We start from the raw sequence: 111,673 nt of genomic DNA, 5'->3' as shown, positions 1-111,673 counted from the left end.
GGGGGGCCTGGGTACCCTCCCAGTCTGCAATCCTGGTGGCCTCTCCCTCATTCAGATTGTACTTTCTGTTTGCAGAGCATGCACTTGTCCCCTGCATCCTTCCAAAATTGCTTTGATGAGGGTCAGGTCCTATTGAATAGGCGCCCTCCCAGCCCCACCCCACCCCTCAGCACAGCCTCAAACGCACAGTTCGGCGCCTGGCACACAGCAGGAGTCAGAGAGACGTGTTCACTGAATACGTTCTGTTGCGTCGGCTGTCAGGGAAAAGTCCTGACCGAGAACCCTGTGCTTTGTCTGAGGCTCCCTTGGTCAAATTCAAAGCCTGGGGAGGCTGGGCTCTGAGTTCTGGCCTTGGCACTGACTGCCGTGTGACCTTGGCCTCCTGTGTGAGCAAGGCCTCCTCCCCCGCTTTGGTGTCAGGTTCCTCCTATGAAAAGCCCCTGTCTTGTCCTAGTCACCAGAGCAGCCCGTGGGGGCCGTCTGAATCAGGAGGTATGTCGGCCAGTCTGTGGTCCTTGCAGCCCAGCCAGGGATGGTGGCCTGGCAGCTGTGGGAGCTCAGAGCCTGCGGGGCACTCAGGGCTGAGAGGCTCGGTTAGGGGTGCTTCCTCGGTGGGCAGTCATTTTCGTTCACACAGCACCACGCACAAGGCGCGCAGTGGGTGCTCACGTAGTAGGAATGTTGGCTAGTCTGAACTTAACTACCTGCTCTTATAAGTGCGAATTTTCAGGAAACATTCAGAAATTCCTTCTTCTGTGTCAATTCCCCATCAAGAGAGTTCTGGGTCCTGGCTCTTGCTTACAGCTTCAGCCATGGGTCTCACCACTCCTACTTCCCCGCTCTAGGCCGTAACCACCCTTCACTTCCAGTTTCCCCAGCCGGCTGTAGTCTCCCTGGCTTTCCCCTGCCAGTCCCTCGGCGGGCGCTCTCCTCTTCCGCTTGCCCTATGCCTTTGCCCAGTGAACTTCACTTCAACTTACTAAACCTTCAGGTCTCTAAAAAGCCATCCCTGGTTCCTGTCGGCGTTGGGTGTGTCCTTATCCTTTGGCCTCCTGAACTTCTGCCCCCACAGAGCTCTTCTCCAGGCACCTAGAGCTCGAAAGGGCTGCTCGGTGTCTTCTCCGAGGCTGGGCCCGGTGCACAGGGAGCACCAAGGACTTGCTGAATGAGCGGAGGGTCCCAGAGGAGCTCGGGGCTGGCAGGTTCCAACACCGCTCCTGTGGCTCCCACAGGTGCCCGCCTGGCTCTGCAGGCACCGGAGCGCCTGCCACAGTAGCCGTTCCTGGGGCTAAGGCCCTACCCCTGGCCGCCTGTCCCGGAGAGCCCAGGGCCTGCTGCTCTCACACAGTGGGCTTCTCGTATTGTGCCACAGGCGTGCTCAGCGGGGGACCATCCTGCCAAAGCGCCAGGCACAGGGCCAGTGTGACAAATGCCATTATTCCCTCCTGGGCACCTTTTCCAAACACAGTGGGCGTTCCCAGGGGCCTCAGGGCTCAATCTTCCTGTCCCCAGCTCAGTTACTTTTGCCTTTTCCAGGGGTCATCTGTTACAGTCAACGGAAAGCAGGATGCCAGGGCTTTTATTTTAAAGTTCCCAAGCAGAAAACCGTCTGTGCCTGCCCGGTGGCGGCTTGTAACGAGATGAAACCCCAAAGGATTACCTGTGGTGGAAAAGGTCAGATGGGACCTTTGCGGGGAGGGGACACATAGTGATGGAAAAAAGCAGGCAGGCCTGGCTGGACGTGCTGGTGACCCCAGGCAGGCAGAGGGCATAGAGATGGGTCCTCGGGCCCTTGTCCATCAAGCCACTTCCGTCCAAGCCTCGAACCGACAGGAGGCGGGCAGAGTGTTACCAGGGGGAAATTTAAGTGCAAGCAGGTGGCAAAGGGCAGGTTCAGGACAAACTCCAGACCCTGGGTTTGGGGACCTGTGGAGCGCCAAGAGGGGAGGAGGGGGGTACCGTCGGTGGGAAGGAACTGTGAGCAAGCTACTGAACTTCTCCGGCCATTTCCTCACCTGCGAGGTGGGAGGATAAAGCTAGCAGCATCGTCCCCGCAGGGCTGTTCCCAACAGGAAGTGATGTGACAGTGACGCAGCTTGCAGACCAAGCCTGGTGGGTACCAGCTGCGGTGAGGATGGTGGGCCCGCCGGTTTGTGCTGTTGCCGTTATTCCAGTAACCGTGACTATTTACCGAGCAGCAGCAGCACGCTGGTGCTACCCCTGAGGCGGCCCGTTTAATCCCACCCGCCCCCGCCCCCCATGGGTAGGTGCCCTTCCAGGGACATACACAGGAGTCCAGGACGCATGGGGACAGTGCTCTCCTCACACGGCTAGGGACCCGCAGAGGGACAGGACCTGGGTAGTCCGACCTGGACAAGCAGAGCCGCGGCCTCAGGCTCTCCGCCCACCAGGGCTCCTGCCTCTGCTTCTAAGCTCACGGTTCCCCCCGCATTGTCTGTGGTTCGGGGATCCCTTGGAAAGAGGTGGGGGCAGCAGATGTCGGCCAGGTGAGGCTGGTGCTGACCCAGGGAGCAGGGTCTGAGGGAGCCCCTGGTGACCACGGGGGTGCTGGACATGTCAGGGGGGAGGAGTGTGCAGAGGGGGGTCCCACTCCTAGGCCCTGGGATGGTAGCCCTGCCCAAACCCCCCGCCCACCATCTCCTTTCCAACCGGGACTCGTTTAAGAGCAATGGCCAGCTTGCTCGGGAACTTCAAAGATAGTATTTGATGAGTTTTAGCAGCTTCAGCAAAACTCTAATTTGAATTTCAGGCGCTGGTGTGTGATTTCCTCGGTGACAGCTCCGAGGGATGCTTGGGCTCGGCTGTCATCCGGTGGGGCCTCTCACTGGCTGCCACCGCAGCCGCTTGCCTTCCCGAGGAGGGAAGGGGAGGAGAGAGGGAGGCGGAGAGGAGCCAGGGCTCCGCTGAAGCTCAGGGGGAAGAGGCATAAACAAGTGACAGGGAGAGACAGGAGGGGGAGGGAGGGGGTCCCAGAGCAGAGGAGAAACAGAGAGGGAGAGGGAAGGGGGAGGAGACTGGAGAGAAGGAGCGAAAGAGAGTGGGGGAGTGAGGGTGAGGTTAGGGGCCTTGGGGAGAGACAGAGCCACAGAGGACAACAGGGACAGGAAGGGAACCCATAAGAAGACCCAGAGGGGACAAGAAAGAGACAGAGAGGCAGAGACTGACAAGCCAAAAGCAGACCAAAGGAGAGAGCAAAAGAGACCAGACCAACAGAGGGGACCGTTAACAGCAGAGGACAGAGGTGGAGAGAGACACAGGAAGACAGTGGAAGGCAGGAAAAGATGGATGGGGGGGACGAAGAGAGGCAGACTGAGGAAGAGGAGAGAGGAGACCCCGAGAGAAATGCTCATCCAGCCCATTCACACTTACTTGCTTAGTGCCAGGCCTGGTGGGTGTGGGGTCCAGGGGCCCCAGCAAGGAACAAGACAGGCAAGGTCCAGGGGCTGAGGAGGGGGCCTGGGTTCAGGGCACTTCGTGGGGTGGGAGAAGGGGGCTCTGTCTCCAGCCCCCACCCTCCTCCTGCAGCTCCTCCCACCTGCGTGTGGCTGACCCAGAGGGGCAGGGTGAAGCCCTGCTCTGACCCTCCGCCCGCTGCCCCAACCCCCAGCGACAGGAGCTTAATGCTCAACCCCAGGGCTGGGTGTGGGAAGGGGAATCGTTTCCCGCGTAGCTCCCCACCACACACAACTACGCACGTAGAGAGGAAGGGGGAGACAGAATGAAAGGGGGACCTGGGAGCCAGGGAAAGAGTCACTTCGCCTGAGTCCCAGTTTCCTCTTCTGTAAAAAAGCAGGAGCAGAATATCACACCTCTTAGCTGGCTCTTGGGAGGTAAAAAAGAGATGGTTTATATTAAGGGCTTAGCCCAGCACCTGGCTCAGTTGAGTCTGACCTGAAGGGACACACACCTGATAAAATGGACCTGGGTTCTGAGATCTGTCCGCCACACCCCTTCCCCGCACTGCGCCCCTCCTGGGGGAGGAGGAAGGCAGTGCCCTTTGCCCTCGGTCTCCTCTGCCCCTGCTGGCAGGGGGGAAGCCTTACCGGGCAGCGGCTTTGGCTGGTGCACCCTCAAGGCCACACAGGAGTCCGCCAGCCCAGGAGCACACTCTTGGTGTCACGGGCCCTGTGACTGCAGTCTAGGCTGGCACTCGGCCGGGGGCAGGAATTGGGAGAGACAGGGGGCCAGCGGCCCCAGGCAGGAGCCGCGGCAGTCCTGGGCAGGTGAGAGTGGAGGCTGGGGCGGGAGGAGGTGAGGATTCCCGCCCAGCACAATACGGGGCTCCTGAGCTCTTGAAGTGTAGGTAGTCTGAACTGAGATGACCGCGTATGAGAAAATGTGAACTGTCTCATTAGTATTTTTATACTGATCACATGTGAAAATGAAAATAATTTGGATGTAACGGATTAAGTACACCATTTATATTCATTTCACCTGTTTTTTTTCACCCTTTGAGTATGGGTATTAGCAAATTTGAAATTACACAGTGGCTCAAATTCTATTTCTAATTGGACCTCACTGTTCTAGAACATCCGAGCTGGAAGAGCCATTAGGTGTCTAGGACTTGGAACCTCCCTGGTACCGGTGGGGAGACTGAGGCCCAAAGGGAAGGGACTTGTCCCAGTTCACACGGCCAGAAGGCAGAGTTGGGGAAACTGGAACTCAGGTCTCAGGGACACAGTTGGGAAGGCTCACAGTTGGGTCCCCTGGTGTCACCCGGGCCACGAGTTCCTTAGGACGAAGAGGAGGCACACGCCTGAGAGTTCTAACAACTTCAAGGTGGGTCAGGAGCTTGGAGAGGCTCCCACCAGGGCTCTCGGAGGGTCCTGACCTCGGCCTGAAGCCCTCAACAGCGATGGGGCCAGAGAATCAATGACGCGGCCGCCACTGAGGGAGTGCGCTCATTTAAAGGGGAAAAAGCGACGCCGACTGTGGACTACGATGAAGGGGGCAGTCATTCCGCGCTTAATGAAGGGCAGAATGAGATTCTGAAAACATGACCTGCTCCGCGCCTTCGGCCCGCAGGGGAAACCAGCAGGGAGCTGTGGGAAGAACAAAGCCTACGTCTGCAGCTGAAGCTGGCTGGGTGACCCCGGGCCAGCCAGCACCTCTGTGGGTGCCGGCTCCTCGTTTGTGGCCCAGGGTCCAAGGGTGCAGACTCTGGAATCAGGTGAACCCAGCCACCGGCTCTGCCACTTGTCGGCTATCCCGAGCCAGCTAACCTGTCTCGGGCCACACGTCCTCATCTGGAAAACGTGCCTGACTCCTACTCAGAGGGTTGCTGGGAGGATGGGTGGATGACAGATGTGAAGAGCTGAGCCCCTGCCAGGCACACAGGAAGTGGTCATGTGCTCAGTAAACATTTGCTGCTGGGCCCTGGGAGTCCAACAGCCAACCAGACGGGCCTGGGCCCCGCCCTGCAGCGCTGGTGGAGCGGGCGAGGAGACAGACCAATGAGTAATTTCTTTAGATGGTGAGGAGTGCCAGGAAGAAAATTAGAGGACAGCGAAAGGATGGAGAGTGACACGGGACTGTTTTAGGCAGTAGGGACAGGGAAGTCTCTCTGAGAAGATGGCATCTGAACTATTGGGAATGTCGGTAGAATCCAAGAACACTGGGTTGGGAAGGCCTCCAAAGGCCACGATTTCACATCCTCCGCCTCCGTGTGTCCCTGCTGGAGGGCCCTCCCAGCGCAGCTGAGGCGCCGGCTTCGGACCAGGTTTCAGCCCCAGTTCCGTCTCCTAGCCGAACCTCGGTAAGTCCCGTTTCATCTCCGAGCCCCCGTTCCTCCACTTGGATAACGGGGATAATGGCACACAGTGGGGCTGCTCTGGCCGCCCCCGGGAGGGCCCGTCGGGTGGTCAATCCCCCACAGATGCCGACTGTGACCCAGCCTGGGCTGGTGGCGAGGCAGGCACACACACACAGCTACGGTGTCTGCTAAACTCCAGGATGGGGGATTCAGCACAAGCACAAAGGAGGACGTCCTGAAAAAGGTGGCCTCTGAGTCGAAGCTTAGAATGTCTTCAAGCACAAGCAGGGGTTGTCCAGGAAAACAGGAAGGACGGGCCTTGGGGACAGCCCCACCAGAGGCTCGGGGAGCAGGCACTGTTCTGCTCTTCCTTCTGGGCCCAGAGCTGGGGCCAGCGGAGCGTGGAAGGTTTGAGCCCCAGGAGAGCGGAGTCTGAGGCAGGTGGTGGTGAGTGATGTGGCTGAGGAGAGGGCAGAGGGCAGATCTCGGAGGGCCCTGCCCGGACTTTATCTCGGGAGGGCGCTGTGGGTGGGGGCGGGGTGGAGTGTGCACAGGATGCGGTTGGATCGGGTCCTGGGCAGATCCCTCTGACAGTGGAAAGGTCTGTGAAGACAGCTCCGGAGCCCCTGGGGCCTTCCTTCCCAGCATGGGGCCTCCAGGGCCCCCGGCTGCCCCCGAGCTCATCTCCTCCGCACGTGCTCTGCTGGAAACAGCACCCACAGGAGAGAGAGCACGGCGACTTTCTGGGGTGAGAGACACGGGGCTGGGCCGTGGAGGGTGGGGAGCGCTGGGTGGGAAAGGCTGGCCGAGGGCACGGGTGGAGGAGGCGCGGGGGCGTGCAGGACGGCCAGGGCAGGTAAGCTTGGCCCCTGAGTGTGTGTGCTTGGCTGGGTGAACAGGATTTCACGCTGGGGACCTTTCAGCCTTGTCACCTCCCCCTTCCCTCCCTGGCAGCCTGTGTCTGCACCCCCCAGGAATGCTTGTGGAAAAGCTTCTGACGAGAAAATTAGGGGGAGCCCTGTTGTATCCAGGGGATTCTATCTCCTCTGGCTTCCTTGGTGGTGGGCTGAGGAAGCCCCCACAAACCTGGCCTTGATCACCCAGCCAGCCAGGCCTGACCTGCATGACTGGGGGCGCAGAGGCATCCTCAGGCCTCGCCTCTCCCTCTTTGTTCTGAGGCGACAGCCTCCACAGCTCGGGAGCGGAGCCCCCACACAGACTGTCTCCTCCTACTGCCCTGTGGGCACCCAAGTCCGGACTCGAAGCACCGCCTCCTCCTGCAGCAGCTGGGTTTCTGGGGTTAGGCCCAGGAAGCTAACAAGCACTTACTGCGTCTCTTCCTGCCAGGCGCCCTGTAAGGACCAACATGGGTCGCAGTTACTAATCCAGAGGCAGGAGGTACTGCTACTCCCCGCAGCTCACAGATAAGGAAACAAGGGCCCGGAGAGCCAGGGGGCGTGCCCAAAGCCAGGGCATTGGGCAGCAGCACGGCTGACATTGGACCCTGGGGCTTCACAGCTCTCTCAGACCTCCAGCCATCCTGGGCTCCTTGCTCCAGACCAGGGCTCTCAGCAAGGCAGAGCCACTGTCCCAGGCCCGACTGTCCTCCAGGGCAGCCTCTCCCCACCCGCACTGGGAAGCTCCCCTCTGCCAAGCCCGGGTGCTTCTGTCGCCTTTCCCTGCCAGCTCCCCTCAGCTGTGCCAGCGGCGGGCATAGCCCCAGAGGCCCCAGCCCCTACTAAGGGGCAGGGGAGGCAGGGCTGCCCCAGATGGAAACAGCCACAGGAGGCTCTTGTTGGTACCACTATCAGCACCTGGGCCAGCGTCTTGGCCCAGAGTGGACACGTTCCCCCTCCCACTCGACGAGGACAGGGAGTTCTTCCAACGTTTCTTTCCCCAGTGAGCAGTGAGGTCCTGCTGGGGTGCGGAGCCTGCTGACAAGCCTCTCAGGTCACCATGGCCAGTGAGGAAACCGAGGCTCAGAGATAAGCCTCACACCGTGAAAGTGGCAGAGTCGGGCCCAGAATCCTGATTTCTCTACAACCTGTGCTATGTCTGTCATAGAACACTGGAGAAGGGCCCTCAGAGGTTACTTAGTCCACGGCCTGGGGTGCAGCCGGAGACTTGTCCGAGGTCACACAGCTCATGTGTGGTAACGCATGTATGTAGTTTCCCATGGTTTTCCATTATAAATGCGCTGGCGTATTGCCACAAATTTTGTTAGTTCCAAGATAAACATCACATTTAAGATTATGGGATGCTGTTTAAAAATGTGTTCAATGGAGGCAGCACTTCCTACTACAATAGTTGTTAGAAATCTGCAAACACACAAAAATGAGCCTGTCCCCTGAGAGCACCCCGGGGCCCTGCCACCCACCCGGTGTGGGTGCCGTGTGGGTGCCGCTGTGCCCGGGCAGCATGCTCAGTGCAGCGTCTTCTCAAACATGGTGGATGGGAGAGGGCTTCCTGGCTGCCTCTCTGCCCCTAATTTCAGCTTAGCTCTGGTCTGGAGCTGGAGAGAAACAGGAGCAAAAGGCTGGATGACCGTGGACAAACCTGGCAAGATCTTGGATGAGTGTCTCGACCCCTTTGAGCTCCGAGGACTCCTCTGTAAAATGGGACAGCAGTAACGTCACGGTTGAGTTAGCGTCACCAACAGTCGCGAAGGAAGTCAGGACCCTGGCCCCACAGACGGAACTGACAATGAGGAGGGTGAAGACAGAGAAGGGCCAGACGAGTGAGGGCGCTGACTGTCGAGCACAAGGCAGGGGTGGCCGTGGAAGTGAAAGTAAGTACTCAGAGCCTGGCAGCAGCGTTTTCCACTCAAGGGCATTTCCCTCCTGACACCGGGCACCCATGGAAATGTCATCGGCTTTGGAGTCTGACATTCCTGGCTCGAATCTGAGCTCAGCCACTTCCTATACGAGCCTCGTCCAATGTGATACCCTCATCCAATGTGACAGCCACACAAACGCAAATTTAAACGCAAATTCTCAGTCTCATTAGCCACCTCGCATTTGATCATTGACTCCCACGCCGGACAGCGCAGAATGGGCCGTCCATCATCAGAGTCCTACTGCATGGCAATCATCAGGTGACCTGAATGTGGGCGCAGGGCCTGGTCCAGGGCAGTAGGGAACCCTGCCTGGCTCAAGGACTCTGGCCGGGCCCAAGTCCCCACACTCACGGGCCGAGGTGGTGCTTTCCTGGGCGGAGCGGGTGAAGTGCTGGAGCTGGCTGCGGTTCTGCTACTGACTCGTCACGTGGCTGAGTGATGCTGCCCCCTGGAACCTTGCTTTCTTAATTGGCAAAATAGTAATTCATGCTCCTCCAGCCTCAGAACACCGCTGCCAGAGTGAAGCAAGTAGATGATGGGAAGGGCTCTGAAACACGGGGACCGCAGAGACACAGGGACAGTGCAGTGAGGTGGGGACAGCCTGCAGCGGCTGCTGGAAGGCCGGACCGCAATTCCACCTCTCACTAGCTGAGGACCCTTAAGTCCACCTAGGAGGCCGCGTCTGAGTTCCTTCACTCTAAAAGGGATAACGATGAAGATGCTACTCTGAACTTTCATATTTCCGTGAGGATCAATATTGCAGATGAAAGTGGTCTGAAAATAGCAGAGTGCTACTCAAGAGTCGGACACTGTGGGACTACCGCTACTCATACCCAAACCAGGGAGGCCAAGCACTTGCCACCTCCTCTCCTTTCTCTGCTCCCCCTGCCTGAGAGCCGTGCTCCCCCAGGCCGGGCCTCCCTGCTCCAATAGACCAGGTCACGACAGAAGGAGGGCTCAATGGATATGACCTGTTCTGCTGATGCTGCACAAGCCCCTGACTCCACTGAGTCACGTGGCCACACCATGGCGTACATCACGTTTAGGAAGTCCGCTTGCATCTGACACCCCTCGGGCTGCAGGATCTTCTCCTAGGCAGCTCTGTGGCGCAGCAGGGAGCAGGGGCGCAGGCGTCCACAGACCCCGGCTCCACTCCCGGTTTTGCTTACACAACAGGCGTTCCCTGTGCGCCATCCATGTACCAAACACCAGGAAATGGGGGACAGAGAGATGGTGAAGACCAGGCCCGCCCTCCAGGGGCTCTGTCCAGCCTGTGCTTTTTCTTCTTCCTCTCCCCCCGCCCCCACCAACAGGAAGCCCTTCTTACCTGAGCTCAGAGCACCCAGAGGGGTCTCTGCACTGGGCAGGGACCACCCCGGAGCTTTGGGTCCCTGATAGTGTGACTGGTATCGTTTCCACTGAGCACTTGCTACATGCCGTTACCTAGCAGAGTCCTTTATGTGTGTTTGCAACCTTCACACTTACCTAAGAGTCTTTATTACCTCCATTTGCAGACAAAAAAATTGTTGACGGTAACGTACCTGAAGTGGCTCATCTACAAGACAGAGCAGGAGTCTGAGCTCAGGCCGAGCCACTCTACGGCGGGCTCTGAGCATTGACCTGTGTTGTCTCCTGATCCGATACTTTCCAACAAAGTGACCGCCGCGCCGGAACAGTTTTCCTTTAGGGGCCCAGGAGTAGGGGAGAGAGGGGCAGTCAGATGGGCCAAGGTGCTCCCCAGAGCCACCTGGGTCGGGGCACCACCCTCACGCGCTTGTGCCAGGCCCTGCGTGGGGCTCAGCTGTCCCCACGCTGTGCTCCAGTCAGAGGAAGGGCCCCAACGGAGCCGTCAGGTGCGGGCCAAGGACTGGTGAACCGAGGGGCGGGTCCTGAACCACAAGTGGGTCTCTTCCAAACAGGCAGAGCACACGGCTTGCTACTTCCCAGCAGCACAGCTCCGGCTGATGAACTCGGAGTTGTAGGCGTGGCTGCTGTCTCAGGTGGGGTGGGAGGACAAAGGAGACAGCAGATAGGGACACTTAGTAGGTGCTATGAAAATAGCCCAGGCCTGACAGACCGACCAGGCTGCTGAAGGACTAGAAAGGAGGGCTAAGTGTTAAGCAAGAAATGCTTGAATACACAGCGTGAGGCTTGAGAGCAAGCTCTGGAGCCAGGAGGCCTGGGTTCCACTCAGCTGTGCTGCTCTCTGGCCGTGTCATTCGAGTGACTTCTGTGGTGTTGGTGAAACAAGCATTCCACGATGCTCTGTCCAGTATCCAGCATGTGCTAAGTGCTTAACAACAGTGACTATTAATTCTACTTCTAAAGAATATTAATCCTCCATCCTCATGAAAAAGCCGAAAAAAGAGAGAGAAACACAGCCTCTGTAGGTACTTAGACCTCAGTCTGGGCTCGCCTGGGTGCTCTTGGTACTTGTTTCTCAGGTATGATCCTTGCCTGGCCACGCATAGCCTGTCCCCCCGGAGCAGGAGCCACGCACCACTGTGGCCTTATATGGCCCTGACCTCCACAGCACCTGGCCTGGGACGGAGCACTTAACAGGCCTGCAGAGAGCCTGGAACTTCAGGGCTGGAACACCTGATGTGCCAGGCGACCTATGCATGTATGTTAACAAAAATAGTAACACACAGGTCTTGCCCTTGAAGGGTCACAGTGGAGCCAGGGAGGAGCAGAAGCCACTCTGTGACAACCTCATCATCTATGCTCCCGACCGTCACCCCAGTCGCACGGGCACACACAGCTACCCTGTCCCTCGTTCCACCTTGGTTCCCTGGGCTCGCAGGCAGCTCTAGCCCTGGCCTCTCTGGAAATGCTGGCTTTGGCCTGGACCATGTGGAGCACAGAAGTTTCAACCCTAAAGGGAAGGCAAAGCTGTTCGGTCCTGCGCCAGCCCCAGGGGCTGCCCTTCCCACCCCCTACCCGTTCTTATCAGACCCTCATGATGACAGGTCTACGAAGTCTCCCCTGGAGGGGTCTGCGAGTCCCTGGACAAGGTCACTTGTCCTGATGTGTTTGATCAGCTGCTTCTGGCTTGCGCTGGGGGAGCCAGAGCAAGAAGAGCCGGCAGGAATGGTGTTTGATCAGAGCAGCCGGGGAGCTCCGGCCTGGCTGGCTGCTCTTGGCCTCCTGCTAATCTCTCCTTGGAGGACAAAGAAAGAGGATGTTTGGATAGGCCAGCCCACAGGTAACCTGGGGAACAGCCTTGCTGACAGAGGTGAGATGAAGCTGTGCTCTCCCTGAGTGGCCGGGAGGGCACGGGAGAGGCACACTGCTTGGTCTGGGTCGGGCGGCAGCATCTAAGCAAACTGAGCGTGCCATCTGGGGCCAAACATGCAGGGGAGAGGCAGGTGTCTTCATGGACTGGGACTTGTGACTGGGTAGCACTAGGTGACTGGGCAGCAGACAGACCGTGTGCACGAAAAGAAAATGAGCTTGCTTTCTCTGCCTCTGTCCTAGGCCCTTGCTTCTCAGTGAAACCTGAGTCCTGGGTTATTTCCCAATGGAGGGTGATGGCTCTTGTCTAGGACAAGTTATTTTTTCACACGAAACACATCCCTGAGTACACGCTCACAGAGGGTAAGATGAGCAATGAATATGATTGCTCAAGAGGCAGGGTGGGAAGGCCAGTGTTCCCATTCCCTTGCTCTCACTGGCTGTGCTCCCGCCTGACTTCCAGTCTGTGCCTTTGCTCAGACACCACCCCTTAGCTGTGGTGCCTCGGGGCTGAGTCCCTGCTCCAACCCCTCTGATCCCGATTTGGTCTGGTCTGGGACGGAGGCTCTGGTTTGCTGTGGTGCAGCCCAGAGGTAAACCCTGCGCTGGTCTTGGGCACCCCTGCGGTGCGCTCCAGGCCCTCTACATTAGGATACGTTGGGCTTCCTTCTTTCCTGTCCTTTCTGGAGCATCTCTACCCTGCTTGGCGTTTTACAAACGTTAACTCTCCTCCTCACAATCACTGTTAGGAACGACTTGCCCAAGGTCATTGTCTCGTCTGAGCTGGGCCGGGAAGCTCCTTGAGAGAGTCTAGGCCTGAGATAACTGGACCACCAGGGAAACACTCGGCTGTTTCCTACCTCTGCTCAGCCGCTCCTGACCTGCAGCAGCGCTCTGCCTCCATACCAGTCACCTTCACGGCTGGGGCCCAGCTGCGCGCTGCAGTTACCCCCAGCTGCCTGGGATGCTCTTGGGATTACTGCTCTGGCCTCTCTCTCCAAAGACACTGCTTAGGCAGAAGGGCCCTGAGGGTTTTGGACAGGAGTCGTCCAGGCGGGCTACGCCAGGACTGTCCCAGGAGAAGCCAGCACAGAGCCCCACCCACCTGCCCCAGCCGCAGCGCTGACCTGAGCTTGGGGGCGGCGGGATCTGATGCCTCCGGCCTCGCGCACTGGCTCTCACTGCAGAAGTCATGTGCAGCCTAGCTGGGCATCTGCCTCTCTCGCTTCCTTGTTGGCTGCCAGCAGCCTGACATTTTCAGCTTTCACCACAAAAGGTTTCTGCTTATTTTATACTTATCTGCTCAGCGCTTCATGCTTTGGGGGCAGTTGAGATTCTAGAGATAAATGAGAAGTGGTGGGTGTTATAAGGATCCCTAAGGATTCAGAGAGATTTGAAGAAGAGACATAAATATGAAGGAATGAACGTTCTCCTCAATGCTAGGAATTACAGGGAATGGCTGACCTGTATGTGAAGGGCTTTACTAATAACAACTAAAATTTTCAAGACTAAATTCATTAAGTCCAGGCTTTTAATCTGTACTGCAGTTCTGTGGGGCAGATATAATAATGTCCCTCACTGACAGACGGGAGTCAGAGGAGGGAGCTCAGAGAGGGTGAGTATCTCACCCAAGGTCCCAGTCAGAAAGTGGCACAGCTGGGTCGTGCCCAGGTCTGACACAGGCCAGTCTCCAAAACACTGCACCACAGTCGCTCCCTGGGAAAGAGGGTTTAGGAAATGAGACTCCATACAGGACAGCACCCCCCCCACCCCCCGCCGCTCCCTCCACTGCCGCCCCCCACACCTGCTAACAAGGCCTGAAGGAACACAATAGCCCCTAGGACCCCAGGCCTATTAAGCCGTCTTGACAGCTGCCCAGAGCCAGAGAAAACACCTGTATCATCACAGTCCATTTGAAACTCACATAGCATCATGTTTTTCAAAGTACGTATTTTATTTACATGGAATAGTGCAAGGTGAGCACAAATAATGGTGTGTAATCCAATTTATCCAGCATCCTGTGCCGGTTAGTTGTCCTGACCATGGGGGGTAGTGGGCGGGGCCAGCCCTGGTAAGGGAAACGATAAACATTTCTGTGATTTGTAAGGGATCTAAATTAAATGAGCCCAGGGGACACCTTTTTTCTCGATAACGCAATCCCCAAAGCACAGACAGCTTCTCTTCCTCACAGGCTGACTCTAGGTGTAGTAAGTTTCTGAGTTCTGGCTGTGCCGCTGAGCTTTGGGCCCAAGTCCCGGGAGCTACCAGCTCCAGTTTTCCATAGCAACACGGCAAAATCAGCTCACCTTCTTCCTCCCCGAGTATCCCTTTTACTTCTGTTTTCTCCCCATCTCCCAAGTGTCCCTGGGACACATGGGGCCGAGAGAGCAGGGCCGGGCTGCTGAATTTTCTTCAGGACTGATGAAAACATGCCAGCATCTTCTCCATTACCGTCCAGCTTTCTAGCCCCCGCTGAACAGAAACACTGCCATGTCAGGGGAGCAGTTTCTTCCAGCCCTCAGGCAGCTCACCGGCCTCAGGCACATAAGATTTCAGGGCACCCCCTGCCACCTCATTAATATGCCATCAGCCCCACTGCCCAGACCATTACCTGGGGTGAGAGAGAAGCTCTCCAGGCTCATCCCATCTCCTCGATCCTGGGAGCATCCCTGACTGGCCCAGGGGCAGAGAGCAGGGCCCTTGCTCCCCCATCACCCGCTGGACAGGACCTGCCGGAGCTCGTCCCCGGGGAGGAGGCTGACGTGCACTCCATGGTCAGCAGGAGGGGTCAGGACACTTTCTCAGAGAGGACTAGGATCCCTGAGGAACCCAGGGTTCACACAGGGTAGGCCCTGGCCTCAATTTTTCCAAACACAAAGCTTCTGAGACAGAGGAGGTGGGCTTTCTGAGATCAGCGAGTCGACACCTTTGTTGCTGCCCCTTTGCTGCCCCTGTGGCCCCAGGTTCTGCTCACATACTTGCTCCTGGATCAACTATGTGCCGTCTCACTTGCCTAGCTAAGTCCCGCTCCCTAAGTGTTCCCACCATTCCCACTGAACTAGACTCCGGCTGGGAATCTGCCTGCCATTCCCTCTTCGCCAGCTGTTTCATGAGCTCTGGGAACCACAGACTCCCCCACACCTCCTGAACGGCCCCGGTTCAGCGTGGAGCCCGCAGGGCAGCACCCATGGCAATGAGGCAACGCAAACAGCACTGCCACAAAGCAAGCAGGTGATGTGGACTGAGCTCATGGTAACCACGCCCTCAGTGGCAGTGATTCAGAAGGTCTCCTGGGCAGAAGTGGGGGAAAAGAGTAAGATGGCTAAGTAGAGCTAGAAAAAGTCTTTCTACAATAAAATTCACACTTGAGTGTCTCCAGGGAGTGACGCTGGAAAATCACTGCCAATGCAGAGTCTTGCAAAGGTCTACTCAGAGCAGAGACTAAATTCGGGAGGGCCTTTCCTCTCTCCCGACCAGAAGGTGGAGCGCTGGGTCTGTGCTTCCTGCTATGTGTGCCGCAGGGTAGGGGGGACGGTCCACCAGCAGTCTGACCTCGGTGCCCAGCCCGGTGACCTGCTACTCTGGGGATTCTGGAGATGCGTGTCTCGTCACTGTCTGGGCTGGTCAGACACTAGGGAAGGGTTTCTCAGTTCGTCTAAGGGTCTGGAACTTGGCCTTAAATCACACGGCGTTCTTTATTCAGAAGACTTTTTAAAAAGAAAAATTGCGTTCTCCTATGGCCCTCAGCAATTACTTTTTTATGTATCTGTGTTTGGGCTGGAAGACGTGGTGATGGTGCCGCAGATCCCAGCCCCTGCGGAGCTGCCTTCTCGTCCGTGGGAACCCCGGGGCAGTCCACTCCCCTTTGGTGGGCTGTATCTGGGGCCAAGGGGAGAGGTGGTGCCATTGCGCCACTTGCAGATCAAGAACTCTCCTGGTCTGACAGCTCACAGGACTGGACACCTTCAGGAGAGAGAGATGACTTGGCGGAAGCAGTGAGGGCTTCCCGTGGAGACAAAGTCTTAAAGGTTTGAGCACCATCTTCTGGTCAGTTTTTGGCTTTTGAGGCTGACTTGCCTTTGAAAACTTCATTTACTTCAAAAATAAAGATCCCTGAGCTGACAAGCTCAAGCGATTTGCATATCAAAACAAGGACACTCGGGAGGCAGAAGCCTCTGGGTGAGCTGGCCCAGGCTGGAAGCGCTGCCTGCACTCAGACCGCTGGGCAGCCAGCGAACATACTGGGTGGTGTTAAGGATCCACCTTCCGCCTTTCCAGCAGTGCTAGTAACAGTCCCTGCCATGACCCAAAATTGACCTTTTACCCCTGCTTGCCCCCAGTGATGTGAAATGTGCTTGGAAAGAAGGGCTGGGCTGGGCTAGGCTTCGGCCAGCCTACAGCGGGAGGGCCAGGGTCAAAGTGGGCACTACCCTCCGCGGGGGTCAGGCCCCACGCCGCGGCCGGGAGCCCTGCCCGTGTGTAAATGGTGCACGAGCAGACTCCCACCTTCCCGCTCGGAGGAGAGGAAGATAAATGCTAGTCATTCCCTCCAAACGGAGTGAAGCTACATCCATCTAATTGCACTTCATAATGGATTCCACAAACCATTAATTATCAGATTATGTGTTAGGAATGGAAGATAAAAGGGCTTTGTGAAATTCAGACTCCAAAGGATTACTGACCTGTGGCAGCAGTGGCGGCCTGGAAGAGCGCAGACAGCGGGCCCCTCACACAGCATGGAAGACGGTGGCAGGAGGCAGAGCCAGGGGCGGTCACCGGCGCCACTCCACCTGGCACTAGCTCCTCAGCTCTATCACATGCACTGGTGGGAGGGGCAAGGCTCCAGGTCAGGTGGGAGTTGCGGGGTTGAGTGGGGAAGTGGATGAGGACAATGTGGAAAGGCCCCAGGAACTGGCCTTCAGGTGCAGAACACCATAAAGAACATCCCGGACGGCCTCAGAGTGAACGTGTCCAGCAGAAACACTCCAAAGGCCTCGTTTCTGGAAGGGCTGACTGTACTGACCAGGTGGGACTCCCAGGGTAAATGAGCATTCCTGCGGTAACATGCTGCTACTTGTCCCATTATTGCCCTGATGCAGGCTGGGTAGCCCACGCGCCTGGGAGAGTGAGAAAAGTGAGGAAAGGGCTGTGTGTGCTCGGGGCTGCAGTGGGGTGGGGGGGCTGTCCCAGAATGGTCTGTGGGTGCTTTTCCCTTGATTTTAAGTGGCCAGAGGCACTGACAGTGTCTGCAGCCCCACTGTGTGGACCACGGTCCCGGGCCCACAGCTCCAGTTCTGCACAGAGGGCTGCCGGCACACTGCACCTCTCTGGTTACCCACAGCTCTTCCAGACTCGTTTCAGCAGCTGCCCTCCACTTAGGGCTGACAGTGTCACGGAGGCCACGGCAGGCCTGCGGGGAGGTCGGCCTGCCGCTATGGAGAGCGGCCATGTTGGCGCCAGTGACTCAGACATTGGGATGTCTTCCATCTTTTTTCCAAGTGAGACGAGTTTGGCTGGTGACAGGCTAAGATGCTCACCATTCAGGACAGCCAGGGGCGGAGGGCAAAGGGCAAGCTGTGGAGCTTTCTCTCTGCAGCAAAGGCAGGACCCCTCACTGGATAAGCAGCCACTCACTTGGCCTCCCCACAGATCAGGGTCACGGTGCCATCCAGCAGATCCTCCACGGTCACCGCCACGAGCTCCGAGCTGGCCTGAGATGTCTGCGAATCTGGCAGCGCCACAAACACCTGTGAGCCAGCAAGCTGGGTCTCCTCCAAAGTGATCACCTGCTCGGTTGCAGCCACCGGCGGCTCTGGGGTTTGGATCACCTGAAGAGGAAAGAGCACGAGGCTGCTCTGGGCAGTGTCCACAGTCAGCTCCCCAGAATTTACCTGGCTTTCATCTGCTGCTGTAATTATGGTATTTGTGTGTTCACCTGAGGAGAGCAATTACACGTGCCTAATGGGAGAGGCAAGCCCAACACACCGGTGATGCAAACGAGAAGGCAGGCAAACAATCTAAATAGCTGTGTGCCACTCTGCTGTAATTTGGCGCAGCATGCCTCCTCCGGGTACTCGGACTCTGTGATTACCCGCCAGTGAACGTGGGCTCGTCTCTCACACTGGCTTTCCCGGCTCGGGGACCACACTGCAGAGTGAGGGCCGTGTGAAGGGATGCTACTGCAGGCAGTCGGCTTCACGCTAGAAACACAGAAACTGGGATGGTTGACCAGAAGCCCTGACTTCCAAAAGTGGTGTCTCTGGACCTCGATCAGGTTAAGAGCCTTCTTTGGTGGCTACGTGGGTACAGAGTGAAGGTTACAGGAGGGGGAGCAGGGGGACGAAATGTGATTTGTCACCTTGCTCACTGGTCCCACCAGGCGGGTAAGGCTGCCCCCTCCTCTCCTCCACAGGCCACACAGGCCCCTTCCAAATCTGCTCTGTTAAAGGGGACCTTCCCCTCTCAGGGAGAACTAGTCTGTGCTTAAGTACCCCAGTTCCTGCCTGAACCTCCAAGTGATGTTTCTGAACTGTGGAGCTCAGGACAGCTTGATGCCCCCCGATATTTTCAAACCAGTGTGCCCACAGGGGGCACCCTGGCCCTTGTGAACCAGCCAGGAGTCGGGGGAGCAGGGCACCAGACACGAGTGGGCAGTAGCAGGAAAGCCAAACTCAGCCATGTCTCTGCGCTATTGGGAGTCAAGAGACCAGCTGTGACATTCAATCAGAAATCACCTGGGAGAGTAGTTTTCAAAGTGAGTTTTCCTTCCCTTTTAGCAATGGAATCTCTCTTTCCCCCAAAAGACATCGTACCAAGAATCCTAATAGAGAGAAAGCTAAAAGCAGAGCTCCTGGTCAATGTGGCAGGAGAAGCACCCAGAGGCCTGCCCGCCTGCCTTGCCCTCTGCTTCCCAGAGGCCGCGGCACGTGGTTTGGAAGTGACCGCTCCAGGTGGCTGGACGGGGACACACAGTCAGTCTGTGTCCTCTCCAGTCCACCCACAAATGGCTGCCAACGGGCTTCTCCTCTTCTGCCCACTGTCTCTGGAGAAGACGGGAAGAATGGAGGAGGAGCAGGGACACAGAGGGGCTGGAGCAAACAGCTTTGACAGGCATCAGGAGAGGCGGCTCCCACTGGGTAAAGATGAGGCCTCATGTGTCCACAGGTGCCCTGTGCCCAGCCCAGAGGAGCTACCAGGGCATCAGCTGAAGGTGTTCCCCACGAAGAGCTCATGTACCCATCCCCGAGGTTTCCCGCAGCTCTCACCAGACCTAACAGTGCATCGCAGGAGGCGGAAGTGCGTGAACAGGGAGAGAAGCCAAGGCGGTTCTGCTTTTGGAAATTCTCCTTCTGGGCTCCCACTGCTTAGAGGACATTCCTCATGTGGCCACCAGGACACTAGACCTTTCTCTTCTGTGTGGTGAGAGGCCCCGAGAGACTCGCGCACAGGCCTGCCTGTGATGGATGTATAGCTTACACGACCCTTGCAGAGCACCAGAGAGCAAGGCCGGTGCTGTGAGAGGGAGACCTCGAGAAGCCTTAGGAATCATGTCAGCAGCCTCCTGTCCGCTGGCCCCAGACTCACCTGCACTACCTGCGAGGTTGCTGCTTGGGTTTCAGGCCCCATCACCTTTGGGTGTTCGGATTCCAAGTGACCCTCCAGCTGGGCCTGGGAGGTGAAGAGCTCGCCGCAGAGCTCGCAGGGGAAGGTGCTCTCCGACTGCCTGAAGTGCTCCGTGGTGACGTGGTGCTGCAGGGCTCCGGGGAAGCGGAAAGTGGCTGCACAGTACAAGCACCTGAATGGCTGCGACCCTGGAGGAGGGAGACAGAAGGGATGGGCTGTGGGCGACATGGCTGCAAGAAACAAGAGCAGGGAGAGGGGAGAGGAGGAAGCGACGAGGACCGTGGTCGAAGGCAGATCCGGTGCTGTGGGACCGAAGCTTCCCCGAGCCATAGCTTCAGCAGCACCGGATGCAGGCTAAATCTGCCTCTGCTGAAGCCCGTCATTCATTCGCCCGCTTGTAATGATGCTGACGACACTATGTTTCATCATTCCGGGCAGCAAATATTAACAACGCTGGAATGGCTTCAGTGCCATCTTAGGGTGCTGTGGGTGAGGTGGCAGCCAGTTACAACCGTCAACGACTGTGCTTGGAGAACATGGAAACCTGACGAAGTCTGGCAGCAATAGCCGCAGAATGCGTGTCTGGGGCTTGGAAGAAAACCCCTAAGACACTGTTCCCTGGGGACGGTGGAGGTGGGGTGCATGTCTTTAACTGACAGGAACCCAAAGGTTTAGAAGAGAGGAGGCCAGAGGTGAACGTTCGGAACGTCTAGACACCCCCAGGGCAGGAATCAAAAGCACACCAGTCTCACAGGGCGCCCCGCAGACCAGAGCCAGAGGCCTCACCCAGCACTCTCGATGGCAGAATGTAACACTACGTGAAAACACGCACGCCAACAGTCTGAACTGAAAGTGACTCTGAGAAGCTGGGTCCTTACCTTAATTTATTTCTTCTGTTTTCCTTTTTATGTATGCACACAAGGGTGCACAAAAATCTATGTCAAATTAAGTCCAATACAGCACTTAGAGTAGCCAATAAGCTCTAAGTGACAAGGAAGCATAGTTTAACTGGCTCATTAAAAAGGGTGCGTCTCATAACCAGCCCTTCGGATTTGATGAGACATAGCAGTGACAATGACAATCACAGAAAACACTTGTGGGACGCTCCCTGGTGCCAGGCTGCTAAGTGTTTTCTGTCTGCTAACATATTCAATTCTTACAGTGACAGGATGAGGTGGGAGTGACAGCTGTCCCGTTTTATAGATGAGGAAACTGAGGCACGGGGAGCTACCGAGCTGGGCTGCACAGCTGTGGACAGTGGAGGGGAGAGTCACCACCGGGCACTGCAGCTCAACAGCATCCCCAGGGACACTGACCTGAATGCTGGCACTTGATGTGAACTTGAAGCAAAGCTGGCGTGGGGAAGAGCTCCTTGCACTGGTCACACTCATGGAACTTCATGTCTGCGAAGCACATGAGGGAAGAGGCAGAGGGAAAGGACAAAAGGATGGCTCTCCGAAGCTGGACAGCACCAGGGCAGGGGCGGGGGTGATGGCTAATGCTGAGCAGCATCTGCCGAGCGCGGGACCCGCACCTACGTTGACACGTTAGTGCGCTCTAGGGGCAAAGGCTCCAGCTCTGGGTGCAGGCTGCCTGGGTGCAAACAGGGGTGTGTGAGGATTATGTAACAAAGCACAGGTGGAGCGCTTAGCCCTGGGCCCTGTGTTTAGGAAACTCTTCCTTACTGCTGGCTGTGGCAGTCATCCCCAGATTTACCTGCCAGGTAGGGATTAATAACAGAGCAGGGGGAAACAGGCTCAGAGAAGTCACTTGCTAAGGTCATGCAGCTGTGAGGGCCACAGTCAGGGTTTCCACCCAGAACCTATCTGCCACCAAAGCTGCCCGCTTCCAATGTGCTGTGGCCGATCGTCACTCGGGGGCTGGCAGGGGCTTTCCCTGCCCTAGGTGTCAGGGTTTGAGAACCACCACCACTCAAGCTACTATTACTGATGGGCCAGGGAGCCCCCTTCAGGCGTGCTGGGTCAGAACAAAGGTCACTGCCGCAGCACATGGCACTCCAGCATTGGAAGTTGGGATTCCGGGTCAGAACCCAGGATGCCATGTCACTGATCCGCTCCTGCTCACTGGCTCACACACCCTGCCACTGGCTCCCAGCTCACCTGCGTGTTCTGTTTTGATGTGCTTCTTGTGCTCAATGGTGTTGGGAAAGGTTTTGTCACATGAGCTGCACTGGAGTGACGAGAACTTAGAAGATCGATGGTTCTGAGCGGCAAACACGTCAGGGTGGTGGGTCCGATTGTGGTACCACAAACCAGACAATTGCTGCAGGAGATTGGGCAAGTGTTAGGGTTTAGAACGTTCCAGCAAGCTGGGGAGCTCGTAAAGCCCTCACGAGAGAGAGGGAAACGTTCTCAGGCAAGCTCATGGATGCCGAATCCCAGTCTCACCCGTCACACTGAGTGCTGACGTGACAGAGCCTAGTGTCAGCGGGAACAAGATACCTACCCATTTCCCGAGAGGCCACTACGGGACAGGGCTCAGCAGAGAAACTCGCTGCTCACAACCAGCCTGAGAGGGAGGAGTTACAACTTCCCAGGGAGGCGGAGGCTAAGGCGCAGAGGGGTAAAATGACTTGCCCAGAGTCACACAATTAGTGAACAGCAGGAGCAGGATTCAAATGCTGGCACCTTTCTTCACCGCCAAGCTGTGTCTCACTGCTTCCCAGGGGCCCAAGGTGCGGCAGGGCACATACTGTCCCTACTCCACAGGCAAGCATCCCCCTTCTTCCTGGGCTCAGAGAAGCATCGGGACACTCTCCCTGCAACCCCATGGTTTCCTGGAGACAAGCCCAGGTCTTCCTCAGCTCTATCTCTGATGTTGCAGCACAAGGCTTGGTACAAAGTTAACTCTCAACCTTTGTTGAAATGAAATTAGCCGCTGTGTTTCGCTCTCTAACCCAAATCCTACAGATATCAGCGAGGACCAGTCTGTTCTCTGTGGTCTTAGAGTTTCTCAAAGATGCATTTTTTTTCTTAGTTCTATATGGAGTTTCACTTAAATCACACACCAAATTCTAATGTAAAAAGGCAGAGCCCTTCCCTGGGAATTAAAAAAAGATAACTGTGCTAAAGAAGGGAATCCCGGGCAGTGTTACACACCCTACTGTCATTCTCATGTCCCTGGACACATGGGGTCAGTAGGTTCTGAAGAACGTGAGTTCCCCGGGGGAAGCAGCTCGCAGCTGAGAGGTGTGAGAACCGCTCCAATTAGAGCCCCCCACCGCATCCCTCCAACCAGACCCCCTCAGGGAATCTGAATTATGACAAGCTGCGTCTTCATGAGAACCAGCCAACTCTTCATCTCTGCAGATGAGAGGTGCTCCACAAGCCACAAAATGGGAAGACCAGAGGGAGCGTCGTCTGGGGACAGGGCGAGAGCTCCCAGGGGAACGTGGGCTCACCTGGTAGGCCTTGTTGCAGATCCCGCAGCTGAAGGGCTTCCCTCCGACGTGGGTCACCATGTGCCGCTCCAGCATGGAAGGGGCGCTGAAGATCTTCCCACACGTAGGGCAGGGGTGGTACTCCTTGGAGTGCACCTCGTGGATGTGCTTGCGGTGGTCCTGCAGAGTGGGGAAGCTCATCCTGCACTTCTTGCAGTCGTAGGGGTCTTCTATGTCTGGTTCCACGAGAGGAAGGCGCGGGGAAAAACACCACAGGCAGCCGTCAGCCATGTGTGGGAGGCTGTGCACAGCTCCAGACACCAGGCTCTGTCTAGAGGTCATGCAAGGTCACAGACTCCAAGGACCAGAAGTCAGTACAGCGATCACCTGACTACGCCCTATCTTCATCCTCAGGTTCCTCCGAGGCTTCTGGATTAACCACCTGTGAGCATCGAACGGCTCACCTCAATTCCTCCTTGTACATCTTACGAGTTAAATTCCATTCTACGGCTTTCTAGGGGGTCCGGCTCTTGCTCTTCCCCTGCCTGCAGTGGGCATTCTGTTTTCTAACTCTCTACAGAGATTTCCAACATACTCCCCAGAGCATCACCGTCTCCTTTGTTGCTGGTTGTATGAATGACAGGAAGAACGCTCCCTTGCTCCCCACTTTAGACTTAATAAAAACACTAGTGGGTGAAGTTTAATGAGCACCACGTAAAAGGCACGTTCTCAGTGCCTCACATACATTAACCCTCTCAATTCTTTCAATAACCCCGTGGGTAGGTTCTATTATCGGTCCTATTTTACAGACAAGGAAAGTCAAGGCTTAGAGCGGTGGCCAGTGGCACAAGGAGGAGATGGCTGAAGTAGGTAACAAGCCCAGCTTTCATTCCCAAGGCCATGCTCCGAGCTATGTGCTTAATTAGACATGCCGACTCTTTGGTGGGGTATCAAAAATCACTAGCAGGATGAGGAATGCATTTGCCATCCCTACGGTAGGAAACTTCAGTCTTTTTCTGAAAACAACAGAAAGTGAAATGTTTTAGTAATGGAATCCTCTGCCCACAGGAAAGGAGCAGCCCACAAGCCAATCTTCCACACGCACCAGTTCAGACTGGTTGGGAGACTCTGACACGCAGCAGCTCAGTATCATTAACTGTTTCCCTGTGGCCACGCTGACATGGTGCTCTCGAAATCTCGGTTCTGCTTTGTCTTTTAAGACACTCTGAAGCAGTTCTGCACGAGCAGTGATGTGGTCCCGCGAAACGGGTAAGGAACAAAGAGAGGGACCCGGATGCCGGGCCTGCTGCCTGAGACAGCCTCTCAGGCATGGCAAAACGTTTTGGGCCCTCGCCACTGTGGAAACTGAGAGCGTCCCCCGCCCCTTTCCTGCCTCCCACGTCATGCTACTGGGAAAAGGAGACTGAAGCATGACGTCACTTAGGTTGAGAGCTGGAGAGCATCCTGCTAAGTGAAATGAGCCAGGCGGTGAAAGACAAATATCATACAATCTCACCTCTAAATGGAACCTAATCAACAAAACAAACAAGTGAGCAAAACAGAACCAGAGACACGGACATAAAGAACAATCTGATAGTGACAGTGACCGGGGCCAGGGCTGGGGACGTGTGAGGGGATAACAGGAACGGAGGAGAGGGGTAAAGTCAAGGGACATGTATAAAAGACCCATGGACAAGGATAACGGGGGAGTATTGAATGTGGGGGTGTGTGGCTGGGGAGAGCAATGGGGGGGAAATGGGGACAACTGTAATTGAATAACAATAAAAAAATTAAAACAAAAGAAAAAAGAAAAGCTTGACAGGACATTGAACTTGTGGTGCTGGACGCTAGCCAAGCCCACTCATCTGGAAGTCCACTGTAGCCGGGTGTTTTGGACACGCTTGCAGACTCTTTGGGGGTGGTGCGCTTCATATTCCTTCTGAATTGCCCAATCTCCAGCCATGGGCTGGGCACACAGGAGCTCTGGCAAAGTCCTTTGCTGGCTGACTGACGACAGACTCGACCGTGAGGACATAAAGCCCAGGCTTGTGAGGCGCTGTGTTTGTGGATGCTGGAAACTGGTGTGTGGGGAGAAAGGGCAGGGATGGGAGAGGGGAAGGCGGGTATGCAAGGGGCATGGTGCACAACAGACAGGCTTCGGTGGTGACAAGCAGCCCCCAAGAGAGCCGCTCTTGTCACCAATACCCCTTTCTGGCACCCACTGAGCATTTTTGTGTGCTAGGACTGGGGCTTCCTGCTTAGGTGTGAGAGCTCACTTCCTTCTCACGACAATTTAAGGTGCTAGTGTCATTATTTTCTTTAGTTTACAGCAAGGGCCCGAGAGACTTAGAAAGGTAAAGGAATTTGTTTAAGGCCTCAAGGAAGTGAACAGCAGGGTTGAGATTCAAGCCCAGGCCCGAGTGATTTCAGAGACCACGCTCTTAACCCCCTGCTGAGTGAGCCATGCCGAGGACACAGCTGCTGCAGCGACAGCAGGTGTGTGACGTGGCTGCCGAGGGCCCCACGCAACCTCCTGATGCTGTAACAGGAGCCACGGTCCCCTTGCCTTCCTGTGCATGTATTCGATACAAGTGTGTTTCGTCGGTGTCAGTTCTAGCAGAAGGGGAGAGGGATGGGGGCAGACCCCACCAACTGAGTGACTACAGTGGCGTTTGAGAGAATGCTGGCAGAAGGCTTTTAAGCAAGCACGACCAGGGACCAGGTATGATGGTGTGCTCGGACTCAAGGGTGCCGGTTGCTCCTACGGGGAAGGTCGGGCATGACTGTAAGATGAGAGTGGGAAGGAGGGTGGGGGTAGGATCCAGACACTCGGTGGACTAATGCGAGCACCCCGGTGCTCTGCGAGCCTATCTGTTACAGAGGCCCTCTCCTTCAGCCAAATGGGGCCAGGTAGGCTAAAAAGGAAGACAAGGAAACAGCCCGCCCAGCGGAGCAGGCATCACACAGTGACATGTTAAATGGGATTCCCCTTGAGACAGAAAGGAGGGGCTCTGGGCTTTGCAGGAGAGCAGGGGAGGGGAAGGCAATGAGCGCGGCCCAGCTCTCGTAGAGCGACAATTCTGTTGTGACTGCTGCCTGTCTTCTCAGGGCCGGGTCTGCACGGAATGCCCGCCAGCCACAATCTCGGTACATACTGTGAAAGGTGTGCAGGTGGATGGAGAGGCCGTTGGCTTGTCGGAAGCCCTTGCCACAGTCCCTGCAGACATACGGCTTGTCCCCAGTGTGGGTCCGCACGTGGCGGGACAGCTCGATGGACTGGGCAAACACGGCATCACAGTACTGACATGCATACATTTTTCCTGGAAACATACAAGAACATGTTAGAGCCAGCACTAACCCTGTACGGCATTCCTAAGAGACAGTCATATTCTAAGGCGTGTACCGGGGAAGTACAATCTGCGAGGTGAGGGCACAACGTCAGGCAGTTTGCTTGGCATCCCATCAGAGGGTGCCTCACAAACACAGCTGACTGAACAGAGGTGGTGTCAGTGGGTCTCCCTACCCTGAGGAATAAGGCAGAGTTCTTACCACACAAGCTCATCCATCTTTAACCAGGCCATCGCAAGTATGAAAGAGCTCATTCCACTCCCAGGAAACAGACACATATCCTTGTGCCCAGAAACACCCAAGTCTGAACCCCTTGAAATATATTCAGTAGAAAAATGCAGTAGCACATAAAGATGAGAGACATGGATTCCGAGAAGAGCCAAAGCCTTCTCTCCGGGACTTGCTGTAGTTACTATAAATCACTTGGCTTCTCTATCTTCTCATTCATGTGGTAATGTAATGACCAGACTGCCAAAGACTGTTATGAAATACAGGTAAAGGGCAAGTCTAGAGAATTAGTGTTTGTTAAAAACCAACTAGACCAACTGTACCTTCAACCACCCTATGGGCCAACAGAGAAGGGAAATCAGTGAGGTGAGGGTCCAGACCCCCCAAATCCTAGGGCCGCTCAACTACAGCAATCAACCTCATTTTCTTTTGCCACATTGGGCTTTGAAATAAGTTTCTGTTACAAAAAAAGGGTGTCTTAAGCCAAGAGTTCAAGTTGCTGAGAAGCCTCAGTCTCAGCCTCTTCTGCACCCCAACTTCCTAGACAGTCTCATTGCAGAGTGGTGGGTCCCATCTGCACACTGACAGCGCCCACATTTCTATCTCCGGCCCCCAGCTTCCCCCAGAACTCCAGAGCTCTACGTCCAACTGCTTATCACTCCCTACCTCCGTCTGGAAGTCTAGGAGGAATCTCAAACCCATGACGTCCAAAACAAAGCTCCTGATTCTCTGCCCACCCCCAGCACTCCAATGTCCCCCACTTCAGTAAATGGGAGCATCATTTACTCAGTTGCTTATGTTGAAAATTCCACAGCCATCCTTACTTCCTCTCCTTCCCACACATCCCTTATCCAATCCATCATTAGTCCTACTACTTCTACTTTTAACAATGTATCCCCAAACTCGAACCTTTCACACCTCTCTGCTCCCAACACAACTCTGGCTGACAACTCCAAAACCTCTACACTGGATATGGCAATGTCTCCCGCCTCCCTGTTAATACTCTGCTCTTGCCCTATTACAGTTTACTGTCCAGAGTTACCTCTGAAAGATGTAAATCGGATCCTATCATTCCTTGGCTAAAAACTCTCCTATGGACTCCAGGGGCAGACAGCATAATGCCCCAAAGATGTCATGTCCCAACCCTGAAAGCTTGGGAAGATTGTTAGCTTACACGGCAAATGGGACTCTGTAGATGTGAAAATTAAGGATCTTGAGACGGGAAGTTACCTTGGATTGGACAAGTAGGCCCAATGTAATCACCAGGGTCCTTGTAAGATGGAGGAAGGAGAGTCAGGGGACGAGGCATGATGGCAGAGGCAGAAACTGCAGTGATGCGGCCATGGGCCAAGGAATGTGGGCAGCCTTTATGGGCTGGGAAAGGCAGGGAGTGAATTCTCCCCAGAACCTCCAGAAGGAAAGCACTTGGCCAAAACTTTATTTAGTCTTGTTAAGATCATTTTCGACTTTTAACCTCCAAAGTGGTAAGATTATACAGTTGTGTTGTTTTAAATCACAGCTTATGATACACAGTTCACATCAAACCAAAGCCCTTACCTTGGCTTATAAGACCTGCAAGATCTGACCTTTGGAGACCTCTCTGATCTCCTCTCTCAACACTCACGCCTCCACTCTGCTTCAGCCCCTCCTCGTTTCTCTGGGCTCTGGAACAGCTCCCGCTCACTCCCGCCTGCGATGTTTTTCTCCTAGAGCTTCCACGGGTTCCATCTCTCACTTCATTCAGGTTTCTACTCAAATCTCAGCTCTCAGAAGCCTTTTCTGATGATACAAATTGTGTGCCACCCCAACCCTGTCATCGTTCTGCTGGCTACCCCGCCTTATTTTTCTTCATAGCAATAACCACTATCTGAATTTAGGTTACACGTTTGTCTATGGTCTGCCTTACCCATTGGGACGTCAGCTCCATGGCGGCAGGGGGTGTATAGTTACACGATCCCCGGTACCTGCCATAGGCCTCAAGAAATTCATTTACTCAGCAAATATTTATTGAGGGCCTCCTATTGCCGAGGGCTATTCTGCGTTCCACAGATACAGCAGTTAAAAAAGAGTCTAACAGTTGTGCCCTCCTGAAGCTGTCACTCTCACGGGGGAAGACTGACTGTGAACCAACTCACAAAGCAGGTAAACCATCATGAGACAAGCACGGCCCAGGGCAGGGGACTGGGGGCTGGGTCACCGAGACTTCGCACAGGGTGCCAGCAAAAGGTGAGGTGAGAGAGCCTCTGCAGGGTTTTAAGCAGAGGGGACACAGGATATGGTTTAGCTTCAAAAGGACCCCTTGGGGCTGTGTCCTGAGAACACTGTCCAGGCAAAGGGTGAGGGAAGGGCAACAGCTGGGAGGCTACGACGGCAATCCAGGGGGGACAGGCAGCGTTACCACTCACACACAAGTGCTCCGAGCTACACACAGAACCCTCAGGGACGGCTGCTCCCCAGTGACTGGCCTGGAAACCCCTCCTGCCTCCTTCCTGGTATTGCTGCGCATGACACCACCGATGACGCTGCCTGTCACCGTCCTGTACTAGACACACTCCACACCACCAGCTCTGTGAGCACAGGACCAGCCTAGTCACCAGCACCCGTTACCGCCCGATCCACAGTAGCTGCTCAACCAAGGTCTGTCTCATGCTCGAAGGCCACCTTAAAGCGCCAGGAATTCCTGGCTTTATGTAAATTCTGTAACTGTAAAGTTGTAACACTCCGTTAGTCAGCCTCTCTTCAGAAACTCACCGCGAGCATCTGACATGCCTGTCCACATATGTGCTCCTAGTCCTCTGTGTGCCTAGAGATTTTACATTCTGTTTCGTTTTCAATCTCCTTGAGATACATACCATGCCTAATTCGAGTGGGTTTTTAGGCAGCTCACGCGGAGTCTGCAGGAGAAATGAAGACGTTCTCCACCCCTTACCTTCTGAGTGCTTCTTCTTGGTGTGGTAGGCCAGGGCCGAGGCCTGGGTGAAGGTCATGAGGCAGTGCTTGCACATGAATGGGCGGTCCCCCGTGTGAAGGCGGAGGTGGTTCTTCAGGGTGGAGTTGGCTGCAAACTTCGCCCCACACTCCTCACAGGAGAAAGGCTTCTCGTCGAAGTGCTCGGTCAGTTTGTGGTACTGCATGCCTAGGGAGGCCGTGCCGGAGAGATGCTCGCGGAGTCATGCAGCTGCCCCACATCCAGCCCCAGGACGGGCCCTAACAGCACGGCCTCGGGGCGGGCACTGCCCGTGGGCTTCGACCTCCCACGGCCTTGCTGCTCATCACAGTCCCTGCTGCCCATCTGCCCCGCCCAGCACTCCGAAGTCACCTCGGTCTCACTCGTGGTTTAATCAGGCATGAAGTGTCCTAGGTGTATCTTTCCTCTCTCTCTCTCTTTCTCTCTCTTAAATAGGACCCAGTCACCCAGAAAGAGTGAAACAAAACTCACTTTTACGTTTCATTAGTTTTACCCAACATCTGGGGCAAGGGAAAATGATTCTGAGTATGCGTGCCGTGATTTCTGTGACTCTCGTGTATTATGAAGAAGCAAGCGATGCACAAAAGCCCGGCCGTCGGGTGTGAAATAGCTGGTTATCGTTACGAATAACGACAGGCACGACGTCCTGAGTACTAACTCTACTGCAGGCACCGCGCCAGGCGTTCGGCTCTATCACGTTAAATCATCCCAACAATGTGAAACATACGAGGCACCAGGGTGCCTACTGCTGGGGCAATTAAAGTTCAGAGAACTTCCTGCAAAGCTCACGCTCTTCTCAAACCACCACCCTGCCTCTGCGGGAACCTGCTCTGTTCTCTAAGGCACCCACTGTGTACAGCTAGAGGCGGTCCTGCAGTCCAAACTGCAGCATGCAGAATCACCACCCTCAGAACTCCACACTCACGAACGTACCTGAGGCATGCGCAAATTCTCTTCCGCAGAGGTCACACGTCACCGGAAGCCTCTTCTTCTTCTTCTTGGGGACATCAGGCTCTCCGCCTGCACCGTGAGCCTCCAGCTGATGCTTCTCCAGCTCTCTCTTAGAGTCCCTGGTCTCACTGCACTCCTTGCACTGCACCTGTTTGCTCTTGGCCACCCGGCAGCGCTTCAGGTGCACCTTTAGGCGGCAGTAGAAGTGGAAGCTTTTGTCACAGGCCTTGCAGATGAAGCTCTTCTTGGCGGAGTCTGGGGAGGAAGAAGTGTCTTTCTCCTGCTGTTCTGCCAAGGAACCAGTCTCTCCTTGGTCGTTCTGCTTCCCAGACTGGCCGTCTTGTTCAACTGGCTCGGCTGCCTGTTCATCTGCTTTGTCACGGGCTTCAAGGTGAAATTTGTTACTCACCTTCCACCTTTCCTCCTCTCCATTTTCCTGAGTAAGGAAACCTGCATGGGAGACAAAGCACATGGCCTTGGGAATTCTCTAAGTTTCTACTTTGCTTTCTAACATTTCTTCTTAGAGGAGAATGCAGACTACTTGAGACCCTCAGAAAACTCTGAAGCAAGACCACTGTCATCTTTACTTGATTTACACAGTGTCATTTTACATCTATGTCTGTGACTTTTCTAAGTATTGAGAGCATATAAAACGAATAAGGTAGCTAGGGATGAGCTCTCATATGAACTGCTGCCTCTTCTCCCGAATAGCAAACAACCCGGGGGCCCGACAGGACGCGCGCCCCGCCGCGGCTCACCAGCGGATGCTAGCTCCTGCATGACAGGCTGCAGGCCTGGGAAAGACCTGTGGGCGCTGCACAGGAGCTGACACATTTCCACGGCGGAGGCGGACTTTCCCCTGGCTCTGCTCAGCGCTCTCGGGGAAGCTTCAGGGCTGGCTGTCCCAGAGGAAATGCTCAGGATCTAAATGAACACCGCGAGACAAAGGTTTGTGGTTAATACCGGCAGATTTTCTGAATGGCTTTCAACTTTAAAAAAAATAAAAGCTAATCAGGGGGAGGCATTGCCCCATCTGTAACAAGTTTACTCGGCTTGTGATAAATGTAGTCGTGAGCCCCGTTTTCAAAGACCAGGGGAATTAACACAATAAAAAAGGAGGCGCATGGGAAGACACGTGCAAATACGCAGAAGGTGCACGCAAGGAAGCAGTAAGCATTTTCAGTGGAAAATGCCCTCCCAGCAACCAGGAATCTCCCGAAGAACTTGCCTAGATCTTAATATTAAGAGCTTGGAAAACTGTAAGGTTTTGTTGTTGGTGTTTCTGCCTTGAAGGTCAATGTCTGGAAGTAATTTTGCATGATCAGTGCCTTCACATTTTTAGATACTCAGATGCACCCTTTTAAACATCATCTTCTTTCATAAAGAAACTCAGCTTTTTAAAGAAAGGGCCTTTAAAGAGGCTGAGAATATTATTTCAAAGCCGCCCTCTTTCAGAATGTTAGCACTATCAGCAGAAAGACTCAGTATGCTGAGAAAATAAAGCAAAACCATCCACAGATGGCCAAATGGAGTTTTCATTCTGGAAGATGTTTTATTCCTGCTCTTTTCAAGTCTATCTAAATAAACCTGATGTCCCCGGAGGTAGGCATGAGACTAATTAGTGAGGCTAAAGCTGACCAAATGCAGAGGCCCCATCTCTGAAGTCCTGGCGCGCTGGAAGGGAGTCCAGCAGATGAACCTTCCCTCTGAAGTCCGCAGAAACATGTGCCATCTTCTCCCCATCTGAGGGTCAGACTGAGGTGGGGCCGTTACCTGTGTGGACCATTAGGAACCAGCTCTTTGGCCCTGGCTGGCGTGGCTCAGTGGACTGAGCAACGGACTGCTGCGAATCAAAGGGTCACCAGTTTGATTCCCAGTCAGGGCACATGCCTGGGTTGCGGGCCAGGTCCCCAGTGGGGGATGCTTGAGAGGCAACCACACAATGATGTTTCTCTCCCTCTCTTTCTCCCTCCCTTCCCCTCTCTCTAAAAATAAATAAATAAAATCTTTAAAAAAGAAAGAAACCAGCCCTTCTGTACACCTCCCATGCCTACTTGGATCGAAAGGCATTACAGGTGAATTTGTGGTTTAACTTTATGTTCCTTTATAATTCTTCCCCACGCAGGATACACGTGATCCTGAAGTGGACGTCCGTGAACTCTCCCCCAGTCCCCACCTGGTTTTTCTGGGATGCTGGCCACACTGTGAGAAGCCTTACAGAAAAGGAGCTGGCACTATTTGTTACCCCATATGGGCAAAAGCTTTGTTCTATCTGTGTGTATCTTGGCTGTTTCTAGAAGCCAAAATGGAGTGTGTAACAAGATCATTTTACTTTCCTTCCTCTAAAAGAAGCTGCTTCTGAAAACATGTTAGAGAACAGTACTATGGGTCCCTTTGAGTTCACTGAGGTTCAGACAAATGGAATAAATCTAAGTTTGAGTCACATGAACCTGGGTTATACTCTGGCTTCACCTCTGACCAACAGAGCATCCTAGACAAGTTACTGAGCCCTTGGAGCCTCAGGCCCCTCGTCTGTAAAATGTGCACAGCGGCTACCACTTCATTGGGAGAGTCAAGGAGCAGATGTGCTGGGCAGCAGCGGGCTCCTCCCACGGAATGAGGTAGTCCCGGGTACTCACTCTGACCAACTCCCCGCCAGGGTGTGTTTTTATTCCCACCGCACCTCCTTCACAGTCTCCGCCAGGCGCTCCTCCTCCGAGGTAAAGCCCTTGTCTTCCTGCCTGTGCTGGATGGCCTCTAGGATCAATCTGTGATGCCTCAGGATCGTTTCAAAGGCAGCAGTTTCTGGGGTGGTCACTGAAAGAAAGGGAGTGGAAAACTTATTAGTAAAACTATGAGCACCATTTTTGGCTCTGGGAATTCTCTGTACCTTTTCTCAACTCAACTCTTCCTAATGAGAATCCACTGCACCCGTCTCCTACCTGGGGCTGGGAGCAAGGAAAACAGCACAGAGCACTGCACTCTGAGTATAATTACTAATATAAGCTTAGATACTTACTGCACATTTTATTAAAAAAGGTTTACAACCTGGATCGAAATCACTCGTCCTTGCTCCTAATGGTAGGGATGTGGAAGATTAGCATAAGAGAGTTCTTTCTATCTCCCGACAAGACTGACAATACCTCTAGTGGGAACAAAGGCATGACGGGTTGGTGACCCACCTGACCGGAAGAAAGCATCGGCACCAGGCTCCCTTCGTATTTCCTCCAAGAGCCGGTTCAGCGGGCAGGCCTTTGTCTCCTGAGCCATGAGCAGCAGTTGCCAAACGGCTGTTGCAGAGAGAGTCTGCTTTTCTAGAACTGCTGACATCAAAGAAGTGAAACCACCCGAACCAGAGTCACGTTTCACAAGCTTCTCCATGACCTTCAAGAGGCAGCACAAACATACATGTAAGGGGCTTTCCGGCCACTGGCCCAGCTGCAGGGCCACAAGTGTGAGCACTGGGTCCCCCAGAATGGATTCCTGGGGGGCAGTTCTCAGCATCCTTCACCTCTCTCAACCTGAGAGATTTTCATTTGTAACTAAGTTCTTCATTCCTCCTGCTGAATGCCTTTCCTTATTACTGCAAAAGTTACAGCTACCTACTTGTCACGCAGCCTCAGAAACTGAATCACCTTCTATTTCTCCTCTATGGACTCCTTAGCATTTCTCAACATAGCTGTGTGTGTATATTTCTATAAAATATAAATATGCTTTAAAAGTATATATGTTCATCTTTTTTCCTACTATCTCATTGTATTCCCCGCCCCATCCCCCCGCCCGGCTCCCTCTCTTACCTCTCTTTCTCCAGGGGCTAAACTCTTCACGTGTGGGATCATTTGTAGTAACACCTGGTTGTCTGTGAAACTCTCAGACAGGTTTTCGTGGTACCGCCTCAATAGCTCAGTCCCATAATCATCAGGGCTCGCTTGGACTGTAAGGACATTAGCAGAACAGTGATGCTCCACAGAACACACCTTCCTTTGGGGCTGCTGCTACACAAGTCCAGGGGAGTGATGAATGAGAGGAAGAGAGGCATCAGCACAAGAGCCCCGTCTCCTCTGGAGAGCAAGCGCAGCTCCTGGCTCGGGGCCTCAAACCTACACGTGTGCTCGGGTCTCCTTCAATCTACACATAATCACTTGGTGCTTCAGGGGCACAGGACCACTAAGCCTTTGAAAGTTAGGGTCCGGTGGAAGAAGCTAGCGATTGCTCGACGGGGCGGGGAGGTAATCAGAAGGCTGCACTTGTAAGAGATTCAGATGTACGGATCCCAGGGGTGTCAGCCATCACGGCTGAGGTAAAGGGTCCATGTGCTGGTCCAGAAAACTGGCAGGCATGAGTCGAGACAGTGCTAGTGAAGCCAGCCCACTGTTCTTCTGTTTATACGCCCTTTGAGCCCGTCTGCTAGATCCTCTCCTAAGAGGTCAGATTTATTTGAAAGTAAAGAAAAATCAACACCATCAGCCACTTCCCATAATTTTGCAGATATTTTAAAATGTATTTTCCTCTTTGGCCCAATAACTCTGCTTCTGGGCATCTAACATTAAGAAATGTTTTGAAGCAAAAAAATACAGTCTATGTGCCAAGGTATTTGTCACCACACAGCTTGTGGTGATGGCGATGGTGGTGATGATGATGAAGATGACAACTAATATTTACTGAGCGCCCATTACATGCTAGGCCCTGTGCTGAATGTTTTGCATACGTGATCTCACAGTAGCCACAGAAATGAACGTGACAGGTGCCTTTCTTCTCTTTATGTCACAGAGGAGAGAATAAGGTTCACTTGGGCCGCTTGCTCAGGGTCACACAGCTACAAAATGAGTCAGGATGCAAAGCCAAGTGGCGTTGACCATCTTAATCATTATGCTACCTGTGCACCAAACAGCATCCTTACGATGGGGGGTGCAGAGCCTTCAGAACAGGGGTGTAGGGAGGTTTTTTGTAACGGGGGAGACATTGATGTTATACTGTTAAATGGGAAAAATTATAAAATTATAAATATGGTAGAGTATCTCAACATTATACAAATAATGTGATGGACAAAATATGTCAATGTGTGAATATCGATATAATCAAGTAGTAGAGTTTAGGTTTTCTTCTTTATTTTTAAAACTGTTCAAGTTTGTCTAAGTATACATTACTTTTATAAGCTAGGATAAAAGTTATCTCATCTCCCAAATATGCTTTTTCTGAGAACCATCTAGTTTCAAATGCCCTAAGCCCAGGGGAGAACTGGCTGGAGTAGTTGTTTTTCTAAGGAAAGGAACCGGGACTCACTGCCCCGAACGGAATGGATGGGAGGGATTGCTGGAGCCAAACAGCACTCACGTGGGAATGGGGAAATTAAGATTTGTGGGGGGTTTTGCTCACATTTGTCAATATCACTTATCAATATAAGGTGTCAAAATTGTGAGCTTTGTGAGCCCGTTTGGCAACTTAGGCATTCACAGGTGACACGTGACAGACCCGAGAAAGCCACACTTTAACAAACCCTGCACCACTGGAACCTCATGAGGGAGCTTAATAAAAAAGAGTCATTCTCAGGTCTCAGGTCTTAACTCTAGGAACATGAGAATCACTGATTTGTGACAGTTTCTGTTTTGCAATGGCATTTCGTAACACAATCTTGCTCCCCAGCATGGAGCTAAAAGGGTGTTTTAAGCGACAGTTTTCTGCGGGAGTGGTTCTGGTCCAGAGAGCCAACAATTAACTAATACCTGTGGTGCTCGGCAAAGTGGCTAGTTTCTGCAAATTCTCCAGCAGAAGGGCCAAGTTCGGGAACATCATCTTCACAGCCTGGAGGAGTTTTACCAAACTCTCAGCAGTCAGGGTCCTCTCCTCAGACATTCTGTTCAACAAATTTTCTATTGTCTCCTTGGGTGTTCCACCCTCACAGCAATTCAGAATCACCTGCGGTGGCGAGTAATCAACCAGACACCGGTTACTGGCAATTTCAAATGCATCTGACACACCACTGGAAAACCCAGCAAGACGGTTTTACAAGATGCTCTGTCTCCACGTCCTCCCACTGCTGGTCTCTAGTGTTTTTTCATAGTCTCTTCCTTACTCTGTTTCAATAAAAATCCAAAACATTCTCCAAACAAACAGCTCTGTGAAAGCTGATCTTTCTCAATTGCAGGCTGTGTATTTTCTTTGCCTCCAGGAGTCTGCACTTTGTGAAATAGTCTTATACCAGGCCTGTATGGCAGAGCAAGTAGCTTACATCTAACCTGCTTCTTTAGACTGAGTTCGTTCGGACACCAGGATTGAGAAACAGATTGGCAATTAATTAATAGAGTTAGAGTGTTTTTCAATTTCTGTTCAGTAAAGTATAGGTTGCAATTTCAAAGCAATTCTATTATTTTACTTCCTTTTATTTGTACAGCAATCTGAATGCCCAGATAATTTATACATTAGTTTGTGTGCTGCAAAGTAACAGATTTAAAGTACATTTCTGGGTCATTTTTCTTGCCGATTCTTTCCTGTCTATCCTGCCCATTCTCAATGGCCACACACATCAGCTCCAGTCGCTACCCCCCAATTCCACCCTATGCCCCTCCTGGGTGTGTTAAAGGATATTCTGAGTCAAGAACGCACGGGGATCAGGCAAAAGGGTGAAAAACCAAACACGTGACAGCTATTTTATGGATATTTTCCTGTTACAATAGAACTGTTTCTTAATGGGTTACAACTCAATATGCATAACCTGGCTCTTACGGAACTGACATAGGACATTATTTCACTACACATAATCTACAGATTCATAGTAACTGAATTTTGAGGTTTCCTTTGGGGAAGTACCGGCTCTTAGGAGAAACAGTCAGGTAGACCAGTCACGATAGCATGCCAGAGGATGCTATTATCAAATTAACGCCCATTTTAAAATAATGAATTTTGCTAAAAGACCAAATTGGTTTTATACATATGAAAGGAATGTATATATTATAAGTCAAGTTGTCACATTCCTTGTCAGTACAGAACACAGTCATTCTCTTTAAGGTCTAATATGTATTAGATTTCTCCTAAATGAATCATAATTTAAAATGTAAGAGCTTATATCTAAAAACCATAATGATTTCAGTGCTATCTCTTCGTTCCTAAGCAATAACCTGACACATAATGAAGCAGCCAGTTACTGTTAAGAGTAGGAATGGGTTTTACAGCCAGACAGGCCTCGTTTGAATCCCAGTTCCAAAATGTATTGCCCATGTGAGTTTGGGCAAGATATTTAATTCTTTGAACCCTATTTTCCTCATCTGCAAAAGAAGATAACTACACCACCTCTTGCACAGTTCGCACGAGGACCCCGTAAAACGAAGTCACTATCTGTGGGGCCTAGCAGAATGCCCGGGACACAGGAGACTGTGATAAAGGGCAGCGGTCACTAGCATAACTGGGAAGCAGCAGGCATGGTGGCTAAGAGAATATGCTTCGTTTGGAAGTCAGGGTTCCAGTATCCGCCATAAGCAGCTGTGTCTCTGGGTGAGCTGCTTAATCTTCTGAAATGTCTGTTTCTTCACCTTTAAAATTGGGGTGATATCCTGACTTCATAAAGATGCTGTAAGGGTAGAATTTATGTGCTTAAAATGTCCTCTGCATACTTTCTGACACACAGTGAGCACTAAGTAAATGGCAGCTATGGTAATTGCTATTTTTGCATGTTTCCAATCCTGAAGACATTCCTATTTACCATTTCTTACTGAAGCCAAAACATGTGGAGAGAAGGGCCACGGTGCCTGTGATCAGCACTGCTCCGTCACAGGAAAGGGGTCTAAAGGCCGGCGCGCATGTGCCACCTGATGTCACAGCACTGCAGCTATCCAGCTGGCATTCTCTTCTACACCCCTGCTTTATTGTTTTTGCTTCGGTTTTCGTGAGAAGGAGTAGTTTAATGAGGCTCTGGTGGAACTCCAATCCTAAGAAGTGTTTTTTTGTGTGTGTGATTTATAACTAATTTAAGTTCTTCTGCTGCAGCCCTTTCTGTCAAGTTAACTGAAAGAGACAGAAGAAAATGACAGTGTGGTTCGTCTTGCTGCAGAGAATGAGGCCGGGTTTGGGCTCTACCTATAAATGCTGTTTTACCAAGATAACAAAGCAGTTCAAAGGACACATTCAATCCAGCTCATAAGGAAAAGGTTTGAATGAGTAATCGATTGAAATCACTAAGGGAATCAGGCGCTTCTAGAGCATAAGCAACTCACTTTAACTGAGTGACTGAAATTACACTTAATATGAAGTCTCAGGATAAAACAGGGGTTTAATCTTATTTTGTGCATTACCTTTCTCTAAGAAGTTCAAAGGAGTTAAAGTTTTAAAATATAATTAATTTTCAAGATACAATTTTGAAATTAAAGATGATTCCCATTTTATGTGAAAAACAGCAACACAAGATTACTGAGAAAAAGAAAATCAAGAATCCAGCCTCACCATTCATCCAGGGCATAGTCACTACACCAGTGGTTTCTCCGCATTTTCTCCCCGAACATTTAAGCCACTTCCCACGGTTTAAGACCTGATGCCACAAGAGCTCTCTGTCCCTATTCCTTCCTTCCAGATATAAAAACATTTTTTAGCACAAAGTTGAAGTCAGTAACACCAACAAATACAGTTATCTAGTTGACTTGAGAAGTCACGCCGGCAGTGTTATGAGGATTTCAGTAGCTGGCTGGTGGGAGAGTAAACTGGTGTAACCTTCCCGAAGGGCAATTGGGCAGTATATATCAAGCAAGCACTTGGAAAGCTTTATACTCTTTATTTCAATACCTCACTTCTTAAAAATCACTCTAAGGAAACAATTTCATTAGTATGCAAAGCCAGTGAGCCAGGGTGCGCTCTGCAACGTCTCTTACAGCAGGAAAACACTGGGGACCAGTGCCCCGCAATAAAGAACTGGTGATCACGGCGGGTCCACTAGACAATACCATGCAGCTCCTGACGTCCACGTTGTAAGCATGGACGCGCATTCGCAATATACTAAATCTGAAACGTTAAAGAACTGTATAGTAACCCCATCCCGGGCATGGTTCAAAAGGAAAAGTGGGGGCACACACTCGAAAATGTTAGCAGTGATCATCTCTGAGTGTTGAGATGGTGGAATATTTTAATTTTTTTCCTTTCTGTTTGTTTTCCCAATTTTCCACACAGATGAACAGTGGATCATTTCTGTAAAGAGGAAAAGTGTCATAATAATTACAAACATACCAATCTACTTCAGGTCTTGGGACAGCTGTTTTATAACAAAACGCATTGGAACAGAGCAGGAGTATCCACCCATCCATTCACCTCACCGTTTAATGCACAACTACCACGGGCGAGGCCCTCAGCAAGCTGCTGCAAGAATAAAGAGGCATGAATCAAGGACCTGAGCCTTGAGGTGCTTACTATGTAGTATGCACAAAAATACCGCAAGATGAAAAGTCCTACGTGTCACAAAAAGTGTTTAAAAAAAAGTGCTATGTGAATTCAGAAGGGAGGGAGAGACCCTTGACATGGTTACCCTTCTCTCGGTGCCGGTCAGGAATCCCTCCTTGGCTGTCTCCAGGAACTCCATGATAGGTCTCAGCTGTGTCACACACCGGATCAGGTCCTCTTTGTGCTCCAGCAACAGAGCGGCCAAGGTCCTTCCCTCCTCTGTGCTCCCTGGGGGGGAGAGAGCTGGAGAAGCACAAGAGGAGCCAGTCGATTTGAAGAAAAGGACAGCGTGGTTTGTCAGGAGAGATCTAACAGAATCGTAAAGTGATTCTCGGCCTATTCTGAGGATGCAAATGCAGAATCTCTCTTTTCAGAGAGGAAAGTACTTTATTATTCTGTTTAAATTGTATGAAAGGAAAAATGTCTCATTTATCTGTTGAAACACAAAGCTGCAGAGCCGGCCAGAGGTTAACTTCTGGTTGGCAAGGCCGCTGCTTTGTGCCGAACCCAAGTAAGAGGAAACTTCAGCCTTGAAAAGGGCTGTCTGCGAACCAGCTCACCCTGGGCTCAAAACATTGATCTGGGCATGCGGTTTCGAAGGGCAGAAGAACACTGGTGGTATTCTCCAACTTCAAGGTGTCAGACAGCTTAGTTAACCAGGGGATTGAAATGGAGACTCAAATTTAGCTTGTATATATTTAACTTGCAGCTTCCGGAAAGATGTATGTGAAGATCACTTAACAATAACTAAGCCGCTGAAGAAATGAATCACCGGAGCAAACTTCATCGCGTCTGCCTGGCACAGAACTCAGTGACTCGGGTGGGCGGGTTTGCTCCTACCTTTTGGCTGCACCACTTCCTCATCTTCCGGCTTTCTGCCTGACAGCGCTGCCTTTACCGCAGGGTTAGAATCTTGGCACAGCTGCAGAAGGGACACAACAGACTGAACATCCAGGCTCTCATCTCGCACTTTATCCAGGATTCTCTGGAATGCTAAATGCCCTTCTTCACCCGTAAGACATCCCGTTATGGTCTGTGGAACACAAGTACCCAGAAAGAGAGATCAGCCAGACACAAGAACCCCACACTCCTGGACTTTGTCAAGTAAGGTCCTCGACAATTTGGTCCCCCCACTTGGCTTTTCAGTGACATCTGGCACTGCTGTTGCACCTAACAACTGTCCTCTGACTTCATTGTACTGAGGCATTTTGAGGAAGCGCTTTCTGACCACACCTCCTCAGCCTTGCTCATTGGTTCTTCCAAATCCATAACCAGAAGCAGTACCTAAGACTGGTCTCAGCTCCTTAGTTTTTTCTCTTTATTCTCTCCCTTTTGAAAGGCTCCCAACTACCACTTTTGTGTAGCTAACCCTGAAAATGGCTCTCTGATGCTGAGCTCTGCATTTGAACCTAGAGCCTCAGCGTTTCTGCTGGATACGCCTCATCCCCCAGAGGTCGCAGCACCATGTGACTGAACCAAACTCACCACCCTGACGCTACTAAACCTAGAGAACGAAAAACGTCAGCGACTCCAGCGATAGAAAAAAACGAATGACCTTTCCTTTCTTTGGTCTGATAGAGCACCTCTCACACACATGGGAGGAAGGCCAATTGGAAGGTGGGACTTCCAACCTTCCAATGTACACTTCTACTTTGGCAATAATGAATTTATTTGAAAAAAATCTGGTAACCAAAACTTAATTTCACGTGTACAGTTTAATGTACATATAGCCTTTACATTTCGACTTGGCAAAACAGCCACCTGCCTTTGATGTTTTTTTACTGTCGGTACTATGAAAGAAAACAGCTTTCTCATGAGTCTTTAAAGAGCAAAATTAAGAGTTTTCTACCCCCCCCACCCCCGCACACACGATAGGATCTCATCAATATCTACACTTGCAAAGTTAAGCTAGTCAGTTATAAATTCTGGTAGTAATTACATGTTTTAAAATTTTTGTCTAGAGAGACTTTTCCCCGTGTCCCAAATGAATAGGAATTATAAATCAGTTGGACTTTGTGTTCTAAGTTTTGCTTTAGCTTGTTTCCTGATTGCTGGATGACTGTGTCAAGCTCAATTAAACATTTTTTTTTAAAGGTCCCTGTGTTTTTTGGTCATCTCCCAAGTAAACTTAGGTAAAACATGGTTTAGTCATCCACGTTAAGATTTTACTGGAGTAAGTAACTACCATGAACTGGCTTCTATTTAAAAAATAAAATGAAATAAATGAGATAAAGATACCAATTAAATGCTTAATCCCCTTCAATCACATTTTTCCAACCCGTCGTCCTTTGGTTAGCTGGTCCACAGTTCCTTTAGAATGGCCCTAAGAGCAGCAGGGACCTGGGGTAGGCAGCCTCTAAAATGGCTCCCAACATTCCTGCCTCCAGGCATCCTGCCCTTGGGCCGAACCTAGTAGCTAAGGAGACAATATGGCAAAGGAAGTGGGATGCCACTTCGGAGATTAGGTCCCTCTGACCCCTGTCTTGCCTCTGTGTGCACTGTGGCTGTCCTGCCCTGGATGCAAGATGCCATGCTGTGAGATGCCCTACAGAGGGGCCGACAGTCAGTGAGTGAACTTGGAAGTGGCTCTTCCGAAGCCTGCCAAAAGTCACGCGAGCAAGCTTAGAAAGAGACACTCTCCCAGCTGAGCCTTGAGAGGTCTGCAGCCCCGGCTGACACCTTGAACACCGTCCTATGAGACCCTGAGCCAGGGACTCAGCTAAGGTAGGCCTGGACTCCTGACCCACAGAAACCATGAGGTAATACATGTTTGTTATTTTAAGCTGCTAAACTTTAACTTGTTACACAGTAATTGATAACTAATAGAAACTCACTCGTTACTAATGCCCTTAGTAAACATGTCTCTTTCCCTTTATCTTCCTTTCCTTCCTTTCTTTAGTGCATCATAACTGATACAGCACATAGCTATCTCATCCTATACTTGGCCAGCTTTGTTTACCCGAAGCTCTCCGAATATCCCAAATCCACCTTTCTCAGCATCTAATTTGTCTGGCATCATCATTTGAACCACTGGGGAAGAAAAGCTTTCATTGATGGTGGCATCTGATGTGCTTCTCATTATCCCCTCTGCTGTCTCCTCCTCTGCAGAACTACTCAGCAGTGAAATTAAAACATTTGTTAACTTCATCGCTCAGCAGTGACGCGAGGGTGACCATCTGGGAAGGGAGGCAGGGGTGTGCTGCTGAAGGGGCCGGGGGCGGGGGGAGCAGTCAGTGGTCTGGATGGCCCTGCTCTCTGCTCTTTCCTCCAGAGCCTACTGGGGGCCTGCACTGGAGCCAGCAGCAGCCGTGACTGTTACCCCACTAGCCCCCACCTGCCTGGGGGCTCCACAGTGGAGTGAGCATTTCCGAACTGGCTGTATCTGCCTAAACAGAAGGGTGTCACGATTGCCACAGGCTGGGGCTCGCTGACTGTTCACGTGACGGAACCCGAGGACATGACCCGAAACAGAGTTCTGTTCTTTAGCCACACATTTGGGACTCCTCTGGTTCTCAGAGTTAAAGGCACTTCAATAAATTCATACCGATTCATAGTCACATGGATCATCAAAGCTTTTTTATCTGAGTAAAATATTTAAAGACTCTCCCTCTATTAGATGGGAAAGAAACACTTAATCTTCCCCTTGCACTCAGGTCTTTTCACTGACTTTACTTAATTCCCAACTGTCTGCATACTGCCTTCAGGCCTGCACGGTCACACTCCAGTCTCGATCGCTCGTGTTCCCCTGAATGCTACCAGCAACCACGACACAGACCATCGCAGCTCAGCGCCATCCCGGACACTGCGGGCGTGCCGATGACTTTACATCAGTTCCGGGGGCTTTACTATGACTAGTTAAGTGGGAGTCGGAGGGGTGAAGTGACCTGTCCGACGTCACTGGGCAAGCGAGCAGAGTAGCCTGGAAGGAACACTGCGCTCACTCCATCGACCTGGCGCCCTTTTTACCCAGTTCCATCTCCCAGATTTTGAGCGTAACCAAATCCATTTACAGTGGATCCTCTTGGACTGACTAGAGTCAACATTACTTTGAACACTGAGTAGTACCTGGAGAGCCTGCAGCATTGCTCTGGGTCCCAATGTTTAGTAGAGACTGGTACACAGTAGGTGCTTGATAAACGTTTAACCAAATGACATTCCCTTGCCATGGCACCACTGGGCCTTCTATTTATGGCAGCATATCTTAGACTCGATAATTAGCACGCAGGAGGTTTGGGAAAACAACCTGTTTCATCGCTTACAGACCTGCAAAATGAATCTTAGAAACTCACTTCTCAAGAGGGCCAGGCTACCCCGTCAGCGACACAGACCACCAGCCTGCACTTCTGACAAACCTCCAAAGCAGCGACACAGTTGAAAACATTCCATTCATGTAGAAGACGAGACTTGTTTGCTTTTGAAACAAAGTTGAAGAAAAAAAATGCTACTACATCTTCAGCTTTGGGAGTCTTTCTAGAACTTCAGATAAAAGTGGATCAAACAGCATGGAAGTCAATGTAGAAAAAGTTATCACCTTATTCTAGTGAAAGACTCACTTTGCTATATAACCATTAATTAAAAGCAGGGACATGGCTAGGAATAAAGAAGACAATGAAAAGTTCTAGTGTAAAAGCTGAAAAAAGTCCGAATTTGCCTTTTAATAGAGATTTTACTAAGTTCGGCCAGAAAGCCTCCTAGGTCATACCTGCTTTTCCTAGTGGGCGGGGCATATTACACTAAGACACAGGCAGACAGAAGACACAGCCCCATCTCAGCACCCAAGAGACTCCTCTGTAATCAGTTTTGGCTTCGGTTTCACACGGTTCAAGCAGCCCAGCCTCTTCTCGCAGTTGCTGCAATCACTGCCCAGGGAAAGGCTTTGCGGCCTTTCATCATTTATCTCAGGAAATAAAACAGCTGGGACACTGGTTCCCGGGGCTCTCCCTAACTCGGCCCAGGCCAGCTGCACGCCCCCTGTCTGTTTTTCAGAAAAAGGACAGGCTGGTCCATGTCAATTAGAACATCACTCACAAGCCTTAAATCAAGTCTCAAAATTACACATCTAAGGACAGATTATTTTTCATGTTAATAAGCTCTCTCAAGTTATGTTATGATGATTAACCAAATAACCACCACTGCCAACAACTCAAAGTTCTTTGGGAACTAAAAATACGAGGCAGAACCCAAAAAAACCTGGAATTATCTTCTGAAGGGCGGGCCCCTTGTACTTACTACAGGCTTAACCCACTAGGCGAGTGTTCTGGGGACCCATCTCTAACAGTGCACCAACTGGCGTTGTTGTCAGAGGCTGAGTTTGGCTTCAGTGAATTTTTTTGAAGACTTAATGCCTTTGCCCATTTCATGACAGGTGATTTACAAGTGCACCTGCCCACACCGCGCTGGGTGTGCAGCAGTTTTTGACCAAAACCAGCATGACCCCTCGTGCCCCACCCTCCCTATTCACCCAATCTCGTCCCAAGTGACTTTTTTTTGTTTCCCCCAATGAAAAAAGTCCTCAAAGGGAAACATTTTGCTGATGTGGAAAAGGTAAAACAAAAAATGGCAGAAGCACTAAAAGGCATCAAAAATCAATGAGTTCAAAAACTGTTTTGAGCAGTAGGAAAAATATCCCCTAGGAGAGTACTTTGAAGGTGACTGAAGTTGAAACATGTAAGAATATACAAATTTTTATAAATAAATCCCATTCTGGGGGGGGGGGGCCCTCATACAGTGTATCCAGCTCTACTAGCCTCTTGACCCTGAGCAACTTCATCTCTTGTAAGCCTTCATGTCCCAATCTGTAAAATGGGAGTGTCATCCCCGATATTGTAGAATCGCTGTGATATGAACGTCATTTACATAAAACTCCCACTAAAATGCCAGGCACAGAGAAGGAGCTCAGTAGGTGGTGACTGCTATTGCTTGTTATTCATTAACACAGCAGTTTTAGACTTCAGTTGACCTTGAAACCTCTTTTCAACTAATGCCTGTTAATATCCTAGCGCCATGGTCATCTACCCCTACACATGAGCTGGTGTGCTGTTACTTCAGGCACAATTTGCAAGTCACGTTTTCAAATGGGTGCCTCGCCCTCTTGGAAGTAGCTTCCTGAACTGCAGGTACGGTGTCTCAGACAAAGCCGTCAGTCTGTAGAACAGCTGTTCAGTGCATATAAAACTCATCAGGTGTGCTTGTTAAAAATGCACACCTCTAGTTACACTTCCAGAGACTCTGATTCTTAGGCTGGGCCAGAACTTGGAAATCTCCATCTTTAACAAGTTCCCCATGGGCTGCTAGTTTTCCTCTCTCTAAACCACACTTTGTGAGGCACTGCTGGTAAATTAACAGCTCACACAACTCCTAAAGTATGACGGTAGATGTCACAGTGTCTCTGCTGACACCTCTCCAACTTTTGAGGGGTCACTGAAAACCCATTTTTCCCAAGTGTTACTATTTGCTTACCCCTTGACTCGGCAAATATTTACTGAGCAACGGGCATGTGCCAGGCAGTGAGCTGGTTGCTAGGAAAACATAAGATTGGATCCCTATCCTTACAGAATGTCCAACAGCAAAGGAATCCTGCCACATGTGTAACACAGAAGTCACCGAACTACAGGAATCACCAAAAGACTTCAACGTTTGGTGTATTTGAGAACCATTCTACATTTCAGCCACAGTTGTAAAGTTGTCTGGTGGGCTATGCTAGTTGTTGTTGTTCTGCTTGCAGGTCACTCACTGTATGTCAATCACACTTCAATCAAGCTGTCTAAGAGCAAGTCAAAAGAGAAACATGAGCAGGGCCGAAGCACAAAGCAGTACCTCCCTAACTATTTATATAATTTAACTTAATCTTAGTTCCTAAAGCGTCTTTTTCCTTCTTCTCTCAGTTGTGGGAAGGTTTATTATGGAATGTAACGATCAGTTTTAAACACAGCCGCCACGTGGTTTGTAGAACTCTTCCTCTGACCTCTAAAACCGGGAGAAGTTACATAAGCCTGTAACGATCGCCAACAGCGACCCAGTGCTCTCTCAAGCACTATTAATGTTACCACCATCAGAGGATCAGGACAAGAATTGGGAGGAGAAAAACGTTAAATGAATCCGTGTCTGTACACATTTCTGAGTGCCTGTCACGTGCCAGATCCTCTCAGGCACCAGTGTTAGGAAAAAACGCGTAAGACCCAGTTCAAGTTAAGTGCAGAGGCGTCACAGTAACTTTAGTGTTGCTGATCTCAGGAACGGTGCTGCTGTCTGCAGCCACACTCAAGGAGAAAGTCTTAGGAAAGAAAATAAAGAGGTGTGCCGGATGGAGCGAACAGTTAAGAGAACATCCACGTGCAAAAACATAAAACCATAATGTCTTCCAGCATAAGGGGTACAAAGAATACCAAGGATTTACAACTTGAAATTCCCCTAAGAGAGTCATCAGGGTTGGTCTAGTCTTGTAAATAGCTTCTCTCTTAAGAAAACAATTTATAGCCAATGGTTATATTAACTATGGTTAAAATAAATACTTGACTTTGACTTTTAAAAAAAATAATTTGCTATATATCAGGAATACGTTTAAGTATTAGAAGGCATTTATTCATTGGATAAATAGTAACTAACAAAAACTAAATGCCTACAGCAACATGGGCAACCTCCCAACCCTGCCCCGCCAATCAGAGGAGAAAACCTGCAGGAGTGGCGGGGGGCAGGGTGGGGGGGCGTAGGGACAGTGTCCTCTCACTCTGCCCTGGGAGAAAGGGGCGGCGAGGGGAGTCCCAAAGTGGCCCCAGAGTCAATCCTGCAAGGTCATGAGGAATTAGGAGGTGAGGGAGCCCCCAGGTGGGGACGTGTCTCACTGAGATATTGAAGGAAAAAAAGTCAGCTAAAAAATAGGGTATGATAACCATTTGGCAGTTTTCCATCAGTTAATTCCTAAGCATTTCCACATACATGGTAAAGCACATCATTTTTACCCTGTTAGGAGACAGTATTAACTCAACCTGTAAGAAAACTGCTCGAAATCAATGTTAAGGTTTGAATTCTTGCTCAGAGTCTTACTAGCTCTGTGACCTTGGCCAAGTTACATCATTTCTTTGAGACAGTTTTCTCATCCATAAAACAGAGCTAAAAAAATAGCAAAATAGTATCCACCTCAGTGATTTCTGTGAGGATTAAACAAGATAACGTGTTCAAAACGCAGCACCGCTCAATAAGCGTCTGCCGTTATTGTTCTGACATCGGGAAGTGGCCACTGCATCCCGAAGGTCCGGTGCGATCCGTTATGAGTGTACATCACGTCCTCTTTGTACTGTGTGTTAAGGGTTTGTTGGTGTTTTTAACCTTGATGAATCGGAGGGAATGGCATAGTCACTTAAGAATCAAAACTGGTTGTAAGCTGGAATTCACCTGGTAATCAAAATAGAATTTTGTTTTGAAAGTATCTTACCTAGTACTTTTGCAAGACTGCCCTTTACAGCATAAATGTAAAAAAAAACCCAAACAAACCTGAGACTCTGGAGGATTTTGCATTTTCCTATTTCTGCCCCGTCTGGGAAGTGGATCTGGTACCCTGAGAACACTAAGCTAGCAAATAAAACTCATGGTACCTACCTCCTTCTGTACACCTTTGATTTCTGAACATTCCTCTAGTTTTGTTAAAACATCCTGGGTAACCAAGAGCGCGTCTGAGAAGATACTTTCATTTTCTAGAAGAAAATTCAGCTGGTATTTCCTCTCATCCTCTGAATGTAAAACAAAACAAAATTTAAAAAATCAGTGATTCATTACTTGAAATGATTTTAAAGACTTTAAGTTATCTGAGAACCATTAACTCACAGACTGCATTTGTAACTGACGTCTAGCACATCAGTTCCAAGAAGTAGAAACAGGACCTCTGACATCCTCCTCCTGGTTAAAGCGATGGCTAAGTTATCAGAAACGGTACACTGTTATTTCAATACCGCTTTCCTGCTCTGTAGTTCGGCTTCAGACTTGCAACACTCAAAAAGACAGACGTTTTTAAAAGAAGAATGCTCCAGTGGGAGTCATGCACTGGGCCTTGGTACCCTATCTGAGAGCGGTCTTTGGTAGATTTATCAAGGAAACAAAAAACTCATGAAGAGCACCGAACCCAGTAACTGAGGACAGGAGGACAGATCACGAAACAGCGCTCGCACGAGCATTACCTGGCTCTGTGCCGGCCGCCTTCGCCTCACCAAAGGCTTGTGCGACAGGGGAGGGAGAACAAACTGCAGCGGTGTGAGGAGTCTCCCCTATGGCGTCTGCACCCCTCTGAATCTCCTGGGCAGGGGAAGGATCCACGCTCATCTCTTGTGCAACCGGGTGGACGGCTTCCTGGGTCCCGACTTTCGCAGGCATAGAACCCTCTGGGGAAGAGTGAAGCTCTCCCGCTCCGTCGGAGGGAAGGATTTCTGCTTCTGGCTTCTGCAACCCCTCCCTGAGCGACTCGGAGGGTGGCACGGAGACACCCCTCACCACCTGACCCTGCATGGAGCAGTTTACAAGGCTGGTCAGGAGAGTCTTACAGCTGACCGCCACGTCGAACATCTGGAGGCTGTCGGCTAGGGAGATGATCTTGGAGAAGTTGTGCTTGCCCACGGGCAGCTTGCCAGTGTACACCATCTCTAACAAGAGGGCGAACTCCTCGGGGCTCACCACGGACGCGTCGATGGAGATGGTGTCCGTGCTATCCAGCAGGGTTTTGAACAGGAGGCTGGCGGCAGCCAGGACGAGCTTGTGGGCCCTGAAGTAAGTGGCGCCGATGGAGACGGTGCAGTCACAGAACCGCTGCTCCTTGCACAGCATGTAGAGCTGCTGCAGCAGCTGCCGGCTGTAGTTGGGGAGCTCCATGGCCCCGGCTCCGCCCTGGGGGCTTCTCGTCCTCTCTTTCCAGCACCCACTCTCTGAGGATCAGCACCAGATCCTGGAGAAACCCAAAAAGGCTGTGTGAACACTTCATAACATGCCAGGAAATGCTGAGGATAAACTATGAAAACAAACCAACAAAAAGGGCAATTCACTCATTCATTTAACAAATGTTGCTTAACATGAAGGGGCACAGTGCCGAGTATATGAAATTTATAATGCTGATATAACCATCACGTGTTTAACTAGAACAGGGCTGTGCTTAGTGCTTCACCTGGATGATCTCGTTTAATCCTCAGGATGACTCTATGGAGAGGACACCACATCCTCCCCATTCCAGCAGTGAGTGAGCAGAGGGGCCGCGAGAACTGGCCTAGGGAAAGCAGCCCTTGCACTGCGTGCCCGTGTCTCACCGCTTCCAACGCCATAAGTACCTGCGCTGCTGCACGTGCTCCTGCTCCAAATTACTACACTTTGCCGTGAATAACGTGTACTTTTTCGCCCAATTTTTTGAGGGGGACATAAGAGTGCACATTATATACATGGGTAGCACCAAAACGTGGGTGGGCATTATACCTGGCAAAATGCCGTAGTTCTCAGCCAAATGAAGGAGACAAATTTATAAGCAGAGACTCATAACACATGCCCTCATTTACTCTACCCTGCAACACTGTACGCGAGTCATCACCCCCCACCCCCACTAAAATGCACTTCCGCTTGCTCCTGCTCTCTCTCCTTCTCCTGCCTCACTGGCTTGCTCAGCTGCCTTTGGTCAGATGCCTCTGCGTCACGTTGGCCTCTAGAGTTTGGGGTGCTCCAGGACTCAGTGATTCTCTTGCCTCCTATCTTCTCTCTCGCCTGACGCAATAACTGGGAAATCTCTAAGTGCTGACAGCTTTCAGATTTCTATCTCCACCATGCACTTGGCATCTCCGACGGGAGGCCTGACAGGTTTCCTAAACTTGTTATCGAAAACCTCCCTGCCATCCTCCCCACTTCACAGCAATTCTGTCCTTCTAGTTAGCTGTTCAGGCTAAAAACCTAGAAGTCAACCTTGTCTCCTGTTTCCTTTTCATACCCCATATCCAATCCTTTATAAATCCTGTTGGCTATTCCTTTAAAATACATCCAGAATCCAACCACTCGTCACCGCCTCCGCTGGCTCTGCCGTGGTCAGTCCAAGCCCCCACGACCTTTTATACGGATTACTGCAGCAATGCCCTGACTGGTCCCCATACCTCCGCCCCTTCCTAGCTTTACCCCTACCCTGCTCTGTCTCCAACCCGGTAGTCAGAGTGATCTTTTTAGCCCAAAGCCTATCTTGTCATTTCTTTGCAAAAAGCCTCCATAGTTTCGGGTCTCACAGTAAAAGCCAAAGCCCCAGTGCTGACAACAGCCCACCATCCCCTCACAGTCTGGCTGCCATTAGCTCTGCAATGCCACCGCCACTCTCCGCCTCATCGGCTCTGCTCTTAGCAACTGCTCCCTTGCTGATCGGGGACACAGCGGGCAAGCCCCCCCTCCGGGTCTCTTCACAGGTACGCGGGGCTCCCTCCCTCATCTCCTCCAGGGCTCTGTTCACAGGCCATTATTAGTGAGGCCTTCCCTGACCATGTCCTGGAAGCAGTTGCCTCCTCTGCAACCTCAGAACACCCCCTCCCTCCTACTCGATTTTTCACGGTAGTATCTATCACCTACTGACATATTTTTTACTGCTCATTATGTAAGCTCTATCATGGAAGGACCTCTTTTTAATTTTTTTTCTCATTTTCTATATCCCAGTACTTAAAACTCTGCCTAACACAAACATTGTTGGCTAGTTGTAGAATGAATACATGAATGGGAGATAACGTAATGATACAGATCTGTACCTAGAAACCTGGTTTAGGGAGCAGGAAAGTTCAGGAGTGAAGTTTTGAGTAGGAGCTGACAGCTGACCTGTCTATAAGAGTGGGTACTGACGAGGCGAAAAGAAAGAGAAACAGGCATTCCCAGCAGGGAAGCCTCCACGAGGCACACAGGTAAGAAAACATGGAAGAGGCGGGGGCAGAAGGGGAGGAGATGGGGTAGAAGGAGTTCAGTGAGAGGGGAAAGGCAGGGGACAGGAGTGTCAGAAGATGACTCTGGAGAGGCAGGCAGGGGCGCTGGCCACAGAGAGGTTTGTGAGCCCCACACAGGAGCTTGCGTTTATCCTAGAGGCAACGAGGAGCCAGTGAAGGGTGCAAAGGGCTTTAAGCAGGAAAGTCACATGGTCGAACATGTGTTTTAAATATATCATCTAACAAAGCTTTGTACAGAATTTGAGGGGGATAATGCCAAAGACAGGCACTATTATTGCAGGACTTAAGGGGTAAAAAATCAATGAGGGCTTTGACCAGGAAATGTGGTAACAGAAGAGAGAAGGAGACAGCCAACAATATTTAGAAAGTACAACTGTCGTCATTTCGGGTCTGAACGGCTGAGACCCCCAGGTTCCTGGTTTGGTGTGTGAGGATGGATGGTGAGGTGATCCACAACAGGCAAAAGCCCCTTTCTCAGGCCCTCTTTCCCAGAGCTGGCTGGACCCCAGAAAGCATGACTGACCCTAATTGTTTTATGGGCCTTTATTCTCAGGACTAGAAAATTCCTGGAAGCGCCCTGAAGGCATAGAGGATCCAGGAACTTGCCAGACAGGACAGACCAGGTCACAAATGACCACCGGACCGCACCCAAAGATAACAGGGAAACAAGCGGCACGCCCTGCTCCTCCGCAACCGCCCATCGCCCGATAATCCCGGGTAAAACTCCCAGCCCGACCCCTCAGGGCTGGTGCTCGGGTGCTTCTCCGCACTCAGCCCTGTCCCTCCCTCGGAAAAGTAAAAATAAAACCTTTACTCTTCACTCTCTTCTCTCTGTGAATTCTTTCACAGCCCGTGTCACCGACCACCCTAACGATCCAGATAACACAAGGAAAAGATAGTTTAGGGAAGGTGACATCTAGTTAAGTTTTGGGCTTGAGGATCTTATGATGACAACAAAATTGTATAATCTCACTAAAAATAAAGCAAAAAATACAGTAAAAAACCCCGGCAGAAGACATATGTCAAAACAGCGCAGGTTGCCTTGTTAGCAGGATTATGGATAATGCCCTGTCTGCGCCACCATTATTTCTTTATTTTACATTTGGAACTGACACATAAAAATAGAAATAAAGTGCTTCCAAGTTCCGGTTTCCAGTCTGTCTTGTAAGGAGTTTAGAAGTCACTATTCCGTCCTGACAACAAGTGAAAACCTAAACAAAGTGAAAAATCAACAACTCTTCTTAGATGAGTCAGAGAAGCGAGGTCCAGGGCAAAACTGCTGCCCCTAAAACCGAAGAGACAGACAGGCGGGGACAGAGACTCACTGCTGCTCAGGGCAGGGGCCCACCATGGACACAGCCGCAGGCCCCAGGGCCGCAGGGAGAACGGCACTGACACCGACGACCCGCCGCAGGCTCCGCGAGGACCAGTCTGGGCGGTAAAAATTCCAGAGACACCCAGTCATGGTTTTATGAGTTTTACCTCCAGGAGCTCTACGGGGTTCTCACAGCAAATACTGGAGAAAAATTCCCTCCTGCTTCTAGGAGGGGAAGGGGAGAACCAGCCATTTTTAAAAAATATAGCAACACTCCGTTCTTCTTAACAAGGCGTCCCTCCGGAGACACTGTATTACCAGAGCCTAACCTAAAATACCCAGCTTCTCCCGTTCTGGACACCCAGTACCACCCAGGCGTGGGGGTGACTGAGAAACACTGGGGAGGCCCACCGTCCAGAGGCACCTGCTCACCAAAGACACAGGCCTGCCCCTGCCACAGCTCGCCACCCACCCTGGAGGCCTCCTGACCACAGTTCTTTCCACCCAGCACATCAATGCCTGCCTTTCATAAAGAAGTGCAAGGCATACTAAAGGCAAAAAAAAAAAATTAAAAAACAAAACCATTTGAAGAGACTGAACAAGCACCAGAACCTCAGTCAGATATGTCAGGAATGGTGAGACCAGGAATTTTTTAAAACCGTGATTAATGTGCTAAGGGAAAAAGCAGACGACATGCAAGAACAGATGGACACTGTAAACAGAGAGACGGAAATTCTAAGAAAGAACAAAAAAGACGTGCCAGAGATCGGAAACACTGACGGCAATGAGGAACGCCCTGGACGTGTTCGTCAGTGGGCGGGTGCAGCTGAGGACAGGACCGTGGGGCCGGAGCACAGGGCAACAGGCCCTGACGAAATTAAAAAGCAAAGTGAAAAAAGCGTTTAAAAAAACCACCCAGAGCAGAATATCCAAGAATTGTGAAAGAACTACAAATGGCAAAGCATACGTGCAATGCGAATGTATAAAGGAGAAGAAAGAGAGAAAGGAACAGCGAAATATCAGCAAATCAGATCCAACAATAGAGAAAAAGAATTATACACCGTGAGTGGGTGGGGTTTATCCCAGGTATCCAAAGTTGGTCCAACATTTGAAAATCAATAAATGTAATCCCACATCAACAGGCTGAAGAAACTGTAACAATGACAGACTAATGATTACAGCAATAGACGCAGAAAAAGCATTTGAAAAAATCCAACATCCATTCATGATAAAAACTCGCAGCAACCGGGCATAAAGGGGAACTCCCTCAACTCGATAAAGAACATTCTATTAAAACCCCACAGCTGATAGTACACTCCAGGGTGAGAGTCCTGAGGGTTGCCCACCAAGGTCAGAAAGAGGGCAAGGGTGTGTCCTCTCACCAGCGCGATCCAACACCGACCCAACTGGAGATTCCAGCTAATGCAGGAAGGCAGGAAGAGCAAAGAACATGTATGAATGAAACAGTCTTCGTCCACAGATAATGTGGTCGTCTGTGTAGCAAATCTGAGAGAATCAATAAAAAACCAATAAACTAGGATAGCAAGGTAAATACACGAAAGTTAATAGCTTTCCTACATATGAGCAATGAACAAGTGGGCTTTGAAATTAAGACATAACCATTTTATTAGCACCCAAGAAAGAAATTTAAAAAATGAAATACTTAGGAACAAGTTAACAAAATATATACAAGATGTATGTGAGAAAAACTACAGAACTGATGAAAGATATCAAAGAAGAACTAAAATGGAGATACATTTTATATTCATGGATTGGAAGACTCAGTGCTGCCAAGATTTCAGTACTTGCTAACTTGGTCTATGATCCACTACAACCCTAATCAAAACCCCGGAGAGTCATTTTGTGGACAGTGCCAGAGTCTGAAGCTCACGCGGAGAGCCAAAGGCCCAGAGCGGCCAGCACAGTACTCAAGAAGAGCAGAGGGCGGGACGGACACTACCTGGCTTCAAGACTTACCACGGCTCTACAGTGACCAAGACGGTGAGGCACTGTGAAAAAACAGATACACGGACCCACAAAAATACAGTCACCTGCTCTTTGCCAGAAGGAGCCATGGCAGTACGATGAAGCAAAGACAGAGTTTTCTTTCAATAAATGGTGACTGAACAAGTAGATATCCACAGTAAAAAAAAATTAGTCGCAGAGCTCAGAGCCCTCACAAATTTAACTCAAAATGAATCACAGGCCTAAATCTAAAATGTAAAACTCTAAAACTCCGAGAAAAGAACACAGGAAAAAACCTAGATGCACTTGGGTATGGCAATGACTCTTTAGGTACAACACCAAAGGCAGGATCCCTGAAAGAAATAACTGATTAGCTGGACTTAACTAAAATGTAGAAACTTCTGATCTGTGAAAAACGCTGTTAAGAGAAGAGAGGCCAGACTGGGAGAAAATATTTGCAAAAGACACACCTGATAAAGAGCTATTATCCAAAATACACGAAGAATGCTTAATACTCGCCAGTAAGAAAACAAAGAGCCTGATTAAAAACTGACCGAAGATCTTAACAGACATCTCACCAAAGAAGATACACAGACCACAAGCAAGCATACGGAGAAGTGTTCAACATCATATTTCATAAGGAATTGCAAATTAAAGCAACCATGTGGCACCACTACACACCTACTGGAATGGCCAAAATCCAAAACACTGACACCACCAAGAGCAGGTGAGGCTGTATTCATGGCTGGTGAAATGGTACAGCCTCTTTGGGAAACAGTTAGTAGTTTCTGACAAAACTAAGCACACCCTTACAACATAACCCAGCACAGTGCCCCTTCGTGTTTACCCGAATGAACCAAAAGCCACGTCCACGCAAAAACCTGCATGTAGATGTTTTTGTGCGAGACACGCCAACTCTAGTCATAACTGCCAAGAGTTGGAAGCAACCCAGGTACCCTGCAGGTGAGTGGATAAATGAACTGTGGTTCATCCACACAACGGAGTATTACCCAACACTAAAAAAAAAAAAGAGCTATCAAACCATGGAAAGACATGGGGGAAATTCAAACGTCTAAGAAGCCAGTCTGAAGGCTCTACACTGCGTGACTCCAACCACGGAGCGCTCTGGAAGAGGCACCCTGCGGAGACAGGCAGAAGGTCAGCTGCGGGGGGTGGGGTGAGGAAGGGAGGAAGAGGCAGAGCACCGAGGATTTGCAGGCAGTGAAACCACTCTGTATGACATCACGACGCTGGATTCGGGTATTGCAGACTTGTCAAAGTCCGGAAGACACACAACACCCAAACTGAACCCTAACGGGAACGTCGGACTTCGGGGGGTGATGACCTGGAGAGGAGGCTCCTGATTAGTACAAACGCTTCGTTGTGCTGTGGGGTTTTAGAGAAGGCTGCGCGTGTGTGGGGGACAGGGTTACCTGGGAGCTCCGTACTTTCAGTTTTGCCGGGAACCTAGAACTGCTCTAACAAATAAAGGTCATTTCTTTACAAAAATTTCCTAAAATGAACATAAATTTTTCAGTTCTAATCACCCCAAGCCCTATCTAACATACCATGGTATCTAATATTGTAGGGTATTCATGAAATTCATAAAATTTTTCAGTATGCTCATCAAGCATCTTCATGAACACCCAGCCCTACTCTTTGAGTACAGTTTGTCTTAATATTCGCTGTATAAAAATGCACACATTTTTTTAAACAGATAAAGAAACTGGCCAAGGAGCCAACTGACTTGCTGCAATAGTAGCAGCGGTACAAGCAAGACTGGAATCTGTATCTTCTGGTACTTGTGGAAAACAGGAAAAAAACCTTGTAATATCGACCGCAGGCAAAAGGAGGGGTTATCTTTAGAAAAAAGCAGATAGTTCTGAAAAATTAAAAATTAACTTATCATACATTAGATCCCTTTAAACATTCTTATGAATAAGAAGTGATTGGAATTACATTTGCAGGACAAACTAAAACTTAAAATTCATATTTTGGTCATTTTTTTCCAGAGAGAGTATCTCCCAACAGATTAAACAATAAGATACACCAATGATCCAAAGGGAGGTATTTCGAACATCAACTACAGGACCTTGTGGTCAGAGCTATTTCATACTTCTGTCAACTAAATTACAAGAGAAAATAGAATAATTTTAGCAGAATAAGCAACTGAGCCAGGTTAAAAAACTGAACAGAATTATGTGGCTTACCAATTAATAGATACTAAAAACATGGCTATAAATTTGACCAATAAAAGGAGAGTGGGGCTAGTTAAGGCAGAAAACATTCAAGGGTGATCAGGAGCTTCTTAAAAAATGTATGTTGGCAACGCTGAAAGTTGAAATTGTACTGAAATTAACAGGAATACTAATTAAAGAACAGACTTTTGGCAAAATGGCACAGCAAGTTGATGTTAGTGAACCTTTTCTCCCACGGAGATGGTGGATAAAATAAAACAAAAAATGCTTAAAAAATACATAGTCAAGCTAAAAAAGAAAAAAGAAAAAAAGAAAGAAAGAAAAGAACTCCTGAGACACCTGAAATGAAAGAGATATCAAAATCAAAGCCAAAACAGTAAATGGAAGATGAGACCATGCTGGTCCCTGGGGGTTTCCAACCCCAATACAGGCCCTGGGCCTGGAGGACAAAACATTAATGCTCGTGTGGAGACTGGAAATACAGCTTTAAGCAGATGGAGTGGGGGAGTTGGAACTCAGATGCTTGCACAAAGAGCTTCAATCACCTACCCCTCCTTGAAACGCAGTCTGAAAAAATCTCCGCTCACTGATTGAGCGAACAGCCATAAAGCCGCTCATTACCTAGGCCTTGAGTAGGGGAAAAGGTACCTGCAAGAAATCTGAAGTGAAGGCCTGTGCCGTGGAGGTGTAAAATCCAAATTTACCCCTTCTATCATCCAGGAATCTTGAGCTGAAAAATTAATATAAAAACTGGTCTTTGACATGCCACAGAAAAAAAAACAGGATTACTTCCATAACCCTAGGCACGGACTCACACAGGGAAAAAGGAAAACGCAGAGAAGAGCTCACTATTACAAGCCATACGCGGAAGCAGGAGTGTGAGAGGTAAATGTGCAAAAGCTGACAGTAGGAAATGGCAGAGGGTATCTTTGAATGGGGGTAGGGAAACTTCTTAAACCAAAAGCTGTGAGAGAGAGAGAAAGAAGGGAAAAGGCTAAATTTGACTATATTGATTACTAAAGGTTTCTGTCAGAAGAACTCTGTAGACACAATAAACAGACAAATGGACAAATGGTAGAACAAGCACAAAATATTTGCAAAGTTTAAAGGCAACAAGGAATCAATATCTAGAATATTTAAGGAGTTCCTGCAAATGTTAAGAACAAAATTGAAATCCAAGGTCGGGGATGGGAAACGGGCAATGACGTAACTAGGCAATTCAGAGAAGGAGAAGCTTACCTAATTGATAACAACTATAGTAACAGTAGTTGTTACAATGGCATCTAACATTTATCGTGAGGTTTATCATATTCGGGAAGGACACTATATACTTTATATACATGAGCTCATTTTATCCTCTTAACAGCCTGATGAGAGGCAGATGCTGTTACTATCCCCGTTTACCGATGGGGAGACGAAGGCCCAGAGAGGTGGAGCAGTTTCTCCAAGGTCTCACAGTAACCTGTGGTGGACACGGATTTGCATCTAGGGCACCACTGGTGGGCGCAAGGCTTGATACAGCTGTTCTGAAAAAACATTCTGGTAACACTTAGTTAAATTATATACATAAAATGTGCCTTAAGGCCCAGGACTCATACTCCTAGATATGCAGCGTAGAAAAATTCTCACATAAGGAAATAGGCCAGAAGTATCACCGGAGCATTGGCTGTGGCGGCAGGGAGATGAGAGGCCATTGAGATGGCCGTCACTAAAAGAATGGAAGTGGGTGTGCAGGATGCGGATTATGGGATGCAGTGCATTGCCAAGAAGCAACAAGTAGCTATGTAGACCAAAACGCGGATAGATCTGAAATGCCCAGTGCTGAGTGAAAACGTAAGAAAGAGAAGGAGATTGAGAGCATGATATCATTTATATACATAAGTCAAAAATACACATTCAAAACAATGCCATTTAGTACATAAAGTGACATATGTGGCTAAAGACATTTTATCAAATACATCAGACTGGGTGCCTACAGTGGGGAGGCAAACAGGAGCAGGGGTTGGGGGTAAGGGAGAAAAACAAAAATCAAACAAGAGGGACCTTGCCCAGATAGGTATAGGAGGCCCCCTGCACCACCCCAAAATGTCAAAAAATAAAAAGTCACATAAAGAAATGAGTCACCAAGGAAGAAAAGAGCATTCCCAAGAATTGAAAATCATAAAAGTTACAGAATAGTGTGAAAGTGCTAAAATTGTTTCATTTTAATAAACAGAAAGAATAAAGGAAGGCCATATGAAAAACAAAACTGTGAAAAAACAGACAGGTGAAAAAAACTTTTAGGAATAAAAAATTACGTCACCAAAATTCATCTATTGATGAATTACATAGGTTAGACGTAGCTAAAGAGAAAATTAGTGATTAGGAAGAGAAGCCTCAGAAAATTACTTGGAAGGTAGTAGAGTTAAAAAAAAGAGAAATATTAAAGAGAGGTGAAGCAACGTCAAAGACGGAATAAGGAGGTCACACGTGCATCTAACGGGTGTTCCAGGTAGAGACAAGACAATGGAGAACATGTGGGGAAAGCAAATGGAAGATATAATTTCTGAGAATTTTCTAGAATTAAAGACAGACATAAGTCTTTATAATGAAAACTTCAAAATATTAACAACACAGGGGAAAAAATTTTCTCTTGGATAAAGAAATCCAAGAGAAAATGCACCAGAGAATGACAATTAGACTGATACAACTTCTCATTAAGAAAAACAAATGTCAGAAGAAAATGGAGTAAGTTTTCAAATATTAAAGAAAATAACAATCAACCAAGTATCTATATCCAGTTTGAAATAAAGTCATCTGTAGACAAAGACAAGAGACCCACAGACTGTCAATGAAAGAGTTACTGTAAGAAGGAAACTGAATCAGAAAGAAGGTATAGAATGCAAAAGAAATAAAAGCAAGTAGCAAGCAAAGAAATTGCTAAACACGCTCACTAGAGAAATTATAATCAGAAAGGCTGATAACACCAAATGCTGGCGAGGAGGTGGAGGGACTAGAACTCTCATATGTTGCTGGTGGAAGTATACATGGTTTCCAAGAGTAACGAATGAACTACTGATAGAGGCAACAACATGGATAAATCTTAAAAATATAATGTTAAGGCAACGCTAGGCACAAAAGAGCACATACTACATGACGGTTTACAGGTGACAGAAACACAGGCAAAACTCATCTGCGGTGATAAAAATCAGACAGTGGCTGTGGAGGTTGCTGGGGTGGTGTGGGGAAGGGAACTGAATAGAGATACAAAGGACCTTTCTGGGGAAATGAAGCTGTTCTACATCTTACTTTGGGTGTTCACTAAAGAGTAGATTATTTGTCAAGACTATTAAAACAGAAAACTTAAGCTCAATGTATGGCATGTTAATTATATCTCAATAAAAAAGACATGTGCCAGTACCCCTAAAATGCACTGACCGTTTAAAAATGGCTGTGAGAAGCGGAGGTTAAACACAATGCAAATGATGACAACCACAGCACCTACCACTGACTGAATGCCGCCCACGTGCAGGCGCCACTCTAAACGATTTGCTTGTATTAACTCACTCAACCCTTTTAACAGCTCTACGAAGCAGAGACTCTTATTACCCCCATTTTATAGGTAAGAAAACTGGGGCCCACAGAGGTTACACTTACCCAGGGTTACACAACTTGTGTGTGGCAGAGTTAGGGTCCAAACTCAGGCAATCTGGCTCTGAGGTGCTGAAAACTCCACTGCCTCCCTGAAATTAAAAATCAACAACATGGAAGACAAAAGAAGGGAGACTAGAGGTAGGGTGTTCCACGGTCAAGGGGATGACAAAAATAACGATTAACTTTAACCTCTGTTAAGTAATGTATGTTAACAGGTAAGGATAAAAGGGAATAGAAGCTAAATACATATTTGCAAATAAGATATAAAAGGGAATAAAGAAAATGTGATTGAGCAATAGCAAGTGGGAAAAGAGAAAAAGGAAGGCAAAAAAAAAAAGGTATAGTAAATAGAAAACAACTTAAGATGGTAGGAATAAGTCCAAATATATTAGTAATTACAATTTTTTATAAAAGCAGATTCAACTTTCTTGTTAAAGGGAGAGAGATTCTCTGATTGGATTTTTTTTAGAAAATGGGGGGGAAAACCCAGCACTATTTGCGAGTAAGAGAATTACCGAATTTTTCGGACTATAAGACGCACCTCCCAATTTGGGAGGAAAACGGGGGTGCGTCTTATAGCCTGAATGTAGTGGACCTGGCTCACTGGGCAGGGGGCGGCGGGGGGGGGGGGGGGGGGGGTGGGGGGGGGCAGGGGGAGGCAGCAGTGGTGGAGCAGGGTTTTTTCCCCCTATTTTCCTCCTCTAAAACCTAGGTGCATCTTATGGTCCAGTGCATCTTATAGTCCAAAAAATATGGTAATATGTGGGTGTGTTTACACTTAAAACAGTGCTTAATATGTTTTAAACTCTACATGTGTTAGCTGTTATTATTACCAAGAGAAGCTGTGAATCACTCTCATTAAATAGCTTTGAAACTAGCCATCTGATATGACAGCTGAGTATCTATCTGTAAACAAACAATTAAGCCATATAATCTTTGTAGACCACTTTCAGGTACAGACTACTGTTATTAAGTAAATCTAATGTGTAATCATGAAGGATACACTAGTGATTTATGGGTTGCTGAAATATACCATAGAGGCTAAACTATACTTTGCTGATCTCACAAGTAAAATGTAAAGGCCTCTAACATGTATTTTACTGAGTTAACCCCTCACTTCCTTAGTAAGGAAGTTAAATGGAGGAGAGAGAATATCGCACTAGAAAGAATGTCACAAGAGTGTGCTTCTCAAAGTTAAGAAACTATAGTGTAAACACTGAGTGTTGGAAACCTCTAAGGGAGTCCTGTAGATTCTCGAACAGCGGCAACCTCAATCGTGTTATTGAGCACTTACTGAAATTACTAGGCTTGGGAAAATTGTCAAAGTTCCCAGGGGAAGAACATTTAAGCAACAAAAGAGCACTAGAATGATGAATGTTCCTCAAAGGAACAATATTAAAGCCTCAAGAAAAGGCCAGACAGATGTAGAATCAAGACACTTACAAAGAAAACGCTCAATGGTGAACCGAGTGCTGCACAATGGCCCCAACACAACCGGACTTCAACACAAAGGAAACCCAGCCCAACTTTCTAAAAGGAGCACAGAGAATGTATATTTTATCTATCGTCTATTATGTACCTATCTATCTATAATTTTGTTCTGTCTGCTTCCAAAAACAAACTCAAAGTTTGACGATTCTGTAAGTTACAAAGAAACAATCACAGAAGAAAACCCAGAAAATGCAAAAGTAAGAACTAAAGTCATAGTTGGTAGAAAATACGGAATCCCTTTAACGAACAAAAAGAAATGTAAAACCCTGCAGTTTCGATATGTACTGCTTAATTAAATAAAATACATGTTCTGAGACCCACAGCTGCTGGCGAGGTCCTTAGCAAAGCACTCACGCAGAGGCCTCTGCTGCCACTCCTGGAGAGCAGGAGGCTCTTTGCTGTGCTCGGGACCTGGATCTGTGACTCTCCATTCCCTAAGTCATTTTCCCTAAGTCAGCAATTCACACGTCAACCAATAATTATTCCTGGGTAGACTGCCTACTGTTTCCTCAGCACATTGCTAGGTGCTGTGTGGGAGCCAAGTGAAATATAAAACAAGACCCTTGTCCACAGGGAGTTTGTAGTAAAGTTGACCATACACCGGGATGATCGAAAAACAGAACTCTTAAAAGACTTGATCCACAAGAGACAAGAAAAGGGAGAGGAGGGAAAAAACAGATGGATCCCAGGGAGTGGCAAGGAAGAGGAAAGGGCAGGAGCAGGTCACTGGAAGTTGGGGACATTTCAACAGGCAAGGGTGGAAAGGTGAAGAACTACAGGCAGAGGGAGGACGACGAACCCAGTTCCACCAGAGGACACTGGGCATGCATGCTGACAGCGGTGTCTGTGCACAGGAACGGGCACTGCACCTGGCGTCGGAAAGGTATCCACGAGGTACTTGCCGTTATTGTTATGGACACTGGGCAGGCTGGGGCAGGTCTCCAAAGACACTCACGGCACGAGCACGTGTGGAGTACAAGGCTGCCTAGGTTAGGGAGGCCAGAAAGTGAGCAGAGGAACTTCTGTCTATTTTGAGGGAGGAGCTTCTGAAATGGAAACAGCAGAACTGAAGCAGAGCTTTCCCAGGGACAGGTAGGAGGGACTAATGAGGAAAGGTGACGAGCAATGGGAAGGAAGAACTGGCGTCTTATACGTACTGTCTGCCACCAAACAACTGGAGGTCCGTGGAGCAGCAGCTGGCCCCACCCCTGCCTGCATTTCTGTATGCCACTAATCAAGAGACAAGAGCCATGCTACTACTTGCTCAAGGGTCCTCTATTCTGGTTCCCTGAACAATTCCCAGCTCTCCCTGTGGAACATCTACCTCCGGCTCTAAGACATCTCTCTTATGGTCTGGCTTGATGCTACCTTTCCTGCTTAAAGGTTTTTTGTTTGTTTGTTTACTGTCCCTGTCAGCTGAATAAATTTTTTACTTCATCTTGATGCCTGGGCTCTGCCGGAACCAGAAAGCTGGGAGGGGCCTTGCTGAGCCCTCTTCATTGCTTTCAGCAAACAGAAGTTCATTACTTTATCTATCACGTACTCGTCTTATGACCGAGTGACCTTAGTCCAAGCTCTCCCTTTTCGAGGGGGGAAACTGAGGTCCTGGGAGGCAGCGTGCTCTTTGATCTGAGTCAGCTTTAACCCTGGGGCTGTTTAGCGTCTCACAAACAACCAGAATCAGGTGAAATAACAGGCCACTCTCAACATAATTAGACCAAAGATCACACACATTCAGAGACAAGAAATGAGGCATTTGCTACACACAAAAAGATGATTTAAAATGTAAGGTATGTAAGGAATCAGCTAAGTTAAAAGAGAACCAGTAGCAATTATTTCTGAGAACGCAAGGAAAGATTGGTGAGGTTAGAAAAGGGTGACTGTAGCTTTTAGCAGGCCCAGATTTCTCAAGTTCAAAAGCAGCTGTCATCTGGTCTCTTCTCTTACACTGAGGGCATGAAAGGCAGCAATTTATAGTGTAAGGGATGCAGACTTTTGTATCAGATACTCCTGGGTTTACAAATGCACAGTCATTGTTATTTCTAATGTTACCATCACCATCATTCGGTCCCGAATGCGGGTCTGCTACTGCTCCAGCCCCAGGGAGCAGCAGCAACACCCGAATGACCTCTGTGCTTTCCCCTAAGGCACATCCCAGTCACTGGGACCTCCAGGGATCCAGGACAGCTCTAAAGAACTCCATTACTGAGGAGTCTAAAGTGGCTGAAGCAGGCATAAAATTCACCTTTGGGGATTGTGGGGGGGGCAGCTGTCTACTGAGCCAGGGAGGGACGATGCTGCAGTAATAATGCCTCGCGTACATACTGGGATTTGCGCCTCATCGTCCCCGTTATTCTCACTTCACAGACGGAGACTAAGGCTCAGAGATGCCAAATGCCTCATGGGCCACGGAGTTAGTAAGAGGCAGAAACAAAAGCCCAGGTCTCAACCCTAAGCCATGGTTCTTCCCTTTGTAATGCCAAGGCCTCAGTGGATGCCAAGACTTAGCTACCACTTCCGCAGAGAATTCTCCCTTCCAAGAGCTCAGCAGTCATTAAGGAATACAGCTGTCAACTCTTGGTCACTTAACGAGTGTGCTTCCAGTCTCACCCTGAGGAAACTGGTTAGTGAGCCAACCACATTCGCTGCCCCACTGGCTCAGGAGACCGAATTTTTCTCAATTACTAATTCATGTCTCACAACAGAGTCAGTCCTAATGACATTCTGCTCGCTCTTCATTTTCTACCAAATCATACTAAGATACTAAATAACCACTAATAAAAGCTACTAATAATTAAGTGCCTTGTTATGTCTCTTCAGAACTTCTCACATGTCACGTCCTTTGATACTAACAACCTAGCACAACAGTCAAACCCAATTTAAACCAAGTCCTGACAGTGGAGAAGTTAAGGAACAGGCACAAGGCCACACAGAGAACCGGTCGAGGGAGGCACTGAGATTCGATCCAGCCAGGTGGTCCTCAGGCACATGCCCCCATCCACCAGAACGGTCTCTCCAACTCTAATGTGCACTCTAAGAGTCACTCGGGGGTCTTGCCAAAGAAAAGGTTCTGATCCAGGAGCTCTGGGATGGGGCTTGAATTCTGCATTTCTAAAAAGCTCCAGGTGATATGAATGCTATGGGTTCAAGGAACCCTCTCTGAGTCACAAGGAGCTATGACATTATCTGTTCTCAAATCTCAGTTTTTCACATCTAACTATTACATCATGTTTTAAGCAACCGTTCACCTCTGAAAAGTAATGAGTCATCCTCAAATCTTTCCTTTTCCACCTGCCCTTGGCTCCAGCTTGAAAAACAAACTCTAAAATAGCTTTGGGAATACAACCTACAAAAATTGGAGGATTCCAATAACCAGGCTCCACAGCCTGGCACCAACCCAAACTCCTTTAAAACGCATTTCAGCAACCCAGTCTTTCAGGACTAGCCCTGCTTCCCTGGCTGCTGCCAAAGTAACTAGGGGTCAAAGTGCTCCTGATCTAGGGTCAAGTGGCCCACTGAACCTGGCTAAGCCTTGAAAGGGCGCAGGGTGGTACAGCCGAACAATAAATGTATGAAATGGATACAGGGAAGACAGCCTGGCTCACGCCACTGCATACAACCTACTACGTATGACACACTCTTTCAGCTGCTGTGCCACCAGTCTCCCGCACAGAATCAGACGTGTCTAATTATCTTCCATGGCCTCCTACCCAGACCCCCTGAAAATGGTATTAAATAGCATTACAAGGCCTGTATCTCTTTCTTAGTATAAAGTCTAAAATTAAGGATCGATATTATGTGCCACCTTAACAATCTGTAAAATCAGGAAAGCCTCAAAGCTCTTAATCACAAATTCTACCACCTGCGCTGCTCCCACGGACGACGTCCTGTAGCCAAACAATCTCTCTCATCAAAGGGACAGGTATAGTTCCTGCTTATCCTGGAGCACTGGGATTTAGTACCCTGACAGGCCCCCAAGTTTTCAAATAAACCAATCACGTCTGTCCTGGCTCATGTGGCTCAGTTGATTGGGCGTCACCCTGCAAGCCGAGAGGTCGCAGGTTCGATTCCTGGTGGTCAGAGCGCAAGACTGGGTTGTGGGTTTAGTCCCCAGTTGGGACACACGTTCGAGTTGGCCAATCAATGTTTCTCTCTCACATCGATGTTTCTCTCCCTCTTGTTCTCCCTCCTTTCCCCTCTCTCTGGAATCGATAAGAGAAAAATAAATAAGTAAATATAAATAAATGATCACATGCTCTGGCAGGAACCAGAGGGCACTCAGTCCTCAGTACTACAAAGCCTGCCTCCCACAGTCCCTGGTCTACTGCTTCTGAGTGCAGTCACATGTGACCTGGCAGAGCGGCTGGTCATCCTCTGGGGCTGGTGCATCCGTGACTAATAAACAGCTGTCAATCTCATCTGTCCAGGGCCCTGTGTTGTGTGTTCAGCCATAACCCGAGGGTAGAAATCCTCCCCTTCCCACGGGATGAAAAGGAGGTTGTTAAAACTTGTTTTCTGCCTAGTCCACCGGTCTCTGCTCTTTTTCATGCCCTTGAACCTCCCGAGTGCATTTGGTACGGTCATCAACTGCTCTATGATGGTGATGGTGTCCGGCACTGTGTTAATCTCAGTCATGCACTTCCCGTTTAATCCCCCCACCCTCCCGATGAGGTAGATGCAATTATTATTCCTAATTTTCAGGTGAGGAAACTAATTTCTAACAAGGTTATACAACTTGCCCAAGACTCACAGCTAATGAATTGACCAGAGCTTAACTGCAGATCTGCCCGGCTCTTAATTACCACCTTAGCCTTGACAGGACGTCTGCGCTCACTGCCGCTGCTCCTCATCGCCACTCCCAGACAGAGACGCACTGCCGGATGGCCTGATGGGAGCACCTGCATCTGAGGCACCTGGTTTCCTCTGCGGGCCTGGGCTGGAAGACGGCTGGAGAGGTGTGTCCGGGAAAGGGTGCTAGTGGGACAGGCTGGCAGACCGGCTGGAGGCCGAGAGGCTTCCCTCACTGGCTGGGTTTAGGGTCTGGTTTGGTTGTCGACTTCGCAGACACAAAAACCCTATCCTGTAAAAGTCTCACAGTTAATTGGACTTTGGAGATTAGAAAATACTGTCTAAATCCATAAGAACTATTGTAGAAATCAGAAAGTCAATTTATTAGTTCACTTACTAGTGATATATGCCTGCTCCTTGCAGTTATCCATAAAAATAAATAAGCAAATAAGCAAGTAAGCAACGAGGTCAAGTATCATAAGGAAGCTTTTTAGGAATCACAGCAGAGCCCTGGTCAGTGTGGCTCGGGGGACCGGGGGCCAGTTTGATTCCCTGTCAGGGCGCACGCCTGGGTTGCGGGCCAGGTCCCAAATTGGGCACGTGCGAGAGGCAACTGATTAATGATTCTCTCACACACAGACGTTTCTCTCCCTCTCTTTCTCCCTCCCTTCCCCTCTCTCTAAAAAGATAAATAAAATATTTTTAAAAAAAGAATCACGGAAGAGGCTGTATGCTACATTTACTGGAGGCATGGTGCATGTGTCCTGGCCCCGGAAGTAAACTCCTGGCCTCCAGACTCGGCAAGTAGACCCTGAGGGGTCAATGTACCCTGTAGGGCAGCGCCAGCTGCCATTCTGTCTTGTCACCTCCATCACCGAAGTCCTGGACTCTCCTGTGGCTCCAGCCTCTCGGTGCAGTTGGACTCAGCTTTGTCCTTGAGGTAACCTTGTGCAGGCACCTACCAGCAGTGACCCTGGGCTACTTTTTCAGTCCCTCTCCGAGAATGTAAAGAGTAGCCGCCCGCTGCCCCAGCCACAGGCTGTTCTGCTGGTGCGCTGAACAGACCTGCAGCGGACCGGATGGAAGCCAGCCCGGAGAGTGAGGAAGAATGGAGAGGGCTGGGCCTCTCATAACACAGGTCTCTGGGCCATAATCAGTGATTTCATGCAAAGCCTTAAACTCACTGGAAATTAGCAGGTGACAGAAAGAACTTCTGAAATCACCTGGTCTGATGATTCCCACATTTTGTAGATGAAAAACTGAAGTGTTGAGAAGTAAAGTGTTTTCAAGACTTTCCCGTTAACTAATGATGGAAATGAGACTCTCCCCGTTACCCATGTCTGAGCTATGTACTCTAAGTGGAAAGCAATGAGGAAGACATTTGGAAAGGGGGAAAAGACAGACAGTTTGGAAGGGTTAAGGTAGCAACCCAACAATATGTACCATATTTTTCAGACTATAAGACGCACTGGACCCTAAGACCCACCTAGGTTTTAGAGGAGGAAAATAGGGAAAAAAGCCCCGCTCCACTGCCCCCCCCAACTCCCCTGCAGCGAGCCAGGCAAGCTACATTCAGACTATAAGACGCACCCCCATTTTCCTCCCAAATTTGGGGGGAAAAGTGCATCTTATAGTCCAAAAAATATGGTAGCTAACATTTACTAAGATTTATTATATCCCAGACGCCGTGCCGAGAACTTTGCATGGTCGGTCTTATGTAATTTTTGCAAAACCTGTGAGGCAGTTACTATTATTAATTCCACTTTCAACTGAGAAATCGGAGGCCTGGAGAGATAAAATGAGTCGCTCAGATCCCAAAGCCAGTGAGTGGTGGTGGCGGTAAATGAGCCCACGCTGTCTACTTGGGAGCTGGGACCTTTACCACTGTCCATTGTCCAGGCCTGAGAATTTAAAAAGCAGTTAAGCTCTTGATCCTGGAGTCTTTCTCCTCCTTTTTTAGTAACTGCTTAGTTCAGAGGCACTGCGCGGAGGCACAGTAAATGAAGAGCGGTGACGTTATTGAGGATTTACTTTGTCTGTGCTACAGGAGGCAGCATACACACATTTCTCAAGCCCCCGACTTGTCCAAGGCCACACAGCTGGTAACAGTGCTGCTGGGGGACGCGAAGGCCACGCAGCTCCAGCCTCATCAGTGGACAGCGTGTCCAGCTGATCTTTACCGAAGTCAGCTAAGCGCCCTTAACTGAGGTTTGACACTGCAGAGAAGAAACTCAGCATAATCCCTGCTCTGGAGGAGCTTATGCCACAGCTGGGAAGAAGAGACCACTTTCAGCTTAAAACCCTTCCTTTCTTGTACCTTTGTAGTTAGGGAGCGGGAGCACTGACGGGACTAGGAACCCCCAGCTCCCTGCGTTACTGCCCTTTTACACACTCAGCTCACCCAGCCCCCGGACACCTCTGTGCACACTTCACAGATGAATTCTAGTCTCCTCTCCTCCGAGTGCTGTAAGCGTCTTTTGTCTTTGAAGACACGGGACTTATTTTCATCTCTATCCTTCTGTTATCCATCGCCAGGGAGTATGACAAGAGAGTTAACTCAAGAAACTAAAAACAGTCTTTAAATTTGGGAAAGAGCCTATGGGATTCTGTAGTATTTGCTCACAAATGTTCAAAGGAAGACATGGAAAATTTCATCCTCAACAATTTGCTGCCCGGGGAAAAAAGTCCAGAACTCTAGAAGCCAATTAGTCTGACGTCTTGGACTTTGACCTTAGAAAGTCTCCCCCGGGTTTAAATCTGAGTGGAACTGAGGGCAGCTGACAGCAGCTAGTGTCTGGGTGGCCAGATTTAATGACTGCCAGGGCTTCAGAGCAACGTTCAGAAGTTAGAGCGCCGCAGCAACCCAGGGGCTGAATGCAGAAGGGCGGTCAATTTCACTGTTATTTAAATCCGGAAGTTCCTACCATGTTCCTAACATCACCTTAGGAGGCAGAAACTCAAAACAATGGCTGAGCTCACGACACGGAAAATAAACCAGCCAAGCTGGGGCCTGTTACTCTCTTTCTCCATCAGCCCGAGACAGCTAATGTGGGGCCCCGGCGCCAACCTGCCCCCAAGCACAGACCTACGTGGGCTCTGCAACAGGGTGGGCGGTTCTCGGTCACGAGGCCTGGGTCATTCGCAGGGGTCAGAATATGCTCATACTCACTGCTCTAGACTGTCACTGGGGTAAAAGTCTCACCCTGGCCAGTGTGGCTCCGTTGGTTGGAGCATCATCATGTAGACCCAAAGGTCATGGGTTTGATTCCTGGTCAGGGCACAAAACCAGGTTGCAAGTATAATCCTTAGTTAGGGCGCCTATGATAAGGCAACCAATCAATGTTTCTCTCCCATGTCGATGTTTATTTTTCTGTCTCTCTCCCCCCACCTCTTCCTCTCCTCTCTCTCTAAAAGCAATGAAAAACTGTCCTCAGGTGAGCATTAACAAGTAAAAATAAAAACATAAAGTAAAATATAAAAATGAAACTGTGTATGTACTAGAAGAAAAGATTAATGAATTCCTCGTAAATCGAGGGTGAGGCAAACTTTCTTACTCTGACTCAAAATCTAAAGTAACACATACCTGTGAGACTGATAAACATAACTATGTAAAGGTGTAAAACCTTTGTACAGCAATAAAACATGCAAAGTTAGGCAGAACACAAACTGGAAAAATATTTTTGCAACTTATATCGCAGACATTGGGCAGATATCCTGTATCTCAAAAAAGGAGAAAATCAATTTAAACTATAGTGATATGTTATTTCCTACCTAATGGACTGGCAAAAGCCTGCACCTCTGACAGCAAGACTCAGGAGAAGAGAGAAAGAGGGGTAGGCATGAAATAAGTCTTTCCGCGACTGTACCTCATTATGCTGCTTTGATTTTGGAACGATGTAAATGGTTAACATAATTAGAAACCAAAATCAGATTTTTAAAAGCAATTTTTTTAAAGTTTAAAGCAAATGAACCTGTTTATTGTTTATCAAGTTGGTGGCATAGCCACACAGAGAAAATAGTTCCAAGTGAGCTCAGGACAGCATTTGACCAGACATCTCAAGTAGCATACGGTGTCCGCGCAAAGGAGCCACACAGAACTAAAGCAACATTCAGAAATCTAAAGGTCAGCGCAGATGATGGCATCGCTACTGGCCTGGTTAGTAACATGGCCAGGGAACCCGGCAGCTTCAAAGCCCCAGAGTGTGGCCCAGTTGTCCCACAAGGGTGACCCACCGAGTGTTTACCACAGCTCTAGCAGAAGGGCGAGCTGGCCGGGAGAATGGCACAGCTGGGGAGCTGGGGGGCAGCACAAGCCCAGGGGGACGGCGCTACCCTGAGGGCGGGCGGGCGGCCTTCCTGGAGCTGTAGTGCGGGCCTGACACGCTCAGACCTGTGCTTCATGAAGATCTCTGACAGCAGGGACAAGACACATCGAAGACAAACAAAGCTGGAAGCCCGCTGACCAACTAGAAGGTTGCTGCAGTAACCCAGGACAAGAGATTATAGTAGCTTGCACCCAAAGGGGAAGGAGACCCCCTGTTGGGTAACAGGCATGTAGCTTACAGAAATGTGTGCTCTCTGTGGGTGGGGGGTGGAAGGAGGGTGGCGGGCCCAGAGACGGGCAAGAACATGGGGAGACCCCCAGGTTTCTGCCTTTGGCAACTCTGCGGTACCATTCACTGAGACTAAGGACTGAAGAGAAGTACCAGATGGGGACAAATGGCGAATTCACTGCTGCCAGAGCCCCTGGCACCATCTTGCAGAGTTAGCGGGGACAAGGAGCTGAAGGAGTCCAGAAGGGAGCCCCAACCGTCAGGCGGCACACCCAGAGAGCTGAGAGAGAAGAAGCTGCTGGCTTAGACCGCCTCCTGCAGTCTTCTCTCAGAGTCCAAAACAGAATTTCTATCATTTGCCCAGAACCAGACTCCAGGGCCTTTAGCAGAGGCCACGCATCCAAACATCAACCGAGGTCGGACAGATGTAAAATCTCCGATGTTTCAATGGACGCAACTAACTGTTAAACGCTGTGTGGCCCACAAACTCGGGCCCACAGAAGTTTTCTATGGAGGTGCCACTTTACCAAATAGCCTAAGAGAGATTTAAAAGGTAGTTCCTTCCTTTTATTTCCCTTCAAGTACTCATAAAATCAAAAATTACATCTATGAAATGACTTTCCCAGAGGCCCTAGTATTAGAGAAGTTCTGAGATAAGCTTGTTTAAAACAAAACAAAACAAAACAAAAAAAAGCCCTTCACTTCCCAGGTGCAGAGGGACCCCAGGCAGATGCAGGGGCAGCACCCTCTCCTCCTCTACTGCTGTCTCTGCCTCCTTGAGCCCGTCCCTCTCCTCCTCTTTCCCACCTAACCGCCCTCTCCTAACTCCGAGGAACTGAATCCACCTGTCAGAAGCTGACGCCTAGAGCCAAGAGTCAGGCTTCCCGACTCTTCCCTTCACCTGTCAGAAGAAGCAAATAGGTGTCTGCTAACAAGGTTGCCGAGATGACCGCCCCCATTTCACCAGTCTCTTGTAAAACAAGGACAGACAAGGGCCTCTCGGGGATTTCTGAAGCCCCCATTGGGTAAATATCTCTATTAAAGACAACCGTTCAACTACACTTAACCGCTTTAGGCAGGAAACAAGGCCTGGAAAGGTAGTTTCAAAACTCTGAGATCAAGGCCACGCCACAGTAGAAAACTGTCTTCAGGCGGAGTCTCGTTATTACTTTGATTTGGTGACGTGCCGTTTCATTGTTGGCTCTGCACCCTTTGAGGGTCAAGGACTGAGAGTCCATTAACGCAATGGACTCTCTCTCCCCCAAAAAAGGACATTCACAAAATGCCCAGGTGAATTTCGAGGGTTCAGGGAACCCTTGCCACCGGACTGTTCACGTCGGATCAGACCCCTGCTTTATGTGGACCTGCTACGAAGCGCGGCCTTCATCTAAGGAAAGGGAATGCTTGGCGTCACGGTTTTCAGGGCCCGACGACATGACTGGGAGGCTGGCAACACTAGGGAAAGGCAGTGAGCAAGCCAGCTTTCTTTCCTTACCCTTCCCTCCCGCGACGCCTGCAGCAGTCTCAAAACTGTGTGCTCTCTGCAAATGAAATACTGCACCCTCTGCCCGGCTTTAAAAAAAGTAACCATTTCTTCTCTGAATTTAAATGTCCTTAATATTTACTTTTTCCTCCATGTGGTTATAGCTTGTGTTCTCCACATTATCAAGATGATGACTTTAGAAGGCAAGCTATTGGAGATCCCGAAAGCATATATCCCAATTCAATGTCCTTGTAAAAATCAAAGAGCTCACTCTCTTGCAGAGTTGAAAGAGGCTGAGGGGTCACTGCCTGCCCCCAGGGCGCTGGTACAGGCAGGGCTCCAGAAGGGTAATGTAAATACTCAGTATGAGGCAACAGGGCATGCCAATTTGTTTTTCAATCTACTTCATTTCAGTTCAAAGCATCGTTGCCAACAGATAGTCCAAGAAAACAAGCCACACTTTGGTTATACTTAGTCTTCCCCAATCTCCAAAAGCAGCTGAGTATCGCCAAAGTGTGGCTCTTTTTTCCTGCGTTGCCGGTCTGCAACGGTGCTTTGAACTGAAATAAAACAGAGTGAAAAACAAATCAGTATGCCCTCGCTCTGCCTGCAGTTTTATATTATCCTTCGAAGCCAGTGTTACCACCTACTCTTTACTGGAGCCCAACAGACACAAATCACAGAGTAAAACGGCAGTGCTTTAAATGCAGAGGTCCCACCCAGACCTAAAATAGCAGTCTGATTCGGGGCTTGTAGTTTAACACTGCATCATCTACGGGCCACTCCCTGTCCAGTTCTGTGCTCCGTTTGCTGGGCCGGATTACATCTTCCGGTGACATGTGCCACCTGGTTCCTGGACACAGTTTAAAGCAAAACTTGACAGCGCTGATCTTACATAGTTTGATTTATTACCGCCTCTGTAATTTTTCACGTTCATGAAACCAAACAACCTATTATTTTCGCCTAGTTAAAAAGTCTGCTACTTGCTTTGAAGTACTCAGTGCCCTGCTTTGACTTAGGCAGGACATTAAAAATAATGCAACAATATTTTGAAACCTTTAGAGGAAGCCCCAAATCATTTGCAAACCAATTTCGAAATGACCACAGACTAGAATTTGAAGCCTATCATTCCCACAGGATGCCCTAAGAAAATGCAAATACATGTCACGGAGGAACACAAATAGTTTTGAACTTAAAACACTAAAATAATTTCTTTAAATGCTCTGAATAGACAGTTGTGTAATTTGGTTGGAAAAAAACTACACCCCAAAGGAAAAGTTCAACTCTTAAAGACATGAAGAAAAAATAAGATCTGTCCCCCTCCTCCCCCAAGACACACATGTACACAGATACCTTCAATTTTGACTGTAACACACTTCTGGGTTTTTGTTATTATTAAGCATTTTCAGTAAGTTTCCATTTGGGGCCAAATTTGGTTCGTTTCTTCTGACTGGAATTCAGCAACATACGTAACAAGAAAACTCAGAACATATTATTACATTGTCTCTAATTTAATCCACACAATCTAACTCTTTGAAAAGGTACCACTGGCCACAGCTGACAGGTCAGACCACTAGTCTGTACCCGGCCCTCGAACATGCAGCTCCATCGGTGGCGAAGCCAGGTTCAGGGCCAGGGACTCGGGGCACAGGACTGAACCACAGCACCGTCACTCATTTCTTCCAGCGCTCCAGCGCTCCGACTTCTCGCCCGCTCACGGGCTCTGAACCTGCTGAAAAGGTCTGCCTCCCCGCTTCTCTCCCTTTTCCCTTCTTGCAGGACTGGATTCTTGTCACTCAACAAGTTTCACCTTAAACCACCTCTCTTGCCTTCCAAGGCCATCTTGATAAAAAGGGTCTCTCAGGTGAGCACTGTTTTCTTTCCTTTACAGCAGTCGCCACAATTTGGAATAACTGCTATTTCTTTACTGTCTCACACACTATGTTTTAGGTCCACCTTGCTCACTCTGGTAAGCACAGGGGCTAAGCACAATGGTGCCTGGTACACAGCAGGCACTCAAACGTTTGCTCAAGAGCAGCCTGCATTTGTTTATTTAATGTTTACCAGATGACTGGTTGTGAGTACTGGCTAGCAGTGATACAAAAACAGGTAAAGTGCAGCTCCTGCCCTTGAGGTCCCACGGTGGTAGAAAAGATAAACAGATGGAATGGTACAGGGTGGGGAGTGTGATCAGCTTAGGTTCAGATCCAGCTCCCTTAGGCATTTGCTATGTAACCTTGGACGTCTCTCATCTCTGAGTCTCAACGTCTTCATCTCTAAAATGGGAGTATTAATGCTGCCTATGTCATAGTGGTGGTGTGAGGATTAAATGATAACCCGTGCAAAGCAGGCACATAGGGTCAATCAAGCTCAAAGAGCTCTTGGCACACAGGAATCGCTCAGTAAATATTAACTACTAATTTATTATGATGATGCTGTGACAGCTGTATTTGACATCATCCTTGTTTATCTGTGTACCATCTGTCCAGCTCTACAGAATTAAAATTCCGTGGAAGAACAAATATCATATTGATCTTTCTCACCACTGCACTTCCAGAGATTCGAATCGTTCCTAGTATACAGTAGGTGCTCAACAAATCCTGAACGATTCGCGAATGCGCGCATGCAAGCACGGGGTTCTGAAAGCATTTGTTCAGCGTGTGATAAATAGCTCGGTTTGGGAACTACTGCCAGACATGAAAGGCATCTGAATTAGAAAGTGGAGTGTGGCAGAAGTTTGATGATCTAGCCAAGTCGAGAGCGCCTTCACTTGGAGGTTATAATTAAATCTCCATAAACCACACAAAGGTTGGATACGGTTCCGAGGAAGACCCAATAGCCCCAGGTTGACAGACTTGAAAGAAGACACTCTGAGCAGCGTGCCAAGGGTGGCCAGGAGGGGGCTTCCAGGGATGGGCTCAACTTGCCAGACCTGTGATCTGGGCCACACCCTTAAACAGTTTCACCACTCGGCATCAAGAATTCCTCCTCTTACACAGCAACGTGGACACCTGCCCATAAAGCGCTGTCAGCACAAAAATGCTGCGTATGAATAAATTAACCACCTGACTTCTTGTAGAAGCTGGGTGGACGGTATTGTTGTTATTTAAAGTAGGGGAAACAACTCCCGCTTCGAACAAATCATTAAGACCACACGAGGTAATGGAAGTCTGGGTGTTTTGTCAAAAAGCGCAGGTACCCGGACAGCGGTGACTGGAGTTTCCCATTACGTGAGAAGTGACCAGAGGAATCGCTGGACGGCACTGACCCATCTACTTGCGACTAGAGTAGCAGTCGGCTCTCTTTCCGTCAAAGGCCAGTTATGTTCAGCTTCATGGGCCCAGCGATCGTTACCGTGCAACAGGCTCACTACCCTCGTCTGCCGTAGCAGCAGGAAAGCAGCCACAGACTACACGAACAATGAGCATGGCTGTGTTCCCATAAAGCTCCGTTTATGGACTCCGGAATTGGACTGCATACATCCATCGCAATTCAAAACTCTAAAAACCATTCTCAGTTCCCGGCAGTCGAAATCGGGAGGGGGGGAGGGGAGGATTTGGCCCGAGGCCAGACTGCCTTGCCTAGTGCAGGGACTTGGCGGGAGAGGGGGGGTGAGACTGAGGCACCGCAGCGAGAGGCCGATGATCCCGCCGCGCTGAGTAGCAGGTGGCGCGGGGCTAGGGCAGGCCCCGGGCGAAGAGAAGGCCCCACAGGGGGCAGCACCCCAGCCGCAGCCTTCCTCCCAGGCAGACTAACGCCCAGCCTGCGCTCCGAGAGTAGGCTGCCCCTGGGAGCCCGCGTCCCAGGGCGAGGGACGGCTGGAACTGGGCAGAGCCCTGCGGTGTTCGCCACGCGGAAGGGTCTCTGTGATCCCCTCATTTGGGGCGCCTCCAGGGCCTCAGCTATAAAAGGGGTCTCCACGTGGAGTCCCAGCCCCGTTTCTATGGTTACCTGTTCAGCACCGATTCAAACTGCCGTTCTTTATTGACAGCGCCATAGAGAACACGAACACTCCTGCCCGAAGGGAACAATAAAGATTTCTCCATTCAACAGCACCAGAGACGCCACGAGGCGGCCATCTTGAGGCCAGCGCGGAAGGGACCGAAGTGGTAAGGAAGAGGCCCGGCTTGGCCAGCGCGCCCTGGTCACGTGCTAGGGGCGGGCCTCGGGGGGGAGGGGCCTGCGTCACGCACGAGCTCTCCGCCAATGCCACGACGCTGGGGCCAGGGCGGCCGCCGGCCTCGCCTCTGACACCTGACCCTGAGCTTCACCTCCTCTCCTTTCCTGTTCCCACGCTCCCTTGGGAAGGTTCTGGTCGAGTTACACTGCCTCTCTCTGAGGTAGCTCTGGAGTTAGGATCTTATTTCAAAGAACGGCAGACAAGTGGACACAAAAAAATTCATTTTTCCAAAATATCACGTTCAAGTGCAATGCGGAGACGCGACCGAAGGCTCGTACCCAGACGTATATTCATTGGTGGAAGGGCTTGACACCGCTCAGACACGATAGGCTAACAGGCCCGTATCGACCAATCACGGTGTCTTGAAGGCATTTTGATCCCACCTCCCCCTCCTAATTTTAGTATTTGGGGTTGCGGAGGGCAAGTATTGACAGCCTGTTCGCTTACTCAATTTCTCTTACCTTGACGCACACTATGCATTCCACGTTGAAGCTCCTCTTGCCATCCTCACGTAAACAGATGAAGTCAGATCCAGACAGTGTCAGACTAATTAAATCATACCAGCGCTGACCTACTGAACTTCACCCTGTCACTCTGTCACTGACACACAGCCAATTTTGCTGTCACTGCCAGTCATGCCGCCCAGTTCCAGTTGTCTCAGCACAATGCCGAGTTCCCTCTGTGGTTACAGCTATTCCCTCCACAGTGTCAATACTCAGTTGTTCTGAGACCTGTCACTGTCAGCCTGACTCCCGCTCCATCACCATTGTTAGTCACAAATTCAATTCGCCAGCAGAACCGCTACATTGTTGCTGCCAACGGTCCATCATTTCTACTGTCACTGCCCGAAATGCTCACACTTTCAATGACCACAAACTTCAAACAGTTCTGTACAACATAGCACTTGGACTGTGTGCCCCTCTCAGCTGTCACCCTCTCAGTTGTCTTCACTGTCATTGTCACTTGCCTACTGTCACTACCACCAATATTTAGTAGGGCCCCACTGAGTTACACAGCTGTCCTTGTTACTGCCCAATTAGTCACTTTCACTATTATGCTCACACATCACTGTCACATTCAGGGGCAGATTTATGGTGGCTGACATTCAGTCACTTTTATAGCTACTAGAGCCACACACAGCTGTTGTGTCTCCTAGTCATTTATTTCCGCTACCGCTGCATTCTCCTCCAGCAAGAGCCCTCCATATAGGGTTGCCAGATTTAGCAAACAATCAAACACCGACAATGTCTCTTGGCACATAGTAGGTGCTCAAGAAATATTTGTCAAATTAATAGATTAAAAACAGTATTACTCTAATGTACTGTATATGGCTGTGGATGGCTTGAGGCTCATCCGTCTCAAAGGACAGGCATAACTTTGCAGGCACAATCTGTTCTCCCCCTTTTATGTAACGAAACTCTGCATCCTATTGGGACTATGAGAGGTAGCGCCTGTGTCTATACTGAATTCCTGGGACCATTCCTGGGACCGAACCCACAAAGAATAGGTTTTTTTAAAGTTTCTACTTCTTATTTCATTTCATGTTTTAAAACAAAACCACGTTTGTTGTAGAGCATTTAGAAAACATGGGAAGGACTCCCTGCTTCTGAAGGGTTGTTTTAGACATGGAAAAGAATGCTGTCGCCCAGTGCGCCCCCCGCACCCTCGCACACGGTCAGTGGGTCAACGGCTGCAGTTGCCCTGTCATTGTTTACTTGAGGCTTTGCATTATTAGACATTCCCATGGGAATACCTTGCCTACTGCTCATGAAGAACGGCATAGGTCTTTGGGCAGCAATGGTCCTGGCTTCAGGCTGGCCAGCCTGTGGGAGAACAAGGAAACAGTGGCTGGACCCTTTAAGAGTCTCATGTCTTGGGAGATCTGCAAGGCTTTTAGAGAAAGAACTGTTGCTTCCCAGTCACCCGAAGGACCCAATCCTTGACCGTGAAGGGGAAGGTACTTGCAGACTTTTCATTTTTTCTACCTTGACAGAAAATGTTCCCAGGACAATGGCTGATGTGGGTCCAGCTAAACTATCCTTTCTGGAGTGACTACTACGTGCCAAGAACCCTGGGGTGAGTAGAACATGGTCCCTCTCCTGCTAGAAAATAACAGCCGCCACCACGTCCACAGCTAATAACAGCGGTCATCACTGACCTCGCTTTTACTCTCCGCCAGGTACCGTGCCCAGCTCCGTACCTCAATTATCTCGCCTAATTCTCATAATCACCCAGTGAAGTAGGTGACGTTATTGTCCCCTTTGAAGCAAGAGAAAACAGACTCGGAGATAGTAAATACATTGCTCTAGGTAACACAGCTGCGAAGCAGAGGGGGTTAAACCTAGGAAGCCTGACTCCAGAGCCTTCGTTTGTTCCCCCAGAATGCCTCATGGTTTTTACAAAATATGCTCACTGTATACCACTCACAGATTACAAAAGAAAAACCCTCCAAATAAGAAAGTTAAAAACAGGATCACCTCTTAGCAGTAACATATCATTATAGATGCGCATTTCTCCATCTCCGGGCAGATATACATAGGTGGGTACAGGGACAAACATTAATGATAACAATGCCAGCTTCCTGCTCGTAAGCACTGTGTGCTGGACACTTCTGAGTTCTTTCCATGCATTAACACATTTAATTTAGGCAAATGAAGTTGGACAGACATAATTTTATTAAAGGGAACTCATTGAACATGTTCAGGGTTCACATCAGCAGCCAACCACCTGGTGATGTTTTTCCCCAAATCTGACTCTTTTCTCAGTCTTTGCTGTCTTCTCTCCGCCTCCCAATCAAGGCTTAAGCCCAGAGTTCTTGGGCTGCAGAAGCAGAGTCTTTAAATAGCATCCTCTGCACAGCTGCTGCCTGGTCAAATGTCTCTGCTGTTCCCCAGGGCCGTGGTGTTATTTGTAGAAGTAAATTTTGCTAGAGGCTTGACACATGCTTTTTATTTCTTACAGTAGGTAGCTGGGCCTTGGCATTCCTTTTCCTGGCTTTCTGACTGTTAGAATTTCCCTGCCCTTTTCTCCAATCCAATTGAAGCGTGGTCTTCAGATCCTGCCCAGTGGAGACCAGAGCGCCTCAGATGAGGATGCTGTTGGAATTTGCCGAATGAGTCAGAAAAGTCAGCTGCCTGCTCATCCATCTGGGATAACAAAAGACCAAGCAGGGGGGAGATCGCCTGGCTCCAACAGGGCTGCCTGCCGGTGGGAGTCTGGAGCACTTCTGTGGGTCTGCCTCTACCCGCATTATCTACTGTGAATAAATCGCTGGCCTCAGTTTCCCCCGAGACAAAAGGCACTCTTGCATTTAGAGGGATGGAATCAACATCTCCACAGAGATGGAGACTCCGCCAAGCCTGCCTCTCCTCTCCAGTTCCCAGGTCAGTGCGGCCCACCCACCATTCTCCGCCCGGTGGCTCAGGTCAGACACGTGGGAGTTGTCCTTGACATTTCTGTTGCTCAGCCAGTCACCAAGACTTGTTGGTTTTACCTCTAAATATACTCTTTCCATGTCCACAGGCAAAGTCCACATGACCTTTACCTTCCACCGACTGTAATATTCTCCTCGTGCCGCCTCTTTCGCTGTCCTTTACTTTGTTCTGTGGACAGCACGCCAGCGTAGTCTTTCATTTCTCCTAGAATCAACTTTGTGAAGGCGTAATAGAGCCACATACAAGAGAATGTACTCATTTGAAGAGGAGTTTTGGCCAATATATATACCTGTGTAACAAACAGCCTATGGAGATTGTGTAGAACATTTTTATTTTTTAGAGCAGTTTTAGTTTCATAGCGAAATTGAGAAAGGTACAAAGATTTCTCAGAGCCCCCTGCCTCACCCATGCAGAGGCTCCCCTACCGTCAGTCTCGCCCACCAGAGTGATAAGCTGGTCACACTTGCTGTACCTGCATTCACAGATCACTATCATTCAACGTCCATAGTCTGCATTCGGGTTCGCTCTTGGTGTTGTACAGGTTATGGGTTTGGGCAAACATAAATGGCGTGTACCCAGTCCCAGAATATCATACCGAATATTTCGCTGCTCTGAAATCCTCTGTGTTCTGCCTACTTGCCCCTCCCGCCCCCCCCGCCCCCGGCCACTGGCAACCACTGACCTTTTGACTGTCTCCATAGCTTTGCCTTTTTCTGGTGTCATAGAGTTGTAAACACACAGTACACAGCCTTTTCAGATGGGCTTCTTTCACTTAGTAATAGGCATGTAAGTTTCCTCCATGTCTTTTCACAGCTTTATAGCTCTTTTTTTTGTAGTGCCGAAAAATATTCCACCGTTTATCTATTCACCTCCTGAAGCATATTTTGGTTGCTTTTAAATTTTGGCAATTATATCTAGAGCTGCTGTAAACATCTGTGTGCGGGTTTTTGTGTGGCCATAAGTTTTCAGTCCTCCTGGGTGAAAACCAAGGCGCACCACTGCTGGACCGTATGGTGGGTATGTTTATTTTATAAGCAACTGTTACTGTCTTCCGAAGCGCTGTGCCACTTTCCTTCCTCACCAGCAATAAACAGGAGCTCCTGTTGCTGCACAGTTTCATCTGCAGTTGATGCTGTCAGTGCTTTGGATGTTCGCTGTTCTCTTAGGTGTATTGAGGTACATCTCATTGTTATTTTAATTTGCATCTCCCTGATGGCATATTATGTGGAACATCTTTTCATATGCTTGCTTGCCATCTGTGTACCTTTGGTAAGGTGTTTGTTAAAGTCTTTGGCTCCTTTTTCAATCAGGTTGTTTGCTTTCCTATTGTTGAACTTCAAGAGTTCTCTGTGTGTTTTGCATAATAGTTCTTTATTAGATATGTGTCTGCAAATATTTTCTCCTAGTGTGTGGCTTGTCTTCTCAGTCTCTCAACAGCGTCTTTTACAGGGAAGAAAGCTTTAATTTTAATGAGTCCACTTTACCAGTTCTCTGTTCCGTAGAATGTGCCTTTGGTGTTGTAGCTAAAAAGGCATTGCCACGCCCCAGATCACCAAGATTTTCTTCTAGGAGTTGTATAGCTTTGCGTTTTACATTTAGATCTGTGACTCATTTTAAGTTAATTCTGTGAAGGATGTAAGGTCTGTGTCTCTCTATATTTTTTTGCATGTGGATGTCCAGTTGCTCCAGGACCATTTGTTGAAAAGCTATCTTTGCTTCATTGTATGGCCTTGCCCCGTTTTGTCAAAAACCAGTTGACTTTATCCGCGTGGGTCTATTTCTGGGCTCTCTATTCCATTCAGATGATCTACTCTTTTGCCAACACCGCAGTCTTGATTACTGTGGCTTCCTGGTAAGTCTTGGGGTTGCGTGGTATGAGCAGCCCTCCAACGGACTGTTCTTCGATATTGTGCTGCCTGTCCTGGGTCTTCTGCCTCTACCAATACACTTTAAAATCAATTTGTCAAAATCCACAAAATAACTTGCTAGGATTTTCATTGGGATTGCATTGAATCTATAATCACGTTGGAAAGAAGCGACATCTTGGCAATGCTGAGTCTTCCTATCCATGAACACAGAATATCCCTCCAGTTACTTGGTTCTATAATTTCTCTCATCAGAGCTTATAGTTCTCCTCACACAGATCTTGTACATAGTCTATTCGGTTTTACTTATGTATTTATTTTGGGGGTTGCTGATGGAAATGACATTGTGTTTTGAATTTCGAAACTTGTCTTTGATGATGTAGGGGAAAGTGGTTGACTTTTGTGTATTAACAACCTTGCTGCAACCTTGCTGTAATCACTTATTAGGAAATTTTTTGTTGATTCAGAATCTCTAAGTAGACAATCATGTCACCTGTAAAAAATAAACAGAGTTTAATATTTCTTCCTCCCAATCAGTGTACCTTTTATTTCCTCTTCTTGGCTTATTGCATTTCCTAGGAATTCCACTCCGGTGCTGGAAAGCCCTGGGGAGAGGTGACATCCGTGCCTCATTCCCGATCTCAGTGGGCGAGTTTCCAGTTTCTCATCGTTATGTACAGTGTCGGCTACGTGTTCTTTGCAGATGTTCTTCATCAATTTGAGGACGTTCCCCTCTGTTCCCAACTTGTTGAGAGCTTTTATGGTGAATGGGTATTAGATTTGTGCCACATGCTTTTCCTGCATCTACTGTTCTCATCACATGGTTTTTCTTCTTTAGTTGGGTGACGTGATAGATTACATTTATGGATTTTTGAGAATTAGCCGGTCCTGCATGTGTCACGGTGGACAATTCTTTTCCCGCATCGTTGGATTTGATTTGCTAATGTTTTGTTAGAGACTTTTGTATCTACGTTCATGAGAGATACTGGTCTGTGGTTTTCTTCTCTTGCAATGTCTTTGTTTTGGGTATCACTGTAATGCCGGCCTCAAAGACCAAGTCAGGAAGCACTTCCTCTGCTTTTACAGTCTGGAAGAGATTGTAGATACTTGATACAATCTCTTCCCTAAATATTTGGTAGACTTCAGCAGTGAAATCATCTGGACCTTGTGCTTTCTATTTTAGGCCATTAATTATTGCATTAATCTCTTTAATAGACACAGGGCCTATTCAGATAGTCTAATCTTGTGTGGACTTTGGCAGATTGACTTTCAAGGAGTTGGTCCACTTCACCTAAGTTACTGAATTTGTCGGCATAAAATCGTTCAGAGCGATCCTTCTTAACCCTTGGGATCTTATGATGTCCCCGCCTTCATTTCCAGTATGAGCAATTTGTGTCCTCGCTCTTTTTCTCTTAATCGGCGCACTTAGACCACTGAAAGTCAAGGTGGTCCTTGATGCCCTCGGTAATTACGTTGTGCATTTCTCAGTTTCCCGTGTGTCATCTTCTGTCCCTGACCTCGTCCTCCACGCTTTTTCATCCTTTTGTGGTTTTCAGTGAATGTGTGGTACCCCATTCTCTCTCCTTTCTTAGCATATCGGTTATACTTATTTTTTTTAGCAGTTGCCTTTGGTTTTGCAACATACATTTACAACTAATCCAAGTCCATTGTCGAATAAAACTGTACAACGTCACAGGTAGTGCGAGCCCTTTATAGTAACAAATCATCCTCCATTGTCCCTCGTATCATTTGCTTCATCACCCATAATTATACATAAGAGTATATATGCATATATAATCAATACATTGTTTCTGTTAGTATTTTGAATGAACTATTATCTGTTAAATCAATTAAGAATATGAAAAATAAAAGTTTTTCTTTTACCTTCACTTATTCCTTCTTCCTTTCTTTATATAGATCCAATTTTCTGAACTATATAATTTTTGTTTTTCCTAAAAAACTTCTTTTCACATTTCTTGCAAGGCAGTTCTACTGGTAACCAATGCCTTAAATTTTTACTTGTCTAAGAAAGTCTATTTTTCCTTCACTTTCAAAGGATAATTTTACAGGCTACATAATTCTAGCTTGGTTTTTTTTTTTTTTTCCTGTTAGCACTTTAAATATTTCACCCCACTCTTTTCTTGCTTGAGTGGTTTCTGAGAAGTCAGATGTAATTCTTATCTTTGCTCCTCTACAAGGAAGGTAGTCCCTTCTCCCCTTATTTCCTCCAAAATTTTTTTCTTTCCCTTTGATTTCTGATGTTTAAATATGCTATGCCTAGGTACATTCCTGGGGTCTTGTTCTTGCCTTTTTATTTCTCTTTGCTTTTCAGTTTTAGAGATTTCTCAAGTTCAGAAATCCTTTCCTCAAGTCATTTCCAGTCTCCTGATATGCCCATCAAAGGCATTCTTTGTTTCCATTACAGGGTTTTTGATCTCCAGCATTTCTTTCTTATCATTTCCACCTCTGTCTACATTGCCGCCCCGCCCCATTGTTGCCTGCGTCCGAGGCATAACTGGCGTACCAGTCGTAGTTGGGTTAGGTGCCTGGTCTGATGACTCCAACGCCCCTGCCACACCCGAGTCTGATGCCTGCTTGTCTCTTCAAACTCTGCTTTTTGCCTTTTAGCATGCCCTGCGATTTCTCGTTGAAAGATGGACAGGATATTCTGGATAAAAGGGACTGCTGCAAATGATGCCTGTAGTGATGGGCAGTAAGGTGTAGAGGGAAGGAAAGCTTTTACAGTCCTATGATTACGTTTCAGCTTTTTAGCAGCTGTGTCTCTGGACTGTGACCTTCACAAGTGCTTCTCATTCCCTCCGTGCCCTTAGGTGAAATGGGATGGCTGGAGGGGGCTGGGGTTGGGTACTTCTCTTCCCCCAGGTCAGTTTTGCTGCTGATAAAACCAAGTGGAGCAGGACAGACTCTTTCCTTAGTTTCTCCTGAGGGCACACCTTGTTCTTAAGAACGGAATGTGCTGATACACTTCAAAGTGGTTCCTTTTCCCCTCCCTCTGTCAGAGGCACTCTGATACTCTTTGGGAGGACCCGATGGACCTCCAAGAGGTAAAACGCACAAAGGCGTGCCCCCGGCAGCACCCAGGATGGGGTCCCTCTGGAGTTTTGAACTCCCACACTTGTCCACACTGAGCCTCCAGCAATGTGTTGGTTACAGTTTGGAGTTTTTCTCCTTCCCTGCACTGGCTCTTGCTGAGGCTCTGCTTCTGGGTTTCTGGCCCAGGTAAGTTGTAATTTTCTGTATCCGCCTTTCTGTCTCTTCAGTTTGGGGGGCAGCAGTTTGCAGTGTGACCTCACTTCTTGGTCAGATCTAAGAAGAGGTATAGATTTTTGTCTGTTTAGCTTTGGACTTGTTGCCAGCATGGAGTGGTGACTTCTAATCTTATAAGCAGGGCCAGAAACCAGAAGACTTGTGCTAGGACATATTCATCGCCTGAAAAAGTTTTCCCAGGTCCCTTGCCTGTCCACCTTCCCCCATACCCAGCTACCCATCAAACATAGATCCACTTTGTCTCAGTGTAGGTGACTTCTGTCTGTTCTAGAATTTCACAAATTAAAATTATATCATATGTTGTATTTTGTAGCTACAAAAGAAATAGAAATTTTAATTTAATTTTCAAGCTATCAGAATAAAACTAAAAAAACTACAGAAAATCCTATAAAAGAGTTTTGCTTTAGGCTGCAAACAATAAAAAAATAAATCTGTCTAAACCCACTGTAAGAATGAGAAATTTACTATCTTTTTAACAAGGAGCCACAAAGTAGGATAATTCGGGAACTACTTAACTGCACCATCAGTAAGTCATCAAAGTCAAGTTTCTTTACATCTTTCTACTTCTCCATCCTCAGTGTATCGGCCTTATCCACCAACTGTCTCCCCTCCTGGACACCAGGGAGCTGCAGCAGCCCCTGGCTTCACACTGTCACAACTGCATTCCCAGGCAAAATGTTTCTTTCTGTGTTTCCCATTTTGTCAGGAAAAAAAAAATCTTTCCCCAGAGTCCCTCATTCTCTGCTATAAACTCATCTGCCTCTTGGCATCGTACATTTACATCGAAGCCCATCACCGACAAGGAAAAGACCACTGTGTTTGTCTTAGGCCAAGTCTGGGTCACTCTCCAACTCACTCTCAAAGCCTGGGCCAGGCTGTACCTTCTGAAGTACATGACTGAGCGGAGGGAAATGGGGAAATGACAGAGGGAGGCAGTCAACAGTGTCTGCCTTTGCTATGAAAACTTCATAGGAAAAAACCTGAAAACCAAAGAAAAATGTCTAAGTTCTTGGAAAAATCTGAAATGCCCAAACGGGCACAAGAATAAAAATATGTAAACTATTCATTCATCCAGGCATTCGGTAAATAATTCAGTGCCCGGGCACTACTGAGAAAACACAGCCAATAAGCTCCACCCCCGATGCCCCCACCCCACCCCCTCCCAGTGAAAGGCACCAGGCAGGATGGCTTTGTAAGCAGATTCCACCCAATGTTCAAAGAACAGTTCATTCTATACTATTCAGGTTTCCCCAGAGAACGGGGGCGGGAAAGCTGCCCAACCGAGGTATAACTCTGGTTAAACCTTGATAGTATAACCAGTTATGGAGAGTGTGAGAAACGATCATGATAGTCCAGTTTTACTTAGAATTGTAGATGAAAAATTCCTAGTTCAAAAAAACCCTGTAGCATTTAGTTTAGGAATGTACAGATGCCTTAGCATTAGATAAATCTATTAAAGGGTTAAAAAGTAATTTAAAAACTACATATTTCAAAAGAGGCCAGGCTGGTGTGGCTCAGTGGATTGAGTGCCACCCTGCAAACCAAAAGGTTGCAGGTCTGATTCCCGGTCAGGGCACACGCCTGGGTTGCGGCCCAGGCTCCCCAGCTGGGGGCGTGCGAGAGGCAACCAATGGATGTATCTCTCACACATCAATGTTTCTCTCCCTCTCTTTCTCCCTCCATTCCCCCTCTCTAAAAAGTAAATAAAGAAAATCTTTTAAAAAGTATTTCAATAGGTACAGGAAAACCATCTATTGGTGATTAAAGTAATTTTCTTCACTTGATAAAATCATTAAAACCCTACAACAGACATCGTATTTAATTTTTAAAAATGTAAATTTCCCATTAGTCTGGAAACCAGACAAGTGTACTTTCCAATACCACCACTGTTCAATGTAGCACTGGGGACCTAGCGCACGACAGACGACAATCCACCTCAGTGAGGAAAGAACGGATTATTCCAGGGGTGGTGGGAGAATTGGCTCACAGTGCACAGAGGGAAAGCGGCCTACTCTTATGCACGATTAAGCAAAAAACAAGTCAAGCCCTGGCAATTGTCACTTAGGAATATTAAATGTATACGCCATACGTTGTTCGTACGAATGCATGCATATGTATTTACAACGTAAGTGTAAGTTACAAGTATAAATAAAATGGACAGAGAGCCTAATGGGAAAGGGGAATGAGACTAGCAATTGAAGATGAACAGAAAAAAAACCCAATTAAAAATAAAATAATAAATAGTATACAATAAAATAAATAAATACATGCCAACCTAGGGCAAGACTCAAGCTCCTTTAAGTATAGATCCGGGCTTGATTCATCTTGCAAAGCCACAGAACGCCCAGTTTTACAAATACTCGGGCGCCCCACCCTGTTCCTGGACTGACTGGCTGATGATTCCCCAAACAGACAATCACTGAGTCTGGTGCGATGAAACGAGGGGTCTGTGTAATGATTCACGCGAATATTTTCCTCTTCGGGGCCGGCATCATTTGCCTCCAACTGTTTAATCCCATCAAGCGGCGCACTCACAATTTTGAGTTATTTCTTGTGAGGCTCTCATCATGGCTGGCGGTTTCTGTTTGTTTGTTTCTCAGTCGGCATTCGGTCTCTAAAGCACTCCTTCCCCTGCAGGTTTTGAGCCATCTGTGATAAAGGAGGTACTTAAGATTTCAATAAGAACAAAAGCAGATTACAAACTGAAGGTTTGCTTTTCATGGCGAGTGTATTTCCGTTCAACTTGCACGCGAGGCCCAGTCTTTGCTTCATTTCAGTGGATCGACGATGAGGCCGAGGGACTGGATGAAATGTCATTTCTTCTCGTCGCAGTTGTTTCCGAGTGTGGAAACCTCTTCCTCCAGATAGCCGCACGGCTGCACTCCTGTGTGTGCTCAAACATCGTCTGGGGAGAGGCTTTCACTACTTATAACAGCATCTCCATTACTCCCTACCTCCTTTATTCTGCTTACTTCTTCCTCATGGCACTTAGTATTACACCATATCCGCTGTGTATTTGTTTCTCTGTCTCCCCACACTGGAATGTGAGCTCAGTGGGAACAGAGCCCTTGTCTCCTCTGTTCACAGCCCCGCCCCCACACCAGGCAAAGCTCCTGGAACAGAGGAAGCGCTCACTAAGTTCGCGTTGACAGCACCAATGAGGACTCTCCTGATGGATTTTGTAACAGTCTCTCCGTTATGTTCCTGGTCCACACAGTACATTTCTTACAGTGAACCCAATAAGCATGGATCCCTTTTGCTGTTAATTTTCCCACCCTGACTATATAGTACTATTCGCCCAGTATTTATCGAACTCCTATTAAGTGCCAGGCACTGCGCTAGGTGCCGGGGGATTCTGTGGCGAATGAAATAGGCCATGCCTCATAATTTTTTGTTTTTGCTTTCACCAATGACAATGATCTCATATTCCTAAAATCAGCACACACTTATTAAAAGTTACCTTCACCAGTTCAAAAGAACTTATGCATCCCTATGTTCATAGCAGCGCTATCTTATAATAGCCAAGTGCTGGAAATAGCCTAAGTGCCCATCAGTAAATGAGTGGATCAAAAAGCTGTGGTACATTTACACAATGGAATACTATGCAGCAGAAAGAAAGAAGGAGCTCCTACCTTTTGTGACAGCACGGATGGAACTGGAGAATATTATGCTAAGTGAAATAAGCCAGGTGGTGAAAGACAAATACCACATGATCTCACCTATAAGAGGAACCCAATGAACAAAATAGAACCAGAGGCATGGAGACATGGAGCAGACTGACAGTGAGCAGAGGGGAGGTGGGCGGGGGGATAACGGTGGATGGAGGGGAAGGGACTAGGCAAAGAACATGTATGAATGACCCACGGATGTGGACAACAGTGTGGGGATGGACTGTGGGAGCGGGGGCTTGGATGAGCAGAGGAGGCAGAGGGGGAAAACTGGGACAACTGTAATAGAATAACAATAAAAAATGATTAAAAAGAAGTTGACTTCGTGCCAAGCACAGAGTGAATCTCGTTACGTCCGCTACCCTTTTCAAACCTCACAGGAACCCTGTGAAGTTGATCTTATTAGAGTGTCTCAAGTTTCACTCCCATAAGCATGAAGTTAATGGGCAATAAATAAAACAACAGAATTAGCCTGTCAAAGCCTCGCAGAGGATTCCCGAGAGCATTACACAGGGCACAGCCCCATGGAACAGGGCAAAGCCCGGCAAAGACCCCCCCACCCGGCTCTGCCACTGTCCCCCAGGGGCTCCTGATGCCCTCTCCCCACTGAGCGCACCTTTGCCTCAATGTCAGATTTGTTTAGTGCCTGTCTTACTCCTCATGACTTTTATCCGGAAGAGATGCAGATGAACACGGTCACACATGTGTTTGAACATGATACCAAACATGTTGACACATGACCACCTTTGCCATCCCACAGCCAGCACTGCCCCTTCACAAGAAAGGACTTTGAGACACCTCGGTATTTTCTAATTCATTGTAGAGACAGTGAAGTCGATGGTCAGAGAAGTTAAGAAACTTACTCAAGGTAAGTGGTTGATCCAGGGTTCACACCTAGGTCTGCCTCCCAAACCCACCTTCCCACCCACTGAGCTGTGCCCAAGCCGGTGGGACCACTCTTACCCACGGAGGCCTCTGCCGATCTGCCGTTCACATTTCTCTCCGAGGGCAGGGTCACTGACCTGCGAGGCAGGAGGCCCGGATGCTAGCCCTGATTCTGCCCGGAAGTTACTGTGTGACCTTGGGCTGGGTGTCTTCTCTCTGACCTTCAGGTTCCTCATCTGTAAAATGAGAGGAAAAAGGTGAGCATTTTCCACATTTTAAAAGGTATGACGTGAGACTGGAAATACCGAGCGCAGAGATGCAGAGCAGGTGACTGGAGCTTCTCTGGCCGAACCTGGAGTTGGGGGCTCCGAGCTCTTCTCCCCCCCCCCCCCCCCCCGCATCTCTGGGGACCTCATGCACGAGCCTCAGGGACTCTGTGAACCTCCAGAGCTGGGTGCTGGGTCATGTGCACTCATGTACGTTTCTCATCAGTCTTAAAGGGGTGCGTGATCCCCATTAAAAAGTGATGATGATGACGGCGACGCCACCAGTCACAGCTGACCTGCGCCAGGAGCCGTGCTAAGCAATTAACATCCATCAACTCACTTCACCCTTATAGCAATGGGTCAGTAGGGAATAATAGCAGGATCTCCATTTTACAGACGGGAAAACAGAGGAACAGAGTGGCCAAGTCTGTGGCAGAAGGTCACACCGCTGATACGTGCTTTTCTGAACACCTCCTAGCTTTTTATAAGGACAAGCAGCCTACTGCCTTGGGTTAAGCCTTATACACTCAGAAAATGTTATATTGTCTTCCGTGGGGTATTGTTTTACATTAACAATGATGATTTGCATTCAAGACGCTGTATTTTGCACCAGGCCTTGCCCCGGAAGCATCCTATATAGCTCTGACTCCCTCCGCGCTATCCGGCTTGACCTCTGCAGGAATGGGCATGCCTTCTCTGGGCTCTTGGACAGTGTTTTGCAAAAGCTGGTCTGAGGACCTCGCCTTGGGGTCACTTGGAAAGCTACAGATCACCTCTGATCTAATCGGGGTCTCTGTGGGTGTCTGCGTTTTTCACCAACTTGATGCATAGGGGTTGGAAAGCTCCCTTTATGGAATCCCAGGGCCTGACTTCTCTGCCCCCGGGGGCCGCCTGTAGAGAGGTGTGGGCTTGAAAAGCGGGGGAGGTAATGTTGTCCAGCTGTGTGTGGGGCTTGGCGCTAAACACAGTATTTGCTGTTTGTGGGCAGGGACTCTGTCTGTCTGGAGGTGTTCCTACTGCTAGAATACATAATCTGTGGCACATAGTAGGCCAAACATTATTTGCTGGAGAAGTGACTCACGGACTGATTAAGTGAATGAATGAATGAGTGGCTGGGAGGGTTTGAAGCAGGGAGATGATGTTCTAATTTTAGAATGATCACTCTAGTTGTGGAATCGCACATAGATCCCGATGGGTTAAGGTCGCAGGCTGCTAGGAGGCTAATATGGTACCCACTCTTGAGACGATGGTGGTTTGCCCAGGACGGTAGGGAGAGGTGGTAAAGGAAGTATGCAGAGAGGGGCTCGGCAGGGCAACAGCTCCAGGACTCGATGCGCAGGGGCGGAGGGACAGGCGGGAATCAGATGTGGCCTCCGTACTTTTGACTCGGACAACTGGCTTTCGGGGTACTGTGCGGAGCCCTCGGTACACCCAGACATGATTCCACTCTACGTCGTGAACCCCGCGGAAGATCGCACAGTCTTTGTCTGGCTCTAGGCTTTGGCATATGCTTTTCCTTCAGCCCGGAAGGCCTTTCCTGTCCCTTCCGTACCTGGCCAACCACCTTTGTCCTGAGGGGCTCAGATCAGCTAATGCTTTCTCTGCCAGTGCTTCATGGTCCATCCCACCTGCTCGCCAGGTGCCCCTCCTCCATGCCCAGGCCCTGGAGTCTCCATGCTGGCGAGAGCACCCTGGGGTCTCTTGGTATCTCCCTGCTTTTCTGTCCTGGGTGCCGACCCAGGGTCTGGCATGTGGCCCCCAATAAATTGTGGAAGGAATGAAATACACTTACAATCTTGTATATTGCTGAACAAGAGCCTGAAGAATTAAATTCCATCAATGACCTCAGAAGTAGTAGGATTCCTCTCTACCAACCATCGGTGGGGGGGCAGGAATCAGGATTGAGGATCAGGAAGCAGGCTCTCACCTGCTGTATGAGGCTGATTTCTCTCTCTTCTTCTTTTGACTCTGGCCTCACAGACTTCAGTTTGGAGACCTGAGGTGAGACTGCTCAGCCACTCACCTGCCGTGTGGCCCCGGGCAAAGCAGCCCCTGCTCTGGGCGTGGGCATTCTCCCTCACGAAGTGCAGAGGTTGGGCTACACGCACAGGGCTAATGTGTATCACTGGGGTGCTCCCAAGTGCCGGGCACTCTTCTAAGTGCCGTATTGTGTTACCTCATTTAATCCTTACCACGACCCTACAGCATGGATAGTATATCCCTACCTTCTTAATGGGGAAACCGAAGCACAGAAAGGTTCAATACCTCGCAGCTCGTAACAGACCGGGGTGGGCTTTTCCCCAGCGATCAGTTTCCAGAGCCCACCTCTCAGCAGACCTGCCCTTCAGCTGGATGGTTCATAATAAACCCCATTCCTGCGTCTCGCACGGTGGGAACTGTTCTCCCGGGAGGGTATTTACTCCTGCTGCCTTCAGAGCCCACTTTTAACTGGCTGCTTCCCCAAGAGAACAGAAATTCTCAGCCTTTCTTCTCTGCCCCTCGTGCTGAAGGAGAGGAAGCGGGAGGGTGCAGACCTCGCTGGAATCACAGCCCCACTGCTCCCCCGCCACGCAATGCGGGCAAGCTCCCTCGCCTCTTGGAACCTCGGTTATGATGCCTGTGAAAATGCAGATGGTTCCAGAATCTTCCTCCTTGGTGGCTGAAAGGATGGAATAATACAGATGGGGCCGCCAGGTTAAGTGAACAGAACTACAGGCTGCTCAGTTAAATTTGCATTCCAGATAAGCAAGGAATAATTTTCTAGTAGAAGTAAATCCTGTACGGTGTGGGGGACATCCTCACGCTAATAAATTATTCCTTGTTTATCTGGAACTTAAGTTTAACTGGGTGTCCTGTGTTTTATCCGACCTTGTATGCGTGTCCCATCGGAAGTGCTCAGTAAGCTTTAGAAACATCTCTGCTGAAACCCGCCAGCCTGCATTTCCCGGGGACCACTCAGAAGGCCTGGGCCGCGATGAAAACCTGCATTCGCCCATATTCGGACGCACCCCGCTGGTAAACTGGGCACTCCTGATTCACCCTGTGCCTCCATTGTCTGGATTGGAGAGGACTGACCTGGGATTTTAGCTGAGGAGGCTTGGTGGGGCCTTTCTGAGATGCAGGCTGACCTGAGGAGACACCGTCTTCACCAGAAGCAGGACAGAAACTGCAGGTCCCTTGTCAGCAGTCCCGACTGGCTATCTCCCTCCTGGCCAGGTTCACTGCAGTCGGTTCCCTGTCCAAGGGCGCCCTCTTGTGTCAGCATCTGGATTGGCAGCCTGGCGCGTCGATGAGCACGGGCTGGGACACGGGGTGGGGCCCAGAAAGGCCTTCACAGGTGGCAAACACAAGGCCCGCGGGCAAAATCCGGCCCTCCACCTTGTTTTATCCTGCTGGGCTCCCTGTTTCTACCGCCGAGCTCCTTGCCCCTAGTTAAGGAGTAGCTACATTCATACAGTCCTAAAATTACTATTGGTCCTTTGAAGGCAACCGCAAGGCTGATGTGGCCTCTGGTGGAAATGAGTTTGATACCCCTGGCCCTAGACTGTCTCGACTGTTCCCTGCAGACCCCCTTTTCCTAGTTCCCCAATTGTCCTGCTTTCTCTTTTTCCTTTCCTCTCCGCCATCTCTGCCCCTCCATCGCCACTCACATCAACCTACCGAACAACACCTGTGCTGATTACATTGCATCAGAGAGGCTGCAGGTGCGTGAGAAATAGCACAGGTCAGGAGTCACAAAAACTTAGGTTGTGACTCTGGGAAACACCACTTACTAGCTGTAGGACCTCGAGGGGATTCGAGAAACTCCTCTGAAGCCAGTTCTTTGTGAAGTTGTGATAATAATCTCTGCCTTGCCTATGTGGAAGGACTTGGGCGAGGAAAAATTGGTTGTGTGTGCAGACATGTTCTGAAAACTGTGAAGTGCCAGGACAATGTGAGTAATTTTATAGTGTATTATCACAGAGCACCTATGATAAGAGACTGGTATTACTAGTAGTAATACAACGACATTTCCTGGGCACCCTAATACCCCAGCCCTGGATGCTTGGAGACAGACATCCTTAGCTCCTTGCCTCCAACTTTCAGAGGCAGAGTGTGCTCCTCCAGGTTCGCCCTTCTGTGCTGCACTGGGTACCACCAGCATCTGGGCGGCAGAGCAGCTCACAGGGCTGTGAAGAGCCTGCACCTGCCTCAGTTTCCTCACCTATGTGACAGGGACGACAGAGAGCGGCCTCCCTTCTAGTGAGCATTCGATGAGCTAATAAGTGGGGAGAACCCGACAACTTCAGCAAATCAGTAAATGCTGGTTTGGATTCCATCCTGGGTTGACTGTGATTCTGCCTGCGAGGAAGCAGTGCGGGAAAATGGAAGCTGCATGGGATTCGTAGCCAGAAGGACGTGACTTCAAATATTGTCTCTGTCACCAGCATCATCACTAGGGGACTCTGGCAGGGGTCTTTGCCTGTCTGAGCCAGGTTTCTCCCCCAGGAACCGGGGAGAGTCATAGAATCTCTGTCTGTGCGGGGGCGAGGAGTGCGTGACATCGCTCGGGCAAGTGCTCTGCGTGTTCCCGTCGCGGCCCAGTTACCAGGCAAGTGGCAGCTGTTATGTATTTCTTTCTCCTCTTTCAGCCACATCCTGAATCTGTCTATTAAATCTGTCTAATTTGTCTATTATTTTAATCTGTCTATTAAAAAACATCTATTGTATTAAACTTCCTCTATGGGCCCGATCTCGTGCCAGTTGTCAGAGATATAAAGATAAATAAGACGTGAGTCTTGCCCTCCAGGAACATGCAGTCTTGTGTGGGAATAACAATAAAAGGGCTCACTTCCATTTATCGAGCACCTGCTTTGCAGAGGACACTATTGGTGCGTCCCACACGTCCTCTCAGTAATCCTCATGAAGACCCAGGACGGAAACCCAGGCCCCATGACATGACCCCAGAGGCCTTGGTCTGAGCCAGTGCTCTCCCCTGTCTTCTGGAATTGGCCAGCTGAGTAAGGATACCAAGGGCAGCTGAGAGGGGCCATCACAGAGGCCTGAAGAGGCCAGTGGGGCCCCAGGGAGCGTGTGCTCAGCTCCATCGGGGAATGTCAGGGAGGTGGGGGCAGTTGGAGGGTTTAGAGAGAGAGGCTTTGGGGAGTTGGGGCAATGGGCAGAGACTTGGAGGCCCAAAGTGCCAGGGAGTCTTCAGGAGACCTGAGTGCTTTGGGATGGTTAGAGCAAGGGAGGGGGGTGGATAGATGATCCTGGGGCGGTGGGTGCCAAAGGTGCTTGGATCATGGGGGCCTCGGGTGTCCTGGCTTTGCTGAGGACCCCGGGCTGTGGGGGTGGTGCAGGCTCCCAAGGGAGGTGTGGGGATGGACGGGAGATGACTGGCCACACGACGGCAGGGTGGAGGGGCAGGAGGAAACCAGCTGGGAGGAATTAGCCAAAACCCATCCTGGAACAAGATGAGTGGTCCAGGAAGGTGGCGAGTCAACTGAGCAAGGACAGCATGTTGGGATTGACTCCCTGCCCCCCGAGCTAACACAAGGCGGGAGAACATGGGCCACCCTCCCTGGGTGGCTGGGCAGATGCTGCCACCTACCAGGACAGGGATCCAAGAGGAAAGGCAGACTTAAGCAGGGAGCGGGGAGCTGCTGAGTTTATTTTGAACTTATCACTGTTCGGTAAGCAAGTCAGGTCTTGTGCTGTGCACCATATTCTGAATCCATCAGCTCTGCACAAGCCTATTATCACCCCCACTTTCCAGATGAAGAAACCGAGGTTCAGAGACAACAAGTGCCTTCCCAGTATCACACAGCTCGTGAGTGGCAGGGTCAAGATTTGAACCCACATCTTTCTGGCATCCAGCCCGGTGGTATCCAGTTGTTAGAGGTGGATAGGCCCTCAGCATCATTCCAGAAGCCCAGGAAGGTATTGACCATGCCCCTTAACCTGTTCTCTTGCCCCCAGAGACGACCTCTGGGGTTTTAGCCCTTCTTTGAGAGTCAGCCTTGACCAAGCTCTCCCCAGGCCAGAGCAGCCTGCTGGTCCAAAGGGGGCAGTGCCCTTGGTTTCCAGACAAGGCTGCCTCCCCACGCAGGGCCTCACACAGAGGGAGGTGAGACGTGGGTGCCGAGGATGGATTGCCACTTCACTTTGGGTCTGGGGAGCAGAAAGGGAGAGAAGGGGAGGGGGAGAGGTCTGTGCCCTCAGAAGTGAACCAGCGAATGAGCAGCACCAAGCGAGTAAGAGCAGCAAGCGTTACCATGTTGGGGGCTGGTTACACCCTACCCTGCGTTGTGCCCCCAGCCTTCCCTCCCTCTCACCTCATTTGTCCTCACACCAGCCCTGTGACATAGGTGCTATTATATTTTCATGTCACAGAGCAAGGAATGGGGCCGCAGAGAGGCTGAGTAACCTGCACAGTATAAGGCTTGGAAAGGGCACTGGGGGGAAGTGGTGGTGGGTGTGGGGCAGGTGCAGGGTCGGTGGGTACAGCCTCCCCGAACTTCCTGTACCCAGGGGCTGAAGGGGCAGAAAGGCAACTCGGGCCTGTGAGTGGCAGGGTCCCTCACTCATGACATGTGATCGTGACTGTGCTGTTTCTACTCTGGGTTCAATAGCTTCCTCTTTGCAAAGAGAGTTAGTTTCGGTGGTGTTTCAGTTTCTTCCCAGACTGAAGTGATGTAATTATAAGAGCCAGGGGACAGAGGGAATATTGGGGTGTCAAGGAGCCAGTGACCCTGGCCCTCAACTGGGCCAGGGAAGAGCCGGACTGTGCACCCCCTCCTCTGGGCTGCAGCAGCTCTTGTGAAATTGGTTCCCCCGACTTCGGCTCCCTCACTGCTGCACAGGAGCCACTGGGAGGCGCTGTGTCCTCACAGTTCTGACTGAGCCTCCCTGGGACGCAGCACAGAACGGCCACTTGAGGCTGAAGAGCACTTGTAAGGCCAGGGGGCCAGCACCCGGAGGCCTCTGGACACAGCCGGGCCCACTCCAGCCACGTGGGACCAGCAGGACGGTTCAGCAGCTGTAAAGTGGGGACAAGGACGTCAGCCTCTCGGGCCTGTTGTGAGAAATGCTCTAAAGGGGAGAGCCCGTGTGAGTGCTTCCAAGAACTCGGATGTGAGTGTCTATTGTTTGAACCCTCAAAGAACCGTTCAGGTGCACTTCCAGGAAGGGGAGTAGCCTTGGGTGGGGGCCCACGGAGAGCTTACAGGTGGCTCAGGCACTTTCCAGGGACTGCCCCCTTTATATCCTCACAGGGCCCCGTAAGGCACAGATTATTGTCATCTCCGTCTCACTGTTGGCAAAGCCCAGGCCCAGAGAGGTGGCATGGCTGGCCCAGGGTCACCCAGCCACTGGTGGCCTTCATGGCATCCAAACCCGGTGTATCTGGCTCCACAGACTTGCCTTCAACCACACCCAGTCCCCCATGGCTCCTTCCCAGGCAGGAGGGGCCCGGGTATGTCTTCCCGATGCCTTTCCAGCTGAGACCTCAGGTGAGTGCCCTTTACTTAGTCTTTCAGGGGCGTGGGCTCCCCCCCCCCAAGGCTTCTCCATGAACCAGTACAGGGCGGGGCAAAAGCAGGCTTGCCGTTGTTTGTCTGGACAGCAATGCAACAGTTAATAAATAACAACACGAGACCGTGTTTTGTGTACTCGCCACTGTAAACCTGCTCTTGCCCCGCCCCGTGTGTCCTCGGCATGAAAGCACATTTCACTGGGGTCGGGCGCTTCGCAGTTTACTCTTCCCTTGCACTTGAGCATGAGTCTTCCTCCTCCTCGGGAAGCAGAGCTGGGCCTGGGATGCAGGGGGCTTTCCCCACAACTTGACCGGGCTCTCAGTGTGAGTCAGGGGCAGATGCGCTCCCCAAGGCATCTGGGGTGCGGGGTCTGGGGTGCGGGGTGTGTCCTGTGTTCCTGGGGGAACTCGCCTCCAGGAGATGATCTAATAGAAAGGCTGGTAGTTTTTCGGTTTTTGTTTCCTATCTTGTTGAGAGACAGATCCCACTCTTGGCTTGGCTGTAGATTAATAGAAATACAGTGTAGTTTTCATGATTTCTGTTCTCTTTCTGAGCTTGAGAAGGGTGGAGGGAACAGCAAGTGAATTCTGGAATCTCCCACCCAGGGGGTCTTGGAGTCCCTGAGTCGTGGAAGCATGGTGTCCAGAGGAGCCCAGGAGACCAGGTTGGGCAGGCCTCTCAGGGCAAAGATGAGGCCACTGAGGCCCAGGGAGAGAACCAGACGTGCCCAAGGCAGCCCAAGGTCAGTAACAGGGTGGGGCCAGAATCTACCTGTTCTCCTGGTCTCACACCAACCCGTTCTGCCAAGTCACTTGGCACTGGGAGTGTGGTTAGTTCAGGAACGCAGACAAGGAGAGAGGGGACGGGACAGTGGAGGCGGACAGGGCGGTGCCGACCTTGCTCTTTGAAAGCCCAAGTGGGGTGCTGATTGTCTTCACCTGACGTCAGCCCCGGGCACAGAGTGGCCGCAGAGAGCAAATATTGTGAGTAAGTGTGCAAACACGGAGCGGGTGGCGGTTTCAGTGTCAGAAACAGGCTAACTCAGGCTCCACTGGGCATGCCCTCTGATGCTGCCTCTTACCAGATGCTGGCGAAGCAGGACCTGTCTGCAAAGATGGGGGGTGGGTCCCCAAGAAGCTGTGAGAACTGGGAAGCGGCTTGCCCAGGACGGAAGGAGGATGTCCAGGGATGCGGGAAGGAAAGAACGCGGCCAGTTACTGAGTACCAGCCTGAAGGAGCACTTCATAGAGATCCCCACAGAATCTTCCCAGCGGCCCCCCGGGACAGGCATTGGTGTCCGCATTTTGTAGGTGAGGACGCTGAGGCTCAGAGAGGTTAAGTAACTTGCCCACCGTCACACAGATGGGAAGTGGGGGAGCACAGATTTGATCCCAGGTCTGTCTGTCCTAGGGTGTTTCAAAATCTGGACTAGGAACCTCACTTTATCCGAAATATCAGGAACATTTATCAAAAGGAGATACTCAGGCTTCTCCCCAGACCTGCTGAATTGGAACCTTGGGGTGTGCCTGGGAGCAGTGCATTTAACAGGGTAGGGGTGGGGGCCTTTGCCACTAAGACCTGGGAGTCGCAGCTCAGTGGAGAAGCTGGCCGGCTTTCCCTGTACACAGATAGAAGGTAAACATTTCAGACTTGGTCGGCCTTAGGGCCTCTGTCACAACAATTCAGCTCCGCTATTCTGGTGTGAGAGAAGCCACTGACAACACTCACTTGAACGAGGGGGGCTGTGTTCCAATCAAACTCTATTTACAAACACGGTGATGGGCCAGGTTGGGCCCACGGTGGTTTGCTGCCCTCTGCTTAGCCCACAGCACGCAAAGTACCGGCACAGCCTGTCTCTCTTACCGTTTCCCCAGCAGCCCCGGACGAGAGTATGGTTATCTCCATTCTGCAGATGAGAAGACGGAGGCCCAAGGAGGCCAGACATCCAGGGCTACGCGGGGAGTGAGCGGCCGACCTGGGACCTGAACCCGACTTCCCGATACCCAGCCCCACGGCACTGGAAAGCATGAAGCCTGCTAAGAATGCCTGGGCCGTGGGGACTGTCATTATTTAATGGATGCGGCCGCCATTCATTGAGCATTTACCATGTGACAGCCAGAGTCATTGCCTCACGTATATGCTACCCAGATGTTGGATGTCACTGTCCCTGTCACATGGGGCTGTCACAACCTCCCTGGGAGGTAGGAAGGCATCTGCAATGTGTCAAAACCAGCTTATCTTCAGTGCCCCATACACCTGATATGCTACAGCTGGACAGGGGGAGAGGGGAGCTGCTGACAAGACACATTTGCCTTCCCATTCTTGAGCACACACGTGCACCCCCCAAACACCAAACAGACACACAGTCAGTTCAGTGACCTCCTTGCCGTAGGTGGGAGAACACACAATTCAAGACTTAGAAGTGGCTCGTCTGGTTTAGACGAGATGTCCCCCATGAGATCAGGAGCCAGGAAATCGCCTGGGCTTCCAGGTGGCCTAGACTCCAGGCCACACTTGGCCCCGGGTCTGCCGGGTGACCTGGGTGTCACTTTCCCCCTTTCTAAATGAGCGCCACTTCCCTAATTTGTAAAGTGGGTGGGAAATAGGTTTGCGCGGCTGTTTCAGCCACTCGTTCATTCGCCCAGTCTCTGACCATGGATCCAGTACCCAGCTCTGTGCCAAGCACAGCTGGATCCACGTGATTGGAAATTCCAAAGATCTGAGATTCCATCCTTGCTCCTCCTGAATAGGAGAGAGCAGATAAATGATGGGTCCTTTGGTTCAAAGGTGCCTTTGGCTAGGATTCCTCTCACGGAAAAAAGTCTCTCTCTCTCTCCCCCTGCATAAAGGAGGGCCTGGCAAGATTGCAGGGCCAGCTCCACTCACCAGTCCACTCAGTAATCCAACCCTCCAGCCGCGCATCTCTCCTCCGTTCACCTACCTTTGCATCCTTCCATCCAATCATCCATCTCTCTCTCTCTCCATCTATTATCCATCCAAGTATTTGTGAGCACTTACTGTGTGCCTGGTCCAGCTGCTACCTCCCCACCTCCAGGAAGTCCCCACTAGTGCCCATACCAGCCTAGGGTCTGAGGCAGAGATGATGGAAAACCTGGAGTCTAGGCAGCAATAATTCTCCATTCTCAGAGTCCGGAGAATTTCTGGAATATGCCTTCAGGCGGTTTTAGGATGCACTGGGCCAGAGACAGATCTGCTCGGGCTGCACACACCTCCCCGTCCAGACGTGGCCTCCGCCCTCTGAGGACACCTGCGGCCCCGGCGCTGGGCCTGTGAGAACTGACAGTAACCCTGTGTGAGTGGGCAAACAGCGTGGCGTGTCCCTCCAGCAGAACGTTATTCAGCCGTGGCACGGAATGAAGCCCTGACACGTGCTGCCGCATGGACGAACCGTGAGAACACCGTGCCACGAGAGAGAACCCACACACACAAGACCACTTCGTGCGTGATTCCACCTACATGAAGTGTCCGGGAAGGCAAGTCCGTAGGGACAGGAAGTGTATCGGTAGTTGCCAGGGGCTGAGGGAGAGGAGGATGGAGGCGTGACTGCTAATGAGGGCAGGAATTCTTTTGGGGCTGATGGAATGTTCTGGAATTAGAAAGTAGTGATGGTTGCACAACCTTGTGACTATAATGAAAACCACTGGATCGTCTACTTCGACGGGGTGAATTTTGTGGGATGGGAGTTCTTTTAAAAGATTTAAAAGTTATTAGGGAACATTTAAATTTTACAACAATATCCCCATGTGTTGTCCCAGAGCCTCGTCCGAACTCCTGGTGACCCAGGGCAGGGAGCACTGAGGCTGCGTCTCAGCCGAGAGCCTGGGAGCTCAGACCCGCGCTGGTGGCTAATGGCGGGGTGGGGGGGGAGCGGGGGGCGGGGGAAGCAGAGCTGGACTCCTGGTCCAGGGCTCGTTCCTCCACGTCCAGCTGCCTGGCGAGCAGATGGTGCTTTGTGGACCAGTCCCCCAGCAAAGCCCACTCACCTCTTAGTTCAGGGGTCTGCAGGCAGGGACCGCACCAGGAAAGGCCACCGCAACAGCTAGCGGCTGCAGTTCCAGAGTGTAACTCGGTGACAGGGAAGAGGATCGATGCCTGTCGTCTCCTCACCTTCTCGAAGACCCCTTTCACAGACCTGCCTTGTTCGCTCCACACCCCTCCGCCAGGGGCACCCTGCTTGTTCCTGGGGACTCCCCAGTGAGTGTGGACTGGTGGGCGGTCACAGCGTCACCACTACAGAAACCAAAGAAATGGGCAGGGGGCGGGCCCATAACTTAGGTTGGGCCGTGAACAGGGAGCAACTGCTCGGAAGGCTGGGGGGCCCAGTGGAGTCCTGGTCTGTCATCGTGAGGGCAGAAGCAGGGGGCTTCCGGTCTCTCCCTGCCGCCCCACCCTCCGTCACTCCTTGTTTTCTACTCACTCTCTAGGCCTGGTCTCCCCGCTTACTGTCGGTGTGATGCGTTCCCAACATCCTTCAAAAACAACTCCCTCTGCACGCGTGAGAGACAGAACCAGGTTCTGTTGCTTGCAGCCATTCACTCTGACCGTGAACCCGAGAGACGGACACTTTTATTGGCCCATTTGACAGAGGAGAGAACTGAGGCTCAGAGAGGTGGAGTAACTTGCTCAGAGCCCCCCAGACAACGAGAGCCAAAGCCAAGATTTAAACCCAGTCTGTCTGAGTCCAGCGCTCGATCTACCAACCTCTATAAGCAAGAAGGGACAGCAAATTTGTGCTGTAAGCCAGACACTGAGGGGGCACATCCTCTCAACGGCTCTAGGGAGACAAATCATTGGCATCGGGGAGATGAAACTGAGGCTCAGGGAGAGGATGTAACTGATGTACGGGTCCCAGAGCTGTTCCAAATCCGGAAACTCCGACGGTGAGTGTCCCCTCTCCCCAGTTGGCAGACTTCTGATCGGGGCTGTTGGCTCCGTCAGCACCTCCCTGCCGAGGCTGAGGGGTAGAACCAATTCAAGCCACTAACACATGAGCCCAGGGGGTGGGGCAGCCCCTGGGAAGGGTCCTGCCCCACTGCCCAGGGGCTCAGGAGGCCGCAGCACCATCAGCATTTGCTGTTGCCTCACAGCAAGTTTTACGTGATGTATTTCACTCGAAAAGGCAGTAAATGGCGGGGCCCATCCCTTTCAGCCATCCAACAGAGCTGTAAGGACGCTCTGTCCCAGCTGGCACCCCAGGACACCTCCAAGTCTCTGCATCGCAGGCCACGGCACCAGGTTAGAATGTGGCCTGTTGTTTGGGCTCCTGGGAGCCAGGCAGGACATTGGGAAGGACCCAGTGCTGGTGTGGGGAGGTGTAGGGCCAGGGCGATGGAAGGAGGGGGGCCCTGACCCTTGTTTGAACCAGCCTTAGTCCAAGCACCAAGGCTGTCCCCAACCGGCTTCAATTCAGGCTGCACATCGGCACCCACCTCAAACCCCCTTCAGCCCTCACCCCAGCCCAACCTCGGTACCAGCCCCAGCTTTCAACACCACCGGCACCTGCCCTGGAGCCAGCCCCATCCACGTTCAACCAGACATCAGCTCAGCCAACCCGAGGCCCAGGCTCAGACCCACTGCAGCTACAGCCCGGGCAGAAAGCTCAGCCCTACCCCGGGCCTGAACCCTGCCCCCAGCTCTGCCACACCCTGGAGCTAAGCCCGTCCCAGCGCACACTGGACCCAAGGCCGGCCAGTGGTACACTCTGGTCAAGGGCAGAGAGGTCACCAGATGGCTTTCTTCTGCCTCGGGGTCTGACACAAATTATTTATTAAATACTTGCTATGTGCCGGCCTTCCTCTAAGTGCTGGGGACATATCTGTGAACATAAAGGTGACTTTGGGCAGAGGGGACAGCCTCCATTCTCCCCCCACATGCACTCCCTCCCCACCCTCCCTCATTCTCCCCGCCTCCTCCTTCCAATCCCAGGCTCACTCCTGTCCCTAGTCTCCCTCTTCCCCTCAGGCTCCCAGCATAGAGACCTCCGCTCACCCTCTAGCCCATTCAGTCTCTGCCCTTCTTCTCCAAGGCCAGGAGGCCAGGGCTATGCTTCTGGACAGCCACCAGTTCCCTTTGTGATGTGGGCTGGCCTCCTCCCTCTGGGCCTTGAATAAGTTTCAATGGGTGGTAGGAGAGGAAGGGTTGGCGACCTGGCCTTCCAGGGGCCACCAGCTTGTGCCCTTCTAGAAATCGCCCATCTGTGCACAAAGCTCTCTCTCTGAGTGGTAAACAGGTGCTGGGTTTTCTGGACTGAACCGTGCTAGGGAGCAGCCCCTGGTGTCAGGAACCCAACAGTCTCCCCTCGGGTGGGGCCTGGAGACCGCGAGATCTCCCCTCAACCCAGACCTAGAGCCGCGTGGGTGGAGGGTCATGCGGCCCTGGCCACCTGGCCAGTCGCCCTCTGACTCTTTTGCATCACCTACCAAGACCTCTGGGAGCCCCAGGGTCCAGCCCCCTCCCCCTCTACCTTCCCCCCCAGTTGCTGCCCAGGCCTCTGCCTCTCCTAGCTCCGCCCCAGCCTCTCTGTTCCCACCACTGGTCTCCCCCACCTCACTTTCTCTCCTGGTATCTTTTGCCCTTTTCTGCATTTTTTCCATTCTTCCAATTGTCTTAGGCCCACCTCCTTCCTGTCTTTTCATTTTCACTGCAACATGTTTCTTTTCTCTCTTTGTCTCTGTCTCCCTTCCCTTCAATTCTCATCGCCTGTCACTTACAACCAAAACATGCAGAGGGCTGGAGCTTCAGATCAGCGGCAATGGAAGAAATAGGAATTTGAGCTCTCAGCGCGTAAGAAATTCTTGTGACTCCGCCCTTCGGAGTAGGTGCCCTTGTGGTCTGTGTTAAGCACCACTCTGGAGGTGGCTGGATGGCCTTAAGCGGGCTGTTACTTAAGGTCTACAGTGAGTCGCATAATCGGCCCTGGTCCTCCCAGCCATCCTGTGAGGAAAATGGGGGCGTGTGGTAACGCCCCCATTTTCCAGCGGGGAGACTGATGCTCAGAGGGGTCGGTGCCCCTCTCCTGCAGGCCAGGAGCTGACCCGACCTCCAGTGTTTTCATTACGCTGTGGGCCCCACCTCGCACACGGGCAGGAATATTTCTGGTTGATTCTGGGATACACGGGTTTCCAAAGCTGGGTAGCAGGTGGTGTTTCACGCCCTCCCCCACCCTGGCTGGCCCGGGGAGCGGGAGCGCTGCTAGATGGAGGGGCGGGGCTCCCATCCCAGCCTTACTTCGAGGGTGCATTCTGAGCGCTGGGACAGGAGGGCGGCAGTGCTGTTATCTGTCTGCTTTGAATTAGACGCTGGGCTCTGCAGAACCTCGGGCTCATTAGTGTTTTCATCGCCCAGCCCTGTGCCTGCAAGATGGTAACATTTTATTATTTTCTTGATTTTTCTTTTTCTTTTGTTTCTCTTTCCCCCCTGTCGTTAATGCCTCAAATTTCCACCTTATGCCACAAAAATGCAAAGGCTGCCACAGTCCTCCTGGGACACATTCAAGTGACTGGCATCTCTGGTGCCCACAGCCCTCACCACTCTCCAGAGTGCCACAAGCTGCAGCCCCAGGGGTCCCTGCCCCAGGGCAGGACGCTCAGGGAAGCGGGGGGGGGGGGGGGGGGGGGGGGGCTGTGTGTTTCCTTGCCCCCCATCAAGTGCCCCCACCCACAACAGCATTTCTCTGGGAACTCGGTGGTGCAATGGTTAACAGGCATTTCTGGGGTCTCTCTGCCTTCATTATTTTTTTGCCCTGATCCAGTTTTGAAGTCTGAGCCACAATTACTCTTTTACTTAACAACAACCTCTCCTCACCTGCAAAATGACATAATAAAAGTATCTCCTATCATTACATTAGGCTGAAAGGAGACAGTGAGTGGAAGGTGCTTACCCCAAGCTGAGCACATAGTAGGTGCTTCGTGAGTAGCGTGCATCGCTACTACCCTGCTGATGTGGGGATGCCGCTACCAGTTGAAGAGCACCTACCTCCATGGCTGCAGGGAAGACCAGATGAGAAGTCTCATCAGGTGAGGCCTGGAGAGTGCTCGGTATGGGGCTGCATTGGTGCTCATCATCATCGCCATCACCTTCATCATCATCACCATCGTCACCACCATCATCACCATCACCAACATTATCACCACCATCATCGTCACCATCATCACCACCATCATCATCACAACCACCACCATTCATCACCACCACCACCATCATCACCATCACAACCATCACCATTCATCACCACCTTCATCATCATCACCATCACCACCACCATCATCACCGCCCTTATTGTCATCTCAAACTCCACTTTTATTATTCTTTCCCTGTTTTCTCCTCAGCAAAGGCAGGGAGGGAAACTGAGGAGGGCTGGGCTGACTTGGAGGAACTGTGGATTGCAGGACCGGTGAGACTGCTGAGAAAAGAGATGGGCTACGTTAAGTGGAGCAGGGGAGGCTGAGAGGGCTGGTGAGTTGGGTCCAGGAGAAGCAGGAAGGAAGGGAGGCAGTTGGAGGGGGAAGTTAATTCCCGATGACATGATCAGAGCTTCCATGACAGGGGGTGTGTGATCGACAAGGATCCCTCCCAGATTCCTTCACCATCACAGTGGTCCCTGGAGGGGGGCTCGGTTACTTGCATGTCTAGTGCGGCCATCTCAGGCATTGGGGTTGGTGGGCCTGGAGAGGCAGATGCTGTGGGCGGGGCCTCTGGGAAGTGGTGCCGTGTGTGGGCAGGCCAGTCTGTGGCTGGTGGGGTCTGCGAGGGCTGTGACCTTGCTCACGTCACACAGCCTCTCTGGGCTTCTGTTTCTCCGTCTGTAAAATGAGAATAGTAATGGGCCCCATGTCACAGGGTTGCTGGGAAGATTGAATGAGTTAATCTATGGGACTCTCTTAGAACAGTGCCTGGCACAGAGTAAGCACCCATTGGACATCAGCTTGACTCAAAAGCTATGAGAAAGGGAATTGAGTAGACACTCATTTACCTTGAGCTGAGCCCAGAGAAGCCTGTTCGTATTGCCCTTTGCCGTTCCCGTCCTGGGAGCTGGAGCATCGTCTGCTGAAATGAACTGAACTGAAATTAGAGACCACGTTATGCCGTCAACTCATGCTGAGCTTGCGGTCGGCTAAACCCCAAAGCCTTTCTCCATGGCCTTATTGCTCAGCCAGTGGTCCCTCATCCTGCATTTGTGGGTTTTCGCTTTATTTTTTGTGGTCTCTTTGCTTTTTTTGTGTGTTCCGGATTATAAAAGTAATATATGCCCACTGTGGAAAGTTTGCAATGAGCATAAAATTACAAAGGGCAGGAAAAGAGCAGGTTACCAATCAGCATGAATGGTTTGAATCCACTTGCATAAAATGTTTTCATATATTTATAAAGAGAGGCAGAGATGGACAGAAATAGAGAGAGGGTGAAAGGATGCTTCAAAAGATGTTCGCTAAGATGCTCGCGGTGGCTGCGTTCATGTGACTTTTATGCGCCCCCTGCCATTTTTTCCTTTATGCTGTTTGACTTCTTATAAGAACAGACCTGTATTACCTTTTCCAAACTGAGCTTTTTGATAATAATTATTTAAAAATAGAAATCAGATCATTTAGCCTGCTACTTAAAATTCCTTAAGGGTTCTCCATTCGTTCAGGAAACATTCATTGAGCGGGCACCCAGTGCCAGGCCGGCTCTCCCCCTCCCTCTATGGTCCTCGAAGCTCCCATCGCCGTCTCAGAGCATCGTTCTTCACAGGTTCTGGGTTTCACGTCTACCCCCCACCCCGTGGAACTTGACCCATGTGGAGGCAAAGCTCCGCAGAACACCGGCGCGTGGCTGTGCACAGCCTACCCCCAGTGCCCCAAACGATGCCTGGCATGGGGTGGGCACTCAATACATCTTTATTGAATTAATGAACGTCCAAAAGCAAAACTAAGGAAGTAAAAGAAAATCTTTCATCGCGCTACCACCTGGAGGTTATTGTAAGCATCCCGGAATGTTTCCTGCCAAGCTTTTTTCTGTTTTATGTACACACGCAGTTGAAGACCCATTTTGCATCTTTTTCCTTGTAACCCAGCCTCAGAGCACGAGCACTCCCCATGGTACTAAGAATTACTATTATTTGTGAGTGTACAGCCGTGCTTCTCCACCGAGGGTGATTTGCCAGCTGGAGAGCATTTGGCAACGTCTGGGGACATTTTCGGTTGTCACAGGAGGAGGGGGGGCGCATGGCTATGGCTGCTAGCACCCCACCACGCACAGGACAGCCCCACAACCAAGGGCGGCCTGGCCCGAGGCTGGTCTGTGCTGAGGCTGAGCCCCCTGCTGCCGAGCGACCCCTCGTGCAGGGCTGTAAGACTTGACTTATCCCCCCCCTTTGGTTGCCAATGAAGCTGTTTCTAGTTTTTCACGGGTGCAAATAAGGTCAGAGAAGAGTTTCAGACATGAGTCACCACCCACATTCTACATTTCCACAGATAAGGTGTGATGCTTGATTTTCTGGAGCTTCAGCGAAGGGCAGTATCAATCTTGCTCGAACCTCATTTTGCTGATTTCACCGACTGGGCCGTCCGGCTGCCCTGGGCACCCTGTCCTCTGCCACACGTGTGGCCTCTCCCGGCTGTGAGTCACGCCTAAGGAAGTACCCAGACCTCCTCGGCCCGTGTGCTTTCTGTGACCAGGGCTTTCCGTGACAGCACCTCACCGGTCTTTCTGCTCGGGCTGCTATGACACCTTGCCACTGACTAGGTGGCTTAAATGATAAACATTTACATCTCACAGTTCTGGAGGCCGGCAAGTCCAAGGTCGAGATGCAGACAGATCCAGCGTCTGGTGGGGACCCTCTGTCCAGTTTGCAGACAGTTGCCTTGTATCCACATGGGGTGAAAAGAGAGGGCTCCCATCTCCTCTTCTTATCAGGCACTGATATCCCCCTGACTGCATCTGAACCTAATCACCGCTCGAAGCTGCCCCCTCCGCCTAATTCCATCTCACTGGGGGTTTGGGTTTCAACGTGTGATTTTCAGGGGGTGGTACTCAAACATACAGTCCATAACATCACCTGTCCAAGATGTCAAACCTTCATTTGGGAAGAGGCTGGTTAACCGTGCCCTATAAATAACACCTGTCATGGGAGCGGAAGGGCAGAATGCAAGGAAGGAAGGCACTGCTTGCCACCCCTAACTGACACCAACGCCATCTCTATTGTTCACAGTGTGTGGACACCCTTTGGGAATTGTTTGGGGTGTGCAATGCCTTCCTTTAATCAGAGCATCGTCTGGGCGGGCAGGGCTGCTACGTGTACAAACGCAGCCTCCACAGAAGAGAATATTCATTCAACAAATATGTACTGAGACCCCGCTATGCGCCAGGCACTGCCCCAGGCACTAAGACCCACAGAAGACACAAGACAGAGAGAGAGAGAGAGAACCTCTGCCCTCATTGAACTTGCATTCTGGAGGGGCCACCATCACACAAACAAATTATACAAAATACAGCAGGGACCGAGACAGAGAGTGGCTGGACCAGGGATGCAATTTTAGATGAGATTGTCAGAAATGGGCCCTCTGAGGAGGAGAGGTTTTAAAGTGACCTGTATTAAGACAGTGGGGAAGCCCTGGGAATATCTGAGGGAAGAGCATGTGCCAAGGCCCTGAGGCAGGCAAGGAACAGCAAAGAGGCTGGGCTGTCTGGTGTGAAATGAGCGAGGGGGGGGCCATAAGAGATGAGGTCAGAGGGATAGGTCAAATAGGGACTGGTAGGCCCCTGTGGGGACTGGAGGTTGTGTTCCAGTGGCTGGTTTAAGCGGGGTAGGAAAGAGATCTGATGTCCTTTTTCAACGACCCCTCTGGCTGCTACATGGAAGATGGCTAAGCAGATAAACACGTAAGTGGGGAGCCCAGGGAGAGGCTGTTGTGATTCTGCAGGCAAGAGATGACGGTGGCTTGGAACGGGGAGGGATGAGATACATAGACAGCGAGAAGTAGCCAGATCCCAGGTACACTTTAAAGGTAGAGCTGGTGGGACGGCTGATGGCTTGCACGTTGGGGAGGCAGGAGAGAAAGAGGAATCGCAAATAACTAACAACTGGGAGTTGAGAGGATGCTCTCAGAGCTACGAGAGTGTTTTCGTGACCACACGTCATGGGACCCAAGACAGACAGCCCACCCCTGGACACTTGGATGCTGACCAGCTGGCAGGGCCAGGCGTGCTCTAAGGCTTTCCCCCTCCCCTGAACTTGGGTTTGTTTGTTTGTTTTTTACTCTTAATTTGGTGCCTGGGGACCACCCCCTCCCACCCGCCTCCCCAGCCCCGAGTGCAGCCTCATGGAGAAGCCCTGCCTTCCACCCAGAGGACGGTCAGACAGGGCCTGCTGGCCGCACCCTCCAGGAAGTGGTGTGCGCCTCTCCTCTCTGGGCCCCTTGGCTGGACAGGGTACGGCACCCCGATGCAAGCTGAGAGTCCTCAGTCCCCCAGCTCTCAGGAAGGCTGCTGCCCTGCCCACCTGCCCTTCCATTCTCAGCTCGGCAACATCTCTCGGTCAAACTGGCCTGCATAATAGAGAATAAATCAGCGCTTCCATTAAGGGGGAAAGAGGTATGGGGAAATGTTTGTTTTGTTTATAGGGCTGGGCATCCAGGGATGTGAACAGCAGGACAGGACAGGAGCGGCCTTCCACCCGGCCCAGGGAAGGGGTCCTGGAGGCAGCTTCTGCACTGGAGGCTGCCGAAGGTCTCTCGGTGCTTCCGGAGACTTGACTTTAGGACGTGGCCACTGCACTGGGGTTGCACAGAGCTGGATTCTAGCCCCAAGCAGATGCGGCTGCAGGACTTGGGGGGAATCCTCGATCTGCACTGGGCCTCAGTTTCCTCATCTGTAAATGAAGAAATTGGTCTCAATGGCCTCTCGGGGTCTCCCTCGTTGCCACTGTCTGGGATCTGCTTGACTGCGGGCAGCAGAAGCTGTCCCTGAGGTTGGTTCTGATACCACCACCAGATGCAGGGGGGGAAGCAATGTGGCCAATATTTCAAGGTAGGGCAGGACCTAACTCCGAATATTATAACTGCTATTGGGGGAAGTTCATACCACAAGCACCACCTCTTCTACCTGGGAGAAGGTTGAGGTGTGCTCAACAATGTCCAAGCCAGCTGGCTGGGAGCTCCTGGCGAGGGAGGAGGCTGGGCAGGGTAGGGGGAGTGGCAGCTAGCCTGGGGGAGGGTGGAGAGACTCCAGAGAGGGCGGGGCTGACCGTGGATGTGAGTGTGTGTTGGGTGGGTAGGGGATTCACTGCCTTCTGTTATGAGCTGCCCTTAAAGGCTCTGATTCAAGGTCCAAGGAGGGCTTTCAGCAGGCACTGTGTCCCATATGATGGCTGAACCGTGGATCAGTGTGGGCGGCCACCACCCATATCAGGGTCCAGACTCAGGGCAGGGATGGGCAGTGAG

At 50.0% G+C, this 111,673-nt stretch overlaps 1 protein-coding gene and 2 long non-coding RNA genes across 5 annotated transcripts; 2 read left to right on the top strand and 1 right to left on the bottom strand.

Annotated features, from left to right (window-relative positions):
- Window positions 1-17,320: 17,320 nt before the first annotated feature.
- Window positions 17,321-77,236, bottom strand: ZBTB40 (zinc finger and BTB domain containing 40). Of its 3 annotated transcripts, none has more exons than XM_024554349.4 (19): window positions 77,086-77,233; window positions 60,823-60,908; window positions 48,949-49,706; window positions 48,374-48,504; window positions 40,619-40,811; window positions 39,864-40,021; window positions 36,085-36,277; window positions 34,159-34,295; window positions 33,544-33,745; window positions 33,045-33,178; window positions 31,120-31,285; window positions 30,344-30,811; window positions 29,372-29,578; window positions 26,022-26,186; window positions 22,888-23,102; window positions 21,587-21,749; window positions 20,783-20,869; window positions 19,428-19,654; window positions 17,321-17,671 (listed from the first exon to the last, which is right to left on the bottom strand). In XM_024554349.4, the coding sequence occupies exons 3-19, from the start codon at window positions 49,631-49,633 to the stop codon at window positions 17,474-17,476; spliced, it is 3,729 nt and encodes a 1,242-aa protein (XP_024410117.2). In that variant the 5' UTR covers window positions 49,634-49,706; window positions 60,823-60,908; window positions 77,086-77,233; the 3' UTR covers window positions 17,321-17,473. The 3 variants fall into 3 exon arrangements, with proteins under 3 accessions (XP_024410117.2, XP_045046579.2, XP_024410118.2); XM_045190644.3 differs by having other exon boundaries at window positions 40,619-40,700; XM_024554350.4 differs by lacking the exon at window positions 60,823-60,908 and having other exon boundaries at window positions 77,086-77,236.
- Window positions 77,125-79,594, top strand: LOC123479125 (uncharacterized). Its single transcript, XR_008426363.1, has 3 exons — window positions 77,125-77,243; window positions 79,308-79,390; window positions 79,494-79,594. It is a non-coding gene; the product is annotated as an uncharacterized lncRNA (long non-coding RNA).
- Window positions 79,595-98,450: 18,856 nt separating this feature from the next.
- Window positions 98,451-101,486, top strand: LOC123479113 (uncharacterized). The gene is made up of 4 exons (XR_006654622.2): window positions 98,451-98,560; window positions 98,843-98,979; window positions 99,322-99,547; window positions 100,115-101,486. It is a non-coding gene; the product is annotated as an uncharacterized lncRNA (long non-coding RNA).
- Window positions 101,487-111,673: the final 10,187 nt, after the last annotated feature.

The sequence above is a fragment of the Desmodus rotundus genome, chromosome 3 (assembly GCF_022682495.2).
Source record: "Desmodus rotundus isolate HL8 chromosome 3, HLdesRot8A.1, whole genome shotgun sequence".
Taxonomy (NCBI): domain Eukaryota; kingdom Metazoa; phylum Chordata; class Mammalia; order Chiroptera; family Phyllostomidae; genus Desmodus; species Desmodus rotundus.
Note: the sequence above shows the minus strand (reverse complement) of the source record. Positions and strands in the feature narration are given on the sequence as shown.

Excerpts from the sequence above, each read along its gene's own strand:
- ZBTB40 (XM_024554350.4), bottom strand. The coding sequence starts at position 49,633 with ATGGAGCTCCCCAACTACAGCCGGCAGCTGCTGCAGCAGCTCTACATG. Across the intron at positions 40,022-40,618 it reads GGAAGTGGTGCAGCCAAAAG|CTCTCTCCCCCCCAGGGAGC; the intron begins GTAGGAGCAAAC and ends GTGCTTCTCCAG. Across the intron at positions 36,278-39,863 it reads TGACCGGCACCGAGAGAAGG|GTGATTCTGAATTGCTGTGA; the intron begins GTAACCATGTCA and ends TCGCCACCGCAG.